General features: G+C 48.0%; 4 protein-coding genes across 11 annotated transcripts; 3 read left to right on the top strand and 1 right to left on the bottom strand.

Annotated features, from left to right (window-relative positions):
- The first annotated feature begins 12229 nt into the window (after positions 1-12229).
- LOC123345155 (zinc finger protein RFP-like) lies at positions 12230-27563 on the top strand. The gene is made up of 7 exons (XM_044981840.1): positions 12230-13131; positions 16215-16310; positions 18921-19151; positions 20703-20725; positions 23279-23394; positions 24784-24816; positions 25981-27563. The coding sequence occupies exons 1-7, from the start codon at positions 12715-12717 to the stop codon at positions 26520-26522; spliced, it is 1458 nt and encodes a 485-aa protein (XP_044837775.1). The 5' UTR covers positions 12230-12714; the 3' UTR covers positions 26523-27563.
- A 5089-nt stretch (positions 27564-32652) lies between these two features.
- LOC123345035 (zinc finger protein RFP-like) lies at positions 32653-46118 on the top strand. Its single transcript, XM_044981591.1, has 7 exons — positions 32653-33441; positions 35501-35596; positions 38358-38588; positions 39423-39445; positions 40638-40753; positions 42280-42312; positions 44156-46118. The coding sequence occupies exons 1-7, from the start codon at positions 33025-33027 to the stop codon at positions 44692-44694; spliced, it is 1455 nt and encodes a 484-aa protein (XP_044837526.1). The 5' UTR covers positions 32653-33024; the 3' UTR covers positions 44695-46118.
- A 6222-nt stretch (positions 46119-52340) lies between these two features.
- LOC123345106 (C-type lectin domain family 2 member B-like) lies at positions 52341-119556 on the top strand. Of its 7 annotated transcripts, none has more exons than XM_044981758.1 (7): positions 52341-52355; positions 55576-55646; positions 110472-110595; positions 113432-113527; positions 116128-116312; positions 117588-117697; positions 119085-119554. In XM_044981758.1, exons 2-7 carry the CDS (start codon positions 55629-55631, stop codon positions 119233-119235), a joined length of 684 nt encoding a protein of 227 aa, XP_044837693.1. In that variant the 5' UTR covers positions 52341-52355; positions 55576-55628; the 3' UTR covers positions 119236-119554. The 7 variants fall into 7 exon arrangements, with proteins under 7 accessions (XP_044837693.1, XP_044837692.1, XP_044837691.1 ...); XM_044981757.1 differs by lacking the exon at positions 52341-52355 and adding an exon at positions 53382-53546; XM_044981756.1 differs by lacking the exon at positions 52341-52355 and adding an exon at positions 53382-53651 and having other exon boundaries at positions 119085-119553.
- On the bottom strand, positions 65696-75897 carry LOC123345107. 2 transcript variants are annotated; one of them, XM_044981763.1, is made up of 4 exons: positions 75791-75897; positions 71034-71414; positions 66652-66746; positions 65696-66070 (listed from the first exon to the last, which is right to left on the bottom strand). In XM_044981763.1, the coding sequence occupies exons 1-4, from the start codon at positions 75795-75797 to the stop codon at positions 65924-65926; spliced, it is 630 nt and encodes a 209-aa protein (XP_044837698.1). In that variant the 5' UTR covers positions 75798-75897; the 3' UTR covers positions 65696-65923. The 2 variants fall into 2 exon arrangements, with proteins under 2 accessions (XP_044837698.1, XP_044837697.1); XM_044981762.1 differs by lacking the exon at positions 75791-75897 and adding an exon at positions 72200-72368.
- Positions 119557-129005: the final 9449 nt, after the last annotated feature.

The following is a 129005-nucleotide window of genomic DNA, read 5'->3' as shown; positions in this document are numbered from 1 at the left end:
CCCCCCCCCGGTCCTGCCTGGATCGGCCCCGGCCACCGCAGGTCTCCCCCCGCCGCCGCGACCCTGCCTGGAGCAGGTCCCAGCCCCTGCCTGCCACCCCCCCTCCGCGTGTTCCCCCCCCTCCGCCGCGTTGTGTTGCGTCCCTGCCTGACAGAACGCAGCGCGCCTCTCCCCTGCCTGCTGCCCGGAGGGCTCCCAGCAGATTTGCTGTCTGCTGCCGCAGGGTCCTAGTGCCTGCCCTCTGCCAGTACTGGCAAGGCAGGCTTCCCTTACCCTGAGCCTCTCCAACCCCAAACCCTCAGCCCCAGCCAGAGCCCTCATCCCCCCACACCCTAATCCTCTGCCCCAGCCCTGAGCGCCCCCACATCATGAACCCCTCATCCCCCCGCACCCTAATCCTCTGCCCCAGCCCTGAGCGCCCCCACATCATGAACCCCTCATCCACAGCCCTCACCCCACACTCCAAACCTCTTCCCTAGCCCTGAGCCCCCTCGCATCATGAACCCCTCATCCACAGCCCTCACCCCACAGCCCAACCCTCTTCCCTAGCCCTGAGCCCCCTCGCATCATGAACCCCTCATCCACAGCCCTCACCCCACAGCCCAACCCTCTTCCCTAGCCCTGAGCGCCCCCTCATCATGAACCCCTCATCCACAGCCCTCACCCCACAGCCCAACCCTCTTCCCTAGCCCTGAGCCCCCTCCTGCATCATGTACCCCTCACCCTCAGCCCCACAGCCCTCACCCCTGCACTCCCTCCTATCCCCAAACTCCGTCCCAAAGCCTGCACCCCCACCCCCTGCCGCAGCCTGGAGCCTGCATCGAGCACAGAGCCTGCATCCAGACCCCCTCCCCCACCCAAACTCCCTCCCAGAGCCTTAGGCAGTAAATCTAAGTGCGTGTTTTGTCCTTTGAGTGAGGTGCATTACTGAGTGTATATATTTATTAAAACTGCGCGCGCTTAGGGGAGGAGGTGGAGAAGAGACAGGGCAGGGGCGGGGCCTCATGGAAGGGGTGGATTGGGGGTGGGGCCAGGGGCAGCAAGGGGGCGTGTCAGTGATGCGGCCCTCGGGCCAATGCACTAGTCCTCATGCGGCCCTCGGGGTCATTTGAGTTTGAGACCCCTGATCTATGAGCTATACAAGAAGTGTTGGCAGTCAGCAAGTGAATTGCTGCAGGTGAGACTGTGGTGAAAACACCCCTGATCCCTATACAGGGAGGGGACGGTCTGCATCATGGGTACCAGATTCCAGAATCAGAGGTCTCAATATAACTTAATGTGTATTTTGTTGACATTTAAATTATTTATCCTGTGAAGGAAAGGTCACAGAGTCATAGATCTGAGACATGGAAAAGCCCTGTTAAAAAATCCCATCTTCCTGGAGCCAGTAAAAGATCTGGACTTCATGTAGTAACTAAACTTTTTGTTATTTTTGTTTGTATTATTTATCCAGACCCTTACTGTCACATTCAGTATCACTCAGTGAGAAAATATCCTGGCCTGTACCCCACTGTTATTTCTATACTTAGGAATATCGTATAAACTTACAGAAATCATGTAATTTGCTAAACAAAAAAGGGACTGAATTCATAACAAAATATTTTTCAAATTGCAAGCAGCTCTACTCATTAAACTACATAAACTAAATTCCCTAAAATGTGCTATTGCAAAATCTAACGCTCTTGTATTGCTACACTGTGTGATCCTCTGTCCTATTCCACACTGCTCAGTTCCAGTAGCTAAATCTCAGTGGTTACTGCTCCAAGATTTCCCTGTCACACTCAGACCAGTAAAAGAAAAATAATTTTCACATTCTGAGTATTGGAAGTTCTCCAAAACACTAAACTCCAAAAGTGATCTCCAGGGTTGTGGAAAGTAAATAAAGGGAACTGTGAGCCGGAAAATAACTTAAAGCTGCCTCTTATATCTCAAGGCAAAGTAAATCCACTTCAGTGCAAGATCCCAGTGTGCTGCATGTGGACTGAGGTTCCTTTTCTCCCCCCCCCCCGACCCCCTTAGGACATCAGAAGCACCTTGAGCAGCAAGGGCGACTCCATGCCCCCATTTCCTAGAGTCACCGCTGTTGAGCAGGTATGTGGCTCCTTTGCACTCCCCCTCACACTTCATGATTCTGGAAAGGTGCTTGGGCACGGTGATGAAAAGAATGGGGCTATCAATACACCCTACATTTTAAGATGCATAGAAGTGGTCAAGGTCATAGATTTTAAGGCCAGAAGGGACCATTAGATCATCAAGTCTGTCTGACCTGTATAACATTGAGAGAATTTCAGCCAATTAGCCTGCACTAAGCCTAATACTTGTGTTTGGCTAAAGCATGTCTTTCAGAAAGGCATCCAGGCTTGACTTGAACACCTCATGAGATTAAAGACTTATTACTTCCCTTGGTAGTTTGTTCCAAGGTTAATAAACCTTGTATTTAGAGATGCAAGATCTTTAGAGTGACAATTTTTAATCTGTAGTAATGAAGGGCACAATTCTTCCATCAGTGACATAAGTGCAATTATCTATTGACATCAATGAGAGATGTATTTATGCAGGTGTCAGAGTCAGGACTAGAAATGCTTAGGGTTAAAATTTGTGCTTCTATCATCCTTAGGATTTTTTTTATCCCTAATATATTTAAAAAATTCCTTGTTATTGTGCTGATTGTAAAAGAATGGGCAATGTAATTCAGAGGAAAAAATGTCTCCTGCAGTTAATGCATTATCTAAAAATAAACTATATGGGACACAATTTCAGTTAGACATTCCAAAAACAACCTTAACTCTGACCCAGAAGATGGAGATAAAAAAATTACATCAATCATGTCACTTTTTGAATTGTACAACAGTAAAATTAAAGAAGTTAAAATGCTTTCAGTTACCGGTGGACTGGGAAATAAGCACTCATCAGGAGAGCCGAGGGACTTAAATCTGGACTCTGCAGATTTGATCACTGGGGACTGAAGATTCAGATAACATTCACTAATAATAGGTCATTTTCTCTAGATGTGAAAGAAAGACGTTTCAGAATCCTTTGTCTCTTTCTCCTGAACTGAAATGGGGCAGCTGGAATTTCTCTGAAAAATCCACAATTCTACAGAACATACAGAAGAAATGCAGAGGTAAGGAGCCCTGTTACACAGACAGACACTGTTTGCTAGGGCTGAAAATGTATCACTGATCTTGCTTAAACCTGGCAGGTTATTTGTGTCCTCCCTCACAGCCACGCAGGGCCTTGGCTTTGAGATAATAAGGAATCAAGGGTTCAGGTCACAGTTTTTGGGAAGATCCCAGTTGAATTTGTAGCTACAGGCAATAGTGCTTGTCAGGCTGACACTAATGTCATTGGGAGCAATAAAAGGGCCCTCCAACTTGGTCTCCTATACTTGAGCCAGTTACACTATTGAACAGCTACTGCGCCCTCTAGTGACAGAGAACGGGCAGTTCAGTGGCATAAGGCACCACACTGTCTTATGAACTGAGCACGTGACTAATTACAGACTCTTGCATTTCTAGTCCTGGCTCTGACACCTGCATAGATACACCTCTCATTGATGTCAATAGGAAATTGCACTTATGTCACTGATGGAAGAATTGTGCCCTTCATTACTTCAGGTTAAAAAATGTCACTCTAAAGATCCTGCATCTATACATCCAACTATACATATAAATCCCAACTAGACATATAAAATGATGGGGTCTGAATTAGCTGTTACCACTCAAGAAAGATCTTGGAGTCATTGTGGATAGTTCACTGAAAACATCCACTCCATGTGAAACGGCAGTCAAAAAAGCGAACAGAATGTTGGGAATCATTAGGAAAGGGATAGATAATAAGACAGAGAATATCATATTGCCTCTATATAAATCCATGGTACCCCCACATCTTGAATACTGCGTGCAGATGTGGTCTCCCCATCTCAAAAAAGATATATTGGAATTGGAAAAGGTTCAAAAAAGGGCAACAAAAATGATTAGAGGTATGGAACGGCTACCACTTGAGGAGAGATTAATAAGACTGGGATTTTTCATCTTGGAAAAGAGGAGACTAAGGGGGAGTATGATAGAGGGCTATAAAATCATGACTGGTGTGGAGAAAGTAAATAAGGAAGTGTTATTTACTCCTTCTCATAACACAAGAACTAGGGGCCACCAAACGAAATTAATGGGCAGCAGGTTTAAAACAAACAAAAGGAAGTATTTCTTCATACAATGCACAGTCAACCTATGGAACTCCTTGCCAGAGGATGTTGTGAAAGCCAAGACTATAGCAGTGTTAAAAAATAACCTAGATAAATTCATGGAGGATGGGTCCATCAATGGCTATTAGCCAGGATGCACAGGGATGGTGCCCCTAGCCTCTGATTTCCAGAAGCTGGGAATGGCCGACGAGATGGATCACTTGATCGTTACCTGTTCTGTTCATTCCCTCTGAGGCACCTGGCATTGGCCACTGTCGGAAGACAGGATATTGGGCTAGTTGGACCTTTGGTCTGACCCAGTATCGCCGTTCTTATGCATAGTCTTTCATTATACATTGGCAGCAGCTGCTGCATAGTTACTAGTGCAATGTTTACAATAAACTCCATTTTTCCAATCCATCCACCTTCTTAAATCCTCTAAAAATTTCATCTTGATCTCAAAATCGGTAGACTAAAATAGAATTTTTCCACATAATTTGACAGGTTCTAGACAATGGGTTCATGAATTATATCACCTTAAAATTAGGGCTGTCAATAAATTGCAGTTATGCAATTCACTTTTAAAAATTGCAATTAAAAATTAATCACACTGTTAATAGAATACCAATTGAAATTTATGAAATATTTTTGGATTTTTTTCTACATTTTCAAATATATTGATTTCAGTTACAACACAGAATACAAAGTGTACAGTGCTCACTTTATATTATTATTTTTATTAGAAACATTTGCACTGTAAAAATGACAAAAGAAATAGTATTTTTCAATTCACCTCATACAAGTAGTATAGTGCAATCTAGTTATTGTGAAAGTGCAACTTACAAATGTAGATTTTTTTGTTACATAACTGTACTAAAAAACAAAACAATGTACAAACTTTAACACCTACAAGTCCACTCAGTCCTACTTCTTGTTCTGCCAATCGCTAAGAGAAACAAGTTTGTTTACATTTACATGAGATAATGCTGCATACTGTTTATTTGCAATGTCACCTAAAAATGAGAACAGGCATTCACATGGCATTTTTGTAGCCCGCATTGCAAGGTATTTATGTGCCAGATGTGCTATTCATATGCCCCTTCATGCTTCAGCCACCATTCCAGAAGACATGCTTCCATGCTGATGATGCTCGTGAAAAAAAATGCATTAATTAAATTTGTGACTGAACTCTTTGGGGGAGAACTGTATGTTTCCTGCTCTATTTTACCCATATTCTGCCATATATTTCATGTTATAGCAGTCTTGGATGATGACCCACCACATGTTATTCATTTTAAGAACACTTTCTCTGCAGATTTGACAAAATAAAAAGAAGGTACCAATGTGAGATTTCTAAAGATAGCCATAGCACTCAACCCAAGGTTTAAGAATCTGAAGTTCCTTCCAAAATCTGAGAGGGACGAGATATGGACCATGCTTTCAGAAGTCTTAAAAGAACAACACTCTGATGTAGAAACTACAGAACCCGAACCACCAAAAAAGAAAAATCAACCTTCTGCTGGTGGCATCTGACTCCGAAGATGAAAATGAACACATATCAGTGTGCGTTGCTTTGGATTGTTATCTAGCAGAACCCGTTATCGGCATAGATGCATGTCCTCTGGAATAGTGGTTGAAGCATGAAGGGACATATGAATCTTTAGCACATCTGGCATGTAAATATCTTATAATGCCCGCTTCAAAAATACCATGCGAATACCTGTTTCACTTTCAGGTAGCAGCATTATCTCCTGCAAATGTAAACAAGCTTGCTTGTCTGAGCGATTAGCTGAACAAGAAGTAGGACCGGGTGGACTTGTCGATTCTAAAATTTTACGTCGCATTCAGTTTTTTAGTACATAATTCCACATTTGTAAGTTCAACTTTCATGATAAAGAAATTGCACTACAGTACTTGTATTAGGTGAACTGAAAAAATACTATTTTGTTTTTACAGTGCAAATATTTGTAATAAAAATAAATATAAAAGTGAGCACTGTACACACTTTGTATTCTGTGTTGTAATTGAAACCAATATATTTGAAAATGTAGAAAACATCCAAAAATATTTAAATAATGGTATTCTATTAATGTTTAACACCGCAATTAATTGCAATTAATTTTTTTAAATGCTCGACAGCCCTACTTAAAATAGAAGAACCCAATTCTCTGTTTTCCCACTGTAGTAGGCATGGAGGGGATGGGGCAAAGATGACTTTAAGGAGATCACAAATCATATGCTGCCCACAAAATGAACATATTATTCTTACTAAGTATAAAGCAATGTATATTTCATCACAACAACCTTAAATGTGAAAGAATACTTTTCATTTTGAATTAGAGTCAAGGTTGTGTTAGTATGGGTATTACTAAATTTCATTAGATTATCTGTGTATTATGCAGGTAGGAGACTGTTGATATCTTTAACTATTCATTTCCTTCCTTTTTAAGTAATAGGATTTTATAAAATGAAGGGATAGGCAAATATATTGTTATCACTCAACAAGTTCTGTTATTTGTTTGAAACAAAGTGTTTGTATTGTCATATAAATTGGGTGTACAATAAAACCAATTATGTTAATGATAGAAATTTCACCATGATTGTGACAGCATGAAATCTTATCTTTCACCTTTTTTAATTCCTTTAGAATCTTTCTCATCTGAATGGAAATTGCACAAAGGTACATTTTTGGTGACTGAAAATTACAGGTATATTTTCCCAAAATGAAGAGAAAACAAGTTAATGTAGGATTCCAACTTTTCTGGTAGAGAAGCATCTAACAATCATAACTCCCATACCTAGACCCTGCATTGAGAGTTCATACATGGGCTCCTTTTGACTGTAAAATGTTTAAAGGCATAGCTAGCTATTCCCCCAAACCTGAATAGCCTGGCAGAGTTTTGCAAAGATGAGCCAATGGGTCTGCTCAGATCCACCACTGAATTTTTCGTCAAGGTTTCCAACCAGTACCAGCTAGCGCTGACTCCCAGCTGTGACCTTGGTGAGCTAGGGACCCAGTCTGTATGGAACTGGGGTCTGTGGGGACAGGGAGCAAGCAGGGATGGGGCAGGATGGAATCAGTGACTCCCAGACCAGTTAAGGTCCCTATCCCCTAGACCATGTAGGGGCTGAGCATGGCTTTGGAGACACTGGGGGTGAAGCAGGGATACCTGGGGGGCATGGGAAGGGAAAGTCACCCATGTGAAATGTAGCAGGGGGCATGAGGCTTGAGGCTGTGCAGGTCTGTGTCCGGTGTCTCGGTGACAAGCAGAGGCGGTTGAAGAGCTCTCCTACTGGCTGGCTCAGGACTTGGGGAGAGCTAGGTGTTTTTCTGGGGGATCCGAGAATCTCTGTGCCAAGGCTCTGGCACATCCAGGCCTCACCATGGCACTGTTTCCTCATGTGCTGGGAATTGGAGGCAGCTGTGTCAGGGCAATCCTCCCAGTTCCCCTGCAAAGGCCCAGTCCCCATAAATACAATCCCTCTTCCTGCCTCTGGCTTCCCCAATGCCCCTATTCAGTCCTCCCAGCTCAGTTCCTCCAGCACACCTGGTGGCAGCTCCAGCAGAAGGTAGGGTGGGGCACAAATAGGGTTGCCAACTTTCTAATTGCACAAAACTGAACACTGTTGCCCCACCCCTTCCCAGCAGCCCCGCTCCGCACTCACTCCAGCCCAATTTCATCCGTTGTTCGCTTTGCCCCACCCTCATTCACTTTCACTGGGCTGGGGCAGCAGGCTGGGGATGCCGGGGGTGGTGAGGGCTCCAACTGGGGGTGTGGGCTCTGGGGTGGAGACAGAAATGAGGAACTCAGGGTGTGGGAGGGGGCTCTGGGCTGGGACCAAGGGGCTTGGAGTGCAGCAGGCGTGGGCTGGGGTGTGGGAGGGGGACTCTCTTTTCTGTGCCATTACCAAGGCCAACACTCCCAGCTCACACTGCGTCCATGAGGTGTCCATCTGACCCCATGAAACAGGCTCCTCTAGCCCCCACCATCCTGATCTCTATGACCTTGGAGGACTTAGCCAGCCACTCTCTTTCCCCCCCGACCCAGCACCCTCTTTGGCACATGGAGGGCTAAAGGGGGAGTAACACCATAACTCTACGGTTGTGGATCTCTGTGTGCTGGGGTTGGGGTCGGGAGGAGCTCTAGGCTGGGACTCTATGCTCTGTGCTGTGTGGGGGTCTCACCAAAGAAGGAGGGAACCCCCTGTGGGAGAGGGACCCAGCAGAGGGCCAGGGAGAGACCCCCCTCAACTGAGGGTAAGGAGGAAAAGGGGGAAGCCTGGCTGAAGAGGCTGGGGGTGGGGGGAAGCAGGATGTTTAAAATCATATGAGCTGGTTGTTATTTAGCCACAACTACATCATATATTTTTGAATACCACTTTGTGTGTACAAGGTGCAAAGTTTGGAATTTTTAAAAGAACTGAAGTGACGTAAGACTCATTGATTTTCAATGGACACATGAAGTGCTAACACAGCAGCTATGGCTCAACTTAAATAGCACTCAGGAGTCTGGCAATCAGTTCCTGGTTCTGAGACTGGTGAAGTCATTTAATCTCTCTGTGCCTGTATCCCCATGTATAAAATGTGTATCATTATCATCATTGGCGATCCCTCGAGGTCGAGGATAATCTCTTTCATGGGTTTTATTTTTCATGGGGCCTTAGGTGGCTGAAGTGGCCAATCCTTGTGCCACAGGCTCCTTGCAAGACATTGCAGGTGGTGTTGGAAGACAGGGTTGGGCGGCGATTGCTGCATGACAGTTGTCTGTCCTGTCTTTTCTGGTGTTTTTCTGCCACCAGGGCAAGGCGATTTTCCTCAAAAGTGGTCGTTCCCTCTCTGACAAGTCTTTGCCAGTTATCCCTATCCTGGGCTGCTGTTTCCCAGTGTGTGGTGTCGATGCCACATCTCTTGATGTTTATCTTGAGGTGTCTTTAAAGTGCTTCTTTTAGCCTCCCCGTTTCCTTTCTCCTTCGGTGAGTTGGGCATACAGCCATTTTTTGGGTAAGCGTAGATCAGGCATTTGCACACAGTACCCACTCCACTCATCTGGATAATCAGGGCCTCAACACTGAAGATGTTGGCCTCAAGGAGGACACTGACATTAATGTAATGATCCTCCCATTCATAGGCGCCGACTTTCCCCCTAGCCAGTGGGGGGTGGGGTGGGGTGGGGTGGGGTGGGGGTGCTGGTGTTGGCATTCCAGGTTTTTCAGGTGTTTTCTATAGGTCACCCAAGTCTCACAGTCATAGAGGAGAGTTGGGATTACCACCACTTTATAAACTAAATGTCTAGTATGTGTTCTGATGTTGTGATTGCTCAACACCTGGCAAGACAGTCAGCCAAAGGCAAGGCTGGCACAGCAGATTCTGTGCTAAATTTCAACATGGGGAGGGGGGAGGGTTAGCTCAGTGGTTTGAGGATTGGCCTGCTAAACCCAAGGTTGTGAGTTCAATCCTTGAGGGGGCCACTTAGAGATCTGGGGCAAAATCAGTACTTGGTCCTGCTAGTGAAGGCAGGGGGCTGGACTCAATGACCCTTCAGGGTCCCTTTCAGTTCTGTGAGATAGGTATAGGTATCCCTGTCAGCCCTCTGTGAGAGATGGCTGCCAAGGTAGGCAAAGTATTCTACATTTTCCAGTTCTTCTTTATCAATGTAGACAGAAGTGATGAGTGGGAGGGCAAATTGGGTCATGTGGGCCCTGGCACCTAACTTGCTGACTGTGATGATTGACTGGGGACTGGCTGGTGGAGAACTTTTGTTTTGCCAGGGCATATAATGGTGCTTCACAACACCCCTGTGACACTGTGAGAAGATGGGTTTCAGAGTAGCAGCCATGTTAATCTGTATCTGCAAAAAGAAGACACTGTGAGAAGATGATGTGTCTGGCTTTATTCTAATGCCTGGCTTTTCTAGTTCTGAGTTGGGAATTATTTGCTCATAGCAACTTGAACAGGTTTAAACTAAGCTTTTTGCTTGTTTGAATAATGCAATGGGTTGCCATGAAGGGCCATTGATGGAGGAATCACCCCACACAGAGTATTTTTAAGAAGGTTGAGTAGTTGAACCCACTCCACCTTCCTCAGACAGTTAAAGCTTTGACATCCAGGGCCGGCGCTTCCATTTTGGCAACCTAGGCAGTCACCGAGGGCATCAGGATTTGGGGGGTGGCATTTTGCCACCCTCGGCAGCAATTCTGTGGCGGGGGGTTCTTCCGCGCTCCGGGTCTTCGGTGGCAATTCTGCGGTGGGTTCTTCACTCACTCTGGGACCTGCCACCGAAGTGCCCCGAAGACCGGGAGCGCGGAAGGACCCCCCGCCACAGAATTGCCACCGAAAACCGGGAGTGCAGAAGGACCCCCCGCCTAGGGCAGCAAAAACCCTGGCGCTGCTCCTGTTGACACCCCTTTCTGCTGGCTGCACATAGGGTGTGGTGGGTGTGTGAAAGGGGAGGCCATGTGTCCCTACCAGAGGCATGCAGACCTAAAGAGGCTGGTACCTCTGGGCTGTTTACAGTAACAGTGACTCCCCTTCATCCCTCGTCTCCCCCTCCCCCCGCACACATACAAACACACACACACATACACACACACACACTTTTTCAAATTCCTGGAGGACTTGTGGTACCCTCCCCGATGGAGTAAGACACAATCATACATAAACCTTTCATCAGTGTAATACAATGGTCCCCAAAAATACTGCATGGGGTTTCAATGTATGTCACAACATGATGTCTAATGGCCAATCAGAACACAGGACTTCCTAACACTGTTTTGTAATTTCCCATAAATTATAGACTCACCCTTCTCCATGAACAGGGATGGGCTGGACTTCAGACTTCAGATTAGCAGTGATAAATTAAATGAAATTGTGCCCATGAACTCTTGCTATGCAATATGATAATTACTTACCATATTAGCTCTATCCTCAGAATGAAATGTCCCAACACAAAAGTACAAAGTTGAATGGCTTGTTTTAAAATTTGGAAGAGCAGCTCAGAGACCTCTCTCCTTAATTTAAGAATAGAAGCAGATCGCAGCCTGCATGAAAACGTCCTCAGGGCAGACAGAACATTGCAAAGCACTAGCTATGAGATCCTCCTAGAAAGAAAGGGACAAAGCCATTCAAGTGTAGCGCTATAAGTTACAATTCACCATAGGCAGTAAATCAAAGGCAACTGACAGATGTCAAAGAGTCAACATGATTAACTTGATCTTCACCCATCATCAGGAGAAGGTCCTTTACCAATGTAGTCTGTGTGCTAAACGCTGGCTAACAACCAGACTGACGGGAGTCAAGGAAATCTGAGGTCCCTCAACTAGCACTAAAGTTGCCTTGACAAAAAATTCTTGGTGAATTTTCCCTTAAAAGGTAGATTATATGCAGAAGATTTTTACTGTCAAAAAATGATTTCTTTAGTAGTAAGGGCCTAATGGTAACTTCCTTGCCCTAAATCTCTTCTGATAATAGGCCCAATGTCTTCCAGATGGATTTTATTAGAGTCTAATTCACAGGTTATAACCCAAAGAGCAGTAGGAATTTCCACTACCTTAGCGAGTGACAGAGGCTCATTCACAAGCAGAGATGACAGTGTTTGTCCCCCAGAGATAAATCCACCACTCAGGAGTCTGATAATTTGATCTGAATCTGCATGTTACTTTCTGAAAAATGGGTTAAAAACCTCTCACAGTGAAAACCACGTGATTTCATACGTCACTGGAATCAACACAGATCCATCAGGTCTTTTTGTCACTTGGAATAGCATTGCCGACCAGAACATCGAAGGAGTTAGATGGAGGCTAAGAAGCTCATCTGTGCCTCATGCAAAGCTTTTGGCACAAGGTATGAACATGCTGCAGTTGGTGAGAATCAAGCAGCAGCTCCTGCCATCAGTGTTCCAGCCACCTGTTTTCCTTCTTCCGCTGTCAGATTATCTGTATATACCTGGTGACCTGTGAGAACATGGCTAGGAAGACAGGATTTAGAAATGATTGTATCAATTGCAGAAGGCAAACATTAAGCAGAAATAAAGATGGTTACTGCCACAGTTATTGGGTTGAGGTGGAGGGGTATGACTCTAGGATGTTCCCCTTCTAAAGGCTGGAATACCATTGGCAGCCCACAATACTTTGTAAATTTTCCCAGAAACACCTGCTCCAGAGAGCTGTGTCATGAGCTATGTTTTAGGTACCTCCAGAGTCCCACAACACAGTGACACAGCAATGGCGGGAAGAAATGCTGTATAGAGCTGTGTGTGGATGTGGCAGGAGCTGTTTTTCAAACAACTGTTCTGCAGAGTGGCCATGCTGCACCATTGCAGGGACCAGGAGTAACGGGTGCTGCCACTCCACAGTCTTTCGTGGTAGAGCCTCATTTTGCCAAAGGAGACAACAAAGTGTTTCTGGACTCGCAAGAGTAACATGAGACAATGAATACACAGGAAACGCCTGTTTGGTGGTCAAAGTTCACAATCAGCCCATTTCTGAGAACTGTAAAATGAAACTAAATTCATCTCCTCTCTGCAGAAGCAGCCATGGCTGCTGTGAATCCAGCAAAACTGCTCCTAGATGAACTGACTTGTTCAGTGTGTACAGATTATTTTCAAGATCCAGTGTCTCTAGATTGTGGGCACAATTTCTGCCAAGCCTGCATCACTCAGTGCTGGGAGGGATTGCGTACAAACTTCTGCTGTCCTGAGTGCAGAGAAACCTTTTCCCAGGGAAGCTTCAAACCAAACAGACATCTAAGGAATATTGTAGAAGCTTCTAGAACACTTACATTGGAGCCAGCAAAAGAACCAGAAGTTGGGACAGTGTGTGAAAAACACAAAAGGGTTTTAGATGTCTTCTGCCAAGAGGATCAAACCCCCATTTGTATGGTTTGCCATCTGTCCCGAGATCACAAAGAACACTCTGTGGTTCCCATAGAGGAGGCTGCCGAGGATTACAAGGTAAGAAATCACGGGACAGTGTAAGAGCTGGAATGGCCAGGAATGGCTTTTAATTAAAAAATTATTGCAAAAAAGAGCAGATACTGTTAGACACTCTTAAGAACAATATTTTCGCCATGAGAACAGACTTCTAACACACTGCTATTAACTTGTTCTGGGCCCAAACCATTTTTAACACCAATAAGGACTGAGAAAAGTCAGTTCCAAAGTGACCTGTGGGCAGAAATGTATACATATAGCACAGAACTATTACAGTGGAACAGTTGCTGACCTGGGGCACATATTTTGCTAGAAATGAGAAATAACATCCTTAAATACAGCTGCCAATTTTGGTTGGAAGTATTCCTGGAGATTTCATCACATAACCTAATTTTTAACTAATCCTGGAAGGTTGGCAACCCTAATCTTGTGTGTGTGTGTTGTGCACTTGTCATGAATCAGTGCAACCACAGGAACTGCTGGATTTTCCTCAAAAAAGGCACATGACGGGGGAAAGTAGAAGTGTCCTAGCTGAAACGTGGCATATGAAAGAAGTACAGTTGGCTTCAATATTGTCACCTCTTAAAAACCACCAATAACTTCTGGAAGATCCAAATTTACAGAAATTTCAGGGACCTGGGTATATTGACACACAAACCCTTCCAGGGCACAGTGAAGGTCATACTCACCCCATAAGTCATTGCGACTGATTCCGCTTTTCATTTGTTATTTTTTATTTGTTGTGTATTTTTGGGAAGAGTCGCTCTCATATGGGTATTACAGTCTGTTATTTTTCACTAGTAATCTTTAGATAGGCCTAAATGTTTCTGCTCCACAAATTTTGACACTACAGTATTAAGAAAGTGGTTCTGGGTTGGAATGGGTTAATAAGAGTGTGCTGCTAATTGGTTCTCATTCCAAAAATATTGTCCTCACGGTAATGTGCTATATATATAAATTTCATCCTCTGGCCCACTTTGGAACAGTGTGTTCCAGGTCCTTTTTGTGTTTAAAAAATGGTTCTGGGCTGGAATGGGTTAATAACGGGGCTCTAATAATCAGTTCTCAGTGGTAAAATATTGTCTTCAAGGTGTTTTTTGGTGTTTAAAATATGGTTCTGAGCCAAAACAGGTTAATCACAATGTGTTACGAATAGGGTGACCAGATGTCCCGTCTTTAAAGGGACAGCCCCGTATTTAAGCCCTCCTGCAGGTGTCCTAACTTTTTCTTTAAAATGGGAAAAATTGTCCTGTCATCCCCCACTGGTGGTTCCTGTTACTTGCTGGATCCCTGCTCACCAGTTGTCCGCCCACCAGCAGTGAGTGTAGGGGGGTCCAGTGGCCAATGATGGGTGTGGGCATGCAAGGCTGGTGGTGAGGCAAAGCTGCAGCACATGGGGCCAGCCGCTCCCCTTGCTGGTCCATCAGCGCAGTCCCCGTTGCGTGCTGGCTCTTGGCCCCCAGGGCTCCACCCCCGAACATTTCTGGCTGGCACTGGCTGTGCACTGTGAGCTGCCGTGGCTTGTGAGTGCGAGCATGCACCAGGCAGCGTCTGGTTACATGTCGCCTCCGCTGCCCACCCATTGGCCCTTTACATGCTCCCCCTCTAGCTGTCCTCTCCCTGCTTTGCCCCTTCATCCCCCGCACCCTGCTGCTCCTCCTCCATATCCCCCACCCCGTCCCCAGTGGAGCAACGCTGTGCAGAGAACCAGCCCCTGGTTAGAGCACTCAACTCACCAACAGCCTGGCCCGCAGGCTCCTTCCTTCCCCCACTGCCTTTGGCTGGGTCGGTGCCCTCTGGTCCAGAGCGCAGGCCAGGAGGAGCCAAGCCCTGCACGTTCCAAAGCCCCGCACAGCGCTGGCATGGGGAAGTCTCTCCCCACTCAGCTAAGCTCTGGAGTAGGGGAGGGGGGAGCGATTTCCAGCCTGTTCGTGCCCTGACCTTGCAGGCTCCAAAGCAGCCTCGCAGGCAGGGGTATAACACCCTCTTCACCCGCCCCTGCCACCCTGGGTCCTGCCCCCAGGGAGCGCTCCGTCCCTAGACACCCTCCCCTGCTGAGCCACCTCTCTGGCCAGGTTCACTGAAGCCCTGGTGCACAATGCATCCTTGGGGCTTAACCCCTTCCTGCCCGCGCTGCAGCCAGGGGACATGAGGCGGCTGGGTTGTGTCAGTGGCCAGCAGCAGCCTGGAGGTTAGCTGCCTTTTGATACTGTGCATCTTCCCAAGGCAACACGTGGGGGGGCATGGAGGGTCGCATGCCCCCCTTCCCCTGAGCTCTGCCAGGGTTCACAACAGAATATGGCCTTTTGACACTGTGTGAGCAGGAAGAGACAAGCTGCTTCCAGTCACAGGGGAGCAGCAGGAGGGAGTGGGGAAGAGATGAGCTCTGCAAAGATAGCAGGTCATTCTCCCCACCCCCTCCGCCCCCCAGCCATGTGTGGAAGCAGCTCCCATCCCTTCCCTCCTGCGCAGTGCCAAAAGTGCTGCTGCTGGCCACATACTGGTGTGAACCCTGGCAGAAATCTGGGCAGGGGGGCATGTGACCCTCCATGCCCCCATGTGTTGCCTCGGGAAGGTGTGGCACCAGGTACCAGGACAGTCGGGTCTGTCCCGGGGGCCCAACCAGGCATGGAGGGTGGAGAGGGTCAGATCAGTCAGTCACCTCCCTTCTGTGAGAGGTGTACAGGAGTGTGTGTGTGTCACCTCTCCCCATGTGAACCCTAAAGCCTTAAAGATAAGAAGGTAAATAAAAAGAATCCATTTACGCAGCATTTCTTTTTAACAGGGGCTCAGTCAACTTGATGTTAATTTGAACATTTGCTACTGCTTAGTTCTGATTGATTGCCGTTGAACTCGCTTGAATAGGAGTAATTTTACCAGGTGTCTCATATTTAGCATCGGGAATAAATGCTTAGAGAGTCATTTGTGGGAGAGAGAGGGAGGGAGAGGGAAAGAGAGATCGCAAGCATGAGAATGACTGTATAGTCATGTGGCTAGAGAACTCACCCATTTTATTATGTATTTAATATTCTTGAAAATATAAATAAAATGAGGGGAGAACCCTCCAAAAGCAACCGAAACTAAACCAGTTTTTCTTTTGTTAGCCCCAAATTCAGCGCCGTTTGACGAGTTTGAAGAAAGAGAGAGACAAGATTCTGTCGTATAAATCGAGTGAGGAAAATACAAGCCAGGAATTACTGGTAGGTGCCGTTCTTACTCAGAGGCAAATGTGCCCTGGGACGTTATTGATACTCTGCTTAGTCTAATAGATGAGGAATAGTGAGAAACATGTTCCTTTCTGTGAAAGACTATTACTTATTTATTCTCATTGTAAAGAAAAACTGATTAAGGAAACAGTTTTAATAATCCAAATATTTCCATTGATAATGTGAGTGTAATTTGTTTAGCTAACAGTAGTTTCTCCTTTAGTCTTTCAACTTGAGCTGGTAAAAAATTTTCAGCCACAAAAATGTTCTGTAGCAAAATGGGATTTATTAGAAAACATTTTTTTCCTATGGGAAACTGTCTTTTGCAAATAAAAATAAGAAATATCAGTTTTTTGACAGGAAATTTCAGAATGAACAAAACTGTTTATTTTCATTTCAAACTGAAGTTTTCATTTTGGTTTTAAAAAGCTGAAAATTTTTCAAAATTTCAAATGTTTTTTATCCCTTTGTTTCCCCATTTACTCCTTTTTGCCACTGAGTACAATAACATGAATAATTATCAGATTTTTTTCTCCTAGTTTTTCCTTTTTCTTTTTGCAAATTTTTCTAAAATGGGAGAACTTTGGAAGAGTTCCAGAGAGAATGAAATAAAAAGAAAAAATGCAGTGGTGGTGGAAATGGACATTATTTTGTTACATTTTAGAAAAAAGGGGAAACAGAAATGTGAATTTTTTTCAAGTTATTTCATGATATTTTTCAAACAAATTAAAAGTTGTCCCATTTTGAACACTGAAACACTGAAAAATAGAAACGACTTTGAAATTTCAAAAACTTTTACAAATTCCTCCCCCATTTTTTGGCTTTACTTTCAACAGACATAACTGTTAGAATAAAAGCCTGTTTGTTAACCTGGGATAGAATTTTGGTTTTGACTTTTGATATTCCTTTATCCTTACTAATATGTGTGAAGAACAAAGGACAAAGACAGGTGTTGCTTCTGCCTGGCCAGATGGGTTTGTTAGTATAGGGAACAGATATGAACAAATAAAGTGTTACACGGTATGGTGGGAGTGTAAATATATGAGCATACACTGCAAGGCTGCCTGGCTCCTCTCTCAAGCCAAGGTCAAGCAACCAGTTAGGAGGGGCAAAGGGGGATGGGGGAGGTGTAAGAAACACTAAAGTCCAAAGAAAAGCCTGGCCTTGGCCAGTTACACAACCTTACTCCTTACCCTCCCATGGGATACAAAAGAGGTGGGATGACCCTCCAAAATGGAACATGACCATAAGTTGTAAGGGGTGTGACTAGAGGCAGGGACTGAAGGTATATTTGGACCTGCTAAGGAGGAGGAAATGGGGAACAGGGACACAGGCAAGGCTCTACGGCATCAGAGCTGGGAAGAGGGGGGTATGAGGTAAAGGCTCTGCGGCATCAGAGCTGGGAAGGGGGACACGGGGAAACAAACTGTACTGGCGTACATGGATATGTTTGCTTGGAACTAATCCCAATAAACATTTCATTGCCTGCACTTTAGACTTTTGGTCTTCTGCTTTCTGTCTGCATGACAAGAACTGGGAAGGGGTTAAGGGAAAGTCCTCTAACAATAACCACAACAGAATAGTATCAGAGGGGTAGCCGCGTTAGTCTGGATCTGTAAAAAGTACATGCGTCTGACAAAGTGGGTATTCACCCACGAAAGCTTATGCTCCAATACAGCTGTTAGTCTATAAGGTGCCACAGGACTCTTTGTTGCTTGTCACAACAGAATAGTGCAGGCAGCCGCTATAGAAATCTGCTGCCCCAGAGACGGATGGTCATTTAACTCCTAACCAAATCCTACTGAAGTCATTGGAAGAACTCTTATTGATTTTGGTGAGCTTTGGAACAGGCCCTAGTGATATCACTACTGGATGTTGCCAGGAAGAAGATTTGGTTCTAAATATGATGAAAGTTTCTTGTTCCTAGGGTATCAGGAGCTAGAGTGTGCCAGAAAGAGCATGAATTGGTGGGCTTCTGTCCAGTTCATATACACACATTTCTAAGTGCCCTGGAAACTCAGATTTGAATATGCAAATAGGTGTCTTGCCAGCCACCCAATTTGTGCTCAGAATCCCTGTGTGGATTAAAATTGGAGATTTATGATGTGACAAAATGTGTGTATCCTAAACTGTGCATTCAAAACTCGTCAGAGCAATTGTTGGGGCTCTGATTTTAAATCATGTTTTAGGAAACATGGCCCTAAACATCTAGGTGTACTTTGTGGTGAGTAAGTGTTCCCCAATTCATGTCTAGTGCTTCTTAGTTTGGGTTCTATTATTTGCTCCCCAGAAATATTCTTTGCCTGTCCTGTTCTGGTTCCCACACCTGCTGTCCTAGGAAGGATCTGATTTTCCAGATGCCACTGATAACAGGATATTCTAATAATAGAATATACATTCATATTATAAACACTATTTAGGACTCTTGAAAATCATCTGTTCACTGAGCATAGAGTATGTTCTCCATAAAATATCAGAAGTTAAATTCTACGGGGTTGCAATGACATGCTCCCGTGTGCATACATAAGGCTTTATAAAATGCCCCATGACTCTGTGTTCCCGTCCTTGATCTATTCTTTCCCTGTTTGTATCTCTTCATTTCAGAAACAGCTACAAACTGAGAAGCAGAAGATTGTGTCTGAATTTCAGCAACTGTGCCAGTTTCTGAAGAGACAAGAGCAACTCCTGCTGGCCCATCTGGAAGAGCTGAATAAGGAAATTGAAAAGAGGAGGGATGAGTATGTTGCCAAAGTATCAGAGGAACTATCCTCTTTCAGTACCCTGATCGGTGAGATGGAGCAGAAGTGCCAGCAGCCAGCAAGTGTATTCCTGCAGGTGAGATGGTGTTAGAAACACCCCAGAACCTTTCACAGGGAAAGAAAATCTCTTAGCCCTTCACTTTTGGAGTGTAGGAGTGAATGGTCAGAACATACAGTATTGCTAAAATATACATTATTTTTCCTTAAGGGCTCTGTCCAATGCCCATTAAAGTCAATGGAAATATACTTCTTGAGTACAATGGGCATTGGATCAAGCCCTAAATGAAAACAAACCAAAACCTTATTTTGAATTCTAATAGGAGAAGACTCCTTCAAAAATGGCAAACTCCAAACTCTCTTCTCCTTGTCTTATAATGCAAGAGAAATTTAATAAAATTAGGTTACAAATTCAAAACTGATCCAAGGAATGTTTTTTCACACATCAATAATTAGACTGTGGAACTCAAAAAATGATCGGATCTTTATATGAATAATGGAATATCCAAAGTGATATTAAACCTCATGCTTCATTGCTTCAACCAGTTGCTAACTGTTAGAGAGCAGAATGAGAATGTGGGGGGCAGATTATTTTATACATTCCTCTGAAGCATCTGGTACTGTCCATCTTTGGAGACAGAATACTGACTAGATGGACCCCAGGTCTGATCCAGTCCGGCATTTCCCATGTTCCAAGCACTAACTCCAAAAGATTAAAGATGGAACCAGTCTTTAATTATGGAAATAAAGCTAAGATTGAAGCTGAGTTTCCATTTTATGCCTGGTTTTGCCACTCTTCCTACATACCACAAAAAGGGAAAGTATTGGCCATAAAATTGATACATGAGCTCTGAGAGTGTAGTAATTTTTTTCTGGCAGAACTGAAGTTAGTTAGGAAAGGTGTTCATTACATGTGGTATCCTGAATGTATAAGTAGTCATTCATTTCCAAACGCTTTCTAATTATTTCAATTTTCAAAAAGTACCTTTTAAGTAGCAAACGAAAGAATGTGAGAAATAAAACGTAGCATCCTGGACTTCTCTAGCTGATGTCTAGAGTCAAATTCTCTGTTGCGACCAGTACCTGCTGTGGGCAGCATTCTTCACTCCTCTGGTCTCCTGCATTGAACCTGGGGTATAGGATAGTCACTCTGTACCCCAAACGCATTGTTCTCACCCATCCTCAACTTCCTGTCTATGTCAAGAAGTCCACAGGACGGGCCTTCAGAATGCTTGTGGGAGAGTGGGGGAAAAATTTACAGCATGGAGGCATCCCTCCCTCTGGACCCACTGGAGTCTGCAAGAGGGGATCTTCCCCACACCTGTGACTGTTAGGAAGATCCTTGTTCAACACATTGCAAGACTGAGCGCACTGGGTGGTTATTCAAATGTCATTACACAAAGAGCTATTGTGCCTCCATATACAAATTTCCTGGGCCCAGAGCCTGCCCTTAGAGCACTTTTCCAAAAGAGCAAAGGCAACACATTGAATATTTTTGTTTGCATTAATAAATAATAAATAATTTCACTTTGAACCTCAAACTGTGAAGACAAAGTGAGTCCCCTCCAAAGCAGGAGGGATCCTTAGTATGAAATTTGGGACTGAATTTCCTTTTATCTTTCTCCTCTAGGACATCACAGGCACCTTGAGCAGGTACGTGACTCCTTCTCCTTCTCCCTCCACAATGCCGAGAAGTGATTTTGAACACAAGACATTGCTCCCCATGGTCCAGCAGTGCAGAGTGTGGGGTTGGCTCCCAATCTCCCTCCATTAAATCTAATCTTGGGGCTGTTGTCATTTTGACTAGACTCCAGAATAGAGCAGCCTGAGAAAAGAGTGATTTGTCTGCAGACAGGGTTGTTATTCATAGTGTATCTGGTGGAATGGATATTGGGGATGGAGAATGCATTTTTCATTTCTAGGTCATAGACTCCAAACTACACTTCGGTTGGTAAGGATGGAAAGTCGGTGCCATCTGATGACTATTCAATGAGCTGTTTATTAATTGTTTCTTATTATGCAGTGAGCTCTAGCCGTGTGCTGGGTGTGGCCACAGATACGATGGAAGAGATGTTCCCTGCTCTAGGGAGTTTATAATGTGCTATTATCAGTAGTGCTATGGCAGTACCTAGAGCCGGGGGTTCTCAAAACTTTTTTTTTTTATGGCCTCAGAGTGCAGCCACCAACTCTTGCTGGTGGCAGCACTGACAATTTTTCCTAAAATACTTGATTAACTTTAGGAAAAACAAATAAATATGCACATGTCCCAATAACTTGTTTATTTATGTAGGGTTTTTCCAGACTCAGTAGTAAAAATAATGTACAGTTGTCTCTGTTCTTTACTAGACCTAAACAGAACAGAAACACAAATAAGGCGCTTTGCATGTTCTTGTCTTTTTTCTTGTTGTTTCTTTTGCTTTTTGGGTTACGCTTATTTTTCCTCTAAGATTTGCTAGCTGGTAAGTCTTCTGCTGTGAAAAGTGATATTTGTATGTTTGTTAATGTCACATTTCACGGCAAACTTACTCAGCCCTGGCAAGTTAAACCCTGGATGGGGAAGTGGGCAGGGCGGTAGTGGGGCCCCAGGCCGATGGTGCGGTGGTGAGCCTGGGACCGGAGCTTGGAACCAGAGCCTGCCACTGCATGGATGGAGCCTGCCTCCCCTACCCCCCGGGAAAGTGGGGAATTCACGAGCTGCCTGCCCCTCCAGCATTTGTCTCTGGAGTGGGACAGGGCCCAACCGCTGCTGGCAGCCCTGGGACAGGGGCCACTACTTTGCCCTCATCCCCCCCCCCACCAGCCCAGGAGGCTGTGGCTGCAAGAAAAGGCCCTGGAGGGGAAACAGTGGCCTAGAGGCTCACAGCAAAATCAGTGTCCAACGTGCTGGGCACTGCACAGACACATAGTAATAGACAGTCCCTGCCGCTAGTACTGGGTTGACCATAGTGCCAGTGGCACCTTGGCGCTGGGCCCAGAGTGAGAAGGGACCCCGGCCAGCCCAATCCCCCGGCTGGCTGAGCTGGCCAGGAAAGCTGCCCCCGCCCCTGCTCCGCCCCCACCCCACCTCTTCCCACCACTGCTCAGCCCCGCCCCCACTCTGACCCTTCCCCCCAGGTCCCCTTCCCTGAGCTACGCATCCCGGGGAACTGCAGCAGGGGTCGGGCCCACCCTGCACTCACTGGGCAGCGGGAAGTGGAGCGACCCAGACCCAGTCCACTCCGCTCCGCCGGCTCCCAGCCGCGCCACCAGTGAGTGCTGGGGGGCAGTTCTCCCCTCCCCCAATGGCCAGGAGCCAGGGGAGAAGAACTGAGTGGGCTGAGGCTGGGTCGCTCCACTTCCCGCCGCCCCATGATTGCGGGGTCGGGCCTGCCCTGCAATCACTGGGTGGCAGAAGTGGAGTGACCTGGCCTCAACCTGCTCCACTCTGCTGGCTCGTGCTGGTGGGGTGGTCTACCCCTGCCCCTAAAGCCTGGGGAGGAGATGGAGCAGTGAGGAAGGGGCATGGAATGGGGAAGAGAAGGGGATAGGGAAAGTGGGGGCAGGGGTAAAGAGGCAGTGGGGAAGGAAGGGAGTGGGATGAGGAGGAGATGGGGCAGTGGGGAAGGGGCATGGGATGGGGAAGAGAAGGGGATGGGGGAAGCGGGGGCAGGGGGAAGCTGCAGCCCAGCATGAGGATCCCCTTGGCAGAAGCTGGGGCTCCCCTGTTAAGCAGGACCATCCAACCCTCACCCTGACAAGTCCCACCTCTCCTGCATCTGTACCACCCCGATGAGTGCCCCCCAGACACACCCTCCCCACTGAGCCCCAACCACCTGCACCTGGACCCCCATCCAAATGAACCCCACCTCCACTGCACCCAGACCCCCCCACTGAGCCCCAAACACCTTCACCTGGATCCCCTGCAGAGTCCCATTGCCCCAGCACCTGGAACCCCGCAATGAGCTTCTGTGCATCCAGATCTCCCACTGAGCCAACCGCACCAGATTGCCCCATAGAGAACTCCATTTTTCAAGTATTGGCTCATCAAAATTAAGGGGAAGCTTGCAGTGTCACAGCTGGTAGCGTACCCATTCATGGGTCAACGGAGCATTTAATCCTCCAAGGTCAGCTGAGCTACAACCATTCACTAGAATAAAACTTCATTTTAGAAAAAAACAAATATGAATGAACTCCGTCACGAGTAACACTGGGTTTGCTCTTCTTCAGATGTGAGAAGGAGAAGTTTCAGAACCCAGTGGTCTTTTCTTCTGAACTGAAATGGAGAGTCTGGGAATCTTCTCAAAACTCTGCAATTCTGGAGACCACAGTGAAGAAATTCAAAGGTAATAGACAGTCATCTGGAAAATTGTGTAACTTCTATTACACTGATAATTGACCAAGGTGGGAAAATCACTCAGGGAAAATGATTGTGAATTGATAGTCAACTAATCATTTGGAGCTTATGTCTCAGTACAGCATATACACACTGGGTTAGGCTGTGGGGTTTTTCCTTTCTTATCAACAATTAATAAACATTAACCTTAGCCTGAGCTTCCTCCCAAATTCACTGTTTTTTAAGTATGTCTGTTTGGGGTTTTTCCCTGCAAGTCCTCCTCTGTCACCCTTAGTCCCTCTGTTGCTTTAGAGTCTCCATCTTTTATCCTTCTGAGCTGGTGATACTGGGTTTGTCTACACTGCAGTATAAGCGTGGGGTTCAAATTTGGGCTCAAGACTAACCCCCCATCCGTCTACACACAAATCGCACTAACTCAGCGCTCAGAGCCAGGGTCCCAGGACCCCAAAGGGGTGGACAGTCCAAGCCTGAGTCATGCCAGGATGCAGGGTTCAAGCCCTATTGCTTTGCAGTGTAGACGGAGCCCCACTGGACTCATGCTCTGGGAGTCCACTGAAAGGATCCCACAGGCCAACTTTCTTTGTCTTCTGGACAGTCAGATTTGGCAGACAGTCAAGTTTTTCCACATTGTACCATGAACAAGGGGCTTGAGCAGCCACATTTTGGCAGAGTGCTAGGAAGTCCACGCTATGGGTGGTTGAAGTTGGGCCAACATAATGCAGTGTAGATGCTGGAGCCCCAGGTTGGGACACAGGGTTCAACAATTCCTAATTTGTGTTGCAAATTAGTGTAGACATTCAAGCCCGAGGTTAACAAACCCAGGATCTGCTAACTCAAATTCTGCTAACCCTGGGCTTACATTGCAGTGTAGACATATCCAATGAGACCTCCAAGTCTGTCGGCAAGGATGAGTCAGTTGTGCTGAGTTGGGTACTAGTGATACAGAAGCAGATTTAAGGTTGTTTGGATGCTAACCAGTGAAAACGTTTCTGTGTATTGGTCTGTATGGGAATTGTGTTATTTCAGAAATGTTTCTGTAACCATAGTTTTTAATGTTTGGGGTTATTTTTTAGTTATGTGTGTAATGGTTTGTATCAGTGGTTCTCAACCTATTTGCCATTGTGGGCCACATATGCATCCCACAATGTGTTATGTGATCCGCATCCAATACGACCTGGGCTGCAGCTGTGTGTTGATTGGGCCGCAGGTGGAGAACCACTGGTTTATGTTGATCTGTATTGCACTTAGCCACCTTAACCAAGTGAATACAGTTTGTTTTCTTTTCATTCTTCTTTGGTTTTGGAATCTTAACAATGTGAATATATTCATTAAATGTCATTTTGTCATGTTTCTCTTTTTCACCATTTTCTTCCTCTAGACACGCTGTCATCCAGACAACAGCTGGACATAGGTAATTTCTGGGATGAAGTGAAAGTTTTCATATGAATGATAGTGGCTCACCAGTAGCCCCACGGTTGAGGTTTTGTTTCAATTTTGCATTTGACAGGAGCTGAACACCATATTACTGGGGGCTACACAGAACTTTCCTAAAAACAGAAAAGCAGATTCTTTTCTCTATTATAATTTAGAATTTTTGAATAGTAATCATAGGCTCCAGCCCCAGAGTACCCATGCGGAAAAATTAGTGGCTGCTCAGCCCCCACCGACAGCCAAGCTCCCCTCTTTACCCCCTTCCCCTAGCGCCTCTCGCTGGCGGCAGCCCCGCTAACCAATTCCTCCCTCTTCCTACCAGCGACTCCCGTCCGCTGCAAACAGCTGTTTCACAGGGTTCAGGACACTCCGGGAGGGAGGGAGGGAAAAGCAGGGATGGGGCGTGCTCGGGGGAAGAGGCGGGGCAGGGGCTTGGGGGAAGGGGTGAATTGGGGGTAGAGCACCCCCCCGGCTAGAGGGAAAGTTGGCGCCTATGTAGATCACATCTATGGGGAAAGGTGGGTGCAGGTGGGGAAAGATTCCCTGGGCCTGATTGTCAGGCCCTTTTATTCTGCTCTGTCAGAGCAAAGGGGCCTTAACGTGCATGGAAACTGTCCCCAGAAAATAGCTCCTGGGCAAGGGAGCCACCCCAGTCCGTGTGAAGTTGGCATAGGGGCTCTACAGCAACTCTGCTCCCAGCCATTATTGTAGGAGTGGGTTGGGGTGGGGCACAGACAGCATGCACTGCGCTATGGCTGCTCTCTGCTTTGGAGCCCGGAGCCCCCTGTAACTTACACCAGGGGCCAGGTATAACAAAAGGAAGGACAAAGGTGGCTTAAACCCACCTCCCTCTAAACCCCCTTGTCTTTCCCCCAGCACAAGAATGGAATAACTGAGAATCAGACTCTGGGTTTGGGGGCCTGGCTCAGCAGAGCTGCTCCTTTCACTCTGTCTGTCAGGGGCGTGAATCCGCCCTGCACATGGCTGAGATCTCAGCGCTGCTCCCCATTCAGAGTTGGGTAAAGCCTGAACAGGGGAGATTGCCTGAGTCGCTCCCCAGCTGAAGCAGGTTCTGTCACTGAGAGGACCAGATCCTCCCCCAGGGCTGAGCTCTGCCTCTAATGTTCTGATTCTCAATCTGCAGCAAACGTGACTCTGGATCCAGCCACGGCCCATCCTGAACTCGTCTTGTCTGCGGGTTGGAGAAGTGTGAGAAGGGGACACACAAGGCAGGCTCTGCCCGACAACCCTGAGAGATTTGACACTGAGCTCTGTGTGCTGGGCTGTGCGGGATTCACCTTGGGCAGACATTACTGGGAAGTGGAGCTGGAGGTGGAGGTGGAGGGGAGGGGACACTGGTCTGTGGGGGTGGCCAGAGAGTCTGTGAGCAGGAAGGGACAGATCAGCTTTAACCCTGAGCGGGGGGTCTGGGCTGTGCTGGGCTGTGAGGATCAGTGCGTGGCTTTCACCGCCCCTGAGCAGCGCATCCGCTTGTCCCTGAGCCGGGCACCCCCCAGGGTCGGGGTTTATCTGGACTACGAAGCGGGGCAGGTGGCACTTTTCGACGCGGGTAATGGGGACCCAATCTTCACTTTCCCACCGGCCTCTTTCGATGGGGAGAGAATCCGCCCGTTCTTCCGGGTGGGACTCTGGGGCCCAGGCTGCCAGCTCACACTGCGCCCCTGAAGTGCCCCATCTGTCCCTGGGAAACAGGCTCCTCTAGCCCCCACCCTCATGATCTTTATGACCCTGGAGGTCTGAGCCACCTAGTCTACCCCTCCCCACAATCCGCACAGACAGGGCTGAAGGCGGGAGTGACGCTCTACCGGTAGCTCTATGGCTGTGGAGGTCTGTGTGAGGCTCTAGGCTGGGTCTCTATGCTCCTAGGAGGCCAACGCTGTGTGGAGTGGGGGGGTCCCACCAAGGAAGGAGGGATCCCCTGTGGCAGGGACCCAGCCGAGGGCCAGGGAGAGACCCCTCAACTGGGGGCAGGGAAGCAGGGGGAGGCCTGGCTGAAGAGGCTGGAAGGGCAGTGCAGGGGTGTTTAAAATCATGTTAGCTGGTCGTTATTTAGCCACAACCAGCTAATATATATTTAAATACAACTGTTAGCGTGTATGAGGTGCAAAGGCTGGAATTTCCAAAAGAACCGACGTGACGTAAGACTCATTGATTTTCAGTGGAACTTAGGCTGGGATTATCAAAAGCACCTAGGTCATATTTATCATTGTGTTAGTTTAAATGTGTTCATATATTTTCTAGAATAATGCATTTTCCCCATGTATGCAAATTGCTTCTGTTCTCCTATTTACCTTATTAAAGTCCCCCCATGGATGCACCTGAGAGGGAAATTTGTCTGTTAAAACTTTCTGAGGAGTTCTGGTTTGCTGTATGAGGTGTATTTTGAGACAGAAAGAAAAGGTTGGTTTCCACATGGATTTTGCCAAAATGAACTGAGACCTTTTGAAAAGTCAATAAGTTCCCTTGTGTCTGCTGCCCTGTCTAAGATAGAATGCAAAAAAAACCACAAACCCCCCCCCCTAAAAATATAGGATTGATGCAAAATATATCAGTGATGCTGAAGTTCCATCATGGACTCGATTTCCCACTAGATCATCTCTTCCACCCACTATTACACCGTCAGGTAAATAAGAGTGGGAATTATTCTGGTAATACCAGGACTATGAAATAAATATGAATGGATCATATGGAAACCCCCCTTGGGATGCACTGAATTAAAACGAAAATGGCCAGCCTTACATACGAGTTATTTTCATGAGGTACAACCTGTACATAAAAATTGCCATATTTGTTCTTCATGTAACTCATTTTTCTTTATCTTGTAAAAATCTCCCTGATTTTGCCAAAAGCAAGTTATTGTATCTGAATTATCTCCCAAACTGGTCCTTCTAAAATGTGGATAAATGCATGCTTTGATGGTGTTTGGTCTAGAGCTGGAACTGAAGGCCTGGGATTCTGCCAGGGTGGGCCCAGAGCTCAGGTTCCAGCCCAAGCCTATTTATATGGCAATTTTTAGCCCTGCAGCCTAAGCCCTGCAAAACTGAGTCAGCTGGCCTGAGCCAGCCAGCTCTGTCGTGGGACTTTTATCCCAATGTAGATGTGCCTTTAGTGACAAGAAGGGAGCTCTTTTTGGTCTGTGCCCCATTTCGCAGCATGTACTGCTGCCCATCCTATTACTGTCCCATGATCCTTTTGGAATTTTACCGAGGTCCTCAAAGGTCCATTGGTTTCAATGGAAGTTAGGAGCCTAAATACCTTTGCAGATCTGGGCCTTTCTGCTTTAGAGCAGGAGATGGGAAGGGAGATTGTAACCAGATTGTGTCAGATGGTTTCATGGCAACTAGGAGAGGGCAGCAGCTGGGGATGGGTTTTGGGTGGGCAGCCTCCCTTAGATCCATTACCAGCTGGAGGGGTGAAGGGCTCTCCTCATAATGTATTTTAAAGATTGTCACTCAATATAACTTCCCCAAACGTACTGATTTTTAATTACACAAGAGGAAAGATTTTGGTTCTCATGCAGGAGGGGAAAGTTGCTTCTTGGGGCTTTTCACCTCTCCCTGGCCTGAATTCTTCATCCTGTGGGGTAATGAGTCAGGCTAATTCCTTCCTTCCAAAACCAGAACTCCCTGGAGTATAACATGGAGAGGGGAAGCCCACAGATCTGAGGCAATGTTATATCAATATTGAATAACACAGAGAGAAGTGTTTAATATTTCAGAGGGTAGGAGATCCAGATTTGAGAATTAGGGACAGGTCAAATCTGAGGAGAAAGCTGATCAGCTTCCTTTTCCTTTGCTCATCCATCACACGGGGTGAGAGATCACGCTAACGGTTTCCCTCCAAAAGCAGAAGTGGCTAAAGTTGAAAATGGAATGGGAAACAAGCCCCCAAACTGAGGCAATTTCTTTCTCCATATTCAAGAACAAAAGACAGAAAGGGAAAATTGGAGGGAATTTTAGATCAATCCTGGATAACTAAGAGGGAAAGGGACAATGTGTAAGGAGATTTTATCCCAATATTTGTCAGAAAAACTGCCAAATCTGAGGGGATTTTTATAGAAGACTCAATAAATAGAGTGGATTTTTGATCTATCCTTGACAATTAGAGATATATGATGTCCCCTTCACCAGCCATTCCCCACAGGCGGCAGGGAGCTCTAGGTGATGCTGCTTTAACAGGAGAGGGAAAGGGAGGTTGGAGCGAGAATGTGCCGGAAGGTTCCATGACAGTTGGGATGGGATGGTGATTGGCAGTTGGGGTTCAGATCGGCAGTGGGTAGCCTCTGTCAGCACATTACCGCCTAAATGGGGAAGGCTTCAAGCCCTGAGTATTAAATAGGAGGCAAGTCACTACAATCAAACAAGCTGATTTGTATTTAAGGGAGAGAGCATTTGATTCTCACACATGAGGGGAAAGCTGAGCATTGGGGAGTTTAACCATCTTCGCCTCCACAACCCACAAACAAACACAGACTTCAAGGAAATGACTCCCACCAACTGTTTCCCTCCAAAAGCACAAGGGGCTGCAGTTTAAAATGGGAATGATAAGCAGGATTTTTGTTAATCACCATTCAATAATTAGAGCAGAAAGAGGCCAAATATGAGGGGATTTTATACCAATATAATGGAATTAGAGAGAAAGTTTGCAAAATCTGAGGGGATTTTATATTCATAGTAAATAATAGAGACAAAAGAGGCCACATTTGATGGGATTTTACTTGTGAATTAGGGGACAAATGGGGTAAAATCTAAGACAATTTTACATCAAGATTCAATTATTTGAAAGAGAAGGTATAACATCTGAGGGCATTTTCAATTAGTGTTTGAAAATCAGACCAAATCTGAAGGGATATTTTGTCTATAACTGACAAATGTAAAGAAAGGATTTAACGTGAGGAGACAGTGGATCATAGGAGATTTAGCCACTTCACACCATCTGTCTATAATGTGCAGTAGACTGAGGTAGGGATTGTGGGAGTTTGAGAGGGTGATGTGTGTTATGTAGCTGGTCTGGCTTTACTCCGTATTGCTTGGCATTTCTAGTTCTAAATTGGGAATTATTTGCTCTTTGCAACTTGAACTGGTTTAAACTAAGTTTTTTGTTTGTTTGAATAATGCCAGGAGTGGCCATTGATGGAATCACCGCACCCAGAACATTTTTAAAAAGCTTAAATGGTTTAATCCCCTTGACCTTCCTCATACAGTTAAAGCTTTGACACCCCTTTCAGTTGGCTGCACAGGGTGTGGTGTGTGAAAGGGGAGGCCATGTGGCCCTACCCAAGAAGCACAGAGCAGAAGGTGGTGGTGCCTTTCAGGTTGTTTACAGTTTTAGTAACTCACTTTAATCACCTATTACTACCCTCACTGTTTTTAGTTCCTAGAGGAGCCATGGTACCATCCCCTATGGAATCAGACACAATCATACATAAGCCGTTTATTAATTTAATACAATGGTCCCCAAAGATACTGCATGGGGTTGCAATATATGTCACAAGATGTTGTCTAATGGCCAATCAGAACACAGGACTTCCTAACACTGTTCGGTAATTTCCTTTAAATTATAGATTCACCCTTCTCCAAGAACAGGGACGGGCTGGACTTTAGCCATCAAATTTGTTGTAATAAAGATGAAATCATAATGCCCATAAGCTCTTGCCACACAATATGATGGTTACTTGCCATATGAACTCGATCCTCAAAATAAAACCTCCGAACACAAAGTGCAAAGTTGAACAGCTTTTTTTTAAATTTGGAAGAGTAGCTCAGAGACCTTTCTCCTTAGCCTAAAGAATAGAAGTTTGTGGCAGCCTGCATGAAAAAGTCCCTGGGGCAGACACATTGCAAAGCACTACCTATGGGATTCTTCTAGAAAGAAAAGAACAAAGCTACTCAAGATTAGCACTATAAGTTTTCATGATAGTTGTGCTATAAATTTTCATAAGAGAGTATCAAAGGCACCTGACAGATGTAAAAAAGTCAGCATGATTGACTTGATCTTCACCCATCATCAGGAGAAGATCCATTACCAATGTAGATTGTGTATGAAATGCTGGCTAGCAACCGGACTGACAATAGTCAAGGAAATCTGAGGTCCCCTAACTAGCACTAGAGCTGTCTTGACAAAAATTCTTCATAAAGTGTCCCTTTAAAAGGGGATTATAGATAGGGTAATAACCGAGAAGATTTTTAGGTAAAAAAAATAGGGTTTTTTTAGAAAGGGCCTAACAGTCGGTCCATCGCCCTAAATATCATCTGATAAGAGGCCCAATATCTCCCAGTTGGGTCTAATTAGATTACATCTAAGGTTCTAACGCAAAGAATGGTAGGTACTTCCACTACCTTGGTGAGAGACAGTCGCTGATACTCAAGCAGAAATGACAGTGTTTGTCCCTCAAAGATAAGTCCACTGCTCTGGAGTCTGAAAATTTGGTCTGAATCTGCATGTTATTTTCTGAGAAATGGGTTAGAAACTCCTCACAGTGAAAACCCCACTTGATTGTGTACGTCACTGGAAGCAACACAGATCCACCTGGCCTTTTTGTCACTCAGAACAGCTTTGTTGATCAGGACTTTGCAGAAGTAGGTGGAGGCTAAGAAGCCATCTGTGCCTCATGCAAAGCCCTTGGCACAAGATATCAAAATGTCTTCATGCTGCAGTTGGGGAGAATCAGCTAGTGACTCCTCCCACCAGTGTTCCAGCCAGCTCTTTTCCCTCTTCCTCTGTCACAAACCATCTGTATATACCCTGATGACCTGTGGGAACATGGCTAGGAAGACAGTATTTAGAAATTATTGTATCAATCGCAGAGAGCAAACATTAAGCAGAAAAAAGATGGTTACTGCCACAGTTATTGGGGTAGGGGGTGGGGGGGGAATGACTTTAGGATGTTCCCCCTTGTTACCCACACAAAATTCTCTGTCACTCACACACTCTAGGGACACCCACCTTTACCCGCTCCTAGGGTTCAGGCGTAACCCTGTTCATTTAAATACCCACCCATACCCAATTCTCAGGGTGTAACTTCCTGTGAGTTTGCAGGACCTTTTACCAAAGAAAGAGCCTTACTCAGTAATATCTTTACTCTCTATTTATTAACAATTATCAAGCATGCAGAATATACATGCTAAACATACAATGCTATGCTTGCCAATCCTGATCAGGCAGGCGAACTTTCCCTGTTGGCCAGGCAAGGTCAGTCTCATCTGGATTCTGGTTGCTGCACGTCACGGTCGTGCAAAGGATTCTTGGCAGCTCTGATCTTAGGCTGTGTCTTGGAGTTCTTCTTCTTCTTCCAGGTCTTTTCTTCTTCTTCTTCTTCTGTTCCTCCTTTCTGCTGGTCTCCTTCTTGGACCCCAGTTTATATAGTGAAACTTGAGTCCTGCTTAGCTAGACCGTAGCCAATTACTTTACTAAAATCTTACTAACCAATCCTAACATATTGTAACATAATTCTCTAACCAATTATATCCCACTACCTTAATTGATTTACACCTAGCAAAATTAATTATACAGCAGACAGAAACAATTAAAGAACCAGATTGAGATCATACAGACAAACAATAGGGAAGTGTGGACCATAATGATAGAACAATAAAGAAATGAGGATTTCACAACCCCAACTATTGATAAGTGATTTCTTGCCAGACAGGATGCCATTAAACTAAGTTTTCTTTAACCATATTAAGATCTATCTGGTGATAGTGGGCGCCATTAGGAGGGGGTCTCCTTCTTAACAGTCTGATATTACACTATTTTAATTTAATTTAGATGGAATGTGAGGATGTGATTTCCTGCTTCTCAGCTAATGGCTGCTGCTCTTTCAATCTGGCTACAGACAAAGGCCGTAGGCTTTAGGCCAGGGGTCGACAACCTTTGGCACGCAGCCCATCAGGGTAATTGGCTGGCAGGCCACGAGAGTTTATTTACATTGACTGTCCACAGGCATGGCCTCCCACAGCTCCCAGTGGCCACAGCTCCCACTCCACAGTCTGTCATGGTGCTTCCTCCAGGTGCTAACTCAGACCAAAAGGTGTCTCCAGCCTCCCAAAAGTAACATGAGACAATGTATACATAGGAAACGCCTGTTTGGTGTTCAGAGTTCAGAATCAGCCCAATTCTGAGAATAGCAAAAAGAAACTAAATTCCTCTCCTCTCTGCAGAAGCAGCCATGGCTGCTGCAGATCCAGCACAACTGTTCCTAGGTGAACTGACTTGTTCACTGTGTCTGGATTATTTTCAAGATCCAGTGACTTTAGATTGTGGGCACAATTTCTGCCAGGCCTGCATCAGTGTGTGGTGGGAGGGACTGAAGACAGACTTCTCCTGTCCAGAGTGCAGAGACACCTTTTCCCATAGAAACTTCAAACGAAACAGGCATCTGAAGAATATTGTGGAAGCCTCCAGAACACTTAGACCGGAGTCAACAAATGGACCAGAAGTCAGTAACGTGTGTAAGAAACACAGCGAGGTTTTAAAAGTCTTCTGCCAAGAGGATCAAACTCCCATTTGTATGGTTTGCCATCTGTCCCGAGATCACAAAGACCACACTGTGGTTCCCATAGACGAAGCTGCCCAGGATTACAAGGTAAGCAATCACTAACCATGGATTATTTGACAGTCAGCAGTTGTAGTGAACATGCTGTGCTGGCAAACCACACCTGTGTTTATTACATTTACTCCTGGCTTATCTTAAGGTAAAGCAATGCTCAGGTTATTGATTAAGCACAGACTAGGCAATAGCGCACGTAGCCCCTCCAATAGCTCACGTAGTCCCTTCTCCAATCATGATATATTGCACAAGGGGATATGGCTATGGGTGAACCAATCAATATGTTACAAGTAACTATGATCTCATGCTCTTTGATGTAATTACTAATAAAAACCGAGCTCAAGAGAGCTCGGGACACCTGCTTGACAAACCTCTTGACTCCGCGTCTCCTTGATCCCAACAAGCAGTGTCTTTACAGCAAAGGTTACAAGTGAGTTTCCATGATAAGCAGAATTTGCCTCATGTGTTTGAAAAGCTCACAAAAAGGGAATCTCACCTTCAAAATTGATAACAGCTGTCTGTGGATGAGGTATAATTTTCACAAGGAGTTCAATAATTATGACCCCTTAAATGATCAGCATTCAGAAGCCAAAACATTTAACATGTTTGTGTATTTCCCTCCACCCCTCATCCCCTTCAAAGGATTCACATATATAGAAAAAAATCAAACCTTGTTTACTGGACTCACCTAGTTGAGATTCTAGTGCCCAGGGCCAAAGCCAAGTTCACCAAACACTACCATTAAAAATATTAATATTATAGGCAGTGATGGTTAAGTTTAATGGATGGATAGTTAAGGTTGTTTCAAATAAATTTCTCCAGAATGTTATATTGAAAGGGCATGAATTATTTTTAGCTCAATGACAGGTCTGCAGGCCTGAGCAGGTAGGTTGAGGAAGCCTGGAATTTTTCACTTGTCATGTCGGATTCATAAAGCCCAGAGAGTCGGTTGGGCAGAAATTAGAGCAACAACAGACTGTGATTTGCAGGAGTTTTGAGACATGGTGCAGCAAGTGTCATTGACTCACCTCTCTTGGACATCCTGAATCCTTCAGGAAGGAAGCGGAATTTGAAAATGACAGCTATGGATTTCAATGTGAAAGCTTTGGCCCTGATCCTAGGATCTGTCCAAGATATCCTTGACACAGGACTTATTAGGGGGAGGGCAAAGGGAGCTATCTGCCACCTTTGCCTCCTGGGGGCTAGTTTGATCATCAACATAATTTAGGGCTTATTTACAAAGGGAAATTGACCAACATAGTTGTTTCAGAATTACTATTCCACTATAGCTATGCTGGAATAACTCCCCCATGTGGACACTCTGTTCTGGAATACAGATAACATTATTTTGGAATAACTGTTCTGCTTCCAACATGGAGCAATAATTCATGAATAAATTCACTTGTATTGCAGAATAGTGTCCACACAGGTAGTTATTGCGGAATAGTTTTTTTCCAGCATAGCCATGCCAGTTAGTTTCCCTGTATGGAAAAGCCCTCAGTGTTATTCTAATCGGAGCTGTCTGAAAAGAGGCAATTCCTTTTTGAAAATTATTTATTTATTTATTTTGCATATTTTGGAAAAAGCATAATCCCCTGGAGTAAGGGAGAAGGCAGAACAGAGCTCCCCTGGCAGCAGGCTGGGAAAGCTTTTGTCAGTTTCACGGGATGAATGTGAAATTGACAAGAGCCTTCTAGGCAAGCAGCCTGGGATCTTCATTTCACTTCTTTCCTCCCCTCAGAACTGAAGTTCTCATGAAAAAATGGGTATTTTTACCAAATGGGTATTTTTCATGAAAAATTCAGTCCAATTAATTTTTTTTTACCAACTCTAATTCTAATACACTGGTTTATAATGACCCTAGTGGGTTTTTATGCTGATAAGTCACTGCCAGAGCACAATGCAGTCCAGCCACATTCGGCACATCCCGATGCTGCTATAAGTGGTCCTATTATCAAATTATCATGGTTCTCTGCTAGCCAGGGATTCACCCACCTCAGAGGAAACCAGCTTTATGACTCCAAGCATAAAAAGAAGCCAGAGAAAATATATCTCAAAAATACAATTAAAGCAAAAATATTTTCTCTTTTCTTAGGATCAGATTCTGAACCATCTGGAGACTTTAAAGAAGAATCGAAAAGAGGTTCTGACATTCAGATCGAATGAGGAAAAGAAAAGCCAGGAACTACTGGTAGGTGTTATTCTTGCTCATCGGCGGTAGTGTACATGGACATTATTGACACTGAATAGCCTGGGACTAATAATTCCCCTTTATGAATGAGATATTATTTATTTATTCCTCAGTGCAAAGCAAAGCTCTGTTTTGGTTTAATAGAAGTTAAGCAGATAAATGGAAAATACAAGAAAATCTGCCTGCTTGATTCTCTCCATGGATGGAAGACAACATAGATTTCCAAAACATTGCAACAGCTCTTTCTTAAAAAGTAGTTATATATTTAGCAAAGAAAAAAACAGAAAAAAATAATTATTCAGAAACAAAGCAAATAAATGCATCTTTCTTGAGTAGATTTGAGCTTTGCTATAAGCTAGTGCTAGCCAAGTTCCTTTACCTTCAAGTTGCAATTTCAGAAACAAGATGAGCCCTCGGTGTCTCTGCAATGGAAGCTCTCACCTCTGTAGCACCCCCCTCATATCCAGCTACATTGTTGCAGGGATTCTTTCAGTCTAGAATCCCCTTTTATCCATCCTGACTCCACAATCGTCCATGGCCTAACCCTGCAGCCAGCTCAGCTCATTGCTCATTTCCCATTTCAGGGTTAACAGAGATGTCCCAAATAAGAAACCCCAAAGTTTAGTGTCATTTAAGCCTGGTCCTCACCTGCTTCTGGGACTCACAGTTCTTGGCCCCTTTTTCTTTCTTGTTCTTCTACCTTCCTTCTTTGTCTGTGGACAAAGGCCCACCCTCCCCTCTGGGTTCCAGCCCAAGACTCTGTTTTTAGGCAGATAAGGACTGTTTTTTTCTTCCCTCGACTCCTTCTCTGGGCTGCTTGCTCCTACCTTCGCCCTGCTGGTCGACATCATCACCAGATCTCTGCACTCTGCTGCCCCAGCCTGGATCTACTTCCCCGCAGCTTATGATCCTGCTTCCTCAAAGCCCTTCTCTGCCATAGCTGTGATATATTGTAAGCAGTCCCTCTGTCGCTTCCCTTTAGAGCAGTGGATAGCTACCTCCTCCCCACTCCAAACGGTTCCCCCTCAACTGTCTCTCTGGACCTGTGTGTCATGTACTTCTAGTACACAGTAGCTTGCAGGGCTGCTGCTAACAGGTCAGGCTTCTGTACCAGCTATGGACCAGTTGAGCTTCCTTTATAGGGCAATACACGAGATAGGTTAACTATAAGAGCCTCTATTGCACTGCTAGGAATGGCTGTTGTGAGCTTAAGTAAGGTACGTTGCATACACCACCACCATTGTAGGCTGGGAGCTGCATTCCATGCAGTCTCAAGCCATATTTCCCTCCTCCCTCAGCCCCCTCCCTGCAGCTGGAGTTATATCTCAGGCCTCTCGCCTTAGGATACTCTACTCTGTCTTTCCCCTTGTTGTATCCTTGGGGGCATCCGGTTTAGGAACAAAAACACTTAAGGCCAGAGAGCAGACAGCTAACAAAGCTACCATTTATATACAGTCACGGAACTCCCCTGACCAGCTCAAGCTAGCTGGGCTATCCCCTAATAATCTAACTCAGTTACCATAGGAACAAAAACCATGACAACCAAATACACAACACCCCTCCTTCAATCAGTTCTCCCTCCACCCTTTCCCAGATGCTGGAAATGTGCCTCAAGTCAGCTGCACAGCCTTTGCCAGCTTCCTTCAGCTGAGCAACAGTGCAGCTCTAGGTATTTTGCCGCCCCAAGCACGGCAGGCAGGCTGCCCTTGCGGCTTGGCGTGCTGGTGCCTGGAGCCGCCCCTGCTTAGCATTAGCCTTCCAGCCTGGCAGGTTCAGCCAGCCTTCCCATGTGAGGAAGGGGGGAGAAGCAACTCCGATTAGCAAGCATGAGGGAGGAAGTTTGAGCCATGCCTCAGGGGAGGAACTACACTAGCTGGCTCCAATACTGGAGCAGTGAAGCTTCAGCATGGGCCAGGGGTGCTGGAGCAATTTCTATAGTGGGGGTGCTGTGAGCCACTGAACCAAACTGTAAACCCTGTATATAATGGAAACGACTCCAAGCCAGGGGATGCTGCAGCCCTTCCAGCACCTATGGCATGGGCTATACAAGCCCATCTGGGGCCCTGGGAATTTACTCGCAGTGCAGGGCGAGTCCATGCTGCAGTGCACGTGGCCATGGCCTCGCTGCCCCAGACCTGAGCTAGCTAGATTAAGGCTGGCTTGGGCACATCTACTCAAGATGCAATCGCAGCCTGGGATTGCAGTATAGCCATACCTTTCGTCAGTCATGTGGGGTGCCCTGTCTGTTTGTCATTGTCCTGTAAGAAACTGGCCTCTGCTTCATTCTCCTGGCCTGTTACCAGGGGCTCTCTTCACTTGTCTCGACCCATCCAGTTCTGAATTCCACTTTCTGCCAACCATTCTGAAGGCCCTGCTGGTCCAGCTCTAGGTTCCAGTTCCTGCTGCCCTTCCTGATTTACAATGACCTAACAACCTTGTTTTCCAGAGCCCACTGACACCTAAGCCTGAGATACAAAGGTATTTAGGTGCCTAATTCACATAGATTTTGGTAGAAGTTTGGCAGGTAAATGCCTTTGTATCCCACACTAAATATTGTAATCGTGTAAGAAAAATAACCTCCTATTTAAAGCACTTGGGGCTGCTAAGGAAGCTCTCTACTGAGTAGTAAGCATGTTTTCATGACACGTCAGGCGCTGAATTCTTAGTGGTTGCAGTGAACTAATCACTACGGCACATAGGGAGCTTTATGAAATATCCCATGACTCTCTGCCCTCTCTCTCTTTGCATCTGCCCATTACAGAAAAAGACAGAAACCGAGAGGCAGAAGATTGTGTCTGAATTTCAGCGACTGCGTCAATTTCTGGAGAAACAAGAGAGATTCCAGCTGGCGCAGCTGAATGAGACGGAGCAGGACATTATAAAGAAGAGGGATGGATATATTGACAGACTAAATGAGGAAATATCACTTCTCAATAAGTTGATCTATGAGCTATACAAGAAGTGTCAGCAGTCAGCAAGTGAATTTCTGCAGGTGAGACTATGATGGAAATACCCGAGATCCCTATACAAGGATGGGAGGGCCTGCATCATGTGTACTGGATTCCAGAGTCAGAGGTCTCAATATAACTTAATGTGTATTTTATTGACATCTAAATTATATTATCCTGTGAAGGAAAGGTCACAGAAACATGCATCTGAGACATGGAAAAGCCCTGTTAAAAAAGCCCATCTTCCTGGAGCTAGTAAAAGATCTGGACTTCATGTAGTAACTAAACGTTTTGTTATTTTTGTTTGTATTATTCATCCAGACCCTTACTGTCACATTCAGTATTACTCAGTAAGAAAATATCCTGGCATCTAGGCCACTGCTATTTCTATACTTATGAATATCATATAAACATACAGAAATCGTACAATTTGCTAAACAAAAAAATCTTAACAAAATATTATTCAAACTGCAAATGGCAAGCAGCTCTACTTATTAAACTACATAAACTAAATTCCCTAAAATGTGCTTTTGAAAATCTAATGCTCTTGTATGGCTACGTTGTGTGGTCCTCTGGCCTGTTCCACACCGCTCAGTAGCTAAATTCCAGTGGTCACTGCTCCAAGATTTCCCTGTCACACTCAGACAAGTAAAAAAAAAAAACTTCACATTTTGAGTGTTGGAGAAAAGTTCTCTAAAACACTAAACTCCAAAAGTGATCTCCAGGGCTGTGAAAAGTGAATAGAGGGAACTGGGAGTCAGAAAATAACTTAAAGCTGCCTCTTATATCTCAAGGCAAAGTAAATCCTCTTCAGTGCAGGACCCCAGTGTGTGGCATGTGGACTGAGGTTCCTTTTCTCTCTCTCTTTCCCCCCACAGGACATCAGAAGCACCTTGAGAAGGTATGTGGCTCCTTTGCACTCCCCTCTCACATGTCTTGATTCTGGAAAGGTGCTGGGGCATGGTGATGAAAAGAGTGGGACCATCAATATACCCTACATTTTAAAATGCATAGAAGTGGTCAAGGTCATAGGTTTTAAGGCCAGAAGGAACCATTAGATCATCAAGTCTGTCTGACCTGAACAATATTGAGATAATTTCAACCAATTAGCTTGTACTCAGCCTAACAACTTGTGTTTGGCTAAAGCATGTCTTTTAGAAAGGCATCCGGTCTTGGCTTGTACAAGTCCTGAGATTAAAGATTTATTACTTCCCTGGGTAGTGTGTTCCAAGGTTAATAAAATAAAGTGTAGGTGATAAAAGTCCAATAGGTTAGTCCCTATCTGTTCTGACACCGCGCTGAGCTCTGGAAGAGGCCAGAAGCAAGTCCGGCTCCTAGGTGGGGGGGCTACGGGGCTACGTATGCTGCCCTGCCCCACCCCAAGCACCAGCTCCGCACTCCCATTGTCTGGCCTAAGAACTGGATCTGCTGCTGGCCACTTCCAGAGCGCAGCGTGGTCCATGGAGCCAGGACAGACAGGAAGCCTGTCGTAACAACCCCCACTGTGCCGCTGACCAGGAGCTGCCGGGGTAAGCCTGCACCACACCCCCACACCTCAATCCCTTGCCCCAACCCTGAGCCCCCCCTAAACACAGAGCCCTCTCTTGCATCCCAAACCCCTCATCCCTAGCCCCTCCCCGGAGCCCTCACTCTAGTCAAAAGATTTAATTATGTTGGGTCATGGGCATCAACAATTTTCTTCAACTGTATCACAAGAAAAAAAAGTTTGAAAAACACTGATTTATACTGATTGTTAAAGAATGGGCACTGTAATTCAGAGGGGAAAAATGTCTCCTGCAGTTAATGCATTATCTAAAAATAAACTATAAGGGACACAACTTTAGTTAGACATTCCAAAACCAACCTTAACTCTGACCCAGAAGATGGAGATATTAAAAACTATGTCACTCACTTCACTTTTTGAGTGATACAACAGTAAAATTAAAGGACTTAAAATGCTTTCAGTTACAGATGGACGGGGAAATAAGCACTCATCAGGAGAGCCGAGGGACTTAAATCTGGACTCGGCAGCTTTGATCACTGGGGACTGAAGATTCAGATAACATTCACTAATAATAGGTCATTTTTTCTAGATGTGAAAGAAAGATGTTTCAGAATCCTTTGTCTCTTTCTCCTGAACTGAAATGGGGCAGCTGGAATTTCTCTGAAAAATCCACAATTCTACACAACATACAGAAGACATGCAGCGGTAAGGAGCCCTGTTACACAGACAGACACTGTTCACTAGAGCTGAAAACTGATCTCGCTTAAACCTGGCAGGTTATATGCATCGTCCTTCACAGCCATGCAGGGCCTTGGCTTTGAGATAATAAGAAATCAAGGGTTCAGGTCACAGTTTTTGGGAAGAGCCCAGTTTAATTTGTAACTACAGGCAACAGTGCTTGTCAGGCCGCTACTGAGGTCATTGGGAGCAATAAAAGGTACATCCAAGTTGGTTCGCTATACTTGAGCCAGTTACGCTATTGAATAGCTACTGCGCCCTCTAGTGACAGAGAATGGGCAGCTCAGTAGCATGAGACACCACACTGTCTTGTGAACTAAGCATAGGACTAACGCAGGGGTAGGCAACCTATGGCACAGGTGCCGAAGGCGGCACGCGAGCTGAGTTTCAGTGGCACTCACACTGCCTGGGTCCTGGCCACCGGTCCAGGGGGCTCTGCATTTTAATTTAATTTTAAATGAAGCTTCTTAAACATTTTAAAAACCTTATTTACTTTACATACAACAATAGCTTAGTTATATATTATAGACTTATAGAAAGAGACCTTCTAAAAATGTTAAAATGTATGACTGGCACACAAAACCTTAAATTAGAGTGAACAAATGAAGACTCGGCACACCACTTCTGAAAGGTTGCCAACCCCTGGACTAACGACAGACTCTTGCATTTCTAGTCCTGGCTCTGACACCTGCATAGATACACCTCTTATTGATGTCAATAGGAAATTGCACTAATGTCACTGATGGAAGAATTGTGTCCTTTGTGACTACTGATTAAACACTGTCACTCTAAAGATCAGGCGTAATCTTTCATCACGAAATGGCAGAAGTTGCTCCATAGTTACTACTACAATTTCTACAATAAACTCCATTTTGCTAACTCATCCACCTGTTCTTAAATCCACTAAAACTTTCATACTGATCTCAAAATCTGTAGACAATGATAGAATTTTTCCACACAATTTGACAGGTTTTAGACAATGGGTTTCTGAATTATATCACTTTAAAATAGAACAACCCAATTCTCTGCTTTCTCACTCTAGAGGGAATGGGGGTGGATGAGCAAAGATGGCTTTAAGGAGATCACAAATCATACGCTGCCCACACAATGAACATATTATTCTTACTAAGTATAAAGAAATGTATATTTAATCACAATAATCTTAAATGTGAAAGAATACTTTTCATTTTGGGTCAGAGTTGTAGTGTGTGCATTACTAAACTTCATTAGATTATCTGTGTATTATGCAGGTAGGAGACTGTTGATATCTTTAACTATTCATTTCCTTACTTTTAAGTAATCAGATTTTATAAAATGAAGTGATAGGCAAGTACATTGTTATCACTCAACAAGTCCTATTTGTTTGAAATAAAGTGTTTGGTATTAATATATACACCAGGTATACAATAAAACCAGTTATGTTAACAATAGGAATTTCACCATTATTGTGGCAACATGAAATCTCATCTTTCACCTTTTTTTCCTTCCTTTAGAATCTTTCTCATCTGAATGGAAATTGCACAAAGGTAAATTTTTGGCAACTGAAAATTATAGGCATATTTTCCCAAAATAAAGAGAAAAGAAGTTAATTTAGGACTCTGGCTTTTTGGTAGATCAGCATCTAAAAATCACATTAGACAAAAAGCTGGGAGAATACATAGAGTAAAAGAAATGAAAGAGAAAGGAGATTGCCTCAGATCCATGGATATTTTCACATAACAGAGTAATCGTGAGGATACATTGAGGAATTAACATCTCCATAGTTCAGCTGTATGGTTGTACTGGGATTTCCACTCAGTGTGTCACTAAAGTCCTTAAGTTTTATATATATTGATTGAACTGAGTCTTCAAACAGAGCACAATGGCTCTCTTCAGAGAGGAAATGAATTTTCTCTCTAATTTATTTAATAAAAGGTTTCATTATATTTGCAAATGAAACATTCAAAAGGTTTTTTTGGTAAATTGTGCCTTGTTTTGCTCACACATCTTTGGGTTCCTCTTGCTATAAACTCCCACACCTACAGTCTGCATTGAGAGCTCATATACGGGCCCCTTTTGACTGTAAAATGATTAAACACATCCAGAGCTACTCCCCTAAACCCGAATAGCCTGGCTGAGTTTTGCAAAGATGAGCTAATGGACTTGCTCAGATCTACCACCTCTGATGGAAAGGAGAAACAAACTGAATTGTTTGTTGCTGTTTCCAACCTGACTCCCTGCCCGCTGTGACCTTGGTGAGCTAGGGACCCAGGCTGTCTGGAACTTGGGTCTATGAGGAAGGGGAGCAAGCAGGGATGGGGCAGGATAGAATTAGTGACTCCCAGACCAGTCCAGGTCCCTATCCCCTAGACCACAGAATGGCCACGGAGGGGTTGAGCATGGCTTTGGAGGCACTGGGGTGAGCAGGGATATTTGGGGGGCCTGGGAAGGGGAAGTCGTCTGTGTGAGTGGTAGCAAGGAATGAGGTTTGAGTCTGTGCAGGGCACTTGCAGGGTCTGTGTCCAGTGTCTCTGTGACAGGCAGAGGCGGTTGAAGAGCTCTCCGAATGGCTGGCTGGCTCTGCTCTCAGGTAGAGCTAGGTGGCTTTTCTGGGGGATCCTAGAGTCTGTGCCAAGCCTCTGGCACATCCAGGCCTCACCATGGCCCTGTTGCCTCATGTGCTGGGAATCAGAGGCAGCTGTATCAGAGGAATCCTCCAAGTGCTGAGGTCACCTCTCATCCCTGTTCCCCTGCACAAGCCTGGTCCCTATTAACACAATCCCGCTTCCTGCCTTCGGCTTCCCCAATACCCCTATTCAGACCTCCCATCTCAGTTTCCCCGCCGGCACACCTGGCAGCAGCCCCATGAGGAGGCAGGGTGGGGCACAGTGCTGTGAGAAGACATGCAGAAATCAGCAACAATATGGATGACCAAGAGGAAAGAGACAGGATTGAGAGGAAAGCATGAGAGGAAAGTGGCATTTGAGCCAGCCAGCATCTGGAGGTGGGGAGAGATGTGAATGGGAGAGGAGCTCTAATATGATGGACCATAGTTCAGGGGATGAGGATCACAATGAGGTGCTTGGACAGACATTTGGTTTCACTACAATCTACTAGGATCTCTAGTCCCCTCCCTGGAGAGAAGTGGTGCAGACTGGGAAAGGCTCTGAGTCTCTGCCCTGGATTGATCCCCTGGCTCTGTCACTGATGCATCTCCGCCCAGAGGGTGGATCCCACCTGCACGTGGCTCAGATTTGCTCCCCATTCAGAGCAGGGTAAAGCCAGAAGGGAGGCCATTCTCTGATTCACTCTCCAGCTGGGACAGGTTCTGTCCCTGATTTTCCCACAGGACTGAGCTCTGCCCCTAACCCTCTGATTTTCCCTCTCCAGTAAACGTGACTCTGGATCCAGACACGGCCCATCCCGAACTCATCGTGTCTGAGGATCGGAAAAGTGTGAGACGGGGAGACACAGGGCAGGCTCTGCCCAACAATCCTGAGAGATTTGATACCAAGCTCTGCGTGCTGGGATGTGAGGGATTCACCTCTGGGAGGCACTGCTGGGAGGTGGAGGCAATGGGACTCTGTGCTGTTGGGGTGGCCAGAGAGTCTGTGAACAGAAAGGGAAATATCAACTTTAGCTCTAAGGACGGGGTCTGGGCTGTGGAATGGAGCGGGGAACAGTGGTGCCGGGCTTCTACCTCCGCTGTGATCAAACTGTTCCTGATCAAGGCATCTAGCAGGATCCGGGTTTATCTGGACTATGAAAGGGGGAAGGTGGCATTTATCGATGCAGGTAAAGGGGACCCAATCTTCACTTTCCCAACAACTTTTTTCGCTGGTGAGAGAATCTGCCCGTTCTTCCGAGTTGGATTCAGGAGTCTCTCTGGTCTGTTCCATCCCAGTTCCCAACTCACACTGTGTCCCTGAGATGCCCTGTCAGGCCTAGGGTGACCATCTTTGTTGGCTGGAAAGAAGGGAAAGCCCACGTGAAAAATAAGGGACAAGGCTTTATTTTAAAGGACGTGGAAGGGAAACGCTATTTCCTTTAACCTGTCATATATATTTCTCTCTCAAGTTTACCTCAAGAATACAATGCAATTATCATAAACTTCAATGTAATGTTTAAAATGGTCAGGGACATCTCTTAAAATAAGGAATGGGTGGTCACCCTAAGAGACAAATCGATGAAATAAGCAACAGTCCATTAAAAGAAGGGATGAGTGGTCATCCTAGTCAGACCCTATGAAGCATGCTGTGCTAACCCCAGCTTCTTAGTCTGTATGACCCTGCAGAACACAGCCAGACCCTTTCCCACCTGAATTCCAGCCATCAACCACCCATCTGTACCACCATGGAGACAGGGATAAGGAGAGGGTTGTGGAGCTCTGTGTGAGGGCAGAGAGGTGTTCTAGGCTGAGACTCTATGATCCAGGATGTCAAATCTGTCTGGAGTGAGACCCCGAGGGAGACCCAACCAAGGCCCTGGGAGGGAGAGGCCTGGCTGAAGAGGGGTTGTGCTTAAGTATCAAATATGCAAGTTTTAGTATTTGGATCAAATCTCCTTACTTTTCCCCTGAACAAATTTGTCTCAAAGTATTATTATTCTGCAATAGGAAATGAACTGCTTCTGTGGCAGAAACTAGAAGAGACGATCCTTCTTTTATCTTCGACAGATCTTGCTGTACATACAGGGTCAAATTCCCTCCTTGGTTTTGTTTAAACTGGAAAAAGGCATCCTGGTTAAAAAAACCACGTTAAATAATGTGTTTTAACTAACATGAAAGTAAACTTGGCTTTGTGCCTAGTGCAGACATGGGCGGTTGTGTTTAAAATCATGTTAGCTGCTCATTCATTAGCCACAACCAGCTAATATATTTTAAATACAGCTATTACTGTGTACATAACATACTAAGGCTGAATTTTTCAAAAGAAACTAAGTGACTTAAATCTCATTGATTTTCAAGGGAATTTGTGCTCCTAAATAACTTAGGATGGGATTTGCAAAAACACCTAAGTCATATGTATCAGGGCTAGTTTAAATGTGTTAATATATTTTCTAACATAATGCATTTCCCCCAGTGTAGACAAGGTGTTTGTGTTCTTCGGTTCACCTATTAAAATTGCCCAATGGATGCACCTGGGAGAAGAATTTGTCTGTTAAAACTTTCTGGAAAGCTCTGGTTTGCTGTGTGAGGTGTATTTTGAAATAGAAACAAAGGTTGGTTTCCACATGGATTTTGCCCAAAGAAATTTTAAATGAACAGAGACCTGAAAGCCCAATCAGTTCCCTTGTGTCTGCTGCCCAGTATAAGTGGTAAAGGCATAACAAGATGAGGAATACGGGAGTGATATGAAATACAGGAGAGATGCTAAAGTTCCATCACGCACTGGCGTCCTGGGGGTACTGCCGAAACAGCAAATACCTGCACTGAATCAATGCAGCCTTTTCAAAAGAAAGTAGCTTTTATTAGTCAACTGGAATACAGCATCTGGAAGTCCTTAGGTTTTACAGCGAAGCCAAGTTTCAGTCAGAGTCTATAATGGTAGAAGCAATCACCCATTCATAACAGTCAGATGGTCCATGTGCAGAGGGACTTCCTCAAAAGGCTCTTTGCCCTCTGGTGCTGAGAGAGCAGAACTATAAGTGGGAGGAAAAGGGGCACCTTCCCCTCTGGTGACATGAGGGCCAATGAAGGGGCAGAAATTGGAGCCATCTGTAGCCTCCCTTACAAATACCCTCTATCCCTGTACCATGGCTGTGGTAGGGACTAAGGGGTTCCCCTCCCCCCCATTGCTCCCCAATTGGGGAAGGAACCCAGAAACCTGCTCCCTTCCCAGGTCGCCCCCATCAGTTTGGAGAGAACTCCAGGCTCATCGTCCCCATTCTCCCCCCGCCATGCTGCTGCTCCTAGGCAAAGCGGGAGGTCAGAGCAGTGCAGGAGAGTAAATGGTGGGGGGGTCAGAGCTGTGGGGGGATGTAGGGGCTTCAGCTCTGCCCCCCATTTCTTCCCCTCTTCTAAAAATGCTCCCACACACTCCTTGTCAGCCCCTCCATCCTCTGCCAAGCTGAGACCCCCAACCCCTGCCCCTCTGTGAAGAGTGGGGGCTGGGGCAGGCAGTGAGAGGGAGAGACCAGGAGATGATAACAAGCAGCCAGTACCTAGAGCAGAGGTGGGCAAACTACGGCCCGCGGGCCACATCCGGAGCATGGGGCCGTCCTGCCTGGCCCTTGAGCTCCCAGCCCCTCCTCTGAGGTCCCCCCTCCCCCGCAGCCGCGCAGTCAGCGCTCTGGGTGGCGGGGTTGCACTCTGGGCGGCAGGGTTGCACACTCCTGCCGAGCAGCGCGGCAGCGTGTCTGGCTCTGGCCGGGCGGCACAGCCACCAGATATGCTGCTCTGAGCGGCATGGTAAGGGGGCCGGGGCTGGGGGGGTGACAGGGGACAAGGAGTAGGCGGCGGTTGGATGGGGCTGAGGTTCTGGGGGACGGTCAGGAGATGGGGAACGTGGGGAGGTGGTTGGATAAGCATGAGAGTCTTGGGGTGGGGGGGTGGGTTGGGGCAGTCAGGAGACTGGGACCAGGGAGGTTGGATAGGGGGTGGGGGTCCCTGGGGTGGTTAGGGGTGGGGGGTCCCAGGAGGGGGCAGTTAGGGGACAAGGAGCGAGCGGGGTTGGATGGGTCGGAGGTTCTGAGGGAGGCAGTCAGGGGGGAGGGAAGTGGGAGGGGGCAGATAGGGGGCGGGGGCCAGGCTGTTTGGGGAGGCACAGCCTTCCCTACCTGGTCCTCCATACAGTTTTGCAACCTCAATGTGGCCCTCGGGCCAAAAAGTTTGCCCATCCCTGACCTAGAGTAATCATTACCAAGCTGCCAGAGAGGGACATGTAACTTTATTCCTGATTTTCAGAGGTTTGAGTTTAGCCATTTTCCACATTACGGATGGGCACAAGGCCGTGCTAGGACAGCCGTTAATTCTGCTTGTAGATAATCTTGGGGGAGTTCTGAACTCATAACCTCAGATTGGGGCCAGATTAACTTTTTGTGGGTCTGATGCCAAACACATCTGTGGGCCCCCATTGGGGAAATAGGGCATGTGATGGGGGGCAGTCTGCAGAGCGAGGGGCCGGTTGGGGCAGTGAGGCGCAGCGCAGCAGGAGTGGCCCCACTCAGCCCAGCACAAGGGCACAGTTTACAAACCCCAAACTGCTAGACGCACACTGGCCCGCCCAGCCCTGCGCTGCCAGTGTGCCCCTTCCACACTGCCCCCCTGCCCAGTGCCCTGCCCTTATGCCAGTGCTCCCTCGCCCAGAGACCTCCCCTACAGATCCCTATGCCCTATGCCCTCGGCACCGCTATGCCCAGCACCCCCTGCCCAGAGACCCCTCCCAATGACCTCCCACCACAACTGCACAGCACCCTGCACACCATACCCCCCGCCCAGCTCCTCCACCCACAGATCCCCTACTGTCCAGCACCCCTTCACAGTCCCACCAGCACAGCTGTACAGCGCCCCATATTCCTGTGGGAATTCTGCAGCAAATTCTGTGCATCATATTTTAAAATTTTGCAATTTTTTTTAACAATAAATAAATGTGGAGGCTCCACCTGGGGTGGGGAGCACAGACCACTGGCTGCATGGAGGTGGGAGAATACGTTGCAGCCTCCCCTGCCCCCCGGGACAGGGACTTGGCAGTGAGGCTGAACCTGACCCTGACACAGAACAAGGGCCAGGCCTGCCACAGAAACACCCTGGGGCCCTGCCCCTTTTGTGCCAGGCACCCCAGATGTGGGCAGGAGGCTCAGCCTGGCAGCAGGATCCAAGGGCAGAGGGACTTAGAGTGGGGGGCTCCACATGGGGGTAAGAGAGTTATGGGGGGGCAGTCTGGGTGCAGGCAGCTCAGTGGGGGATCTGGATGTAGAGGGAGGTTCCAGGTGCAGGAGCAATGGGAGTCTGCAGCGGGGACCAAGTGAAAGTGGTTGGGGCTCAGTGGGGAGGGTGTCTGGGGGGCTCATCGGGGTGGTACAGATGCAGGGGAGGTGGGGCTTGTCAGGGTGAGGGTTTGATGGGCCTGTTTAACAGGGGAGCCCCAGCTGCTGACAAGGGGATCCTCATGCTGGGCCCCTGCTTCCCCTATCCCCTTCTCTTCCCCATCCCATGCCCCTTCCTTCCCCACTGCCTCTTTCTCCTTGCCCCCACTTCTCCCATCCCCTTCTCTTCTCCATCCCATGCCCCTTCCCACCCCCTTCCTGCCCCACTGCCTCTTTCACTCTCTGTTGCACAAGATGAAGGATGCCTCCCAGCACACAGAAGGGAGCTCAGCCAGTACTAGGACCCAGAAGGTGGTGTCCAGCTGCAGTCCAGGGAGCTGAGCAGCACTTTTTTTTTTCACCCGTGCTGTGCAGCTCTGGGGTCACAGAAATGGCTGGGGGCGGGGGGGCAGTGGCATGTGACCTTGCACCCCATGTGGCCCCCACCCCTCGCCTCTATTTGGGGGGAAATGCCCCCAAACTGTGCCATGAACATTCCCAATCACACCCCCTCTTCCTCCTTCACTTTCTGCAGGGAAGCAAAGAATGCTGCAGGAGGGGGACCTGGGCTGTTTTCATTCCCCCGGGGCCCAGGAGTACCCCACACAGACCCCCATTGCCAGTGCCACCCCCAGAGACCCACTCCTCCCACCTGCCTGCCCCCCAGTCACACTCACCGGCCCACTGGGCGGGGGCTATTTGCCTTGCCTGGGCTGAGCCAGCATCACGGCTGGGGCCGGTTGGGGGCCTGCCCAGGCTCGGCTCCCTCAGAACCCCCTTGCCTGGGGTGCAGATGAGCCCCCGCTGGTGGAGAATGACCTGGCCCCTGCACTGGTCACAGGCAGCTCAGCCCCGGGAGGTGGCGGGCAGAGCAAGAAGACAGCCTGGAGCCGGAGCTGTGCTGGGGAGTGGGGCCCTGCGTAGAATGACCAGATAGCAAGTGTGAAAAATCAGGACAGGGGTTGGGGGGTAATAGGCACCTATACAAGCAAAATACCCAAATATGGAGACTGTCCCTATAAAATCAGGACATCTGGTCACCCTATCCCTGTGGGACGTGACCCCCGAGAGCCCCCCAGCCCAGCCGGCAGAGGAGCGAGTGGGCGGAGGGGACAGGACGGGGCGAGGATACCTGGGCTGGTGGGACAGCCGAGAGCAGCACCGAGGAGGGGCTGGAGAGCAGAGGAGCCAGCCTGCGGTGGGCCCTCGGCTGGCAGCACAAGTGAAGTGCAGTGCCCAGCTGTCTGACGGGCCCCTGTTGAGCATGGGCCCAGTGCCAGGGCGCCTCTGGTACCATTGTAAACCCAGTACTGCCTCTGATTTATTAGAGCAATGCCCTAGCCTCTGAGCTAGAGCCAGGAGTTAATAGCCTGGATGTATTTTGGTTTCTATCCAGCGTGAATTATTTGTTCCTGTTTTTTTCATTTTTGTTCTGAGCTGACTCAGAAGCAAGCAGGAGGCAGTCTCTGAACAGCTAGAAACCTTTCCTACCCACTCCTACTTCCAGCCCCTTGTTCCATCTTTCAGTCCGTCCCCATTTAAAGACCTCCCTTCCCTGACTGTTAAAGAGACTCCTCACCCCCACTCCCAATAAAGGGAGGTCTTCCTTACCCCGCTGCAGAAAAGTGCAGGAAGGATCATGCTGCGGAAACCAGTCAACCACATGCCTCATTTGGAACCGGATGTACGCAATCAGCAGCAGAGACAAAAACAAAACAAAACACCAAAAACAAATACAGCACAGTACTGCGTTAAACGTAAACTACTAAAAAAAATAAAGGGAAAACAGCATTTTTCCTCTGCACAGTCAAGTTTCAAAGCTGTATTAAATCAATGTTCAGCTGCAAACTTTTGAAAGAACAACCACAACGTTTTGTTCAGAGTTATGAACATTTCAGCATAACAAACAACCTCCATTCTGAGGTTGTCATACAGTATGTCATAGAGTTTAAGGGCAGAGAGAACCATTAGATCGTCTAGTCCGATCTTGTGGGCCAGAGAATTTTAGTTTCTCTTTTTAAAAAGTTCCATGTAAGGACCAAAGAGAGCCCCAGCCCCTCCCCATTCTTTGACCGAATATATCCCCTCCCCGATCCTGTCACTGGAAGCTAGTCTAAAGGAAGATTTACAATGTGCAATGACTGCCATCTCCTGGAGATAGATGGGTAGAAACATCAGTTCAGGTCATTTATTTCAAGCTGATTTTTACAGCTTGTTCTTTGTTCTTCCAAGACAAATGACAACCTCCCAGCTGCCTTTTGGGAGGGGTGGGGAGCAGAAACTGAGGAGATTTTATATCAATATTCATTTTTGAGACAGGATGTAGGCAATCTGAGGGGATTTGAGATTGATTCTGAATAATTAGGGAAAAAAGACAAAACTAGGGGAGTTTTATATAAATAAATATATGACAATTAGAGAGAAAAGGAGAAAAAAAGAGGGGTGTTTAGGTCAGTATTTGAAAATGCAGGGAGAAAAGGAACAAGGTTTAATGGGGTTTAATTACAATATTAAAGAATTAGAGGGGGGTAGGAACCAAGTCTTACATGATTTTTTTTATCACTATCCAACTAGAGAGAGAACAAGGAAAATCTGAAGGTACTTTATACCAATATTCCAGGTTTTGAAAGAAACAGGACAATTACAGAGGGAAATGTATAACCGTGTTTGATAAGCAGAAAGGAATGGAGATAAATCCCAGGAGACTTAATATACCAACTTGATAATCATTGACATTTGTGTTTGTTTTGATAATCAGTGAGAAACCAAGGCAAAATATGAGTGGAATGAGAATTAGGGAGGAAAATGGGGTGAAATTTGAGGGGATTTCACACCAATATTCAGTAATGATAGAGAAAATTTCCCCTTTGCCAGCCATTCACAAATGATTGGGAGGGGACGTTGGTACCAGACTGTGCTGGAAGGTTCCATGACAGTTGGGCAAGGGTAGCAGGGGAGGAAGGGCAGTTGGTTGGCAGTTAGGAGATGGGGTTGGCGTGGGCAGCCTCCACTGGGTACATCACCAGCTGGAGGGATGAAAGCTATTAGGCTTGTTGAATGTTAAATAGTGGGCAAGTGACTTTAATCAGCAAACACATTGGTACATGAGGGCAAAATTGATCACAGGGGAATTTAATCCCTCTGCTCCTGCACCACCCTGTGAGATAATGACTCCGATGCAGGGCCGGCTCTAGGTTTTTTGCCGCCCCAAGCAAAAAAAATTTTGGCTGCCCCTCGTCCCAGCCCTGGGCTCCCCCCGCACCTCCCTGCTGCCCCAGCCCTGGGCTCTCCCCCTTTCCCCCCCACACACACCTCCTGCCGCCTCAGCTCTGGGATCTCCCCCCCCCACCTGCACCCTCCTTCCGCCACAGCCCTGGGTCACTGGTAACTCGCTCCCAGGGCGGGTCATTCAGCAGGAATTTTGGATGTGCACAAAACACAGACAGGATTGGTTCCCATATGGTTACAGAGCTGCAGTAAAGTGGAACAATTTTCAGCTTGTGTGATTGGAGGATATCTGGATGCATATTATAAGACTGTCCTCTATAAATGAGGAAAAGTTGAGGTGCCTTTATTATTCTTTTGTTCCACTCTTTCTTTCTATGGGGAATTTGACAATGCAGTATCACTGTCTTCCTTTTAAACAAACAAAAAGGCAATGGCTGTTGAAAATAGCAATTCCAGTCCTAATAAGCATTTCTTGCTCAATTTTATCCTACTTTTTCTACAGCAAGTTACAGTGGATCAGTATATTTGATTTGGGAGAAATGAAGTAACAGCTGATAAACTGAGCTTGAGCACTCCTGAATTTTGAGGTGTTCAAATCTGGAAGGCCGGTGCTGGGTGTGTGTTTGAGAGGGGGTGCTGTGGGCTCCGCATGGCAGCATGTATGCAGCAGCGTGTCTGGAGCTGCGAGGAGCCAGACACGCTGGTCTGAGTGGCACAGTAAGGAGGCTGGGGGGATAGAGAAGGGGTAGGAAGTTCCGGGGGGGGGGGAAGTCAGGGGCAGGGAGAAGGGGGGGGTTAGATGGGTCAGAGGTTCGGGGGGGGGGGGCAGTCGGGACAGGCAGCAGTTGGTCCCAGGGGCACAGGCGTCCCAGGAGTTTGTCAGGGGACAGGTAGGGGGTGGGTTCCTGGGGGAAGTTGGGGGGGGTTTCAGGGGGCAGTTGGGGACAAGGAGAAGGGAGGCTTAGATAGGGGGTGAGGTCCTGGGGGGCAGTTAGAGGCAGGGGTCCCAGGAGGGGGTGATCAGGGGACGGGGGGGGTGTTGGATGGGTTGGGGTTTCTGTGGGGGGCAGTCAGAGGGAGTGGATGGCGGCAGGGTGGGGCTTCCCTCCCTCCCCGTGGAGTGTCCTGTTTTTTAAATGTTAAAATATGGTCTCCCTACCATTCACAGCACTCACAGCACGCTGCCGCATGAGGTCCCCCTCCTTCCTTTCCAGTTGGTAGTGGCCAAGGGAATGCTGGGAAATGTAGTTCTTTCTCTGCTCCAGGGCTGGCTCTGTAGGCAGGGACCTAACCAAGGAACTACAGCTCCCAGAGCCCCCTGTTGATTCTCAGCTTCCCTGCCGCCCCTGCAAATGGGCTGCCCCAAGCAGGTGCTTGCTTTGCTGGTGCCTAGAGCCGCCCCTGCTCTGATGCATTGTTTCCCTCCAAAACTAAGTCAAGTGGCTTCAGGTTAAATTAGAAGGGAAAAAATCCCCCCAATTTAGGGGATTTTATATTGCTATTCAACAGAGAGAAAAAGGGACCAACTGTAAGAACATTTTATATAGCATTAAAGAATTTGTGAGAAAAGTGAATTTTAACAGGGTTTAATATCAACATTCAAGGATTAGAGAGCAAAGGGATCAAATCTGAGGTGATTTTATGTCAATATTTAATTACTAGTGAGAAAAAGGGCAAAATCTGAGGGCATTTTGATGAGTTTTTCTAAATTAGATTGAAAAGAGGCCAAACAGAAAGGATTTCAGAGCAGTAACTGAGAATTAGAGGAGAAGAAGGGGTTTAATCTGATGTGACAGTTGATCATAGATAGTTTAACTCATCATTTCCACATCCACTATGTGGGGAAATGCTTCAGGCCAGCTGTTTTCTGCCAAAAGCAGAAGTAGATGGACTTAGTAATGGAAAAGGGAAAAAGTTGCTACGCTATCTATATTTTGAATTACAGAGAAAAGGGGGAAAAGGTGAGTGGGTTTTAGGATGATAGTTAAAAATAGAAAAGTGTCAACCTCTGGGGGAAATTTTGATCATTTTATAATTACAGAGAATAGGGAAAAATCTGAGAGACTTTAAATAAGTGTTCAATGTTAAGAAGGAAAGGATCACATCTGAGAGGATTTTATATCAATATTTGATCATGTGAAAGAAAATCCCCTCAGTTTAATGAAAAGGAAGGAATTTAATTTCTCAGTTTCTGGGACAGTTGTGATAAGGCAGCACAGCAGCTCAAAGATAGGGTTCAGGCAGGTGATTTAGCACTTTGAGAATGAGAGAGAAAAAAGGTTTAATCTGAGGAGAAAATGAACATGGGAGGGTTTAACCCCCACTAGTCCCCCTCCTCCACAGTGTGCGGCAATGATTCATGACAGTGGTTTCCCTTGAAAAGCAGAAGTGGCTACATTTTAGTGTTGGAGGAGGGGAATTGCTTCAAAATAGAAGGGATTTTATCTATATTTGAAAATTGGAACAGAGCAAAATGTGAGGGGCTTTTATGCCAGTATTTGAAAATGGGTAGGGTGGGGGAACACAACATCAGAAGGGATTTTAGATCAATATTCAATAATGCAAGTATGGGGCAAAATATGAGGAATTGTAAATCAGTGTTGAATAATTAAAAGGAAAGAGGCTGTTATATCCTCAACCAAATACACAACAGAGGCCAAATCTGAGGGATTTTAGGTCACTATTAAGTCCTCTTCAGCAACCATTCACACAGGGAGCTGGGGGTGATGCTGCTTGAACAGCAGAAGGGAAGGAAAGTTGAAACCAGACTGGGCTCTGGCAAGTGGGAGTGGGCAGCAGCTAACACAGATAGGCAGGGGGCAGCTTCTACACTCTATGTGGGATAATGATTCAGGCCAACTGTTTCAAACTGGCTGTAATCAAAAATGGGGGGGTGGGGGAAGGAAACCCCATAGTGGGGGAATTTTATAACAATATTCATTAATTAGGGGTTGTTTACACAGAGACCGTCAGGAAAATTGATCCAAACAGTGTGAATTTAAAGTGGATTAGTTAAACCACATTATACAGTCACGTGGATGCTCTTACACAGAATTAGAGTGCCTTTAGCTTAATTCACTTCCAATGTTAAGTAAACTGAATTAAAGTTATTTTAATTCTGAATAAGAGCTTCTAACAGGGGTTTAATAAGGTGTACTTAATCCATTGTGAAAGTTAATTCAGATTAATTTACCTGAGTGTTTCTGTGTATACAAAACCTTAGAGGAAAATGGAACAAGATTCAGGGTGGTTTTAGATCAATATTTGATAATTACAGAGAAAAAGTGGGGAAATTTGAGCAGATTTTATATCAGTAAGGTTGTATCACTAAAATGTGAGAATGAAAGAAACTGAGCAAAATCTGATTTTCAGTAAGTCTTGAGCTTGAATCCATTTATGCAAATGAGTAACTTTACACACGAGTAGTTCCACTGAGTGCAATGGGAATTTGGCCTAAATACAGTTTAAATAAATACTAAGCATGGACTTCAGAATTTGGCCTATTAGAAGAATTTCAGCAAAGTATATTTAATTTCTCCATTTTTTATCTCTTTCAGGTATACAAACTGGAACCTGTCCTCACTGCAGTTGCTGACATCCGGCTCTGATAATGCACCAGGCGAGGGAGGTGAGTATAGCTCCTTACCGGCATCAAGAGGTGTTGGGTCTGTGAGAAGTAGATCTACACACAGTTGCACTCCTAGGGTATGTCTACACAGCAGCTGGGAGAGTGATTCGCAGTTTGGCCAGACATACATGAGCTAGTGCACTAAAAATAATAGCAGTGTAGCTCAGGCTAGCCACCCACGTACATACACAGAGGGTTGGGCGAGATTATACTCAGGTGGCTAGCCTAAGCCGCTACCCATTCTGCCATAGCAACACTGCTATTATCAGTCTGCTCCCTTGAGCAGAGCTATACGTGTACCCAAGCTGGGAATCACCCTCTCAGCTGCTGTAGAGAAGTATCCTCAGACCATCTGCTGCCTCTCCCCCACCCTCCATCAATCTCTTTCTGGCTATATCTGAAATGGGCGGGGGAAGCATTCCTAATTCAGATTACCTAAACCGTGTTAGCTAATTTAGACTAAAATAACAGGGAAAACAGGGCAACTCATGTTATAAGCTCAGGTTCAACCATAGGCTCCCCTATAGGCTGTAACACAAACTGCTAACTTCTCTCTCCCCCACACACTCACATACATACCTAAATATGAACCTTTCACTGCTATGGATAGAGCACCAGCAGCAACCAGCTTTAAAATCAAGTCATCTCATCTTCCTTCAGAAAACCCTGGATCTTGAAAGAATCTCACTACTTCTCCTCTCTGCTAGTTCCCTCCATTTTACTGTCTACCTCGCCCATTGCAATATAATCAGCTACCTGCTTGTTAACCCTAAATACCTGTGTGACATTGCACTCTATATGATTTTATGAAAATATGCTAATGAGTTTGAATATAATGTAACTGAAATATGCTTCATGCAAAATGTCTCTTGTAAGGTATCATTACAAAGCTTATAATCTACTGAGTGATCATCCTATTTGTATAAATGTATCACTCTTGTATGTGAAACTAGAAATATGAAATATAACTCTGAGGGCCTAGTGTAATTATGCAAAGTGTGGGCCATTAATGGTGGTTTGGAATCTTGATGACTCCCATTAACCAGGACAATCGTCTGTAGATGGCTCTGTTTTACTGGTAAGTCTCCCTGTATATCTGTGTGCTGGCAAGTGGGTAATGAAGTCTTACAGTGACATGTGATCATGTCACCTGAACTGGAATCCATGTTTAACCTGGTGCTTTTCCATTGAGAAGGAGGGGTGGGAACCCAGAGGGGCAAAGGATTCCCTCCTTATGCAAAAGATATATAAATGGGTGGAAGAGAACAAAGGGGGCGGCCATCATGAGAAATCCCCTAGCTACCACCTGAGCTGGAACAAGGGCTGTACCGGGGGAAAGGATTGTGTCCAGACTAGGAAGGTGTCCAGTCTGTGAAAGAAACTTATTGAAACATCCCTGAGGGTGAGATTTTATCTGCATTCAGTTTTATTACTGTATTACACTTGGATTTGCGTGTTGTGTTTTATTTTATTTTACTTGGAAATTCACTTTGTTCTGTCTGTTACTACTTGGAACCACTTAAATCATATTTTCTGTACTTAATTAATAAGTACAAAGTGATTTTATTAACCCAGAGTATGTATTAATACCTGGGGGGGCAAACAGCTGTGCATATCTCTCTATCAGGGTTATAGAGGGTGAACAATTTATGAGTTTACCCTATAAACAGGCTTTATACAGCTTAAAATAGATTTATTTGGGGTTTGGACCCCGTTGGGAGTTGGGCATCTGAGTGTTAAAGACAGGAACACTTCTGTAAGCTGTTTTCAGTTAAGTCTGCAGCTTTGGGGCATGTGGTTCAGACCCTGGGTCTGTGCTGGAGCAGACAGGTGTGTCTGGCTCAACAAGACAGGGTGCTGTATTCCCAAGCTGGCAGGGAAAGCAGGGGCAGAAGTAGTCTTGGCAGCTGGCAGTTTCCAAGGGGGTTTCTGTGATCCAACCCGTCACAACCTGTTCCCAGATTGCCCACCTCCACACTTCTATTTCTTAGGATGCTACAGGGGAGTGCTTTTTCTCATGGGGAATGCAGATACAAGGGAGAGGGGCGTTTCTGAAAATAAGGAAGTGGGATCAGTCTGGGCTGACTCCAGATAAGAGTCCCACCTGCTCAAAACCCACCCTGATACCCAGACTAGTGCTCTTTATCCATTCAACATCCCAAGCCCTTAGAAGAAGCCAGTGTCCTGAGGGTTAGCAGGTTTTCCATTCACCCTTCAGATGGGAGATTTCTGATAGTTTGCTAGTGTTAGTATGGATATATAGTGACCACTGGTAGTAAGAGGTATATCTTTTATTAGCATAAGTAAAACATTAGTTGATACTGATACTTCAGCATCAGTTGTGGAAAGAAATTCTTGGCTAGTACATTTGAAGTTGATCCAAAGAAACTCTCCTTCCACATACATACAGTAGACTAAGTCACTGTTGCCACAGGTTACTAATATTATTATTTAATGTTCATATTAATATAATGACCAGGTGTCTCTGACAGGATTGAACCCCATTGTGGTAGGTGCTGTGTAAACATATATAAAGACATTCTCCCAGCCCTTAAGAGTTTGTAGTCTAAGAAGACAAGTGACATAGGAAAAATATAGGTGAGCATATGCAATCAAATATATACAATCATTATATACATAGATACATGTTAAGACATAAAACTATTATCATAAACAGCTAAAGTGCCAATTCACCCCACATGCCCATCAAATGATCTTTAATTAGTTGATTTCTTAAAGGCATGATAGAGATGGATTTTGAGGAGCTAGCTGAAGGAGGCTGCATTTATCTATTTGTTCCACGCATAAGGGAAAACAGGGAATGTCAAGATGCTTGCGTGAGAAGCTAATCATAGGTAGTTGTGAAGCATCAGCAATCTTGGTGTGTGTGTAATCCTTTATATAATCAATGACATCTGTAACTAGGCACAAGCCAGGATAATTAATTCCACCACTTTCAGGACATAAGGTGATTGTTGCAGACATGAAGAAAATGCTATTTTATGTTTCCAACAAGTATGCTAGGGATCCCTTCTCCTATACACCACATATGGAAATTTGCCTAAGTGCATTATAGACATTTTCCTTCTTCTGGAGATGCTGGTTTTGCCAACTTTCAGAATCTGGACATTGGACTAGATGTTTCCATGGTTATTAGCTATGCAGATTCTGCCAGGAGTGAAACTCTATCTAAAGTTGCTTGATGCTCTGATCAGGAACCATTCTTTGGTGCACACTGGAATGAATCGCGGCTTGGCATATTTACAGACTGGTGGAGAGCAGAACAATCATCAGATATATGTAGCCACCTAACATACAATGTGTGTTTGGACACTTCCTTCTCTGATCTGTGTCAGGGCCTGTGCGAGAGATGGCAGAATCCCCCGATATTCACGCTTCTCGCTAGATTAACCACCATCATTCCCCTTTGGGGGAATTCTCTCCTCTTCTTTTAATTCCCCACTTCCCTTCACGGCCTTGCAGAGGGGTGAACCCTTCTAGCAGAAGAGAGCTGCAGTCAAAGGAGGGTGGAGCTCCCTCCCTTACCCCAAGATGAGCAGCTTGGTAGTAGCGTCCCCAGGTCTCTGCAGTCCAGATGCTCTGAACCTGGACTTGAATTCAGATCTCTCCCATGGTAACATGAGCATGGGTCAGGCCATAATCTAAACAAAATAGAGATGCCAAACTCATCCAAAATAACTAGGTCTCTGATTCAATGGGGTCTATTAAACAATGTGCATACACTTGCAGTGGAGGGCAGTAATGGACCAGGGTACAGTGATGCTGAGAGGGCTTGGATATAAGTAGTGGGAGTAAGCAGTACTGGATAAATCCAGATTCCTTGCTTCAAAAATCCAGGGTCCTGATGCATAAAACTGATTTAATATGCCTCCCAGGCAAGAGGTCTTGATACCAATACACCTATGGCACCTGCACACTTCATGTACTCTTTGGATCCCTTCTACTGTATCTCACTAAGGACTGGAAAACCAGAGATAAAACAGCAGCAATCACTTACCTCTCTGACTAACCGCTCTAACAGGCAGAAAGCCAGGAAAGCTACTCCTAGCTGGGTGGCACTGGACATCATGCAGTTTCCCTTCCCCTTTGCTCTTCCTCCAGATAAGTCTGGTGGTCCAACCACAAAAAAGAGAGAGAGAAGTTTCTTTGAGTCATTTCACTGTATCTTTAAATTACCCAGCTGTAGGTCCTTGTGTGTATCTCACATTGAATCAGAACTCAAAGAAAGGCAATGTAGGGAGAGAAAGAGGAAGTCACTGAGTGTAGGGTACATAACTGCCAGTGTGTCCCTGGCTGTCGTTGAGCACATTGAGTTGTCATTGCCATCATTATGCACCCCAGGAGATGCAAAGAACAACCCACAAACATTGGCGATCAGAAGGGAAAGCAGGACTGGGAAAGAGGAGCGAGAATAAGAGTAGCATCTTTAATAATTCCTTAAATACCCCTCCCTCTTTTTATCTTAACCAAGTAAACTTGTGGATTTCTCTCAATATCCAATCTTCCTCCAAAAGTTTTCAGCCCAAGTCATCTTCCTTTCCTCCATACTGCCACCATGTCTCCTTTCTTACCTGAGACCCTACACTGGCTTCCCATCTTCCTTCCTGTGAAATTTACACTTCTCTATTAAATTTACACCTCCCGCTCCCTTTGAACCTCTATTTTTCCTACTCCTTTCCTCCCTTTCCCTCTTTCCATCCCTTCACTAGCTTCTTTCTCTCTCTATCCTTTTCATTCTTTTCTTCCTTCCCTTCCCCTCTATTTTTCTACTTTCTCTTCCATTCACCTCCCCCCCCCCTCCGATACCATGTAAACTGTGGCAAGTCCCACCTCTCTCCTTCCTCTTCCAATCTAATTGTCCAACACTGCACGGCCCCCTTGTCCAATATTTACCTTCCACCACTGTCAGGTTCACTGTTGCATCTGCTGAGACATCTAAGCCTCGCACTTTTACCCAGTACATCCCAGCATCCTCAGGCTGCACACCCAGGAGCACCAGGGAAGCATTGTGGAAGCAGAGAGTTGCCCGCTGCTGATAAAAATCTGCCAGTTCCATGCTGTGCTGGCAGGTGCGCTCCTGTGACTCAAGGGAGCTTGTGCAGCTGTCCACCATGTAGACCAGGATGGGACGATTCCCTGTCTTGAAATACCACTTGACATGGTAGAACTCCCACGCCGGGTTTGCAAATTGGAGGGAGATGGGCAGGACAGCAGTCTGGCCAGGGGAAACCCAGATTGGGTTCTGCAGTGTAAATACAGACAGCGCCGCTGTGGTGTCTGCATGGGAAAGAGAACAGGGAGGTTTAAAGGGAACATCAGCATCTTCTATAAGATGCCAGATTGATCTCCTCTAAAAACCAGGGCCAGCTGAAACAAACACAACTCCCCTGCAAACCATCCAGTTGGCTTCATGCTCGGATGGCTCCAGCAGCCACACACTGTGAGTCTGTCTCAGGCAGCTAGTCCTATGCACAGGAGCGGCTCTAGCTATTTTGTTGCCCCAAGCACGGCAGGCAGGTTGCCTTCGGCAGCATGCCTGCGGGAGGTCCCCAGTCCCACAGATTTGGTGGCAAGCCTGCAGGAGGTCTGCCAGTCCTACAGCTTCGGGGTACCCGCCGCTGAATCCCCGCCAAATCTGCAGGACCAGCGGACCTCCCGCAGGCATGCCGCCGAAGGCTGCCTGACTGCCGCCCTCGCAGGGACCAGTAGGGTGCCCCCTGCGGCTTGCCACCCCAGATAAATGCTTGGAGCGCTGGTGCCTAGAGTCGCCGCTGCCTATGCATAGTGGCAGCTAATGAAATGTCATTGATAAACCATAGCTTTTCTGATCCCAATTGGACTTTAATTCCCATTGCCAAAAAGACTTTGCTGTTGCTATTATTTGGCTGGAGACATGTCTTTGTGCAGCAGCATATATAATTTTAGACACTGAAAATGCTCAAACTGTGGATTACGACGAGGGTCCTTTGCATTTATCAGGCACCTACTAGCTGGAGGCTGATATAAAAGATGAGCTTCTGACCTAGATCCAGGGACAGCTCCCGGGTAGACTTTCCCAAAAGCTGGGGGCAGGCTGGTTTTGGCTTCCTGCAGCAGCAGTATTGCTGTGATCAGTGGGTCTCCAGTCTTTTTCTTGTCCATTTAATACTCCGGTTCCTAGGTATCTAGTCAAATTTCCAACCCCTCCCTCTATGTGAATGAATGCGTGGATGGTGTGACAAAATGGCCAGTGTTAGTATGGTGGGTCACCAAGGGCCCTGCTAGTGACCAGGAAAGTGGTAGAGAAGGGAAACAGGGAAGGGGTCTGAGCCCCAAACCCTCATCATAATCCTGCAGGTTTCTTACCCCCTTCCTCCCAGGTAGGGTTACCCTCAGTCCTTGATGCTGGGGACAGGGTCTCCCTTCCTCCAATTCTCTGGTCTCTCAAATCTCAGCAGCACACCTCCAAGCTCTAGTTCTCTCTCCTCCCTCACTCCACACTGCCTGTCTGATGAGGGTGTGTGTGTGTGTGTGTGTGTATTGGGTTCCCTGCAGGGCCTTAATTGTCTATAGGTGCTTTAGCTGGCCTACAGGGAATCACATCCTAATTAGCATGCTGTATCAGGTTTCTGATAGGGTCTTAATTGGCTACAGGTGCTTCAATTATCCTGTAGTAGCCTTCCCTAGTCTACAGGGAACCACGCCTTAATTAGCCAATGTACATTGGTCAAATCGAATAGTCTCTACACAAAAGAATAAATGGACACAAATCTGACATCAGGAATTTTAACATTCAAAAGCCAGTAGGAGAACACTTCAGTCTCCATGGTCACTCAATAACAGACCTAAAAGTGGCAATTCTTCAACAAAAAAACTTCAAAAACAGACTCCAACATGAAACTGCAGAACTGGAATTAATTTGCAAACTGGACACCATCAAATTAGGCCTGAATAAAGACTGGGAGTGGATGAGTCATTACACAAACTAATTTCCCCATAGTAATTTCCCCCTACTGTTACTGACACCTTCTTGTCAACTGTTTGAATTGGGCCACCGTCATTACCACAACAAAAGTGATTTTTCCTCCCTTGGTATCCTACTGTTAATTGAATTGTCTCGTTAGACTGACCCCCTACTTGGTAAGGCAACTCCTACCTTTTCATGTGCTGTGTATTTATACCTGTTACTGTATTTTCCACTCCATGCATCTGATGAAGTGGGTTCTAGCTCACGAAACCTTATGCTCAAATAAATATGTTAGTCTCTAACGTGCCACAAGGACTCCTCGTTGGTTTTTTTTTTTAATGTAGAGAAAGGGAAACCAGAGAGATAAAGGATGCAGAAAGAGTGAAGGAAAAAGACACTAGACCATTCAAGAAATGATACATAGTACTTTATTATAGGAAAGAAAAGAGAGAAAAAGAGGAGTAAAGCCCAGTAGAAAAGATGGTTAAACAAAGGCGAGACAATAAATTACAATCTATAAAATTTATTAACTAGAATGTTGAATAACAATATGTTACTGTTGAATACAGTGCACAACTTCAGAACCCCTTTAAATTGCAGTGGGAGGGATGGGTCCAGTATTTCTCACCCTGGCTACTGGGCTTAGTCCTTGGGCAATTTTTTCAAGCCCCAGCAGTAAGGTGATCAGGGTGTTATCCAGTCACTGGCAGAAATCGGACAGGATCCCCTTCAATCCCTATTTACAGCTTTGGCCAGATGCAGCAAGGGGGATTTCTTCAAATGCTGGATACTACCAGACATACGTATGGGATTAGATAAAGCAGGTCTAGGCAACCTGTGGCACATGTGCCAAAGATGGCACACGAGCTGATTTTCAGTGGCACTCACTGCCTGGGTCCTGGTCACCGGTCCGGGGGGCTCTGCATTTTAATTTAATTTTAAATGAAGCTTCTTAAACATTTTAAAAACCTTATTTACTTTAAATACAACAATAGTTTAGTTATATATAATAGACATAGAAAAACATTCAAATATATTACTGGCACACGAAACCTTAAATCGGAGTGAATAAATGAAGACTCGGCACACCACTTCTGAAAGGTTGCCAAACCCTGAGATAGTCTGATATGCCAGTTCCTAGCTAAATGGCGCAATAGAATTTAACTAATATTTATTTACATTAATAATAAATCCTTCCCCATTTTCACTGCTGCTGTGTAACCATATTCTTCTGTGTCGCCACTTGTCCTCCTCCCACCTCTCCATTTGGCTTCACTCCAGGAGCATTGTAGCTTCCTACACAACAATACTCACCAATAAGTGTGCAGAAAAGTAAGATTCTAGTCATTGTAACAGGAGAGATCTTGGAATCCTGAATATAGCTATGAACTCTGCCTCCTGGCTTTCAAGGAGAAAGATTCATCTCTGTCCCCTCCCTTCCTTAATTCTGATCCTTTCAACTTGGAAAATCTTTGGGGGTGTTTTAAAAGCCCTAAAAGCAGAAATAGCTGGTTGATGACATCCTTTACTTGCTGACTTGAAACAAAAAAACAAAAATATGGGTAGTTTCTTCTCTTGTGTCTTCAGGGAACTTGATATGGTACTTTCCAATCTCTCATTAAGAGTGGTAGTTTGGGATTTGCCTTCATCATGCCTCACCCTGTCAGCAATATGAATTTCTCTCTTTTTCTTTAATCACTTTGCTCCCTTCTGTGCCTTTGAGAGAAAGAAATAATATCCCAGTGCCAGCTGAGAGTGCTGAAATGGTAATATATCTGGTGGAAGACAACAAAACTCACATGCACTAAGAAATAGCTACATAACCACTAGACAGTGTTTTTTAGCTGTTTTGGGCTCAAGACCCATTTGTAAATGTTTATGGCCTGTCACAACCCATTAAATAGCCTGGGGATGGAGATGGAGGCCCTGGAGTGGTTTCTGTCAGATCCTTCCCCCAAGGGAATTGGGTCCTGCCCGGCACTCACTCCACAGTGGCAGCTCCGGCAGCTCCTGTGCCGTGTGGCTAGCTGGTCTTGGCTCTCTGCTCTGGGTATCACAACTTCCAGAGCTGCTGTGCCACTCATTTGTGCCCCTGACTGGACCAAGTTTGTGTGAGTGGAGTTGTGATCTAGGCCTGCAGTGCCACTCACTTATATTTGGCCAACCCAGGCTCCCATCGTTATGACAGCTGGGTCTAACCTGAGGGGTGCGGGTACTCCAGATGTTGCAGTGCCTGGAGCAGAGAGATGAGCCCAGCCAGTCCCGGGGGACAGAAGCTGCCACATGAGCCTTTGAAACATTCCGGCACCCCAATTTTGGGTCCCAATCCACGGATTAAGAAACCCTGCACTAGAGGGCACTGCAACAATAGGGCACCCAAGGAGCCATTATGCAGATACTGGAACAAGGCAAACAGGACACTTGGGTGCCACCTAACGGAGGAATACCAATCAACAAACCAGAGAAATGTCTTGAGCCCCACTCTCCAGGCCTCCTTTGGCCCAGGAGGCCTTGATATCTTTAGCGTTTACCCTTTGGGACCATGTTCTCATAGTCAGCCTTTAGGTTTTTCCACCTGCAGGACAAGCACATATAGACCTGTGGATGGAAACAAGGATGTGAGAGCTGACTAGCCAGGGTCTCCCATCAGGGCTTACATTAGATCTCTGATATAAGAAAAGAGGCTTTACTCCAGCATCTGATTGTCCAATGCATTTACCCTGATTCTGGCCATTGTGGCTCTATCTTCACAATTGTTTCCCTCTTGGGCCAGGAGATTGACTTGATTTGGGTCTCTGTTCCCATTTCATTCCCTTTCAAGAGAGACCCCTCAAATGACACTGCTGATTCACTTCATTATACAATGTGAAAGCTTAACCAGGGGATTAACAACTGCTGTGATTTTTTTTAAAAGAAGTTTTCTCCTCCCCTTCACCTGCTCAAATCTTTCCTGACTTGACCATCACGGGAAGTTTTTTTTTTCCAATTACAAGTAGAACACAGGAGAAGAGGAGATTATATTCATCCTAAAATTAAATGTAACAAGGATATAACTCCCACATGTGTGACTTGATCTGTGGAACTTGCTGTATTAGGAGGTTAAAGAATCAAATACTGTGGGAAGGTTTTTTAAAAGGCTAATAAAACGAGGGGAAATAACATTTCTATGCCAATCTCGTTTCATGATATATGGATAACTCCAGCTTCAGGACTTTAAATGATAGATTGGCTGCAAGCAGGAAGTAAAGAAATAATCATACATGGTGCACTATAGGCATTTTCCTCCTCTCTCTGAAGCATTTGGTGCTGCTCATTGTCCGTGGAAGGAAGCTGAAGTAGATGAAACAACAATTATGTGTTGTGTGGCCCCAACCAGGGGTGCACCTCCATCTGGCGTCTCGGGTGGACCCAGTGTCTCCTCACACTGAGCGATGTTGCTGCCTGATGCATGAATATACTGCAGAAGGGAAGAAATACTATCAGATTACAGGTTTGATAGTCAAACATAACTATGTCCAAGTGATTGGCAGCCTGTCTTGAACGACACTTCTGTCACCAGATAAACCTTAAGCCCTTTCTCTTTAGGATGTCCCCCACTCCCATCCTCTTAATTTCTCAATCTATCTCCAGCCAAACAGCCTGATTCTTAGATTGACTCCCATCACCACAGTGTCTGAGCATCTCCCCTGTCCCTTTAATTCAGGGGAAATTGATGTGTCACTTGCACACATGCCAACACAGTTCATGGTTAAGATAGAGTCCTAGTCACCAAGGGTTTGTCTTCTCTAGATAAATCACATCAAGTTCTAACAGACACGGAAGGAATCAGATTAACGACTGCAATGTTGTGATCAAAATTTTGATAGTTCACATGACTTCTCAAGGTTGTGTTCTAACTTGATATAAGCCTTAGGGGGCAGTGGACACACACACTCATTCATTACAACATCCAATGGGCTCCCCTCCATCATACGTCTCCTCTGATCTCTTCCAACATGTTTTGCTGGGGATGGAAAGATGGCAGCAGCAATCACTCACCTCTCTAACTATCAGTGCCAAAATGCAGAGAACCAGGCAGGCAAAGACCATACGGATAGTGTTAATGGGGCTGAGGCTTTTCCAGGCAAATTTTCCTGCAAATAAGGAGAGGTGAGATCACCACAAAAAGTCGAGAAGGTAATGGGTGTAAATGAATCACTCATTAAACTATACAGCTTCAGCTCTCTAAGAGTGTCACTTCAGCGCATGGTGAATCAGGAATGGGTTGTGGGCGTATGAAGGGGATAATCTTGCTGGATCCTCTGGGTTAATCTTTCTCTGTGGCTAATGTATAGCTGTTAAAAGAGTAGCGTATAGGAACTGGGTGGTGTCTCAAACTAAGTCATCAGTTGTTGGGCCTTTTGCTTTTCAAAAAGTGTACATAATACAGTGTGAAGGAACAACATGGGCATGATGAGGTCCAAAGAATAACCATGTTTACTAAACATATATAACATGAAGACCTAGCACTGCAGCATATACACACTGCTGCTGTCTGTGATAGGGTTTTCTTGTAACATTTGTTAGTCTTCCTCAACTCGCCTTAGCCCACCTCTCCTGTTGTATGTCTGCAAATGGGTTTCTCCTTGCCCCTGTACTGCACCGCCTCGCCTCAGCCTCGGGCAGTCTGAGCAATTTATCATGGTATCATTTCTTTTGTCTGAAGATTCGAGCACTGCTGTTGCCAGAGTTTCATAGTTACAGTGAAATATGAGTACACCACACCATCTCGGACTCCTCCACTTCCTCTCTCTCCTTTCTGCCCCATCAGCCTCCCTGTCTCCTCTGCCACGTCCAATCCCACTTTTTATTCATCTTCTCTATTCTACCTTCTCTTTTTCTCATTGCATTGCATCCTTTCTCTCCTCCGTTTTCTTCTCTTACCATCCACTCCTCCCCGCTTCCCTTCTCTCTTCATTTCCTCACTTCCCCCAAGCCATTTCCGACTTCAATCTCCTTATTACACAGATACTCTATCTCGCCCCTAATCCTTTGATACCTTCAGTCACCATCAGGTTCACTGTTGCATTGGCCCATACATCCAGGGTTCGTACTGTTACCAGGTACATCCCGGCATCTGCTGCCTGCACGTCCCGTATCACCAACGTAGCATTCTGGCAGATGTCTGCCCGCTGCTGATATTTCTTTGCCACCTCCTTAGTCAGCTGGCAGGTTCTCTCCCACCAGTTGTGGGCGGTCCCAGTGCAGTTGTCCAACATATACACCAAGATGGGGTGATTCCCAATGCCTCTGATGAACTCCCACTTGATGTAAATGAATTCCCAGGCTGAGTTCAGGGATTGGAAGGAGAAGGGCAGCAGAACTGTCTGATTTGTGATGGCACGGACTGGGTTCTTGGGTGTGATTATAGAAAGGGCAGGCAAGGCACCTGAGTGTGAGAACAAGGGGGAAAATTGCATGGAGCTTTACCTGTCTGAGGGGTGAAAGCCTCCCTAGCTGATCCCCCAATCACCTGACTTCCTGAAGTGCAGCTGGAATTGCCCTCTACATGAAAGTCTTTGTAGGCCATTCCCCACCCTTCTAATCTATGCAGTGTCCTAATATAAAAGTTACCAAGGGCGTATACTAGTGAACACAAAGATGGTATTTATAACGTGGTCACTTTTTTACTTTACTATGACTAAGACTATGTTTTAGTCATGGGTATTTTTAATAAAAGTCATGGACAGGTTACGGGCAGTAAACAAAAATTCACGGCCCGTGACCTGTCCATGACTTGTACTATATACCCCTGACTAAATCCGGGGGGGGGGGCACATGGGGTGCTGGGGGGGGCAGTCTGGGGGTGCCACAGGTGTTTGGGGGGCAGTCTGGGACCCCCGTTGGTGCTGGGTGGGGGTTGTCTGGGCTGGCAGACTCCCTACCCAGGTCCTCACAGCTCCCCGGAAGCAGCGACATGTTCCTCTCTCAGCTCCTAGCTCCGCACGTTGCCCAGCCCCAAGTGCTGGCTCTGCAGCGCCCATTGGCCAGGAACTGTGGCCAGTGGAAGCTGCAGGGATGGTGCCTGTGGGCAGAGGCAGCATGTGGAGCCATCTGGCTGCGCCTCCATCTAGGAGCTGAGGGAGGGATATGTTGTCACTTCCGGGGAGCTCCCCCGAGGTAAGCACTGCCCAGAGCCCTCACCCCCTCCCACATTCCAACCCCCAGTCCCCTCTTTCACCCAAACTGCTGCTGCTGCTGGGAGGGGGTGGTGGCCCTAGACTTCCCCAGCAGCAGCTGGTGCAGTTGGCCTAGGGGCTGTCCGAGCTGCACAGGCGGCCCCCAGTCCAGCCGCACCGGCCACTGCAGAAGTCATGAAGGTCTCGGAAAGTCACAGAATCTGTGACTTCCGTGACAAACTTGCAGCCTTAACTATAATTCACATTAACAACTCATTACTACATATAAGGTAGAAGAATAGTTGAGTTCACACCTTTGCTGTTGCTGTGGTTTGCTGGAGACAGCTTTCTGCAAGGTTAGATTCAACCATTGCATTGGTTTTATAGATCTCAAAGATTCTAGTTTGAGGGTATGGCTACACTTGAGAGTTGCAGCGCCGGTGGAGGCTTTCCAGTGCTGCAATTAGTAACTGTTCACACCTGCAGGGCACATCCAGCGCTGCAACTCCCTGGCTGCAGCGCTGGCTGTACACCTGGGTCTGCTTGGGGTATAACGAGTGCAGCACTGGTGATGCAGCGCTGCTCGTCAAGTGTGGCCACACACCAGCGCTGTTATTGGACTCCAGGGTATTAGGAGATATCCCAGAATGCTTTTAACTAAATTACTCTCTTTGTTTTGTTATGATGCCTCTCTTTGTTTTGTTGTGAATTCGGGGCTCCGGGAGCTACTTATCTAAAAAACAAACACAGCTCCCCTTTGCTGTGATCAATCTGTAACTGACTGTGAACAATCAATTGAGATAACCCACTACCTTGCTGTGAATGAGGCAGGCAGGGGGATGAGTGTCCGCTTGAGGAAAGAAACAGCGGGGGCAGGGGGGAGAAAGGGAGTCTGTTGGAGCAGCTGCTTATCTGGTCTGCAGGCTGTTTGCAGTTAAGAGTAAATGAGGGATCGGGGAAATTTTCAGATTTTGCAAGGCAGAGAGCTGATACAGTGTCGGCTCCAAAAATCCACTCTCTCTCTCTCCCCCGCTCCCTGTCACACTCCACCCCACCCGCCTCTTTTGAAAAGCACGTTGCTGCCACTTGAATGCTGGGATAGCTGCCCCTAATGCATCACTCCCAACAGCGCTGCAAATGTGGCCATACTGCAGCACTGGTAGCTGTGAGTGTGGCCAAACACCAGCGCTTTCCCTACACAGCTGTACAAAGACAGCTGTAACTCCTAGTGCTGCACACCTGCAAGTGTAGCCATAATTCCCTTATGAGTGTAATTGCTGTTATTATATACAACACATTTCTGACTTTCACTCTGCCTTGATGGTGCATTCTGGGCATCTTGACACCAGAAAGATGCCAACCAATTGTGAGGTAGTGCAGAGCAGAGCAACAAAAAATGATGAAAGGCCTGGAGGGTTCGACTTGTGGGGAAGAGATTAAAAGAGCTAAGTAGACCAGAGCCTTGGCTGCAGCCAAACTTCACAGAGCATAGGTCAGTGGGTGCTGTGCACAGATGGCTCCAAGCTCACCGTTGTACTATCTGGACTCTGCTGCTGCTCTCTGCAGGCTGTTCCTGATGCATTATATTAGAGCCGTGCCCGAGGAGGGCACAGTGCTTCATTTGTAATGAAAAAGCTGCCGGGACTCGAGCAATTTTTTTACATTCATAACTGATGTGGCAAGCCCAGAGATGCCGGGACTATGAACTGCCAAGCCTGGAGGAGCCGGGGCTCAGCCGTGGCAAGCCCTGGCACAAATTAAGCATTGTGAGGGCATCTCCAGTTTATACCAGCTGTACTTGTCGGAGGGCTGCCGGCTGTAATTGTGCCCTCCAACTCCCTTAATACTGTGTGGAGACCTTAAGTCCCTCTCTGTCCCCTCCCCACCTAAATATCCTGATGTGGAACAAAAACCCATTCCCACCTTCTTCTTTTTTACCTCCTGTCACCAGTGCGCTGGCTTCCCATCGGTCACTTCTTCTCCCCAGTGGGCTGGCCTCCTCTCTGTTACCATCAGTTGATAGTGTGGTAGTTTCCCCTTTGTTACCTCCCATCACCAGTGGGATGCCTTCATCTCTGTTATCTTCTGTCACCGGTGGGGTGGTTTCCCCTATGTTACCTTCTGTCACCAATGGACTGGCTTCCCCTATGTTACCTTCTGTCACGGGTGGGCTCATTTCCCCTCTGTTACCTCCCATCACCAGTGGGCTGGCCTCCCCTCTGATACCTTCCATCACTGTTGGGCTTGCTTCCCCTCTGTTACCTTCCACAGTCAGGTTCACTAGCGCAGTGCCCGATACATCCAAGCTTCGTACCGTTATCTGGTACGTCCCCGCATCCTCTGGCTGCACGCCCTTGAGCACTAGCGAAGCACTCTCGAAGGAGACATTCGCCCGCTGCTGATAAAATCCCGCCTGCTCCAGGCTGTGCTGGCAGGTGCGCTCCCGTGACCCTGGGGCTCCAGTACAGTGGTCCACCATGTAGACCAAGACAGGACGATTCCCTGTGATGAAATCCCACTTGACATGGTAGAATTCCCATGCTGGGTTCTGGAACTGGAGGGAGATGGGGAGGACAGCTGTCTGACCAGAGAAGACCCGGACTGGGTTCTGCAATGAAATTATAGAGAGTGCAACTGAGGCATCTGCATGGGAGAGAAAAGTGGAACAAGTTACCCAGGGAGGTTCCAAGGGAATCAGTTCAAACAAATACAGAGCCCTGTGAAGAAATTCCTCTGGGCACCAGGATGCAGCACCTAAAATGTAGTGAGATCTTTTTCCAGCCAATTTACTTCAAACTGCGCTGCCATTCCAGATGGGAGAAGGTTTTAGATCCATGTGCTGGGTACTGGTAGGGAATGGTGACTGGTGACTTAAACAGACCCCACAAGGGGAAAACTATCTCTCCAGAGCTCTGTCAGCTTGTATCCCACACTGGGAGGTAATAAAGAAGTAAAATCCCACTACCATTTCAACCCATCCCTGGTAGGGTGGAGTCCCTGTGAATCAGGGATCAGGCCATTGCCTGTTTGGCTGCACTGAGTGAACCAGCCCTGCTAGAGATTGTGGCTGTCTACGTTTAGGGCTATGCGGTGGCTCTAAAGCTCATGTATTGAGTGCAAGCCTTCGGGGGGAACTGCAGCTGGCTGCATCAGAATTCCTTCTGCCTCTCCCTGGGCAGGTGGTGTAGGGTCCCCTCCCATGAAAGGAAACAAGTGGCTACCCCATCAATGGGAGTTTTAACACTCAACAACGGGACAATGCAGCATTAGCCCCGAGCAGCATGGATCAGAAAAGACCTGATGGGGTTTTCCCCATTTCCTAGAAATATTCTGAGCTACCAAACTCTTTCCTCCCTCTTTTCCTCTGCTCAGCCCTCTGAAGCAGCAGGGCAGCTACTGAGATATAGCCTCCTAGATCCCTTACTCACCTGTGAAAGCCCAGAGAAGTAGCATGCCAATCATTGCAGTGGAGGGACACACAGCTGAGCACCATATAATCCTCATTCAGACGATAGACTCAGCCTTTGAACTTCAGAGAGGCACAAGTCTTCCTTATTTTGTTTCATATCTTCTTTATAAAGAAAGCCATTTCTTTAAAGCAGTTTAATTATGAAAGTATCTCCACTTTACATATTTAATTCAGATTAATATCCTCACTGAGAGAAACTGACAGTTCTGCAGTTCTAACATTATGGTCAGTTCAGGTCTCAGCAAGAACGGATGTGGTCTCAGGCCCCCATGACTTTTGTGTTCATGGCAGGCTATCCTGTGTCCTAATTTGGCCAGGTAGAGGCAGGGCAGAAATTATCACCAGCACTTTTTCAAAGAATTATGTACTACAAACCGAGAATGTTGGAAAATTGTCAAAGCCTCACTGTTATATGTAATGAACAGCAGTTCCTAGAAGCAGGGAATTATGTTCTCTGCTGCTGCTCTCCTTGCAATTACATGGCCTGGCAGGTGGGAGTAGATCTACTGGGAACCTGGGGAGGGCACCAGCAGGTATGGAGGTTGTTGGATATGTGGAGGGGTGAGGAAGGATTAGGGGTGGGGGGTGGGTAAAGGGGAACAGGGAGCAGAAGAAAGGTTCATTTTGACATTTCTCCCCAAAATGCTTTTTGTTTGTTTCAATGTAAACACCTTGTGAAAGTTGACATGAATTTGTAAAATGTTTCTGTCAACCCGGATCTGCAATTTTCATCTTAAAAATGTTTGCCTGGCTATATTTGGAGGGGTGTGGAAGGAGTAAACGTGCCAAGCAGACCAGGCCCTTGGATACAGCCAAACTGCACAGAGCACAGGTCAGCGGGTGCTGAGCAAAGGTGTCTCCAAGCTCACATTTGAGCTATCTCACTGCTGCCCTGTGTAGGCTGTTCCTACTGCATTATATTAGAGCCGTGCACCAGGGTTGCTCCAACTCACACCAGTTATATTGACCACAGGGCTGCCAGCTGTAATAGAATCATAGCAACGTGTGGCTGGAAGGGACCTTGAGAGTTCATCTAGTCCAGCCCCTGAACTAAGGCAGGGCCATGTTCACCTAGGCCACGCCTGATAGGTGTTTGTCTAACCTGTTCTTAAACAAGCTCATTTTGAATTCTCATCCTGTCCTTGTGCTTGCTCCTCTTTATGAGTATACTCTCCTCTCCATTATCCCAGTCATTGATTAGTACAAGACCCAGGACACACCCTTGTTACACTCCACTAGATACATCCTCCCAGTTTGACAGTAAGCCGCTCTTAAATACTCTTTGAATACGATTTTTTGCACCCTCCTTATAGTAATTTTATCAAGACGATATTTCCTTAGTTTGCCTATGAGAATGTCACGTGGAAATGTATCATAAACCTTACTAAAGTCAAGATATAGCACGTCTACAACTTCCTCCCTATCCACTAGGCCTATAACTCCATCAAAGAAGGAAATTTAGGTTGATTTTGCATGATTTGTTCTTGATAAATCCATTTGGCTATTACCTATTAGCCTATTGCCCTCTAGGTGCTCACAGATTGATTGTTTTAACAATTTGTTCCAGAATTTTTCCAGGTATAGAAGTTAGATTGACTTGTCTATAATTCCCTGGATCTTCTTTGTTTCCCTTTTTAAAGATAGCTGCTATATTTGCCCATCTCCAGTTGTCTGGGACCTCACCATCTTCCATGAGTTCTCAAAGATAATTGCTAATGGTTCCGAGATTGCTTCAGCTAGTTTCTTTGTACCCTAATATGAATTTCATCAGGCCCTGATGAATATATCTAATTTATCTAAATATTTTAACCTGTTCTTTTCCTATTTTGCATTCTTTCCCCCTTGTTGTTAATATTAATTGTGTTAAATATCTGGTCACCATTAACCCTTTTAGTAAAGACTGAAGTAAAGTAGGCATTAAACACCTCAGCCTCCTTGTTGTCATCAGTTATTAGCAATTCTTCCCTGCTAAATAGTGGACCTACAATTTCCTTCATCTTTCTCTGGCTCCCAATGTATTTATAGAACCTTTTCTTATTGCCTTTTATGTCCCTTGCTAGGTGTAACTCACTTTATGCCTTAGCCTCTCTGATTTTTCTCCCTATATGCTTGTGTCATTCTGTTGTACTTCTCCTTATCAATTTGTCCATGTTTCCACTCTGCGTAGGATTCCTTTTTGATTTTCAGGTCATTAAAGAGCTCCCAATGGAGCCATATTGCCCTCTCACTATCCTTGCCTTCTCACTCAGAAGTTTGCTGTTATAACTTTAATAGTCTCTCTTTGACAAACTGCCAGCTCTCCTGAATGCCTTTTTCCTTTAGATTTTCTTCATGTAGGAGCTTACCTACCCATTCTGAGTTTTAGTCTACTTCTTTGACATTCATTGTCCATATTCTGCTGCTCTCATTCCTTCCTTTCCTTAGAATTATGAAATCATATCATTTTGTGATCATTTTCACCCAAATTGCCTTCAACTTTCAGATTCTCAACCAATTCCTCCCTGTTAGTCAGAATCAGTTCTAAAATGGCTGCCTCCTGGTTACTTCCTCCATCATCTGAAACAAGTTATCCCCAATCCATTCCAAGAATTCAGAGGACATTTTGTATTTTACCATATTATTTTTCAATAGATGTCCGGGTAGTTAAAGTTCTCCATTACTACCAGGTTGAGTGTTTTGGATATTTCTGTTATTTGGTCTAGAAATGCCACATCCACCCGCTCTTTCTGAGTTGGTGGTCTGTGGTAGACTTCTACCATGGCGTCACCGCTGTTTTTTCCCCTTCTATCTTCACCCAGTCTTCCTCTGACCTCCTTCTGTTCTCAGTGTATAGTGGAACACCTCCTCCTTTTTTTCCTTGTCTGTCCTTCCTTGACAAGCTATATCCCTCTATACTAATATTCCAGTCATGAGAATTACCCCACCAAGTTTCAGTTATGCCAATTAGCTAATAATTTAGCGTATGTATTCTAATACTTCCAGTTCTTCTGTTTATTCCCCAAACTCCTTGCATTTGTGTATAGACCTCTAAGATATTAAGAGATTCACCCACTGATTTCTCTCTTATTGCTCCTATGACTCTATTAAAAGCAGCAAAGACTCCTGTGGCACCTTATAGACGAACAGACGTTTGGGAGCATGAGCTTTCATGGATGAATACCCACTTCGTCGGATGCACTTGCTTTCGTGGGTGAATACCCACTTCGTCGGACCCACTTGCATCAGACGAAGTGGGTATTCACCCACGAAAGCTCATGCTCCCAAACGTCTGTTAGTCTATAAGGTGCCACAGGATTCTTAGTCTGGATCTGTAAAAGCAGCAAACACGGCTCCCCCTCTGATATATGACTCTATTGTAATTTGCCATTACCCAATCCCCAACACATCTAGCCCCCTCTGTTAAGGTCAGGTTTTTTTATATACCTACCTGTAGTGGCTCCCTCCAGCTCCCTGCACACTGTGTAGAGACCTCTGGTCCCCCTCTGTTCCCCTCCCCACCTAAATATACTGACGCTGAACAGAAATCCATTTCCCCCTTCCCCTCTGTTACCTGCCATCACCAGTGGGCCGACTTCCCCTCTGTTATCTTCGGCTTCTCCTCTGAAGGAGCCATTGCTAACCTCCCAGACACCTTTACTCTCCCACAAACGTCCAGGGCAGTACCATACCTATTATTGCAATGATCATTGGAGGCCTCAGCAGCACAGGATGTGGTCTCAGGCCCAGCACAGGATACTCTGAACCCTAATTCAGATAGGCGGGGGCAGAACGGAAATGGCCCTAACACCATTTCAGAGAAGGACGGACTTCAAACAGAATGATGGGGAAACTGAGAAGCGCCCAGCATCTGAGGTGATAAAAAAACATTTCCTGGCAGCAGGGTACTGTTGTCTCAGCGGCTGTTGTAATTTGTTTGCATATCAAGTGGTAGGAGACATTAAAGGATACTGAGAGAAGAAACAACAGTTGGAAGGTAGATTGGATCCAAATAAATAGCTGTGGGGGTGGTAAGTTAGGGCATAAGTATATTGAGGGAGAGAGAGCAGCAGAAAAGAGGTTGGTCTGAGTAGCTTTTACAGTTGCATTGCAGAAAGCCTCAATCCTTCTAGTTCTGGAGAGCAGGGATTCAGCCGTGCACCTGCCCAGTCCCTGGGATCTGTTCTTTTTTCCAGCTTGCCCTGATGTGGATGATTTTGGGCCTCCTCCAGACTGATTCTGAGTTCTGTATTGCTTATTCCTTGCAGCCTGCAGCTCCCCTGTCTCCTCATGACCTTCCAGGATTGGAAATTTGAAATGGGAAGGCCTGTTAGGGTCACATGATTTCAATAGATAATCATGCGTGGACGTACTATTAAATCTTACCTACCTCTGGGGCCTTGGGCTGGATTTTTCCTCCAGGGCTTGCCTACTCCCGGTTTTGATCCCACAATAATAGCTTTCTTATAAATATCTCAGCGTTTATGTTGATTGACCATTTGAAACACATCCATCATGGGGCTCCCAGTCTACGCCTTAGGGAGCTAGATGCTCACAGACCCTTGGAGCCAGGGGTCTTAACTTTCTTACATGGCCCCCTTGAGCATAGTATCTAAGCCACTTACAATCTTTAACATATTATCCTCACAACATCTCTGTGACATAGGGGAGCGCTATTGCCCTCCATTTATTTACAAATGATGAACAAAGACAGGGTAAGGGCTGAATGCTCAGAAGGATTTAGGCATCACAACACCTAACTGGAAAAATCACTGTGATTCTGCAGGTCTGAGTTTGGTGCCCAAGTTCCATATACTATGAATGGGGAGAGATAGGCACCTTACACTAAGCCAGCCAATGGGCAATGCTGACCACAGGGATGTGCGCTAAGCTCCACCCATGTCTCAGAGATAAATGCCTATCTCTGCTTGCGATCAGTCTCTCCTATTGAAGCTGTTGCACTTCAGATAAAGAATTAGAGCCATCGGAGTGAGGAGACAGGATCCTGGATGTCCCACATGTTAGGTGTGTGCTGTAACCACTGGGCTAAAAGTTATGAGGGAAGTCTTTCTCCCCCCCCCAGCTGTTTTGTGTGGAGCCAGGCAGCCCGTGAGCATGTCTGTCGGATCGGGCCTACCCACAACTTAGGCCAGTGGTCTCCAAAGTGGGGTGCGCAAGAGGATCCTTGGGGGTGCGTGGCAGGAGCTTTTTTTTTTTTTTTGCTTCATCTGTTCAGGCAGCAAAAATGGTAGAGCCGGCACGGCAGGGAGTGCGTGCTCAAAATTTTTTTACTGCTATGGGTGCGCGATCAAAAAAGTTTGGAGACCACTGACTTAGGCGACCAAATGCCTATCTTCCCCCAGTTTGGGAATTATTCTGGGCCTTAGGCAGGAGGTAGGCCACTGGATGCCCCTAGGGGGCAGCAGTGTGCATGCCCAGAGGCAGAAACTTGGGCACCTTGGGAACATTTACTGCAAAATTGTAGGCCTTGTCTACACTACCAAGTTTTGTCACCAAAAACTGCCTTTTAGTGACCAAACAGCCAAAGCGTACAGACAGAAATGCGACTTATGTCACAAAAAACACCCAGTTTTGGCGACAAAAAACTTCCACCCCTGTGAGAGACTTTTGTCTTTTCCCCTCCCCTTTCAAAGCTCCGAGAAGTATCTGTGTGCTGCTCCATTTGGGAAACGAAGAAAGAGCAAATACTTGGAATGCTCCTGTTCTGCCCTGCACTAGGAACAAAGCAGCAGGCAGACTGCTGTCCCTAGGCCGGGAGACTGCTGTACTGCTTTGACATTCCTCAGCACAGAGAGCTCACAGAGCTACTCCTCACGCTGCTCTCGGCAGCTGAGGGCGGGGCCTGTGGGAGAATTCGGAGAGAATCCCAAAATGCTCTTCCTTCCTACAGCACTGCAGTGTGGGATACATACCCACAGTGCATTTCTCACCCTGTCAATAATGGTGCCCCCAATGTGGACAAGATCTGTCGACAGAGGAAGCAAGTGTGAACACCCTTTGGTGATTTTTGTTTCTGGGGCAAAACACGGAATTGAACCCAGGGTACAGGCTTACACCCTAGCCACAGACCATCTTTTCTATCTGTTGGGCAGGATCTCTGCCCTAAATGCCCCTCCCTTTTGAATTCCATCTAGTTTTAACCCCTTGGCTGCCATCTCTCTCCTTAGAGTTCACATGCTGAAGTGACTTAAGGATGGTGAACTTTGCCTGGAAGTCATTCAGCATCATAGGCACCGACTTATATGGGGCTCTGGGGCTTTAGCCCCATGAATAAATCCCAAGCAGGGGCTCTGCCCCACCAATGTTTTTTCTCCCCTGCTTGGAGCGCCCCCCGCCGCTGCCCCCCGCCGCCAGGGCTGCCCAGAGCCCTTTAAATCCCAGCCGCGGCCGGGAATCAGAGGGCTCTGGGCTGCCTGCTGCAGCGGGAAGCCCAGAGCCCTCTGATTCCCGGCTGCGGATGGGATTTAAAAGGCTCTGGGCTCCCCGCGGTTGCAGGCAGCCCAGAGCCCTTTAAATCCCAGCAGCGGCTGAGATTTAAAAGGCTCTGGGCTCCCCGCGGTTGCAGGCAGCCCAGAGCCCTCTGATTCCCGGCGGCGGCTGGGATTTAAAAGGCTCTGGGCTGCCCGCAGCAGCAGGCAGCCCAGAGCCCTCTGATTCCCGGTGGCGGCTGGGATTTAAAAGGCTCTGGGCTGCCCGCCGCAGCAGACAGCCCAGAGCCCTCTGATTCCCGGCCGCGGCTGGGATTTAAAGGGCTCTGGGCTCCCCGCCGCAGCGGGCAGCCCAGAGCCCTCTGATTCCCGGCTGCGGCTGGGATTTAAAAGGCTCTGGGCTCCCCGCGTTTGCAGGCAGCCCAGAGCCCTTTAAATCCCAGCCGCAGCTGGGATTTAAAAGGCTCTGCGCTCCCTGCGGGTGCAGGCAGCCCAGAGCCCTTTAAATCCCAGCCGCGGCCGGGAATCAGAGGGCTCTGGGCTGCCTGCTGCAGCGGGAAGCCCAGAGCCCTCTGATTCCCGGCCGCGGCTGGGATTTAAAAGGCTCTGGTCTGCCCGCCGCAGCAGACAGCCCAGAGCCCTCTGATTCCCGGCCGCGGCTGGGATTTAAAAGGCTCTGGTCTGCCCGCCGCAGCAGACAGCCCAGAGCCCTCTGATTCCCGGCGGCGGCTGGGATTTAGAAGGCTCTGGGCTGCCCGCCGCAGCAGACAGCCCAGAGCCCTCTGATTCCCGGCCGCGGCTGGGATTTAAAGGGCTCTGGGCTCCCCGCCGCAGCGGGAAGCCCAGAGCCCTCTGATTCCCGGCTGCGGCTCGGATTTAAAAGGCTCTGGGCTCCCCGCGGTTGCAGGCAGCCCAGAGCCCTTTAAATCCCAGCCGCGGCCGGGAATCAGAGGGCTCTGGGCTGCCTGCTGCGGCGGGGAGCCCAGAGCCCTCTGATTCCCGGCCGCGGCTGGGATTTTAAAAGCTCTGTGCTCCCCGCGGGTGCAGGCAGCCCAGAGCCCTTTAAATCCCAGCCGCGGCTGAGATTTAAAGGGCTCTGGGCTCCCCGCCGCAGCGGGCAGCGCAGAGCCCTCTGATTCCCGGCCGCGGCTGGGATTTAAAAGGGTCTCAGCTCCCCCCGGTTGCAGGCAGCCCAGAGCCCTTTAAATCCCTGCCCCGGCTGAGTTTTTAAGGGCTGCGGGCTCCCCACGGTTGCAGGCAGCCCAGAGCCCTTTAAATCCCAGCAGCGGCTGAGATTTAAAGGGTTCTGGGCTCCCCGCCGCAGCGGGCAGCCCAGAGCCCTCTGATTCCCGCCCCGGCTGGGATTTAAAAGGCTCTGGGCTCCCTGCGGTTGCAGGCAGCCCAGAGTCCTCTGACTCCCAGCCGGGGCTGGGATTTAAAGGGCTCTGGGATCCCCGCGGCTGCCAGCAGCCCAGAGCCCTTTGAATCCCAGCCTCTGTCCGCTGATTGCCCCCTCCCCAGACCCCTGCCCCAACTGCCCCCCAGAACCTCCACCCCCTATCTAAGCCCCACTGGTCCTTGTTCCCCAATTACCCCCTCCCGAGACCCCTGCCCCTAACTGCCCCTTGGGACCTCAGCCCCTATCTAAGCCTCCCTTCTCCTTGTCCCCAACTGCCCCCTCCTGAGACCCCACCCAACTTCCCCCCCCCCAGGACCGCACCCCCTACCTGTCCCCTGATAAACCTCTTAGACTCCCATGCCTATCCAATTGCTGCCTGTCCCCTGACTGCCCCTTCAAACCTCTGCCCCATCCAACTCCCCCTGCTCCTTGTCCCTTAACTGCCCCCCGGAACTCCCTACCTCTTCTCCAACCCCCAAACTGCTTACTGTGCCACTCAGACCAGCGTATCTGGCTCCATGCAGCTCCAGACAGTTGCTGCCATGCTCCCCCATGGAGCCCACAGCCCTCTCCCACCCCCAGCACCTGCCTTCCAGATTTGAACACCTCAAAATTCAGGAGTGCTCAAGCTCGGTTTGGGCAGCTTTTACTTCATTTCTCCCAAATCAGTTTCCCCTGCAAGGTGCCAACTGAAGGTGTTGGAGAACAGAGAGATCAGGTGGCCTCCTAATGCCTGGAAAAGAGACAAAGGCCGGAGGAGGGAGTGTCAGTGCCTGTGCGGACTTCTGGGAAGTGCACGGTGTGGAAGGGGATGCTGTGATGCTTTGGAACATCTCCATACAAAGCCAGTCAGGACTCTGGGGGAGCCTCCTCTCTCGGAGCATACTGTCTCCAGGGCAAGAAGCTTACACCTTCCTGGGTCTGACCTCGGAGCATTCAGCATGCCCTTCCACGTCATGCACTTTCCAAAGTGAGTCTGCCCAGGCTGGTCCTGGGGCAACCAGAGGTCGCTGCACCCCAACTCTGCAGTCAGATGTGACTCTCAGCCAGACAGTAAAACAGAAGGTTTATTAGATGACGGGAACACAGTTTAAACAGAGCTTGTTGGTACAGAAAACAGAACCCCTCTGTCAGGTCCATCTTGGGGGGTGGGGAGCCCAGAACCAAGTTCTGGGTCTCTCCCAATTTCCCCAGCCAGCTCCAAACTGACACTCCCTCCTCTGGCCTCTGTGTCTCTTCTGGACAAGGAGGCCACCTGATCTCTTTGTCCCCAACACCTTCAGTTGGCATCTTGCAGGGGAAACTGAGGCACCCACACAGTATTCAGAGAAAATATTAAGAACATTCCCACTTCATCACAACAGATGCCTACTTCAATATACAGTATTATATTTTGTTGCAAGTGCTGCTTCTGACTTTCCACTTTTAATTGACCCTTGTAATCTTGTGGCACTGACGCGTTGTAGCTTCATTTTATATCGGCTTACAGGGCGGGAGCGGGGGGGCACCACCATTTTGGGCCCCACCAAAAATTATACAAACCTGCCGCCTATGTTCAGCATCTAGATTCTGGGCATTTCTATATTTCAGTTGTGCCCATGGAAGACATGGCTGCCCATCACCAGCATAATTGTGTAAAGAGCATTGAGATCTACAGATGAAAACCATTGTATACGAGCTAGGTATTGTTATCCACTCCACAGAGTCTGGCATGGTTAGTATCTCTGGGTGTCTGCACTGAAGAGGCCTGGGCCTGCATATTTGAGTCCTCCCCATCTCCTTCTTAAATGATCTCCTTTCTCCAGGGGAAATGATAGAGAAAAGTATTGGGTGTAATGTATTTCAAAAGCAGTCCTACACATTTTCTCTAGGTAGCAATGTTACACAGTATTTACTGCCCCATTGGAAAAGAACCACTCTGATTGCTTTCTGCAGTAACATATAATCACCTGAGTGTTACTCTTGTTTTAACTGTGCCTGCATTCCACCCTGCTCCAGCATTAAACTCAATGGGAGGCACAGTCTGGTGTTTTTGGGTGGAGCGGCTCACACTTTTCTTGATGTCACTACCTAATGCTCCTCTTTGTGGTACATTGGTCCTGGATTCTTGAGAAGGAGAATGTAGGAAACTAGTTCAGTGATAAATGTCACAAAAAACAGCTCGTGTTATGAAATGTACTACTGAGCGCTATCCTTTTTCCTTGTAGAAAGGAAACATCATCTAGTGGTTAAAGCAGGGGGATCGTGGGAGTCAAGACTCCTTGGTTCTATTCCCTGTTCTGGGAGGGTAGTATGGTCCGGTGGTTAAGAGGGGCCTGGGATTCAGGACACTTGGCTTCTATTCCTAACTCTGCAAAGGTTGAGAATATAACTAGTGGTTAGAACAGAGGGAAAATGTTGGTTCTAGTGTAGTTGGGGAGGTAGTGCTTAGAGAGAGACACCAATGACCATGAGATGGGCTTCAAATCCCTTTGGAAGAGGACTTTGGGCCCCATGGTTGCTAATGGTTTCATATCAGAAAGCGGTACAGTCTTGCCTGGAATGATGGGAGGGGAGTCCCAAGCGGGAGAAGGTCATGGAAGTTTTACTCTTTAACCTGCCCACTCCCAAACCCTCCCCAGATAGTAACTAACCTGACAATTATGGCACTAAACCCCCTAAAAAATCCCAGTGACAGAAATAACACCATCTAGTCTCACATAGTGTCTGGACAGGGTTTCATACCCTGCTGACACATCTGAACCAGGAAACAGTTGCTTTTCTATACTATCACTCCTTTAGTTTTGTGAGTGTGTCACCCCTTCGGCTCTCTTTGTGCTTGGGACGAATGCTTCTTTCAGCATGCTTGTGGCTGGTAATTGTGCATGGTGCTTGTGGGGACCGAGATGACCCATAGCTGCCGTGTTTTGTGCAGCTCCATGTGTGACATGTATACATGTTAGTTACTGAGATATTTGCATGTTATCATGAACTTCAGCTTCAGAAAAATTGTAGGGGATTTGTTCTGGTGAAAGACATAAATGTAATCATCAGTTTATATGCAAGGCAGAAGCAGAGCCAGTTCTCCTCACACGCTATTCTGCCAGCATGTCTGAAACCTGATCTGAGGTGGAGGAAATATCCTCTAGGGGCTAGTCTACACTTACCAGCCGGGTCGACGCGGTGAGTTCGACTTCTCGGAGTTCGAACTATCGCGTCTAATCTGGACGCGATAGTTCGAACTCCGGAAGCGCCACGGTCGACTCCGGTACTCCACCACTGCAAAAGGCGGTGGCGGAGTCGACCTTGGAGCCGCGGAGTTCGATTCCGCGGCGTCTGGACGGGTGAGTAGTTCGAACTAGGGTACTTCGAATTCAGCTACGCTATTCATGTAGCTGAACTTGCGTACCCTAGTTCGACCCCCGCCCTTAGTGTGGACCTGCCCTAGGAGTGTAGGAGTGATAGGTGCCAACTTCCTTTCTACGCGGGGGGGTGCTCAACCCCCTCCTCCCCCGCTGCCCCAGGCCCTGCCCCAACTCCACCCATTCGTCTAACCCCTGCCCTGCCTCCTCCTGCCCCTGCTCCACCCCTGGCCCCACCCTCACTCCACCCCTCCCCAGACCCCACCCTTGCCCCGCTTCTTCCTGTCCCTCCCCCAAGCACCCTGTCCCCCCTTCTCGCCCTCCCTCCCAGCGCCTCCTGCATGCTGTGGATCAACTGATCATGGTGGGTGGGAGGCGCTGAGAGGGAGTGAGAGGAGTTGATCAGCAGGGCTTCCAGCAGGCAGAAGGCACTGGGGGAAGGGGTGGGAGCTGGCTGCCAATGGGTGCTAAGCATATTTTTTCTGTGGGTTATATTTTTTCTTTGCTAGCAGTTTCTCCTCCCTTGGTTTTCACACCTCAACTGCTAGAAGAGGGCCTCATCCTCCCTGATTGAACTAACCTCATTATCTTTAGCCTGCTTCTTGCTTGCATATATATACCTGCCCCTGGAAATTTCCACTACATGCATCAGACGAAGTGGGTATTCACCCACGAAAGCTCATGCTCCAATATGTTTGTTAGTCTATAAGGTACCACAGGACTCTTTGCTGCTTTAATTAAATAAAACCTAATTTCAAACTATAAAAACTTCCTCCTTTCCTAAACTTGGAATAGTTCAATGCAAGAGACTTCAGGCCCACGGCATAGACAGATCTTTATTGGTAACCATGATTTTTCTCTCTAAAGATAATGAACCTCTGTTATCAGAACATCATCAGCACCATAGCAAAGAGCCCAACAGGAATGGTCCATTTCCAAGCCTTCAATCCTGAAATTAGAAAAAAAGAGAGTCTGGTATATTAACCGTAACTTACATTTCTCTAACACCTTAAACCCAATAGGATCCCAACATACTTAAACGTCACTAGAAAAGTCGAATGGGGGATTGGGCTTGTGTCCTTTTCTGCATCTTTATGATGGAAAAGGGAAGCCTGAAATGTTTTTACATGGAGGAAAACAAAAAAACAAAACAAAACAAAAAAAGAGGTGATTGGCTTGGGGTTCTTTTAACATTAGAAATTCAGGAAGATTCTATTGTGAGAGGAGATATAGTGAAGTGATGACATCAGAGGAGTGAAAAGATTTCAGAAGATGAAGGAAAAGAGCTGACAGGCAGTAAAACCCCTCCTTTCTTCACTTTGGGTCTCAGCACAGTTATGGAGATTCCTGAAGTTGCCTTGGGTGCTTGGGCCCATTTCTAGGAAAGGATTTTCTTCCTTTTCACTTACCCTGCTTTCCAGTCTTATTGGTGGGTTCCTCACGGGCCAGATCCTCAGCTGGTGGAAATCATCATAGCTTCACATGAACCTACGCTGGTTCTCAAAAGCTAAGAATGTGGCCCTGAGTATTATTTGTATGGCACCAAAAGTGCACTGGACACTGGGCAGATAAATAAGGAGACGCAGGGCCTGATTCTCTTGTCACACTCACTTTACATTAGTGTAACTCCATTGATTTCAGACGAGTTGACTCCTGATTTACACCAGGATGAGTGAGAAGCCTTATTTCTTCTTTGAGCAGCGTGCCTGTGGATGCTCCACTTTAGCAGTATATGGCTCTGTGCTTCTAGTTGGAGATTTGTAGTAGCAGTGCCCCGGATGGCCATGCACACCTGGCAGCTGTCTCACGCCGCACAGAGCGGTTACCCCATGCATGCAGCCAACCATCCCCCGGTTCCTTCTCTACCGCCTTTGGCTTCGGTTGGAACAACACCAGCACCCTTAACATCTCTAGAGATTCCTATTATTTCAGCCCTTTCTCAATTTTTACCCTTCCTTTATTAATTTCTCCCTTCATTTTTTCTTCACCTTAAAAAAAAAAACAAACACAACACTTTTCCCTCCCCATGTATCCGGGCCTCAGGCAGGCAGTCGCCTAATGACAGAAGAGGCATTGGAATGGGACTATCCCCTTCTTTTGCAACAACAACCTCTCAGACATGCCTGGCTCTCCAGGTTTCAAATGCTGTCTGACTTGCAGACTCTCAATACCACTGTCAGATGGCTACACACAATGTGTCTGCTGGCTGTGGGGGGAGACACATTGCCCAGAAGTATCCCCACTGTAAAAAACTGACAGCAAGAACAAGAAAGGTTAGGGGTCCCCAGTTAAAACGCCTAATGATGGAGAAATCCCTCAGACCTGCCTCCGATCCCAAGTCCCGGACGCTTCCTGGCCAGCGCTTGCTTGCAGCTGCCTCAGACATGGGATCCTCTTCAAAAACGGCTACAAAGGATCCTGTTCCTAAAAAAGCCACAAAAATGTGGTCTCACACTTCTTCACAGTGAGAATCCCCTAGAAAAAAGTGATCTCGACCTCAAAGTCTGCTGGCACTGAGAGTGCCAGACCGCGAGGCACAAGGACCATCTAGTACTGAGATGTTCCAAGGAGCAAAAGACCCGGTGAGGCCTACCTCTCATGGACGCACACCTACCAAAACTGAGCCTCCTACCTCAGCACCGAGGGAACCTAAGAGAACCCAGGCACTGAGCAGCACAATGGTGCCACCTGCTGCACCAATACAGTACAGCAAATCTGCGGCATCATCAAGGCTCATGCTGATTCCCAGCCAGAGCTTGCCTCCCACTTCAATATCGAGCTTCCCTGTGCCGCAAGTGTGTCAGCCAGGAGGAACTCCTCATTCCTTCTACTCCAGGAACTCTGCTTCTCGGCACCTGCGGCACCCCAGCCAGACCAGGGCCAAGCTTTAATACTACCCCTGCTGGCTCAGCCCCTCCTCTTTCCAGAGATGAAGAGGAGGAAGTAGAAGCAGGGATGTACACCCCTCGCCATTCCTCACCCAAACCTGGACCCTCACGGCCAGAGGCGGCTCTATGTATTTCGCCGCCCCAAGCACAGCAGTCAGGCAGCCTTCAGGAGCAGCATGCCTGCAGGAGGTCCACCGGTAATGCGGATTCGGCAGCATGCCCGCGGGACCTGTGGACCTCCCACAGGCATGCTGCCGAAGGCAGCCTGACTGCAGCTCTTGTGGCGCCCGGCACGGCGTCCCCCGTGGCTTCCCGCCCCAGGCACACGCTTGGGGCTGGTGCCTGGAGCCGCCCCTGCTCACGGCAGCAGAGCACAGCTTGGCAACCCCCACAGTGGGTGCCCCCTCCCATGACCTCCCACCAAACTGGGTATATTGGGATCCATGGGTGTTATGCAGGGTCCAGAACATTAAGTCCTCCAACCCACCCAGGTTCAGGACACCACAATCATCTTCGCCTTCTACCCCAGCTTCCCCAGAAGTGCTGGAGAAGGAAGCCAAAGAACCTGAAGATAGGCCAGAGGGTTACACCCTCCCACCTACCCACATTTTCTTTTAGTCTCTTGATGAAATAATAATGCTGCCTCTCACGACATCGGGAGATGATTTCAAATCTTTTCAGAATCTGTTTCAATGAGTAGCCGACTCCCTTTATATATCACTGCTACCAAAGACACAGCATAAGCTGACAGATATACTTCAAGCTTCTCCAGCAGTCAAAATAGCTCTACCCATTAATGCTGCCATCATGGACCCTGCAAAAACTGCCTGGCAGTCGCCAGCCACAGCTCCACCTTCTTGTAAAAGATCTGACAAGAAGTACTATGTACCAGCTAACGGAGCTGACTTTTTGTTTACCTACCCTATCCCACACTCATTGGTGGTAGAGACAGTTAATCAAAAGGGGAAGCAACATCAGGCCAGAACCACCCAGTATGATAAAGACTGGAAACGGCTAGACTTCTCTGGCAGGAAAGCCTATTCATCGGCGACCTTCCAATTTTGCAGAACCAACTATTCCGCCCTACTAGCCAATACGCACACAACGTTTTTTCAGACGTCAATTTTTATTGAACACCTTCCAGCAGATAAAAAAAGAACAATATAAAGCCAACATAACAGAGGGTTCCCTCATTTCCTGAACCGCTCTGAAAGTTTCTCTAGATTCTGCTGACACGGCGGCCCAATCCATCGCCGCATCCGTCATCATGCGCAAGACTTCCTGGCTACATCTCTCTGGCTTCCCCAGGGAAGTTCAGGCTATGGTAGAGGACCTACGTTTTGAAGGCCAAAATCCGTTCACAGAGAGCACAGCTGTATGCTTACACACTTTGAAGGATTCCCATGCAACATTAAAGACTCTGGGAATATATGTCCCTGTGAACAAAAAGAAACAGGGCAGATTCTATAACCAGTGATTCCACGCTGCCCTACACACCCAGCCTCAAAGACATTATGACCAGTGCCACAAGCAGCGCCAGTTAAGACAAGTCTGAGATCAGGGCCCCGTTGTGCTGGGCGCTGCACCGCACCCTACTGAGCCCCAACCAGCTGCACCTGGACCCCCACCCCACTGAGCCCCACTCCCCCAACATCTGGACTCCCCACTGAGCTCCCCACACACAGACCCCCCTGGTGAGCCCCAACAACCTTCACCTGGACTCCCCTGCAGAGTCCCATTAAGGTTGCACTCAGGACTCCCACAAGAAGCCCCTGTGCATCCAGATCCCCACCCCCACCCCCGCACCGGGATCTCCCACTGAGACACCCTCACCCAGATTGCCCAATACAGAACCCTCTTAACTATGGGACCAGATAGCAAGGGTGAAAAATCAGGACAGGAAGTGTGGGGTAATTGGCACCTAGAGAAGATGAAGCCCTGAATAGCGGGACTGACTGTCCCTATAAAATCAGGACATCGGGATCCCGCACACTAAGCCCCTCCACATTTTTATCCTGCCTTGCTGCGCCTGCCCGCCCACCCGCCCACACTTGATGCACTTGTCACGGAGGGGCAGGGCCCTCATATGTTTCTGGGGAACCTGCAGGCCCAAGTCCTTGTGCTGTGTGAGGGTTGGGTGCAGCCTCACGACTGAGTCCATGTCCTGGAGGGAACTGCACAGTGATCTCTCACCTCTGTGCAGCCAGAGTCCTGTGCTCCCCAATGCCAGGCTGGAGCCTCCACATCTATTTCACAAATAAAATTTGCAGAATTTTAAAATATCGTGTGCAGAATTTTTTTTTTGGTGCAGAATATTTCATTTTTTGGCACAGAATGCCCTCAGGAGTAATCCTGCAATGACAGTCCCCCACTCTCTAGGCAAGGCACTAGTGGGCAATTCACCTGACCATGATGGCAAGCTCCAATCTGTGAAGATAGAGAGGGAGGGAAGGAATGGATTTTGCAATGAGCTGCAGTGCAGGTTATGGGCAATGGGATGTACCAAGTAGGGACTGTACCCCTGAATCAGAGCAAGGAGGAGTGGGGGAGAACTCTATCCTGACTTCTAAGTTCTGTGTCTCTAATCAGACTTGTCAGAATGCACGACTGGAAAGGGAAATGTGCTATTTGCCAAGCATGAAGGGTTAGACTGGGACCATGACTTACTAGAGAGCGCTGCATGAGTGCAACAGGTCAGGTTACAGCAATCGAGGGCTGTTGGTGAGCCATGACAAAAGCTCCCATGTGAATCTTCACTGTGACCCCACCCCAGAGCTTCACCCACCATTTGGAGGAGCACTAGCAGGGGGCCCTCCCACAGAGGCAGAGCAGGCGGTCCCTCCCATAGATACCACAGTGGCTTGAGAGGGGTGGCTGAGTCTTCTGCATTCTGCCCCTCCCATCACACACAGAATCACTGCTGGGGTGGGCCTGGTGAGTCCGGGAGTTAACACCCCATTGAGGTGCATGGGGCAGCACACAATTCCCATAGTTGCCTAAGGTGACTGCATCCTGCTACAACCACACCCCACAATTTATGCAAACCACTAGTGGGCAGTCAACTTTGGGTATGTGAAATGTTCAGTTTTTGAAATCTGTTAATTAATTTTGGACTCACTTTGTTACATTTGAAGTATTTAGCAAAATGTTTCTATGAAAATTGACAAAGGAAAGAGAAAGGTAGGGTGCAATACAATTTGCATTCCGCTTGAGTGGAGATATCCTGGGCTGTGTCAGGCTGTTTGAAAGTAGAGCGCACTCAGTAGAACCTGCCCAGCGGAGATCCAAACAGCAAGTGAGAAGAATTAAAGAAGCAGCTGGCTGCACATGCTGAAGTATGAGATGACGTGTATTCAGCAATATCTGCGCTGCCAGCCAAGCCTCTTTATTATGAGCCAAGCCCGCTGTAAGATGACACAACTCTCTCACCACGTTTACTTCATCTAGCTGCAACCACAGCTCCAGGGCCCAGCAGAATATTCCCATCACCCTTTCACTGAGTGAGAGTGACATACAAACCCTACTCTGAACACTCTCCGCTGTGCACCCTAAAACCCTCCCTCCCAGCTCCCTGCTATGACAGGGGCTCCCTGTGGAAGTCCCCAGCACGGTGGACATGGGGGAGATGAACCCTGCACAGAGAGCAGACTGAGTGGGCAAAGTCACCTTGCAGACACTGCTGTGGGGACGTGTCCCTTTACAAGGCTCTGGCACATGTGGGTGGAACCAGTTCTCGGGTTGTGCAGAGTTGATCAGTAGAAGAACATTGTCACTGAATAAAGCCAGTGCTCTGCAAATGCTTTTTACTGAACTCCGCGACTGCCCCCCAGATTGATGCAGAAGGAGGAGAGGGTGTAACACTCAACAGGAAGGAACCACAAAGTCACTGGGGAGTAAATACACCCTGCATTTTCTTCTCTCCAGACACTCTGTGTAACCCACTGCTCAGCCCTGCCAGACGAGCCCTAACCACAGAGGATTTGGGTGTGTTACAGCCACTGCAGGCTAAGCCCAACTCCAGCTATAGTGGGTTGTACATTTTAGCTCTACATGTGCCCGGTTCAATCCCCAGCATGACAGCCAAGATGGGGGTCACCCACTTGTTTGCAGCGCTGTGGAATACTGTCCCTCAGAGCCAAGGCAGGCAGAGGGGCCAGTAACACACCTCCTGGATCAGTCTACACATGTACATGGGTTGGTCCTGCTGGAGAAGGGTGATTTTGTGGTCTAGGCACAAGACCAATACTCAGCTCTGCCATAGATTCCCTCGGTGACCGTGGGGAAGACACTGCATCTCTCTGGGCCTCAATGCCCATCTGTAAGGGATAATAATCCTTCTTGTACGTCAGCTCCTTGAGGCAGGGATCGTCTCTCACTGTGTGTCTGTTCACTTGCTTACATCATGTGTTTGTGGAAGCAGGAAATCTTGTTGCAGGGTGAATCTCCCAGAGTTGAAGAGATCTGTGGAGTGCATGAGGTAGCAAGGGTGAAGTGGTGGTGGTGTTCACTTCCTTTCATCTTTTTCAGTGATCTCATTGTATTGCACAGTCCTCCTCCTCCCCTGTGCACTGTGACAATAGCAGGCAGCTTCTTATCTTCCACGAATGTTTCCCACAAGGAGTAGCATAGCTGGCCCCTGGCTCAACTTGTGTGGCTGTCACAGGCTGGGGTTAGCTAGCTGTTGCACATGCAGTGCAGTGGCAGCTGGTGCCCCATGTAATCCATGTGGGCTGCAGGTCTTCGTTTCCTGTCATTTTGGGTTTTAAAGAGGGGGAAAGCTGGGACTCGGGGAGGGGGCTGTCACAGGGAAACATTTTGCTGGAGGATGCAGGAGACTGGTGCAGAGCTCCTTTCATAATGAAAACCTCTCCTGTGCTACCAAGGGCAGGGCAGGAGGGAAGGTTTACTTGTGTGTGATGCTGCTACAGCATGAGCTGGGCCTCTAAGAATAATTCTGGCCTAGCATTGACATAGGCCTGGTTTTCCTCCCACAGAATGGCCCAGCCAGAGGAAGGATGGTTCAGTGGTTAGGGTGCTAACCTGTGACTTAAGAGGCCCAGGTTCAATTTCCTGTGCGATCTGTGGCAAGTTTGTGCCTTGGTTCTCCATCCGTACAACGGGTATCGCAGCCCTGCCGCATGGGGGTGTTGTGAGGAGAAACACCTGAAAAGATTTTGAGGTGCTGAGGGATGACAGTGTTGGGAGCCAGCTAAGAACCATTGCTAGATCCACAGGAGAAGATGAGGGTTGGCCGTTATCATGATGTGTTGAGGAACCTGCATTGGCTAAACCTGCTGCTGATGCAAACTCCCACCACTTTCTGCCGTTTCCTCATTCCCACACAGCCCTTTCCGGGCCTTCTGCCAAGTGAATGATTGTACAGCAGTTAAATAGAACTCGGAGGGAAGCCCTCTTTTATCAGAGTACATTGAACAACCTCTGAGCTTGCTTCCTGAGGGCAGAGCTCACAGTATCTTGGTACGTGTATCACAGTATCTCTTGACCTGCTGTTTACAAACAGGGAAGAATTGGTAGGGGAAGTAGACGTGGGTGGCAACCTAGGCAGCAGTGACCATGAGATAGCTGAGTTCAGGATCCTGACAAAAGAAAGGAGAGTAACAAAATATGGACCCTGGACTTCAGATAAGCAGACTTTGACTCCCTTAGGGAATCGATGGGCAGGATCCCCTGGGATGCTAATATGAGGGGGAAAGGAGTCCAGGAGAGCTGGCTGTATTTTAAAGAAGCCGCAGGAACAAACAATCCTGATGTACAGAAAGAATAGCAAATATGGCAGGCGACCAGCTTAGCTTAACAGTGAAAGCTTCGGTGAGCTTAAACATAAACAGGAAGCTTACAAGAAGTGGAAACTTGGATAGATAACTAGGGAGGAGTATAAAAATATTGCTCGAGCATGCAGGGAGCATATAATCAGGAAAGCCAAATCACAATTGGAGTTGCAGCTAGCAAGGGAAGTGAAGGGTAACAAGAAGGGTTTCTACAGGTATGTTAGCAACAAGAAGAAGGTCAGAGAAAGTGTGGGACCCTTACTGAATGGGGGAAGCAACATAGTAATAGATGATGTGAAAAAAAGCTGATGTACTCAATGCTTTTTTTGCCTCAGTCTTCACAGACAAGATCAGTTCCCAGACTGCTGCACCAGGCAACACAGTATGGGGAGGAGGTGAGCAGCCCCCAGTGGTGAAAGAACAGGTTAAGGACTATTTAGAAAAGCTGGACATGCTCAAGTCCATGGGACCAGATCTAATATATCCAAGGGTGCTGAGGGAGTTGGCTGATGTGATTTCAAAGCCATTGGCCATTATCTTTGAAAACTTGTGGCAATTGTCGGAGGTCCCGGACGATTGGAAAAAGGCAAATATAGTGTCCATCTATCAAAAAGGGAAGAAAGAGAACCCAGGGAACTACAGACAAGTCAGTCTCACTTCAGTCCCCAGCAAAATCATGGAGCAGGTCCTCAAGGAATCCATTCTGAAGCACTTGGAGGAGAGGAAGGTGATCAGGAACAGTCAACATGGATTCACCAAGGGCAAGTCATGCCTGACCAACCTGATTGCCTTCTATGATGAGATAACTGGCCCTTTGGATATGGGGAAAGCAGTGGATGTGATATATCTTGACTCCACATCCACCGCTTTCCCCATATCCAAAGGGCCAGTTATCGCATCATAGAAGGCAATCAGGTTGCTGCATTTTAAGTATTTTAGCAAAATGTTTCTATGAAAATCAACAAAGGAAAGTGAGAAGTAGGGTTCAAGGGGCACTTAAAGGATACACAGGTCTTGTAGGGAGAAGCAGTTGTGCGGAGACAGAATGAAGGATGGAAATATAGAAAATAAAGAGAAGAGGGGACTGCGGCTGGAGAATCAGAACAAAGGACAATAGCAACATCCGACGAAGTGGGTATTCACCCACGAAAGCTCATGCTCTAATACGTCTGTTAGTCTATAAGGTGCCACAGGATTCTTTGCTGCTTTTACAGACCCAGACTAACACGGCTACCCCTCTGATACTAGCAACATGTAGTTCTCATGGAGCATTTCTCGTCTGTAGATCTCTTTATAGGTGGGGAAGAAGAGTCACAAGGACGCAAAGTGATGCCCAAAAGTCACATAGCAGCCCAAGGGTTAGAACCCCCATAACCCAAATGCCAGTCCAGCATGCTATGCCACGATACTACGCCACACTGCCCCCCAAGCCTCTGGAGACTGTTTCTGTGTGGAGTGTCTGGCACGATGGGGCCCTGATCTCAGCTGGGGCCTCTAGGCACTACAGGAACACCCACAAACACTAAGCCTGGCTTTCACACAAACAAACCGTACTGATATTTAGGAAGGGAGCACCGGCACAACATGTGACTTACAGAAGCCTGTGAGCTGAGTGAACCTAGCCCTGCCCATAATCACAGCGAGCTCTTCACTGCACGTCTCTAAGCTGGAAGCTGTCAGCCAGCCCAGGAGTAAGGGGCGATTCTGACATTGCAAATATTCCAGCGGGTCCCACTCATTGCCGGTGATTCTGCTGAGCAGAGGGGAAAGTGGGCCGGTACCGGCCAGTATGGTGTACCGGTAAGAAGTGGCTGCCAGTACAGACCCGTACACAGCTGACGTTAAAGCACTGCCAGAGCGCCTGGTGGCGTGGCCTGGGCAGCGCTGAAGGGAGGCTGACCCAGCCCCACCCCTTCTGCCTGAGGCCCCGCCCTTCTGCTCAAGGCTCCACCCACTTCCAGTAAGAGTTTTAAGTTACTTTCACCCCTGCTTCTGATGAGCAAGGAAGCAGTGGCCACGAGGAAGCTCAGTCTCTCCGCGTGACAGCCATGGATCCTAATGCCGCAGCCCTTGGGAACCTGGGAACCCAGCCTGGGCAGTGATGTTGCTCCCAGCCACCATGCCTAAGCAGACACCAGACCTTAACAATCACATTCTACTGGTTAGTCTTCTGCACCCCTTCCTCCTCCATAGGCTACCTCCTGGGACCAGCACTAGTGGGGATGACTCACCCTGGGCCCAGCACAGGGACAGCGGGGTTGGAGAAAGGTGGGCTCTGGACCCCACCCCTATTCGATACTTCTCTGTACTTCCCTTCTGTTGGAGCAAAATCTTAATATGCTCTCACCACCACCCCACCCCTGCCAGTGTGCAGAAGACCCAGGTCCCACCCTGTGCGGAGAGAGACCTTGGGGTGCAGCAGAGAATTTCAGTGGCTGCTGCATTCAGAGAGAACTGCCCACCAATGCATGTGGCCTGGTAGAGCCTGCACTGAGGGCTCTTTGTCCAGGAAATGCTGGGGCAGCTGCTCTGAATGAACAGGTTATAGGTTCTTCCAAATGACAGCTTGTTGGGAGATGGGTTGGTCCTTGCCAATGAACCTCAATATTCAATAGCTGAGGAGGGAGTGAAGGCCCCCTGCAGTGACTGCCATCCTCCACTAGCCTGAATCAATCCTGGGATGGGGTTGGTGAGCCCCCCAAAGCAGTGGATCCTGGAGTTAACTCCCCATTGAGGTGCATGGGGCAGCACACAATTCCTACAGCTGCCCAAGGTGACTGCATCTTGCTACAACCACACTGCACAACCTGTGCAAGCCTCTAGTGGGCACAGGCTGGGTTCCCAGTGGGATGCAGCGTTAGATCTTAAGATAGGGTGACCAGACAGCAAATGTGAAAAATCAGAACGGGGTTGATGGGTAATAGGAACCTATATAAGAAAAAGACCCAAAAATCATGACTGTCCCTATAAAATCGGGACATCGAGTCACCCTATCTTAGGGCAGCAAAGCTGAGAGACTGACCTTCCACATGGCCACTGCTCCTTCACTCAGCAGAACCACCAGCCATGAATCAGACCAACTGGAATGTTTGCAATGTCAGAATTGCCTGTTTTTCCTGGGCTGGCTGCCAGCTTCCAGCTTAGAGACGTGCCATGAAGACGTGCCACACCCATGCAGAGCTCTCTCGTAAGTCACGGTCCCAAACTAGCCCTTCAGGCTTGATAAACAGCATGTTTCCCTTTCCAATCATGCATTCTGCCAAGTCTGAGAGAGACAAAACAAAGAAGTCAGAATGGAGTTCTCCCCACTCCTTCCTGCTCTGACTCAGGGGTACAGTGCATTCACCCCTGCACTGATTTGGGGTACAGTCCCTAGTTGGTGCAATCCACTGCCCTTCCCTTGCACTGTAGCTCATTGCAAAATCCATTCCTTCCCTCCCTCTCTGTCTTCACAGATTGGGGCTTGCCGTGACGGTCAGGTCAATTGCCCACTAGTGCCTTGCATAGAGAGGGGGGCACTGTCATTGCTGGATGCACTTGCTTCATTAAGCCAGGAATCTTGTTGCCAGGTGAACCTTCCAGACGTGGGGAGTTGCTGTAGTGCAGGAGGTAGCAAGGGTGGAGTGTTGTTGTTTGCCTACTTTAGTCAGCAGTGGTAATCTCACATTCCTCTCATGCCCCGGGCCTTGTGAGGAAAACACGCTGCCTTTGTGGTATATTTCCCAGGAGCAGTGGCATGGCTGGCTCCCGGCCCAGTTTGTGTAGCTGTCACAGGCTGGGGTTAGCTAGCTGTTACACACACGATACAGTGGCGGCTGGTGCCCGGTGTAATCCATGTGGACTACACGTCTCAGTCTTGTCACTTTTGGTTTTAAAGAGGAGGAAAGCTGGTACTCTGTGGTGCGGGACGCGATGTCACAGGGAAGCGATTCGCTGGAGGATGCAGGAGACTGGTGCAAAGCTCCTTTCATAATGAAAAACTGTCCTGTGTTACCAAGGGTGTGTGTAGGACCTTGTGCAAGCTCCCCGCACTTTCTGCTGTTTCCTTATTCCCACGCGCCCCTTTCCAGGCGTTCTGCCAAGTGAACCACCGTACAGCAGTTAGAGCTCAGAGAGGAGAATTCTTTTACCTGAGCCACTTCTGAGCTTGCTTCCCGAGGGCAGAGCTCCCAGCATCTTGGTTCAGGAGGCTGCAATCAGAGGCTGCCTCTGGGGTGTGAGCCTGTACACAGAGTGGGGACAGACAGATGCCATGTGACTTAGTTGACAGTTGCGCAGAGCAGCCTGCCCCAGGTGAGAGGGAAGTTTGATTGCTCCATACACGGGGGGAGGGGTTATTTGTTAAGACTCAGCCCTAATCTCTGTCAGACGGGGGTATCCGGCATCAGGGAAGGGGTCCCAGGTCCGAGCCATGCGCCTCGGCACAGCCGCCTGCCCGCCCTCGTGGGGGTTCTCAGAGGAACCCTGGAAGAAGCACCACACTCAACAATCGCACCACACTTTTATCTAACCCAGCCAAGCCAGGGACAGACCCAAGTCAGGATCTCTAGCCAGGGGTTCACATGCTCCCTCTCCCCAGCATAGCATAGAGCAAAACTGTTCTTCCCTCACCCCGCCTGGCTAGACACACACACAGCCTCTGCCCCATGCCAACGCAATCCCCTCCCCTGCTTGGGTCAGTCCAGCCGGTCCGTGCTCTGCTCTGGTGCTGGCGTGCGGTGGGAGCTCATGTCAGTGGATCGGGTACATGGTCTCAGCTCCTGTCGCCGGCAGATGGAGAGTTGACAGGAGTCCCCTGTTGCCAGGACCTGGCTCTCCTCCCTCTCTGCTCTCACTCCGGGGACAGCTCCTCACTCTTTCTTTGCTTTCTTTCTCAATTTCCCAGGCTGCTCCCCCATCTCCCCCCATCTGCTCATTCCTTCCCCAGGGTCAGAGTTAATTCGGTGTGTTTGACTGGCACTGCCTCCCAATCAGGGGTGTGCAGGGTGGCAGGGAGGGGGGCTGGGGAAGGGGGAGGAGCTCTCTTGCCAGCTGCACACAGGACACTGATGCTGTATGGGATAGGAGCAGGCGGGATACATTGATTCAGGCTAGGGAGGATGCCAGTCACTGCAGGAGGCCTTCGCTCTCTCCTCAGCTACTCAAATTTGAGTTTCATTGGGAAGGTCCAATCCAGCGTCCAGCAAGCTGCCATTGGGAGGAACCTAAACCTGTTGACTCCAGGGCAGCTGTCCCTGCATGTCCTGGACAAGGAGCCCTCAGTGCAGGCTCTGCCGGGCCTTAGGCATCTCAGGTGGTTCTCTCTGAGTGCAGCAGCCACTGAAATTCCCTCCTGCCCCACCAGGTCTCCCTCTGCACCATGTGGCAGGGGTGGGATGGTGGTGAGGGGGGTGGGAGTGTTAAGATTTTGCTCCAACAGGGGAATGTGAGGGTAAGTACAGAGAGATATTTAATTGGAGTGGGGTCCAGTGCCCACACTCTTCCCACCCCTCCGTGCCTGTGCTGGTCCAGGGTGAGTCTGTGCAGTGCATCTGAACTGACACTGGACCCAGAGGTAACTCATGGGGGGGGATGGAATGAAGTGATTGTTATGGTCTGGTGTCTGCTTAGCCATGCAGGGCTGGGAGGACCATCACTGCCCAGCCTGGGTTCCCAGGTTCCCAAGGGCTGCAGCATTAGGATCCAGGGCTGTAAAGCGGAGAGACTGAGCTTCCACGTGGCCACTGCTCCCTCGCTCATCAGAAATACCAGGTGTGAGTCAGACCAATCTGATTAGAAAGTTTCTGATGTCAGAATCACCCAATTCTCCTGGGCTGGTTGCCAGTTTGAGGCTCAGAAGAATGCAGCCAAGAACTCAGAGATCATTAGCACTGCTGGGTTGGCTCAGAACACAGGCTATTATTGGTCATCTGCATTGCATAATACAGGCACTCCGTTCCTAACATCCGTGGGTCGCAGGTGTGAGGATGTTTGTGTGAAAGCAGGGCTTAGTGTTTGTGTGTGTTCCTGTAGTTCCTAGAAACCCCGGTTAGCACCCTGTTGTGCTGGGTGCTGCACAGACACACAGCGAGAGACAATGTAAAAAGACAAAACAGGAAGGATTATTACCCTTTACGGATGAGCAGTTGAGGCCCAGAGAGATGTGGTGACTCCAACAGGAACCATCCCTCTATTGATGATCAAGACTTAAGAGACCCATCAGACTCTAACACTGTTGTTAAGGATTTGAGTAAGTTGTAACTTGTGCATAGGTCAGTACAGAATTTCTATATGCTTGGGTAATCATAACTTCAACTGCAACTTTAATAAAACGTATAAAATAGACCAGACTTACTTTGTACTGGTGAATATATATGTAGTCAGTCCCTTGGTCTTTGTGTTCCTAGAGACTCTAACTCTAAAACAAGTAGCAGAGGTGACTTTCACTCAGTTATTAAGCTTGAAACTGTAGCTGCCAGAGTCAAACCCAGGGTGGTGTAATACCACATTATAAAATTCACTTTCAATAAAATAAAAGGCTACATGGGACTTTAACAATGATTCCGGCCTAGCGCTGACATAAGCCTGGTTTTCCTCCCAAAGCAAGGCCCAATCAGAGGAAGGACAGTTTAGTGGTTAGGGTGGTAACCTGTGACTCGAGAGGCCTAGATTCAATTCTCCATCCCTCCAATGCAGATCTCAGCCCTCTCTTACGGGGTGTTCTGAGGAGAAACACCTGAAAAGATTGTGAGGTGCTGAGGGATGACAGTATAGGGGACCAGCTAAAAACCATCGCTAGATCCACAGGAGGAGATGGGGGTTGACCGTTATCATGATGTGTGGAGGAGCCTGCATTGGCTAAACCTACTGCTGGTGCAAACTCCCACCACTTTCTGCTGTTTCCTTATTCCCACATAGCTCTTTTCGGGCCTTCTGCCACGTGAATGATCATAGAGCAGTTAAACAGAGCTCCAAAGGGAGCCTATTTTTAGCACAGTCCATTGAACAACTTCTGAGCTTGCTTCCTGAGGGCAGAGCTCCCAGCATCTTGGTACAGGAGGTGGCTAACAGAGGTTGCCAGGTGTGTGCAAATTTATAGACAGAGGAAGAACAGATCCCTGCCTTTGTGATGTGGGTAAATGGCTGAACAGAGCAGCCTGCCCCAGATGAGAGGAAAGTTTAAATACTCCATACGGGGAGGTGGGAGGGGGTTAAGATTCAGCCCTAACCAATGTTAGTTCGGGGTAGAGTTGCCAACTCTGACTGAAGCTATTCCAGGAGGTTTTTTCCCCAGCATGACATAATGTCATTTTCTTAAAATACCCTGTTAAAATCTCCCGGATTGCTTTCAGTAGTCACCGAGAGATCAGGGCTGATTCTGGAAGACTCCAGGCCAATACTGAAGGGTTGGCAACTCTGGGGGCGGGGGTATCCAGGTCAGGGATGGGGTCCCAGCTTCCAGCCATGCGCCTTGGCATGACCACCCGCCCTCCCTCCTGGGGGCTCAGCGTAACCCTGAAACAAGCACCGCACTCAGCAATCACACAACGCTTTTATCCACCAGTTAAGGGAGGTCAAGGCCGAATTCAGAACCGTGACCACTATGTTCAGACTATCCCGGCCTGGATGGTACACCGATGATACCCAGGCCTGAAGCAGGCGGATCCAAAGTCTGGCATGCCTGGTTACGTAAGTGCACAACGCCATTTGTCCCAAAAGTCCAAGTCACGTTCTTATCGTGGAAGTTGGTAAGCCTTGGAGGCTGCAGATGATGTTTGCAATAGTCTGAAAATAAGTGTCTGGCAGAAGGGTGTGGGCGAGTCTGGAGTCTAAGACTGCCCCGATAAACTCTATTCTCTGGGTTGGCTCCAGAGTAGACTTTTCTCTGTTGAGTAAGATGTCCAGCTTGTGGAATGTGCACAGGGTGAGTTGGACATGGGATTGAATTTCTTCCCTGGTGTGGCTGCGAACTAGCCAGTCATCTAGATACGGGAACACCTGTATCCTTTGTCAATGAAGGTAGGCTGCCACTATGGCCATACATTTGGTAAACATGCTCGGAGCTGTGGACAGCTCGAAGAAAAGGACGGAAAATTGGTAATGTACATAGTTTACTACATATCGAAGGAAGCGCCTGGGCGGAGGGTAGATTGCTATGTGAAAATATGCATTCTTCATATCAAGGACGGCGTACCAGTCTCCAGGATCCAGGGAAGAGATAATGGTCCCCAATGATACCATGCGGAACTTCAACTTTACCATGAATTTGTTGAGTCCGTGCAGATCTAAAATGGGTCGAAGTCCCCCTTTTGTCTTGGGGATCAGGAAATAGCGGGAGTAAAACCCCCTGCTCCTTAAGTCTGATGGAACCTCCTCTATCGCTCCCATGGAGAGGAGCGTAAAAACCTCCTGTATAAGGAGTTGCTTGTGAGAGGGGTCTCTGAAGAGGGACAGGGAGGGAGGATGGGAGGAGGGGGACAAAGAAAATTGGAGAGCATATCCCCTTTCCACCATGCGAAGAATCCATCAGTCCGAGGTTATAAGGGACCACGCATGGTGGAAATGGGAGATCGCGAAATAAAGGGAATGGATCCTGGGTGGTGGCTAGTACGCCGTCCTCGGGCGCACCTTCAAAAATTTTGTCTGGGCCCTGAGGATGGTCTAGGAGGGCCTTGGTTCTGACTAGGCTGGTGGCCGGTGGATCTCCTTCTACCACCTTGTCCACATCTTCTGGAAAAGTCTTGTCTTGGATGAGGGGGAGGGTAGAACCTTTGGGGCTGTGGTCTAAAGGGCCTGCGCTGGGGTCCTGGGACATGCATCCCTAGGGAGCACTTGATGGTTCTGGAATCCTTAAGGCTCTGTAACCGAGAGTCCATTTTATCCGAGAACAGGCCCTGACCATCAAATGGCAGATCTTGAAGGGTCTGCTGCAGTTCTGGCGGTAAGCCAGACACTTGCAGCCAGGAAATGCGTTACATAGCTATGCCCGATGCTAGTGTCCTAGTGGCAGAGTCCGCTACGTCTAGAGAGGCCTGTAAGAAGGTCTAGCCACCTTTTTACATTCTTCCACTAAGGCCCCAAACTCATCCCTCAAGTCTTGGGGGATCAACTCCTTAAATTTACCCATGGAGTTCCATGAGTTGTAGTCATAGCGGCTCAAGAGCACCTGCGCGGCTCTGAGCTGCAGACCCCCCGCTGAGTAAATTTTGTGTCCAAACAAATCGAAGCACTTGGCGTCCTTAGATTTGGGCGCTGCAGCCTGTTGGCCATGGCATTCGCTTGCGTTCACTGAGAACACCACTAGTGAACACGGCTGAGGGTGGGTGTAGAGATAATCATAGTCTTTGGTGGGGACAAAGTATTTCCTCTCTACCCCTCTGGCAGTAGGTGGGATAGAAGCAGGGGTCTGCCATATCGTGTTGGCGTTAGCCTGAATAGTGTGGATAATGGGTAATGCTACCCGGGATGGGGCATCAGCTGAGAGGATGCTCACCACCAGGTCCTCCAACTCCACTATCTCCTCTGCCTGAAGATCCATGTTACGTGCCACCCTACATAAAAGGTCTTAAGGTCAGATGTCCAGGATCCATTGTACCGGGGGTATGGAGGCACCTGCGCCAACTCCTACGCAGGCCCCTGACCCCAGTACAATGGATCCTGGACATCAGCACCCCTCACAACTGGACCCGCCACAGGATCCATTACCCCCTGAAGCATCCTCCTCATCTTCTGAACGTGCTGAGCAGGAGGCCACCGGAGGAGCCCCTTGGGCTTGGTGATAAGCCCATGGGGTCCAAAAAGGCCAGTGTGCAAGATCCTGTCTAGGGTCTTCGGCCCCATCCTGCCAATGGCCAAGATCGTCCACTGCCTGACCTGGAGCAGGATAGGCTGAACGGGAGGCACCGTCAGACCAGGGGCGGCTCTAGCCATTTTGCCACCCCAAGCATGGTGGCACGCCGCGGGGTGCGCTCTGCTGGTCGCCGGTCCCACGGCTCCGGTGGACCTCCCGCAGGCGTGCCTGCGGATGCTCCACCGGAGCCACGGGACCAGCGGACCCTCCGCAGGCACGCCTGCGGGAGGTCCACCGGAGCCACCTGCTGCCCTCCCGGCGACCGGCAAAGCACACCCCGCGGCATGCCGCCTCAAGCACGTGCTTGGTGTGCTGGGGCCTGGAGCCGCCCCTGCATCAGACTGCGAAGAGCGAGAGGCGGATCGTGAGGGCCAGGGCAGTGCGGAGTGTGCCTGCGTTGACTCCGCTGGGAACGGTGCCATGCGGTGCTCGCCCACAGGTGTGTGGTCGCTGCGTAGTGCCGGGGAGCGGTATAGGGATCGAGAACAGTGCCGATAGTCATGCTGGTACTGAGATACAGACCTGGATCGCGATGAAGACCATCTGTGGGAGCAGTGCTGGGAGCGGCTTCTCGAGCGGGATCGACGCTCATACCGGTGCAGGGAAGTCCGAGTGGTACCGAGGCACTCAGTGCCAGAACTTGGCATGCCGAAGGAGGCTCCGGGCTGAGGGCTGCCTCCATGAGGAGCTGTTTGAGCCTAAAGTCCCGCTTCTTTTTGGTTTGAGGTCGGAAAGCCTTGCAGATCTTACACTTTTCAGTCTGGTGAGACTCCCCGAGACACTTTAAACAAGAGTCGTGGGGATCCCCCGTTGGCATAGGCTTAGAGCAGGTTGAGCACAGTTTAAACTCCAGAGCCTTGGGCATGAGCCCAGGCAGCACGCCGGGGGGAAGAGGGGGAGAAACCCCCTTTCTGCCCGCTAACTTCACTGATAAACTACTCTAGAACAACTACTAAACTACACTAAATCTATAACTATATAACTGGTAAACTATTTACAACAATATCTAACAGGAAAAGCTAGGGAGAGTGGAAGACAGCTATGCCATGCTCCACCGTTCCAATGACCATCATGGACGGTAAGAAGGAACTGAGGGGGCACTGGGTCAGCTGGGGTATATGTCCAGTGCCATAAGTCGCCACTCCAGGGGGGCCCACAGCCGACCCACCGGGTGTTGCTAGGGTAAAATTTCTCCGACGATCGTGCACACGGCGTGCACACCTAATTGGAATCGATATGAGCAAGCACTAGAAGAAGAAGTGATTGTTATGGTCTGGTGTCTGCTTAGCCAGGCAGGGCTGGGAGGACCATCACTGCCCAGCCTGGGTTCCCAGGTTCCCAAGGGCTGCAGCATTAGGGTCCATGGCTGTAAAGCAGAGAGACTGAGCTTCCACATGGCCACTGCTCCTTTGCTCATCAGAAATACCAGGTGTGAGACAGACCGATTTGATTAGAGTTTCTGATGTCAGAATCACCCAATTCTCCTGAGGCTTAGAAGAATGCAGCCAAGAACTCAGAGATCATTGGCACAGCTAGGTTGGCTCAGAGCACAGGCTATTATTGGTCACATGCATTGTATAATACAGGCACTCCCTTCCTAACATCCGTGGGTCGCAGATGTGGGGATGTTTGTGTGGAAACAGGGCTTAGTGTTTGTGTGTGTTCCTGTAGTTCCTAGAAACCCCGGTTAGCACCCCGTTGTGCCGGGCGCTGCACAGATACACAGCGAGAGACAGTCCCTGCCCCAGCTGAGATCAGGGCCCCGTTGTGCTGGGCGCTGCACAGACACACAGGGAGAGACAGTCCCTGCCCCCGCTGAGATCAGAGCCCCGTTGTGCCGGGCGCTGCACAGATACACAGCGAGAGACAGTCCCTGCCCCAGCTGAGATCAGGGCCAGGCGCTGCACAGACACACAGCGAGAGACAGTCCCTGTCCCAAAGAGATGACAATGTAAAAAGACAAGACAAGCATGAAGGATTATTAACCTGTTCAGATGGGCAGTTGAGGCCCAGGGAGATGCACTGACTTGTCCATGGTCGCCCAGGGAATCTGTGGCAGACATGGGGATTGAATCTAGGTTTCCCAGTCTTGTGCCTTAACCACAAAACCATCCTTCCCCAGCAGGACTGACTCATGCGTGTAAGTGTGTGTGGACTGACACAGCAAGTATGTTGCTAGCCCCTCTGCCTGCATTGACACCTAGGGACAGTATTCCAAAGCACTGCAAACAGGTGCGACCACCCCCGCCATGGCTGCCACACCAGTGATCAACCAGGCATGGCCAGAGCTAGAGACTTACTGCAGCTTGAGCTAGAGTCAGGCTGAGTAACTAGGGGCTGTAACACACTCAGCTCCTCTGGGGAGGGGCTGAGCAGTGGGTTACACAGGGTGTCTGGAGAGAAGAAAATGCAGGGTGTGTTTACCCAGCTTCTCCCCCCCTCTCTTCTCCCCATTGACTTCAGGGTGTCTCTCCCGCTGAGTGCAGACCCCCTCTCTACTCTGCATCCATCTGGGGTTTAGCCGTGGCGTTCAGTAAACACTCAGCCAGCACTGGCTTTACTCAGTGACCATGTCCTTCTACGGATCAGCTCTGCAGAACTGGTTCCACTGGGTTCATGTCAGACATTGCTTCCCCACAGCAATGTCTGCAGGGTGACCTTGCCCAGTCACTCGGCGCTCTCATCCCCCGCATGTCCACCATGCTGGTGACTTTTGCAGGGGGTCACTATCATAGCTGACAGTGAGGGCTTTAAGGTGTACGGGGGAGAGTGATCGGGGTGGGTCTTGTATGTCACTCTCTGGTCATGAAAGAGTGATGGGGACACCCCTCTGTGCCCTGGAGCTGACATTATCATTGCAGCCAGATAAAGGAAATGTACTTGACAGAGTTGAGTTACTGTACAACAATACCCAAGCCCGCTGAAGTCTGGCTTGGCTGGCAGGCTGCCCAGCTACTTCTGAGCAATATAAGTGCCCAGCATTCCTGACGGCAGTACATCTTGGCTCAGTCTCATACTCCAGCATGTGCATCCACACTGCTGTTTAATACCTCTCCTGCTCCTGCCTTGCCAGCAGCTCATCTCACTATCTGGAGCTCTGCTGGGCTGGTTCTGTCGAGTGCGCTCTGCTTGCCAACAGCCCAGGGTATCTCCCCAAAGGTAAGATGCTAATTGTATTGCCATATAGAAATGGGGGGAGACTTCTTGTTGTTGTTGCTGAAGTGCTAACATTGTGCTTGGTGTGGAACGTGTCTGTTTCATCAGAGCATTCTTCCTCCATACCCTTTGCCTGGGTCCATTGGGGGCAGGGCTATGAGATGCAATGTGATATGGTGGCTGAAGCCCTAGAGTGGGTCTGGGAATAATATATGGCTGAGGGGGCGACTGAGGGTTTTGAAGTGCTGGAGGGGGCTGTGGGTTGAGGCAGGGGGTTAGGGTGTGTGAGGGGGCTCTTGGGTGGGGCCAGGGATGAGGGTTTTGGGGTGCAGGAGGGGGCTCTAGGCTGCGGGGGGAGACCAAGGAATTCAGAGTGTGGGAGGGGGCTGTGGGTTGAGGTAGAGGGCTGGGGTCAGGGGCGGCTCTACGAATTCCACTGCCCCAAGCAGGGCGGCGCGCAGACGTGCCGCTGGTCCCGCGCCTACGGTGGCGCTTCCGCAGTCATGCCTGCGGGAGGTCCGGTCGTCCCGCGCCTCCATTGGACCTCCCACAGGCATGACTGCGGAAGGTCCGCCGGACCCGCCTGCCGCCCTCCAGTTAAAATGCCGCCCCACGCGCGCGCTTGGCACGCTGGGGTCTGGAGCCAGCCCTGGCTGGGCTGTGGGAGAGGGTGAGGGCTCTGGGCTGGGGGTGCTGGCTCTGGGGTGGGGCTGGAGATGAGAGGTTTGGGGTGGAGGAGGGAGCTCCACGTTTGGGAGGGCTCAGGGCTGGGGCAGGGGGTTCAGGTGCAGGACCCGCTGGCTGCTTCCCCGGAACAATGGACCATGGACCTAGGACAGGCAGGGAGCCTGCCTCAGCCATGCTGAGCCACTGACTGGCAGCCACCCCAGATAAGCCTGCACCCCATTCTCCAAGCCCAAGCCCAAGCCCCAGCCTTCTTCCCCATCCGTAAAGTGCTTTGAGATCTATAGACAAAAAAACTAGATTTGCTATTATCCTTTGTTCTGATTCTCCAGCCTCAGTCACCATCATCCTCTTTAATGTTCTATATTTCCATCCTTCAATCTGTCTCCGTGCAACTACTTCTCCCTACAAGATCTGGGCAGCCTTTTAAGTCCCCTTTGAATCCTACTTTTCTTTCTGCTGTGTTGATTTTCATCAAGACACTTTGCTAAATAGTTAAAATGTAACCAAGTGATTCCTAACATTTCGAAGACTCCGCATGCTGCGTTGTTGTAGCCACGTTGGTCCCAGGATATTACAGAGACAAGGTGGGTGAGGTGATATTAGGGTGACCAGATGTCTTGATTTTGTTGGGTCAGTCCCAATATTTGGGGCTTTGTCTTATATAGGTGCCTATTTACCCCCCCCTCCCATTTTTCATACTTGTTATCTGGTCACCCTATGTAATATCGTTTACTGGACCAACTTCTGTTGGGGAGAGAGACAAACTTTCAAGCTTACTCAGAGCTCTTCTTCAGTTTTCCAGACCTGAAAAGGAGCTCTGTGTAGCTGGAAAGCGTGTCTCTCTCACCAACAGAATTTGGTCCAATGAAAGATATCACCTCACCCATGGGCCTAGTCTGTCTAAAGATGGAGCATTTCATTTACCCCAATGTGTCCGACCAAGCGGCCATCAGAGATACGTCAAGGAAACTGACTTGCAGCTCACTTTCACTGTACAAATCTCATACATTATGTGACTTAGGAAATACTATAATTAAGATAAGACGACACTGAGGAAATCGCTAAATAGAAACCCTGTTTCCAATCTGGAAACTTATTAGGCTTGCCAGGGGTTGCTGTGAGGGGAAATCTCCCATTTACGAAGTAACAGATTTATCAAGATAAAGAAGCCCAGAACACTGCTTCTGGCAGGATGCCTGATTCTCTGCAGGATGCTTGCTCAGGGCTGTGAGCGCTGATGTACTCAGCTGGGCCCTGGCGGCCCTGTTAAGGCTGGGAGGAGTGAGACTGGCTGCTGCATGCAGGGAGAGGGAGATTTTGTTGGTAGTTGAAGCTTTATTTCTAAATCAGGTGTGAGGTGCAGTGTTCGAAATGGGGGAAGGGGGAATCATCCAAATCCAGCTGCATGGATTATAAGGTTTTTTGCTGTGGGAAGGCATTCTCTCCCTGCACCTTCTCCCTACCGACTCACCACTGGTGCTACACACGTTCCAGGTGGCAGTCAGTATTTCACATCCTAGAGGCCAAGCCCCTTGTAAGTACCTTATAGACTAGATCCCCTCCCCAGCCCAACACACAGATCTAGCATGTGGGTCTCAGTGTGGTGCATGCCTTCTTATGGCCAGGAGATGAGAGGAGTTGGTTTAGGAAGCAGGCAAGGTGCGCCCCTCGTTCTGTCTGCCTCTTTTCCTGTCCTGCAATAGTTGTATCAGGCCAGGAAGTTTGAGAATGAATGTGGCAACTCGTATGGGGTCCTTTGTAGGGCTTGATCCAAAAAGCTTCCCTTTCCTTATAGTATTACATTGACAAGTGTGGGCAGGTGTTCAGTTAACATATTCCTGCCCCTTCATGCAGACTGCATATAATCTCGGTCTCATCTCTAGTGATGGTCAGTCCTGCCACATACCCTGGCCACAATCTCACGACAGGCGTTTTTATTCTCTGAGATGCTTTGATCTCAATCAGAGGAGTGTTCATCTTTTCCTCGGTTAATATCTTCCTATTTTCCTATATCCTCACCCGTTGTTATTCCCACCCGAGTTTCCAATTGTCCAGTTCTGGCCAGGTCATCAGTGATCTCACCCATGTGTTGGAATCGATTGAACTGTCAGCCTATTTCCTTGTTTTCACATCCTCCGAACCTGCTTATCAATTGCATTATTGACAGCGTTCTCAGTCCATCTCCTTGCAATTACTTCTGCTTTAGGGTGAGATCCAGGGGCGGCTCTAGGCACCAGCAAAACAAGCTGGTGCCTAGGGCGGCAAAATGTAGGGGGCGTTTCCTGCCGCCGGGGGGGGCGGGGGGGGCGGCAGGCTGGGCCGGCGGACCTGCCGCAGTCATGCCTGCGGGAGGTCCACCGGAGCCCCGGGAGGACCGGACCTGCCGCAGGCATGACTGCGGAGGGGGCGCTCGTCCCGCGGCTCGGCTGGACCTCCCGCAGGCATGACTGCGGACGGTTCGCTGGTCCCGCGGCTCGGCTGGACCTCCCGCAGGCATGCCTGCGGCAGCTCAACCGGAGCCGCCGGACCAGCGAACCGCCCGCAGCTGCGGGAGGTCCAGCCGAGCCGCGCGACCAGCGGACCCTCCGCAGTCATGCCCGCGGGAGGTCCGCTGCTCCCGCGGCTCCGGGGCGCCTCCCGCGCATGACTGCTTGGGGCGGCCAAAAACGTAGAGCTGCCCCTGGCGAGATCCACTCCTGCACAGAGAGCCAGCATGATGCCTGTGCAGCATTTAAGTCTTGCACAGGGGTAAATGTCCCCCCGAGTGAATATCCTTTCACACCCCCTACAAAGCTGCCCTCTGTAGCAGGAATCCTGGGGCTTCCCTTTCTTTCTTTCTTTCTCTCTCCAGAAGTTCTTACAGCCACATACATTTTTCATTCAATAATTAAAATGCAACTAGATGGTTCCTAACTGAATGAGATGCAAAGAGTCAGCAGCTCAGTTTCTTTCAGGAGCAGGGTGGGGGGGGCAATGTTTGCAGGGTGAATTTTCTCCAATGAGTTTGCTGTCTGTGACAGGCTCCCCTATACCATGTCCCTGATGGTGGAGGTGTCAGCAGGGCTGCACCCCCGATAGTAGGAACATAAGGGAAAGGTTTAGCGTACATGCGGCCAGGAGATTGGGGGTGATTTTGTCACTGAAGGTGAGGCAGGAATATACTTTGAGGTCAGGTCATTTGGAAGTCACATAGCACTACTGCCTCATAACATTTCAAGCCACCCAGCGCATGACTGGAAGTTCAAAGTGTTGCAGATCTCTGGACGGTGAGTCATTCGCAATCTGTAATAACCAGACATCCTGCCAATCCACATAAAGCCTTGATGTGGGATTTATGTGTTGCATTGCCCTTGCCCAGCTTAAATTTCATCCTGATTGAATATCCCAGTAGCAGGATTCTGACACTTTTCTTTCCCTCTTAGCCAAGAACCTTTTATACAGAAACTTTTGATTCAAGAATTAGAATGCAGTGAAATGATTCCGAAGTGGAGTGGCTTGCAGAGCTCCAGCACCTCAGTTTCTTGATATCTTTTTCTTATTTAGAGGAAGGATCACCTAGTGGTTAGGGCACTAGCTAGGCCTTGGGACACTCAGCTTCAATCCCCTGCTCCACCGCAGACTTCTTGAGTGACTTTGGGCAAGGCACTTAGCCTCTCCGTGGCTTGGTTTCCCGATCTGTACATTAGGGGTAACAGCAGTTGCCTATCTCAAAGGCATGTTGGGAGGGTGAATACATGTGAAGCACTTGGGATCTATTGATGAAAAGCACTAGATAAGAAATGAGTGTTATGTTATTAGAGATGTATTAATTATTATTATTATTATTATTTCTATGGCTGTAGCACCCAAAGGCCCAAATGAGGGTGCAGGCTGCCCATTGTGCTGTGCACTGTCAAACAGATTATAGGGTTGAATTGATCCTGCCCCACTGAAGTCCATGGGAGTTTTATAAGGGCTCATCTATACAGGGAAATTGACAGCAGTAGCTATTCTAGAGAGCAAGTGGACACTCTCTTCTGGAACAAACGCCACCTTATTCTGGAATAATTAGTGCAAAATCCCAAGTAGAGTAATTCTTCCGGAATTTTTTCCCACAATACCATCTGAACAGGGAGCTGGTCTGAAATAGCGTATTCTGAAATGGTTATTCCGGTCAATTTCCCCATGTAGCCAAGCGCTGAGTGTTTAAAAGCGTAGCTGAGTCAGCGAGAAGCTGTTGGCAGTGACTGAGTTGGGACGAATGATTTACAGCTGTGATGTAACACACACCACAATTATCTGTGGTTCGCCGCACATGAGCTTGGAAGTTTACAGACACAGGCGTCTGTTGCCCGGGCTGCTCCAGCAGTAGGAGGCTCAGCCGGATTTGACTGAGTGACACAATTATGCAGCCATCCATGGTGTGTTTAGTGAGCTCTGAAATACACTGCTGCCTCCTAGGGTTTTTTCCCAGGAGCCAGATCACTATTAATTTATAGTTCAGTAGCACGTGATCAGGGATCAGGGCCCCCAGATTCAGGTCTGACTACCACACCAAAGAAGGGGCGGGGTTTATTTCCTATTATGTGGTGGTTACAACAGAGTCATCATGAAACCGCCACAAGAAGGGGACAAAAAGTCTCCAGTGTATTTGTGGGTTACGCTCTGATTTTAGTGACTGTCTGGCTCTTACTTTGCACTCTTCATTTAATTAATGGAAAACTTCTTTATGCTCCAGTTTTCTTTCACTCTAGTGTGCTCTGACATGGATGAAATGGGGGACAACTTCAGGACGCCCAGGCACAATGAAGAGCAGGTGGGAGACAACGGTTCCAACCAGGTGCTGACAGAGCAGCCTCGAGGTATATTTATCTTCTGTTTGCTCTTGTTCTTAAGCAGTTTCCTAGGGAGCCATCTCAGCATAGTTTGGTGAGACTGTCACCCACTGGGAGACCGGGTTCTCGTTCTCCCTTAGTAGCACTACAGAATAACAACTCACAATCTCTGTAAGCTAATTGTTTTTTCCATTAGTTCAATTAAGAGCATTCCAGGCTTTCTAGTGTAGTAGGATCCCCAGTTTGAACCCTGTTGGTGGAGTGTTACATTCTTTACCCCATCACGGGAGGATAACAGCCTATTGTTGCTGCTGTGTTTTGGGTTTAATTCTTTAATTCAAGTCATCAAAACAGCAGCTTTTAGAGTCCTGGGTTCAAACCCTGCTGTGGGGAGTGGGTGTCACATTCCCCACCCCAGAAGCTGGTCTACTAGAGGACAATAGCCTACTACTGCTGCTATCCACTGGATTTACTTCATTAGCTCAAGTGGTAGCAGCCAGTGTTCTCAGTGTTGAAGGTTACACGGCTCAAATCTTGCTACAGACACAGGTCAGGGCGAGTTATTTCAGTGCCTGCTGTATCAACTTCATTTTAAAAGCTGCACAAAGGTGAGGGTGGAGCAAAAACTGCGCTTATTGGGCCAGATCCTGGATCCCCCTTCTAGCTGCTAAATGGTGCAAAGCTCATAAAGTGGGCAGCTGGGAATTTAGCCTATGTATCTGCTCCTAGTCCTCTGCCCAACAGGGGAGGGGAGGCTGCCAGAGGCAGGAGGGGGTAGGGCTGGAGCACAGTATACTCCAGAGACCCTAGGGCAGTGGAGTGGCCATAGGGACTGCTATTGCCAGCGTAACTTAAAGCTCCTTGAGGGTCAAAGTGGCTGGATCCCCAGCTGGTGTGAATTTGGCGTAGCTCCACTGGAGTCAAAATGTCACACTCTCACTTTCTAATAAAAACTGCCTCTTTCCTTCACGCGTTTCCCTTCTCTGGTTGTTGTTGAAAGGCAAAGAGACAATGAAATGTGCATGACTCATGTAGCATTAAAAAAGACAAGCCCTCAAAAACTTGCAAATAGGAAATTCTCACAATTACAGTTCTATTTCAGTAGCCACAGGGTCAGCCAGGATGAAAACCAGAAATCTGGTACATCTGTCATCTACCCACTGAGCCAAACTATCCGTTAAGCTTGTCAGTCCTATATATGTGCCAATTTTCCTCTGTCTCTTCAGCCTTGCATCTCTTTTCAGCATGGTCTATCTAATTTTCTAGTTTCTTTTCCGTAGTTCCATTGCCATAGTGTTCAAATATCTCATAGATGCTTTCTCACGGAGTGATCTATCTAGGCAGCTTATGTACTTACGTGGCCTCCTGTTAATGTAGTACCAGGGCTCCTTACAATCGTCAGTGTATTGATCCTCACAACCCCGCTGTGAGGTTAGGGAAGTTACACGTGGGGAACTGAGGCCAAGGGAGACAAGGGACCAGATCCACGTAGGGACTTAGGTGCTGCAAAGCGAAGCGTCGTATCGCCCAACTTTGAGGTGCCTAGAAAAATCACCCGGATCCACCAAGCCTGGGTTAGGAGCCTCAGCTTCCTGTGCACTGCCTGCGGGGAGAGGGACACCTCAGAATGGGATCCACAAAAGGCAGCTCGCTAGACAGGGAGACACCTAAGCTAGCCCATGGGAGATGCTGAGCAGGGGGGGGTGTCCTCAGCCCCGCCCCCATCGGAATTCAGCATCTAGGCCAGGTTGTCAGGAGATGCCTCTCTCTGCTAGCAATCTGCAGCTGGGGGCCCCATCCTGCCGTCAGGTGGCTGAGGTGCCCTCGTTTTTGGTACTCACCTGGGATGTGGGAGACTCCCCTTCAAATCCTCCTCCGGCTGATTTGAACAGGGATCTGCTGCCTATCAGGTGAGTGGCCTAACCATGGGGGTAAGGAGTCAGTCTCACATGGTCTCTGGCCCATTTAACGGTTCAATTATTTAAAGATGAACAATGTCACCAAGCAAGACTTGTGTCAGAATATCCCATCGCTCAATGGTTCAGGAACCCACCGGAGAGGTAGCAGAGCCCTGTTCAAATCGCTTTGTGGGGGAACGTGTACCAGGGGTCCCTTCTGAGCTAGGTGAGTAGCTTAACCAGTAGGCTAAAGAGAGGTCTTCCTCCGCTAGGTGGCCTCCGAGCACACGTACTGGATCAGGCAAGTTAGGTGGAGGGGCGCTGGTCGTCCCTCTGGTTTTGAATCACTCTGGAGCTTAGGCAGGAGTTGGGTGTCTGGGTGCCTAGACTGACAGTGCACATTCCCATAGGCAGAAACATAGACACTTACCCTAGGTGCTGAATTAGTTTAGGCATCTGCAGGGTTAGATCCAGCAGAGCAGGGGTTTTGTGCATCGCAGCGGTACCTAAACCTTGGATTTAGGTGCCTAATCCCAGATTTAGGCAGCTATGTCACTTTGTGGGTCCAGACTGAAGTGACTGGGCTAAACTGGACCCTGCGTCTGATCCAGGGTGGCTATTTCTATGTTCCAAGGTGCTGATACCCTCCTTGGCCTCAATAGGAGTGCCAGACTGCTAGAAATCAGCTTCTTGTTTAGATGCCAGACTGTGGATACGGGAGTCTGGCTTAAGCATCCAGGTTTGAAAACATTGGCCTGAAATCAGCAAACGACATAAGCTGTCCTTTCCAAATTCTGCCGCTCCGATCATCTCCTAGCCTGCCATTCTGACCCCATCATCCCCTCTAGCCGCTGCCTCCGTTCTGTAGCCCAGCGCTTAATTGCTGTGATAATCCGAAGTTTGATCCCTCATCGTCTCTTCCCGAATGGCACAGGGAATATGAACAGCTGCTTTAATGTTTTCAGCTCAGCCTCCGGCCAGGGCCAGGAACCGGTCTCGATACGCCATCAGATTCATGGCAGTTATCAGCATCATCACTGCCCTAGTTGTAGCTTTGGCAGGTGAGTTCTCCGCCCCTGGCAATTTGTTCCGGTTCCCCTGCAGCTCTGTCTCACTCACGATCTCCGGACTGATTACAGGCGCTGGCTCAGCTTCTCTCTGATTATTTCTGGGGCTCCCAACACTTTGGAGTGGCATGGCTCTCCCTACATCAAACTCCCCATCACTCCCACAGCAGAATGCATGTAGCTGGCACTAATCGGGGGAGCTTCCTTGATGCTGGGAGGCAGTGTGGTCTAGTAGATAGGGCACTGGACTGGGACCCAGGAGACTTGGGTTTTATTCTTGGCTCTGCCAAGCTAGTGACCTTGAGCAAGTTGCTTCATGCCTCGGTGCCTCAGTTTTCCCATTTGTAAAATGGGGATCCCTGATCTCCCTTTGCCAAAGTGCTTTGAGCTGTGAATGAAAAGTGTTTAGAAGAGTGAGATATTATTATTATTCGATGGATCTCGGCTGCTTGACACCAGCTGAAGGGTTGGCCCTTTGTCTATAGAACATGCTCCATTAAACAATGCAAAAATCTATTACAATGCAATCTCCAGGCTGAAAAGTTAAAGAAACAGGCCACAAAGGCATGAGCAGGGCTTAAATTCAGCCCGAGCGGTCCAGAGTGCAGCTCTGATAAATATTTCCAAAGGTTCGAGCCCCAGTGCCCTCTGTGGGGCAGAAACCCCGAGTCCCGGGGCTCCAAGAAATACAGCATGAGAATTTAAACCTGGGGATGAGACAACTTAGCTATGACTCTCATGACATCAGTCTCCTCAGTGGGACAGACTACATCTCCGGCTGGTAGACGAATCTATGCTTAACCTCACAGGCATTAGCATGCAGGGGTGATGTGATTAATGGTTGGGCTATGACCAGGGCCTCTGAATCTGCTGTGTCAGCCTCCGGGGTGGAGAATGGTGTGGTTGTGATCTGACAGATTCTGCTGTGAGCTACAATCCAGAATAACTCCGTGGGGTTCTGCAGAGTGACTCTGGATTTACACCAGAATAACAGATCAGAACCTGTCCTGGGCATCATTGACTTCAGTGGGATCACTCTACATTTACATCAGAGTCACTGAGATCAGAATCCACACCTGGCTCCCATGGGTGGCAGGTTTGTAGAAATTTTGGTGGTGCCCAGAACCCGCCCCTCCCCCAACTCCATCCCCCCACCTGCCTAAGGCTCTGGGAAGGGGGTTGGGTGAGGGGAGGAGGTCGGGTGCAGGTCCTGGGTTGGGGATTAGGGTACAGGAGGGGTACAGGGTACAAGCTCTGGGATGGACTTTGGGTGCTGGGTGCGGGCTCCGGGCTGGGGCAGGGGGTGGGTGTGCAGGAGGGACTGAGGGGGTGCAGCCTCTGGGATAGAGTTTGGGGTGAGAGGGGGTGCAAAGGGAGGGGGTGCAGGCTTTGGGAGGGAGTTTGAGGGCAGGAGGGGGTGTGTGGGAAGGGGGAGGGGGTGAATGCTCGGGGAGGGAGTTTGGGGATAGGAGAGGGTGCAGGGGTGAGGGCTGTGGGGCTGAAGATGAGGGGTTTGGGGTGTGGGAGGGGGATCAGGGCTGGGGCAGAGGATTAGGGTGCAGGGGGATGAGGGTTGGGGCTGAGGGGTTCATGATGCAGGAGGGAGCTCAGAGCTGGGGCAGAGGATTAGGGTGCAGGGGGATGAGGGGTGGGGCTGAGGGGTTTGGGGCATTGGAGAGGCTCAGGGCTAGGGCGGAAGGGCAGCCTGCCCTGCCATTAGCGGATGGGGGCGCTAGGACCCTAGGGCAGCAGATAGCAGTTGCTGCCGGGAGAGGGGCTCCGCATAGGAATGTGCTACTCTGGCAGCACAAACAGGCAAGGGAGAGGCACGCGCCACTTTCTTCCAGGCAGGGATGTGGCAGGGGAAGGGGGAGACCCGCGGGGGCCGGGGCCTGCTCTAGGCAGGGCCGGTGGAGAGACCCAGCTCCAAATATTGGTGGAGCAGAGCCCCTAGCCCTAAATATTCCTGGAGCCCAGGCACCACAAGAGTATATAACCTGCCGCCTATGCTGGCTCCAATGACTCCGGTTTTACCTCCAAGTCACCGAGCTCAGAATCCAGTCCTGACTCCATCCGTTAGACTAGCAGTTCTCGTAGCTTCTTTCTTGTATCTTGAGTGACACATAGTGGTTGATTCTGTGAACTACAGGTGCCGCTACCCTGCTGCTGGGGCACCTGATTTCCTATATAAATATGGGTAATTGAGTCTGCTTTTGGATCAGTTTTATCTGCAGTATCGATCACTTTCATTTCAAATGCCAACTTTCCTGCCTGTAACTCAGAGCAACAAGTGCAGTTTACAAGATGGGCTTGGACTCAGAAGAACTGAGGTCTATTCTCAGCTCTGTCAGTCTGCTGGGTGACCTTAGGCCAGTCACTTCCCCGCCCTGTGACTCAGTTTTCCCATCTGTAAAATGGGAATAATGACACAGCATTTCTTTATAAGGAGCCTTGAGCTCTACAGATGAAGTACTGGATAAGGGCTAGGATTATTCCTAGAAACATATGTCTGGGGGGGGGGGGGGGAGGAGCAATTAAAACAGACAGTGGGGAGGGGAGAATGCCTAACCACTCTGCTACTTGCTAACTTTCAGTGGTAACCTCCAAACGTCATTCCTCGCCGCTGGACCTCCCTGCTGCCGCGTGCCCAGATGACTGGGTTGGCTACCGAGGGAAATGCTACCTCTTCTCAAAAGCAGATGGGACCTGGAACGAAGGCCAGAGCAACTGCTCTTCACTCAACGCTTCCCTGGCTGTCATTGACACCCAGAAAGACCTGGTAAGGCAGAGATACGGGTTCTCTGTGAGATGCAGTTAGGCGGATGTGACAGCACAGACAATAGTGGAATGAGGCCTGTCCTGCTCTGGGGTTCCGGTGCTGGGAGCTCAGACAATGAAAGTTGAGGGTTAGATGGTTTCCTGGATCACATAACAGTCCTCCCTTTGTCTATGTAGACTGTGAGCTCCTCAGGCAGCTACTGTCTCTCGCTGTGTGTCTGTGCAGTGCCTGGCACAATGGGGCCCTGATCTCAGCTGGGGCCGGGACTGTCTCTCCCTGTGTGTCTGTGCAGCGCCCGGCACAACTGGGCTCTGATCTCAGCTGGGGCAGGGACTGTCACTGTGTGTCTGTGCAACACCCAGTGGGCCCTGAATATTAGTTGGGGCTACTGCCATACACAAATAATAGATTCACATAGTTTATGTTCAAGGTTATTATGAATCGGCTCCTTAAGTGCACCTGACACGTTGATCTGACCACAGTCCAGGTTCGGGTCAGTTCTGATCTCTCCCAGCAAGGAAGTCTACAGCTGAGGTCATGGCACTGGCCCCAGTCTGTGTCTGTCCAGCTGTCCTGGAGAGTGGAGCAGCCTCCACGGTCCCATCCCTTTAAGGACTTTGTAAGGGCAGCAAGTTGTATCTGCCCCCAACGCACCACCCCCTGGAGCCTGCAGCTCAACACTGACTCTGCTCTTCCTGCTCCCGGCATCAACTGCTGCTGCAGGGTCCTAGTGCCCCCCATTCACTAATGGCAGGGCAGGCTGCCCTTACCCTGCCCTTCTGCCTTGGACCCTTCTCTTTTCCAGTGGGACCCTCCACCAGCACAGGGGGTCCCCGCACCCACAGTCACTGCTCCTGTCCCACACTGGGCAAGGGGCAGCCCCAACCCCATCCCCCACCCCCAGTGAAGCTACAGTGAGGGGCAGCAGCAGGGGAGGAGGTGCACATGGCGAGGGGGCTTCCTGGGCCTGAGAGGGGCCCTAGGAGCACGTGCAGTGACAGTGGGGGGGGGGGTGAGTGTGCTGCCAGGGGAGAGAGGGGCCCCTCCCCCAGAGGTCACTGCTGCCAGCAGGGAGAGGGCTGGGGGGAGTCCTCCTCTCTGGCCCCAGCCCCGGAGCAGCCTGCCTGCATCCCAAACTCATCCCCAGCCTTGCTCCACCCCAGAGCCCTCACCCTCCCTACACCTGTACCCTCTGCCCTAGCCCTGAGCCCCTCCCACACCCCAAACCCCTCATCCCCCTGCATCCTAACCCTCTGCCCTTTGTTGTTTTTAAAGGATTTCCTGCAGCAACATAAACGCTCCCCTGAATGCTGGATCGGCCTCTGCAGGAGGGACCTGGCCCAGCCCTGGAGATGGGTGGATGGTACAGAATTCAACAACAGCCTGTGAGTGCTTCATGCTAACAGCCTGGTCATAGTTGGGCCAGAAGTTAGGGCTCTCATCTGATAGTCAGAGCTGATGATCTTTCAGGTATTACAGGTGCTCCAACAACCCTTTACTCCAGGGGTGTCCCCCTCATTTTGTGCAGAGGGTCACATCCCTTCTCTGAGTACAGCCAGTGGGGTGTACATGTAGGAATCCCATTCTCTGGACACCTGTAAGATAACTGCAGCACCTTTTGTGGGAAGATATTGCGCTGGCTGAGATTGAGCTGCAGATCTCTGGATGTAAAACATGCATCTCTACTGCTTAAGCTAAAGAACCAAGTCTGTTAACAGGCAGGAGCAGACTTACAAACCTTTCACTAGCGAGGGATTAAAAAGCGGCACTGGGCTAGTCACATTTCCCCCCGCACTTTGTGCCGGGATTTCACACCAGTGCAAAACAGTTGTGAAATGCTTCCATGCTGATTCAGCCACTTTCCAGTGGTGAAAATGACCATGCAAGGGGCAGGGCCACATACAATTGGCCTGAAGCACATTAGAAAGAGAGATGGATGAAACTTTTTGGCTCAAGCCATTTGGGAAGGCAGCAATGTTTGGTGATTTCCTGTCAGGTTCACTAGATTGCTCATTTAAAAAAAAATCTAAACATTTTGCTTTCAAACACATTTTCATTGCAAAATTTTCTTTAATTTTATTTTTTTTTAATTCAAATATTCAAAAACTAGCTGACAGCCAAATAAAACATTTCAATTTTTGTCAAAACATTTCTTTGACCCAAAATGAGGTGTTTTTTTTATTTTATGAAATTGCCAAAGTACCAGAAAATCTGTTAATTTACCCTCTTTATGAGTCAGAATGGTTCTTGCTATGATAAATATCCCTAGTATAGAAAAGGCATCTGTGACAGTCTCCCATGGGAAAATCTGTTCAGCGTGCATCAGGTGCTCTACGAATGCTTAAGGCCGAGATCTTTGAACAGAGGTTCCCTGAGTCCCAGCCTAGTGCCTTACCCAGAAGGCCATTCTCTCTAGCACAGCTGCTTAGATTTCCCCATGGACACTCCCACCGCTACAGCTCAGGCTGCGCTGTGGGAGTGTCCATAAAAATGTGGTGACACATGGTCTGTGAACACCATTTAACCAGGTCAGTTATACCCACCTCTGATGAGAGAACCCTAACTTGGTTAGTTTTTACCGATTAATTGTATTGTGGGAGCCTCATTCATGGAGCAGGAGCCCATTGCGCAAGGCGCTGTACAAACCTAGAACAAAGAGATGGGCCCTGCCCTTGTAGACTGGACCTGCGAGTGCAGCAATTACACAGAGAGGCCAGTGGTTGGAGGCTTCCTGTGTGATTCAGCTGATGAGTGACTCTCCTTCCATTGTAGGTTCAAAGTGGAAGGAGACGGACTATATGTATATCTCAACGACCGCCCCAGCATCTCATTGGGCCAGAATGCCATGAAATGGATCTGTAGCCAGCCGGATGAACTGGCAAAGAGGAAACAAAATGGGGCCCTGCAAGCTTTACTGGAGTGAAGCAAATCCCCTCTCTTCAGCTGCCACTGCTGCTTCCTATATAACAGATATTGAATAGCTGCTTTAAATGCCATACTCTGGAGCTAGGAGAGCAACTCCAGAAGCAGGGCTCTACCCAGGGGCGGCTCTAAGAATTTGGCCACCCCAAGCAGGGCGGGACGTCGCAGGGGGCGTGCTGCTGGGAGCCGGTCCCGCACCTCCGCGAGACCTCCAGCAGACATGCGTGCAGAGGGACGGCTGGTCCCGCGCCTACGGTGGAGCTTCCGCAGGCATGCCTGCGGGAGGTCCACCCGAGCCGCGGGACCGGCGCACCCTCCGCAGTCATGCCTGCGGGAGATCCGCTGTCCCGCGGCTCCGGTAGACCTCCCGCAGGCATGACTGCGGAAGGTCCGCCGGAGCCGCCTGCCGCCCTTCCAGCAAAATGCTGCCCCACGCGCGCGCTTGGCGCGCTGGGGTCTGGAGCCGGCCCTGGCTCTACCCCAGGAGTGAGTGGGCGAGCTTCTGTGGCCTGCAATGAGCAGGAGGTCAGGCTGGATGGTCATAATGGGCCCTTCTGGCCTAAAAGTCTATGAGTTTAATTAAACCATTGCTCAGAGCCCACTGACAAGTTCAGGGCCCACTGGGAGCTGCACGTACACCATGAAGAGACAGTCCCTGCCTCAAACTGCTTCCAAGCTGGCTAAGGCTGGCTCCACGCAGATTTCATACAGGTCTAATTAGGCTACTGGGGCCTTATCTCAAGCTGTAGCAGCTCTTGCTTTTAGCTCTGGAGGTCCCTGGTTCAGTCCCCGGGCTGTCAGCCATCACAGCAAAACCTCCCAGGACATGAACTGAGTTAGGGTGTCTCAACATCCGTCTTCCCCCATTCTGATAACCACTCCCCATTGTTCAGGCCCCACAAGTCTCCGGGGAGATCCTGGGAGCTTTGCCAAAATCATTCCACCTCTGCTCTCTTCTTGTGGCCAATTCCTCTCTCGCTCACTGCCAGTTCAACAACATGCACGCCCAGATCCACAAAGGTATTTCAGCTCCTAACTCCCATTGAATTCAATGAAAGTTTGCGCTCCTTGTGTTGATCATTATAAAGCTTCTGTAGCCAATGGTATTAGTTTATTGCTCATTTCTTCTATGGTTATAATCAACTAGCAGGTTACGTCGTATATAATCCTTGTATGCTCGAGTTAAGTGGTAGGATAATACAAGTATAAGAATGATTTTGTAGCTGGAAGGGTTAATTATGTATTCGACATCTAAATAACAAGGGCTGAAACACACAGCTGCAGGCTGAGGCCTGCAAGATTTTAGCTTAGCTGTTAGAGCTAAGAAATGCTGACATAAGCAAGTGACTGAAGAATAACCCGATGCCCTAAGATTATGGAAAAGTGGTACCAAGTGGTGACATTGTGAAAATCTAGCTGGAAGATTAATTTTAAATCATAAAAATGCTGTAAAGGTGCATCTGTTTCCAACATGTATCTTAACCACAGGACACAGGTTGTGCATCAGTGCTAATGAGAATAAAGAGAACCTACATGACCTATAGAAATCGGGTTCCTAGAGGACCCGTAAGTTCCTAGAGGACCATCAAACCAATAAGGAAAAAGAGGGTTGACACTATATGCATGGACATGCGCAGAATGTAGGTATAGATTGAATCTCATTATAAGGAGGATGCTCAGAGTGGGAAAATTGAGCTCCCTACGCGAAACTCCAGCAGGAACCATCCCTCTGTTGATGGGCAATCCATGAGAGACCCATCAGATCCTTACAGTACTGTTAAGGTTGTGAGTATATTTGTAACTTGTGTATATGTCTATGTCAGAGAAAAACTCAGTTCTCGCTTTTTGTTTGGGTGCAGCAGAGTCAGATACTTTATTCTGTTTAGCAGCTACAACAGGGAAAGAGTGCACTAGGACATAGGGTCTCCCCTTCCTAGACAGGTCTCTCAACAAGTAAACAATTACAGCAAGCATTTATACTTTTGTTACAGACAATAATAAGCAACAGCTGCATTTTGTTTATACATAGGTCATCCTGATATCTTGTTTTTCTCACTTAAGAGATGCCAGTCTACATATTGTATTATCTACACAAAGTCGAAAAACAATTTCTCACACAGTTCTTTTCCACTCGCCTCACACAATCCTCGCTTCTACAAATCTCGCGTTATTAGGGTTACAGTTAGCCTAACTCTGGCTAACAGAGACTGTCATGCATTAAGATCCCCTACAAATCCCTGTCAGTTCTTTCTGTACTTCCACACTCTCCCCTTTTGTAGTTCTAGTACAACAAATATTTTCAAACCTCTATTTGCATTAAACCATGGATTTCAGATTCTACACCAGATGTTTCAACCTTAGGAGTTTTGATTGGATGTAATGAAAATGCATGATTAGCATGGACATGAAAGGTATTACTTTTAGTACAGCCTTTACTACAACAACAACATAATCCTAAACTAACTAATAGCAATATAAGCAATAACATTCCCATAGCAATAATATGATGGGGTTGTTGTACAGTTTTAGTCACAAAGCACAATACATCATACTTGGTACATAAAATAGACACTCTATAAGCTGTATGAAAGGCAGGGCTGGCTCCAGACACCAGCCTACCAAGCACGTGCTCGGGGCGGCACCTTGGGAGGGGGCAGTGATCGGGGTTTGTTTTTGGTTTGGCCAGGCGGCGCTGGGGGGGGAGGGGGGAGCGGGGACTTGGGAAGCAAGACGCGATGCTCGGAGGGGGGGGCACTTGGGCGGCACTATGCAGCGCTGGGAGGGCGGGGACTTGGGCGGCCCAACACGATGCTCGGGCGGGGGGCAGGGACTTGGGCGACCCGACGCGATGCTCGGGGGGGTGGGGACTTGGGTGGTGCGATGCAGCGCTGGGGGGCGGGGACTTGGGCGGCGCAACGCGACGCTCGGGGGAGCGGGAACTTGGGCAGCGTGACGTGATGCGGCACTGGGGGGTGGGGACTTGGGCAGCGCGACGCGGCGCTGGGGGGCGGGGACTTGGGCGGCGCGACGCAACGCGACGCTCGGGTAGGGGTCGGGCGGTGCTCGCGGGGGCAGGGCGGAGCTTTTTTTTTTTTTGCTTGGGGCGGCAAAAATGTTAGAGCCGGCCCTGATGAAAGGCATACTTTTCAACTTGATATATATTTTGAAACATGAATTTGCCCTTGTATTTCAGAGATTCTTTGAACCTCTGGTAACAATGAAAGCAAATCTTGAAACCATTCAGGTACTAAACTAGTCCAATTAAAGGGTATCTGGAACCTAAGGCTACTTGCAAAATTCTATCTGCAGGCCAGTAAACAATATGATTGGCTGCAGTGGTAATGAGATTAAAATGTATATCTTGCAATGTGGTAGTTTTAACATACACACAGCTACCATTAACTTGAAAAAGTAGGTGTCCTGTCAGAATAGTTCCTTGTCCTCTACCCTCCCAGCAAATGTTATCATGAACAGTGACAACTTCCCCTGGCTTCAGTTTATGGATACACTGAAGCTGTAGGGGTTCTAACAGCCAAAATGTCCATTGACTCCCTATTCCTATCCAAAATGTCAGGTGTTATTCTAGGCACACTGACTGTAAATCAGTTAGGTATACCAGGTGGTCTAATCTCCCAGATGTCTCGGTGAATAATCCAGTCCCACATGCATCCTCCCCATGGACCCATCAGGATTCAGTATGTGGGAGCCTACGCCCCCCTAACCGGTCCATATGCTTGGAAGGAGCACTGTGAATGTTCACAGTTCCACCCAGAAAGTCTCCAGTATGTCTCCATGACCACAGATCAGATGGTACTCCTGATGTGTCTGTAAGGGCAGTGGGCCAAGCCTGGTGCTCAAGATCATTCCGAATGGCCATCAGCTGGTCATTCAGGAAATCCTGAATTTCCGAACATGCTAGATCCCACTGCAATGCCTTCCCAGCTTCAGTGATATTCAATACCATCTCTGTCAGTGACTTCTGGGTTATTGAACTAAGGGTGGAAATGACATGTAACTCACCAACTCCAGCCTGTACTTGGGTTAGCTGAGCTCCAGAAATAAGGCTAGTGGCCTTTTCTAGTTGGCCCAATTTCTCACCATGTTCCTGGCTTTTAAGAATATTCCAAAAAAAAAAAAAAATCCCTGCACTATTGGCCCCATCCCATAGGGATCCGGTCAAGTCCCTCTTCTTCCAGAAGAAATAACCCAGGTCCTCACTTGCGCTAATCTAATGGCAGCTCCTTGTGAGCAATTTGGGTATGTAGAGGTGATCTGGAAACTGGATAAGGGCAATGTAAATTTGACAGTCCCTAGTGTTATATTAATCACAGTCCATTGATATCCTAATACATCTCTCTTTGGTGTAGTACTATATCACATCTGTTATTTAACTATTCTCAGGTACTTTCAAGAGGCATTAACACTAATAGCATAGGAGGGGGTGTATTGCAATAAGGTACAGGTTACATTATTAGTCACTGGAATGGTTTCAATACAGGTAAAATTTCCGGTGGCAGAACAAACTCTTTGGGTATTCGTTTGATTATTCACTAATTGGGTAACCAAATAACAATAAGGGTCTCTTTCATATAAAACAGTACAAATTCCAGGAATAGCCATCATATCTACTTCACTATAGAACCCATCAATTTCAATTACAGACTCTTGGGGTTCATTTGTAGTGATATCATATACTTCTATTTCCACTGATCCATTTATTCTCCACTCAAATGTTTGCTTATATGGGATATCCTGAACTTTAAACATATTTTTTTCTTTTTTTTCCAAACAATCTTTAAATAAATCACTAAAGTGTGAAGGCCTTGGCCATTGGTTTTATCAAATATATGGCATTGTCTGTATTTGGATGTAATACAGGGGTAATAGTGTAATGGAGGAGATGGCAGGGGCAGTGGCAACAAGGTGCCTTTGGTACTTGTCATTTAACATCCAATTAGGGAGAGCAATACATGCTGAAGGATTTATCCAGAACACAGGGCGCAGCCTGTAGAATAAACCCCCAAATCCAATCAATACCACATTCCCAAGCAGGGGTCCCACAAATTTCTTCCTGCCAGTGTATAATTCTTTGTTTCTTCACCAGGATCAGTTCTTAATGTCCTTTCTAGTCAGGAATTCCTGGACTTTGGCAATTTCAGTGGAGCGAGTATTCCTTCTTCTTTCCCGAAACAGTCGTGGTTCAGCATCCTACAGGGGAGAGGTTACCAGCACATCACCCTGTAATGGTTTTGCTTCTTCTAGAAAAATTCAAAGGCACAGTAGGTCTGTTAGTGGACAAGGGAGAGGTTACTAGCACTTCACCTTGTCCTTTTTCCCTGCTGTCCAGAAGGCACAGAAGGAGAAATAGGCTAATCATCAGTAGGAGAATTCTCCCAAGGTGGAGGGGTCTTTTTGCAGTGAGAATCATGGGTCCAAGCAGTCAGTCTTTGGCACTTCACAGCGGTGTTGGTAGTCAGCAGGACTTAATAAGGGCCTTTCCAGCATGGAGCCAAAGCAGTCTTTTGTTGATGGACCTTTACATAGATCCAGTCTCCTGATTCCAAGGAGTGGCAGGGCTGCTAGGGTCTTTGGGTAGCGCTTCTTTACCTCTGAGTAAAGAAACCTAACACATTTCATTAGTGCCTGGCAGTGTTTTGCAGATCTCATAGCTGCTTGGGCACATTCAAGCCCCCCCTTTTCTCGGTTGTCAGCCAGGTTTTAGCTGTGAGCAGTGTCCTTGAATGGGGCCAGTGTCTTATCTTTAGACTGAGCATTCTAGCTATTTTTTTTCCAGTTAATTCATTCTGTTTTTTTTCCTACTCCCCTTCTTGGCTTCTTTTAACCTACAAAGGAAACTTCCACTCTTCACTCATACACCTTTTCCCAACCATGAACACATAAACATTGCCATTATACAGTACATTAGTCTTATTATTCAATGTATGCCACGTATACCCTTCCATTAAAATAACTTTTATTACAGAGCTTTGGAGCAACAAGCCAGGACAAGCACACCCACTTTGAGGAGTTCACTCAATACAACCTCTAGTCCAATAGCTTCCCACCATCCCCAGCCCTCTGGCTAGAAATCTGAGGTAGCCAGAAGATCCCATGTGCAATATGGGGAGTGGGTTAACTTTTCATGTCCTTGCTTCCAAAGACTGTCGGTATGCAAATTTTAATAACAATTGTCAATTAAAAGATTTGGCTAATGAAGTTTCTTTTTCTTACTTAAGGAAATGTTCTAGACTTTAGTATATCACATTTTCTGATTTATGCAAACACTTTGTGTTCCAAGCTGAATAAAACAAGTATCTGCATTTTAATTTAACCCTTCTGTTTGATTTTAAAACTAGACTATCCTAAGAAAATATTAAACATAACAATTCTGGCCACGAGACAACCACCACAAGACAGGACATAGAACACAAAACATAATTCCTATTGTGCCAGTAAATGCATGGTACGTTAAATGCTGTCCAGCTGGCATCAGTTTTCTCTGATTATCTGAAAGACAAAAAACAGAGGTCTACCCTTCTGGGCAGTCAATCATCGCTTAAAATATACAAATACCCTTGTTGATTTCAGGGAAAACAGAGGAATTACCCCATATTTTCTTGTATTTGTTTCATAGGCAGCCCAGGTTTCAGTGGCTTCTACCTTATCAGTTAGATAATTTGCATTAATACAGATGCGTTCTGGCTTGCTTCTGGATCCAAAGCTATTCACAGCTTAAAGATTCTTACCTTAAAAGGGACATAATTAACTTTTACCAGAATTTTGATGGCTTTTTACTTCTAACTCCTGCTTTCAAACCCACAGTGATCTGAAAGAAAAGCACTTCTTATAGTGCCCCTTAGAGACACAATAGCACTCTATACATTCTTTAGCTAATTCGACTAAATTGTTCATAGCCAAATAATTGCAATCTAATAATTTCTTTGCCTGAATTTATTTACAAACATTTCAAAGACACCAAGAACTTTCCTCTTTAGCATTTTTACAACGTTCAACTTCTGTTCCCTCCAGCAACTACAGAGTTAACTTCTCACTCTTTCCTTAAATCACTTGCTTGTCTCCCAACAGCCACTTTTATCCACTCAAATCACCATTTCAATTATTGTCCTGGGTATCTGAAATCCCCATGCTTATATTTACTTACTCCTTCCTTCCACTACACCTCAAAAGTTTCCAACCTGTTTTCCAATCTCTCTGTCTGTTGCCTGCCCGCCTGGGCCCGATCCTGCTTTTCTCGCTGAACCGTCCTTTCCATGGGAACCAACTTTGTTCCACTACCAGTTTAGCTAGGAGGGTGGGCTTCTTAACTAGCCCCCACCCTTCCTGATCTCTTCCCTTAAACATTTTTACTCACAAGACTACCTGAGTCCTCCCTCGTGAGGCTTGCCACCTGGGCAAAAACACATGGCCCATTGGCGTTTAACTATTCAATTTCCTCTTGTGGCAAACACACTGCTGTTATGGCATATGCTGAGCACAAATGGTTACATTTTGACAAGTTCCTGAAGGACCGGTACTTGCTTAGCCAGGGCTTCCTTTTCTAACTGGAAGTCCTGTCTCAAGGCCTGCAACTTGCCCTGGGCATATGTTTGAGTTGCTGCCTGGTTCATGATCTGTGCTCTTAATTGCTCAATTCTAGTTCTCAAGTACACATCTCCTCCCTTTTCTCCAACTACTCTACTGCCCAGTCCTGCTACGACTGGGGTAGATCCACCTGCCACCCTTCCCGGTCAACCAGGGTGGAGAGAGGAAAACTAAACCCCTCTCCAGTTCTCAGACTTACTATGGCTGAGTAGGCACACCTTTAATCATGCAGTCCTCAACATATAAGACCAACATTACCAAACAAAGCAAACATAAAATAACAAGGGTAAAACAAATAGATGGTGTAAATTCTGCAGGGCTTCCCCCTTCTCAATTGTTCACCAAACTGTGACAAATTTCTGTTACCAATCTATCCCTCATGTCAGGTGATCAGGCTGACACTATGGGATCGTTGGGGGAAGATAAAAGAAAACACACCATATGACTGAATTTTAAAGCTTCATTAATAAAATAATAGAACAACAACAGAGAGTGTTGGGAACGCTCCCACATCACTCAGGAATAACATTAATGCCCCAAGCCCTAAGCCATTTTCATACTCACACACGTACATCCAGACTGGCCACGTCTGTGTAAAACATTCGGAGAAGGGGAATAGGTGGACGGGAGATTATCCTGTATACAGCTTGTCCAGAATTTCCAACATGCTTCCGCTCTTGGGAGGGCTGTTCTTTTACACCCTGGAATCTCCTGCGGTGTCTCTTTCAGAGATTCCAATCCAGGTCGGCTGCCTGTGGCTTCTTCAGTGTCACCAAGCCACCCCGGCTCCGGGGTCGCAAAGGCACACTGTTGGATCTCACTGGACAATTAAGCTTTGCAAATGTAATCTCAGTTCTGTAACTTGTATTGCCTTTGGTTTGCCTCTGTCTATGTATATTTTTTTTTCACAGCCAGCTGGGGCCTAAAGCAGTTTTTCTTTGTACTTAGCATGGTCTGCGTTGATTCTTGACCTTGAACGCAGAGCAACTTTCTCTTTATCCCTGGGCCAAGCTGAATTTCAAATTAACTCATTCCTTTCCTCAATAGACAAATTGCTCACACTGTCAGAGGCTTTTTTTGGTGATTAAAAGCGCCTCTTAGATGTATGATCTTATCTAGATTGAAGGTACCTTCTAGTGGGCATTGTTTAAATGGATTTTCACATGTGTAAAGATTCCAATTGTCTAAATACCTGCAGGTTTTAGGACCATAATGTACGTACATGAAATAAGATGGGGTACCCTTAGGGGGTGAGGTGGAATGCTTAGACTGTCCCCCACCCATTTTCCACTCACACACTCACAGGGGGGATGCCCTGTCTACGCTAGCGGCACATAAACTAAGGGTCTCTCCCTACAGGGTACTCACACAGGAGAGGCTAACGAGGATGGCCATGACCCTCCTACATTTCCCTTCAGCAAAGAGTGTCGGCTAGTCTCAGAGAGACGGCGCCGCTTACTCTGATTGCATCTAGTGAGATGTTCAGACTGTCAGTAGCCCACATAGAAAGGAAGCGGGGAGGGAAGATGGGTTCACAGGCTCCTAGACCCAGGTAGCTTCCTCGCCGGACGATGCCAAGCTGAGTCAGCCCACCGTGGGTCGGATCTTCTAAGATCCTCTAGTTACCGGGCTTGCGTTAGAGTAGTCCTGGTCGCGAGCTTTCGCTTCGCAGAGTACTCTGGGCGTCTTCCAGTAACAGACACTCACACTGGTGTGTACAAACACACATACACACACACAAAAAACCCAAGGCCTTTATTTCCATATACCACAATGCATCTGTACCTTACGTCCGGACCCAATACCATGAGGCGGTATGACAACCCCTCTTGAGGCGGTAAAAAACCCCTCAGCCCCGGTACATACCTAATGCATTTCCCTATGCATTACCTAATACATTTCCCTATGCATTAACCTTGTTGGCCAACCAAGCAGTTCCCCAGTACTGCTTCAACCTAACCTTCTTGGGGGGTGGTAAAACCGTTCCCCAATACCACTCTGCATCTGATCTTGCTGCACAGTCAGTAAGTTCAGATGGCGTAAGCCCAACAGGGACAGAAGGCCCCACGGACAGTCCTCCTCCGATACCCCAGTAGAGATTTCAAAAGGTCTCATACCTCTCTTGTGGCGCCATGGGGTTCGAAGGGGAACGATACATAGCAGCTGCCT

This window comes from Mauremys mutica, chromosome 12 (assembly GCF_020497125.1).
Source record: "Mauremys mutica isolate MM-2020 ecotype Southern chromosome 12, ASM2049712v1, whole genome shotgun sequence".
In the NCBI taxonomy this organism is placed as follows: Eukaryota; Metazoa; Chordata; order Testudines; family Geoemydidae; genus Mauremys; species Mauremys mutica.
The sequence above is the reverse complement of the archived record's forward strand: the minus strand, read 5'-3'. Positions and strand labels throughout refer to the sequence as shown.

Excerpts from the sequence above, each read along its gene's own strand:
- LOC123345155 (XM_044981840.1), top strand. The coding sequence starts at position 12,715 with ATGGCTGCTGTGAATCCAGCAAAACTGCTCCTAGATGAACTGACTTGT. Across the intron at positions 13,132-16,214 it reads AGGCTGCCGAGGATTACAAG|CCCCAAATTCAGCGCCGTTT; the intron begins GTAAGAAATCAC and ends TTCTTTTGTTAG. Across the intron at positions 20,726-23,278 it reads ATCACAGGCACCTTGAGCAG|ATGTGAGAAGGAGAAGTTTC; the intron begins GTACGTGACTCC and ends GCTCTTCTTCAG.
- LOC123345107 (XM_044981762.1), bottom strand. The coding sequence starts at position 72,275 with ATGAGGATTATATGGTGCTCAGCTGTGTGTCCCTCCACTGCAATGATT. Across the intron at positions 66,747-71,033 it reads AGTGAACCTGACTGTGGAAG|GAAAATTTGCCTGGAAAAGC; the intron begins GTAACAGAGGGG and ends CCTTATTTGCAG. Across the intron at positions 66,071-66,651 it reads TGGCACTGATAGTTAGAGAG|TATATTCATGCATCAGGCAG; the intron begins GTGAGTGATTGC and ends TCCCTTCTGCAG.
- LOC123345035 (XM_044981591.1), top strand. The coding sequence starts at position 33,025 with ATGGCTGCTGCAGATCCAGCACAACTGTTCCTAGGTGAACTGACTTGT. Across the intron at positions 35,597-38,357 it reads AGAAAAGCCAGGAACTACTG|AAAAAGACAGAAACCGAGAG; the intron begins GTAGGTGTTATT and ends TGCCCATTACAG. Across the intron at positions 38,589-39,422 it reads CAGCAAGTGAATTTCTGCAG|GACATCAGAAGCACCTTGAG; the intron begins GTGAGACTATGA and ends TTCCCCCCACAG.
- LOC123345106 (XM_044981755.1), top strand. The coding sequence starts at position 94,202 with ATGCCTAAGCAGACACCAGACCTTAACAATCACATTCTACTG. Across the intron at positions 110,596-113,431 it reads GCTGACAGAGCAGCCTCGAG|CTCAGCCTCCGGCCAGGGCC; the intron begins GTATATTTATCT and ends TAATGTTTTCAG. Across the intron at positions 116,313-117,587 it reads TTGACACCCAGAAAGACCTG|GATTTCCTGCAGCAACATAA; the intron begins GTAAGGCAGAGA and ends TTGTTTTTAAAG.